Below are 144,179 nucleotides of genomic sequence, written 5' to 3'. Positions count from 1 at the left end.
AGTTGGTCAAACTCCGAATTTTGCTGGACCACAAGGCTTGCCTGTTGGTTCAGCTGGTTCTATTGGTCACTTGGGGCAGCCTGGTGCCTCTCAAATCCCAGGACAATCTTTTCAGAACTTTGGGAGTTCTGCCCAGTCTGGGTGGAATCCCCTAGGTCCTCCTAGGCTTCCATTTCTGGCAACGTTAAACTTGCCAGATCTCACTAAGCTAACGAACGACCCTATCAGATATAATCCGGCCTGGCCTCCGGTCCCAACCAAACTCCCTTCGGACATCCCAAAATTCGAAGGGAAGAGTGGCGAAGATCCGGGCGATCATGTAACCACATTCCATTTGTGGTGCTCATCTAACTCCCTCATCGAAGATTCGGTTAGGTTGAGACTCTTTCAGCGCACCTTGACTGGTAATGCGGCTAAGTGGTATATAGAGTTTCCAGGGGGCAGCTTTACATCGTTCGCAGACTTAGCTAATATCTTCTTGAATCACTTCCAGTTGCCTGTCCGCTATGATGCCGGAACTGAACTTCTGGCTACCTTTCATCAGGATAAAGCAACCCACATTTCTGATCACATACAGGAATGGAGACGGAGAAAAAGGCTCATTAAAGCCGAAATCCCTCCGGAGTACCGTCTAGAGTGGTTTTTGAAGTCATTGCAACCCGAGATCTCCAAGGATGTCTCCATGTTTGGGGTCTATTCTGAGGAGCAAGCCATTTTCAGGGCCCAGCAGTTAGAACTGATTTACTCTCAGTCTAGGATCCTCCAAAAGTACTTGCCAGATGCTCCTGGATCTAAGGTTGATTTAGCTAAGCCGAAGCCAGGTCCGCATGCGGATGGCATCGTAGGGTCAGTAGACTCGACTACAGTGAACTTGCTGAATCAATTGCAGCAGTTGTCATTACAAACTGCTCCTAACAACCAAGTCACAATGTCTAATCCTCAAGCTTCCCAAAATTCTTCCATTAACGCCGTCCAAACCGATAACCCCAAAGGAAATCAAAATTCCAATGGGAAAAAGAAGGGACGTGGTAAAAAGAAGAATTCGGATGGGAAGCCGGATGCAAATAAATCTGGCAACAATGCTGGTGGTGGTAAAGGTGAGTCGAGAAAGAAAGTTAAGTTCCCTTGCAAGTTATGCAGTGGGGACCATCTAACTCATCTTTGCCCTCGAATTGAAGACGCTCAGCGCTTGTTAGGACAGCAAGGGACTTCTAGTTCGCAAGCTGTGTTAACTAACCCGTTTCCCCAAGGGCAGCAACTTCTTGCTGGCGCGAATTCGAATCCTGGGACCTCCTCAGGGGGCAACCAGGAAGGGGAAAAAGCATCAAATGTTTTTATGATGGGGTCAAACGTTAACGTGACCACTCGGTCACGCGATTATGGTGAAGCTGAAACATCTAAGGATAAAACGGCTCCCGGAAGTAATGATCTTCATATTGAGCGACCTCTTGTTGAGACTATACCCAGGATACCGAAAGGTTCCGCCAAACGCGCGACGATTAATCCTAACGCTAGGGACGCCCAAAATTACTCCATTGTGGAGGATTTGGCTCAAAGCCCGTGTGCTATGTCCGCTTTGGAAGTTCTCCAATCGTGTCCGTCTCAAAGAAGTGCTTTACTCTCCGCCATTGGAGCAGTCGATACAGGTAACTCGTTAGTGCTCTCTTTCGACATGTCAAATGTCAAAAAGAGACTTCCTCATCATATGGCTTTCCAGGTAAAGTCAACATACCGGAAAATCAATATTTTTCGCACCGTTATAGATGAGGGAGCTTCCACGTGTGTCATGTCTATGTCATGTTGGAAGGCTATTGGTTCACCTACGGCTGTTCCTTCACCAACTGTCTTAACTGCATTTGATGGCCATTCTCACAAGACGCATGGGATTATCCCGGCCTTTCCTATATGTGTTGGAGGAAAGGTCGTTAATATTGAAGTGGAAGTCGTAGATGCTAACCTAGATTATAATCTCCTATTAGGAAGGAACTGGGTGTACGAGATGGAAGCCGTTGTATCGACTCTGTTTCGTGTCATTTGCTTTCCTCATGAGGGGAAAATCGTTAAGGTTGATCAATTGGAATATGCTCCAATCGATCCTCAAGCAACTTCAGACTCTACGGTTCCTTTGGTGGATAACCCTCGCCCGCCGACTGAGAATTTAGGAGTAGGGATGTATTCCTCATTGATGGGTACGTTTGATCTTCCCTCTCCTTTTGCAAGAATCAATGCTATTTCATCATCCAAGGAGTCTTCTCGAGAAAAGTTCTTTCGAACTCATTATTTTTCTGACCCTTGGACCTTGCCTTCACCTACGACCACATTAGTTGAAGGACAAGTTAATGGAATGGCATTTCCTATATCTGCAGCTGAGCTTAGATATCAGTCTATCGTAGACTCTGCAGATAACCATTCTACTCCTTTTTCCGAAGAGGAATTAGATGGTCATGTGGCCCCCGCTTGGAGTTTCGATTCTAACTCTGCTTTGGACTGCTTAGATTCGGTTCTACCTTCTGAAGAAGCAATCCTCGAGGTGATGATGGGTATAGATCGACCTTGGGAAGACTTACACCATCGTTCATATTTTCTTCCTCCATTGCAGGAAGTGGAATCTAGATTCTCCGAGCTCGTTGGTAGTGATGTTTGTACGGTATCGAACCCTTTGGCTCCAACACACACACGTGCTGAAGGTAATATGTCGGTAATTTCAAAGACGATACCTATAAACATCTCTAAGAATCCTAACATCGTCGAGAATATCTTCATCGGAATTGAGTGTTCCCCTGAAGAAATTCAAATTTATACCGACCTATTCAAAGAATATCGCGATGTATTTGCTTGGTCTTATGAGGAAATGCCCGGCATTGATCCTTCTATCGTCCAACATGAGATCAAGACGTACGAAAACGCAAAACCGATTCGTCAAAGGCTTCGGCCGGTTAACCCTAGGAAAGCAGCAGCTATCAAAGCTGAGGTGGAGAAGCTGCTAAGGGCGGGTTTCGTATACCCTGTTCCTCTTACGGATTGGGTTTCAAATCCAGTCCCTGTAGACAAAAAGCAAGGAACAATCCGTGTATGCATCGATTTTAGGGACTTAAACAAGGCTTGTCCAAAAGACAATTACCCCACGCCATTCATTGATCAGATTATCGACGAGTGTGCGGGTAATGAGATTTTCTCCTTTATGGATGGCTTCTCAGGTTATAATCAAATCTCTATTCGTCCTGAGGATCAGCATAAGACTGCCTTCATATGTCCCTGGGGTACCTTTGCATATCGAAAGATGCCTTTTGGTCTTAAAAATGCTGGAGCCACCTTTCAGCGGGCCATGTCCTACGCTTTCCACGACATCAAGCATATCATCGAAGCATACTTAGATGATCTCGCTGCTCGTTCTCGAAAGAGGACTGATCATCCTAGTCATCTTCAATTAGTTTTTGAGCGATGTCGTTTCTATAAAATCCGGTTGAATCCCAATAAGTGCGTTTTCGCGGTTACATCCGGTCGGTTGTTAGGGTTTATTGTGTCCAATGAAGGGATCCGAGTTGATCCCTTCAAGGTAGAGGCAATAGTTCAGTTGCCTCCCCCGTCATCAATCCGTCAACTTCAAAGTCTTCAAGGGAAGGCCAATTTCTTGAGACGGTTTATAGCAAACTACGCCGAGATCACTAAAGGGTTCATGCGTTTGTTACGGAAAGGAGTTCCATTTGTATGGGACGACTTTGCGCAGCGGTCGTTTGATGCTTTGAAAAAGGCATTAGTCTCTGCCCCGCTTTTGAGTCCACCGGATTATGGTAGAGACTTCCTTTTATATCTCGCTGCAGCAGAATCTACCATGGGTATGGTTCTAGTTCAGGAAGACGATGCTCTCGTCGAACACGTGATTTATTATTTGAGCCGAGGCTTAATAGGCCCTGAACTTCGCTATTCTCCGGTTGAGAAGTTAGCCTTGGCAGCCGTCCATGCTGTCCAGAGGCTCCGTCATTATATTTTGCTTCGCAAAACTTTTGTCATAGCGGCGGTCAATCCATTCCAATTTGTCCTCAGTAGGCGAGTGATTGGGGGCAAATATAATAGATGGATAGTTATTTTACAAGAATTCGATCTCGAGTTCTTGTCCGCCAAGTCTAAGAAATCTATGGTTTTCGCGGAGCTAAATTCTGAGCTTCCTTGTGGAGAGGATATTGTTTATGAGGAAAGTTTACCCGACGAGCACATATTCCTCATCTCTTCACAAGACCCTTGGTATGGAGATCTCATTGTTTATCTCCAGACTTCGAAGTTTCCCTCTACTTTCTCCAAGGATGAACGTCGTAAGTTACGTCACCTGGCTAAAAACTATGTTATCATTGGTGACACATTATACCGTCGAGGGGTTGACTCAATTCTTCGACGTTGTTTAACCTTAGAGGAAGCAGAGTCTGTTCTTAATGATTGCCACAGTGGGGCTTGTGGTGGTCATCTATCCGGGCTTGCTACAGCCCAGCGCATCTTACGTGCCGGCTATTTTTGGCCTTCACTCTTTAAGGACTGTGTGGAAGCGGTAAAACGTTGTCACCCATGTCAAATTTTTACTCGCAAGATGCGCGCGCATCCAGCTCCCCTCTTTCCCGTTGTCACCGTCGGTCCCTTTACTAAGTGGGGTATTGATTTTACGACTTGTAATCCGCCTTCAATGGCGAATCACAAGTACATTATCGTGGCCGTAGACTACTTCACGAAGTGGGCGGAGGCCATGCCTACTTATAAGAATGACGGTGACACGGCAACTTTGTTTCTTTTCAATCAAGTTATCTCAAGATTCGGCATCCCAAGAGAGATTGTCACTGACCATGGCAGTCATTTCCAAAATCAGCTAATGTCCGAATTGGCTTTTAAATTAGGTTTCCGTCAGGAGCATTCGTCCCCTTATTATCCTCAGGCCAATGGACAGGTCGAGGCGGTCAATAAAACTCTTAAGACGATACTCCAACGGACAATCGATAAAAATCGGTCCAATTGGCACATTATGTTGTATCCGGCTCTTTGGGCATACCGAACCTCCGTCAAAACGGCTACTGGTTTTACTCCTTTTCAGTTAGTTTACGGGATGGAATCTATCTTTCCGGTCGAATGTGAAATTCCATCTCTAAAATTGGCTGTCGAGCTTCTTCCTGAGACTTCAAGTCTCGAGGAGCGCCTAGTTCACCTGGAACATCTCGATGAGCAGCATCGAGATGCTGCCACGACGAATGAGGCACATAAGAAAAGGGTCAAAACTCAGTATGATAAGTCTGTCCGTCCTCATGTCTTTTCAGAAGGTGACCTTGTCTTGGTCTATGACCAAGATAAGGACGCCTTGGGGGCAGGCAAATTCAAGCCTATGTGGTACGGTCCTTTCGTCATAAAGCGAGTCTTAGAAAAAGGATCGTATGAGTTAATTGATTTCGAAGGAAACAAGCTGGCGGAGCCCCGAAACGGGCTCTATTTAAAGAAGTATTTTGCTTAGTTTTACCAGGCAATGGCTTCTTTGTATTTTATGTATATTTGTACATATCTTATCGAGCGTTTTCTGATATCAGCACTTTTTGGTCTGCTTTGGCAGGTGTTGATGGATGATTTGGTTTATTTTGGATTCGCCGATGGTGCTAGTCGGCACACTCGGAATCTTGCTTCCGCAGCTTGGGTACTTTATTACCCAACTGGTCAGTTGTTGACATCGAGAGGCGTGTGTATCGGTCCTGCTTCAAACAATATGGCCGAGTATACAGCTGTTATCAATTTGTTATCCGAGGCAATCTCTTATGAGATCGACTCGTTGGTAGTATATCTTGATTCGCAATTGATAGTGTCTCGGTTAAATAACATTTATCGGGTTAGAGATCCATCATTATATCGCCAATATTTAAGGGTGAGGTTGTTGCAAAGATCATTTATTTATATTAATTATTTGCACATTCCAAGATCTCAAAATTGGTTAGCTGATTCTATCGCTAATCAAGCATTAGACTGGCATATCAATCATTCATCATCATAAAATCACACATCAAAAAGTCAAACTGTATATATATATATGTCGCAAAAGCGTCTCGAGTGTACATATGTGTGTCCAAAAATATACAAAAATTGGGACTCAAATGCCCATAATCATGTCAGGCATATCTAACGCCTCGGCTCTGGATGAGCATCTAAGTAATTAACTATAGCATTGGCCACACGCCGGAAAATGCGAACCTAGTCACGTGGCATTCCAACCACATGACGCTGCATATCTGGAGGAAGGTCCTCCACCTCGGCCATTGGTACTTGGCAGCTCAGTCTCGCCAAGTGTCGCTGGACGTTGTTGAGGGTCCTTTCCGCATCCGCAGCCGTCTCTTCGGCTCCTCGGCCACGCCGTCCATGTCGCGGGAATCCATCTGGTCGCATAGGCCCAATGTCTGGAACATGATCATCATATTAGTCATTTGAATCTCATCAAAAAAAAAAAATTGTTTTTCAAAGTTCATCATTATACTTGAAAAATCCTAAAAATCATAAAAACATAAAATTAAAATATCTTACCGATCTCGCCCCATGCTGCATCTGGTGGTAACACTAGGTCAGGATCTCCGCGGAAATCCAGTCCAGCATAGGGGTAGTCATCTATGGCGATGATCTGTTGCTCCCACCAAGCAAAAAAGTCGTCGTCGAATGCATTCCTGGGCACTTCCCCACCCCCCAGACGTTTCATCAAGTCAGCCCACCGGCCCATACGTGGATCATGTGGACTACTGATGGGAACCGCTACCCTGGGGCGGAGTGCGGGAACCTTCTCGAAGAAGAAAGTGCATAAAATGGTTCCGTACCCAAAGTTTTTGGTCTGCCCCCTCCTGATAGAAGTAAGCTGCTCCTTCATGTTGGAAAGTAGAGGAGTACACCAGTCAAACACCGTGGTGAGACAGTCCACTGCTACGCTCATGTTTACTCGTGATGCCTGATGTAGCGAAGATGACCCGTTCACTCGAGCTATGGTGAACAAGATTATCCGCAAGGACAAACTCTCCACGTTTGGGATAGAGATCTGGCTCCCAACTTTCCGATGACCTGGACAGTAAATGTGAACATAATCGTCTACACTGAGACTATTTCGGGTCCTGCCCCGGGAGTGCACTACCTCTCCCCTTCGGGAAAGGCCCGTGATAAAATATATATCTTCCACTTCTATCCTGAGTGGCATCTGATCAATCATGAAAGCTTCTTCCTCGACATCCCAGTAATCAATGAGTCTCTCGAGCAGACGCACGTTCGCTTTCATATTCGACAACTTGAAGAATTTTAACAACCCACATCCCCGTAAGGCATCTAACGCCTCATCATTGTTCATAACTTCATTATCCACAGCTGAGTGCTCTCTTTCACGCCATGTGATAGTCATCCTGGAAGAAAAGATCATTTTCATCCATTAGATTTTTGTATAAAAATGTTTCGCTGCGCACACGCGGGTTACCCTATACACAGTCGCGTGTAGGGCCCTCGTATACGCGATTTATATTCATTCAACCCGCGTGTACGCCGCAGAGAAATTTTTTGCAAAAATTGAACGGTGAAACACCAATAAAACTTCCTAAAAACTATCACAATTGATTGCAAGCTAAGTTTAGTGCTTACCTGGAAGTTTTCGGCGAGTTTGAACGGTTAAATAAGTCACGGGGAAGTTTGCTCCTTTTGCTCCACAATTTGCTCTCCAAGTCAAACGGTGAAAATGGTAAGTCCAAAATTGCTTTTTATAAGTTTTGAAAATGCAAAATTTTTTCAAAATTTTATTTTGTTTGGTTTCATGTCACTTTTAACTTGGGAGCTTGGAATGTCGAGATTGAGTTGTTTTTCAGGACATTTTTGACATTTTTCGACGGTTCGAGACGGTTCCATGACTGCTGACCCGTCATGGCAGGTATCGTGTTCTCACTGGCATATAGGTTAGGGACACCATTTTTCCGTTGCATTATGCATACTAGCCTCCATTTGACCGATACATCTGCTGTAGGGTCGACCCCATCATGTTATGGTTCGCAAGCCATTTTCACTCGCCGATTTTTTAAATCATGACATGATGGTAGAGCCATCCTTTTACATGGGCATCCTAGTTAGCACCTCACTGACATTTCTTGCCCATGCTGCTTCGTTATGAGTAGGCTCGGGAGTCCTCTGTAGTCCCGCCATGACTTATGCGTTGAAGACTCATTCCTCTTTGCTTCCTCGCTTCGTTCTGGCCCTTATACCCTAGAGGCTCCTATGTATGTTGAGTTGTACTTCTGCATTGCATGTTGACTATTTGCACCTTTTGGCCTATAGCCGGCTTCACTTGGACTCGTGTTTAAGCCAACTTTTGACCATGCCGTCTGCAAAATCAACCTTGCACACCTTTGACTTCTGCAGCTTGACATACCTTGATCCGCGGAAGGAACATACCTTTGAGTGTCACTGACCAGTTTTTCACCTCCCTGCATTGAGCATAGGAATGTTCCTTTTTCCCAGGAACTAGATCATCTGTTTCACCGACACTCGTTCTTTCCACTGTACCATAGCATTCTTTTATTCTTTTTCCGGCTTATCAGAAAAAGACAAAAAAATTAAATATTCCAAAAAGAGCGGGAACAGGGACGTTATTTCCATTTATTGTTGGCAGCTAGAGTCAGTCATGTCGCCCTTGAACAAAGCACTCAAAGCAAAGTCTCCTCCGCATGGGTGGGATTTAGTTTGACTTAGGTACGCCATAACCTTGTTATCGAGTCAGTTCTCCCCCGATTGGTTATCTCTTCCAATCATATGGAGGGTTCGTTCGTGCCTCCTGCATGACGGACTTATACAGATCCATTATATGCTGCCACATAGTCACATTGAGTCGTGCTTTTGTTCAAGGGAAGTTAGCCTGAGTCGGCCTTTCTGCGGTGTCTCTTGACTCATTTTTCAGTCGGCCATCCCTGGTTGTCAGTGTCATGTCCATCATCACATCAGTTATATTGGTCCTCCACTCGTGCCGGTTTGAGAAGGTCCCCATTGACTTCTTGCTGGCGGGTCTTGTCCTTATCGACGACGACACATTGCTCTGAGGGCAGACCTAGAGACCGCACCCTGGCCCTATTTTCATTATTGATAGGTCACCTTGTGCTCAGCATCGATCAGTATCATGGGTCTTTGACTGAGTGGTTTCCCTTGTGTTCGACATCAGCATACATTATCACACATTGGGATTCGTGCAGTACCTTGGTTTCCATTTGACCCTATTGGTGGATACCTCGCCTCTGTGTCGGCTTTCATTATTGGTTGGTTCAGAGGGTTTCTGCCGTGCGCTAGCCACATCTTGTGTACGCCGGAAACGTACTTCGGTTGGGTTACTACATCTTTTTCGTCTGATTCCTTCCACATTATTGGCCTACGGGTTACACTCGTGCTAGATTGATGGAGGATGCCTTAATGCCTTCCTTCTAGCGGATCTTTCCCTATCGACTCCGACTCATTGCTCTGGGGCAAAGATCTAGAGTCCATTTGGCAGTACCTTGGGGTTTGCAGTCATTAGTGGCAGATTCCTCGCTATCGACAGTGGGAAACCATCATTGTATCCTGATTGATAGATTCTTACAGGTGTTCGACTTCAGCTCATCCATTCACACTTGTTAGATTGTACTGGGTACCTTGACGCTCATTATCATTATCGGTGAGTAGTCTCGCGTTTGTTAACGGTATACATCAATGACCGGTAATCAAACGATTTCTCACATGGTCGACTTCAGATCATTTATTCCCATGGTGTAGAAATGTACCACGGCGGTCGGTGAAGACCTCAGGTTGTATCAGCATTCATTGGTTCACTTGACAGTTGCTCCTGTTACTGCTCGTTGATACCACTCCACCTTATATGTTGCAGTCAGTCACGGCGACATCCTATATGCTGGCACCTGAGTTTGCAGTGTAGTACCATCCTATTCCATCATGTTCAGTTGGTACCATTTTTTGGGATCAGTCTTTGATATCAGTGATCCGTTGCATCTTTCAGCATCATTGACAGTCTTATATGTGATATTCAGACATGTACTTACTCATTATGATCAGATGATCCATTATGTATTTTCCAGTCATTTATACTTGTATACTTAGTGGATCCGCTTGTACTTGATATGCGGACATGCTTTACTTTTCCTGAGCATGGGTATGCCCGCCTCAGACGGTGTTTCTTTCTGACCTCTTTTCGGTGGCTTGGCAGGCTGAATTCTGGTGAAGTCCTCCTCAGTTTTTCGGCAGAGTTCCTTTCCTTGTACTTACTTAATATATTTCGGCCATCATGTTCCCCTTCTGACCTCATATATTAGGGGGCATCTGTTATAGCTCCAAATCCCACTCTTATGGTTTGTGATGCTGCACTCATGGCCTAGGGCAACCCCTCCTTCCAGACCTGGTCCACAAATTTAAAAAACAGTGTTTTATTCCCTATACGCGACATTGCCCTGAGTTAAACGCGTGTACACGCGGGTTTGTCACAGCCAACCCGCGTGTATCTATTAAAACACTTAAAAAAATATAATTTCCTCTTTTTCGGGCGGTGATCGCGGGTTTACCTGCTGGATCACCTGTTAGTGCCCGTGGCCCAACTGTTCCCAACCAACTCCTAACTAAAAAACTACTTTGGAGAGGGTATAAAAAGACATCAATGGGAAGGCCAAGGGGAGAGAGAAAGGAGAGCAAGATTATTATGCTGAGATTTTTCCCTTAGATCAGGTCTGAAGTCCTTGGTGCTGTCTGCACTTCCCCCATCTTGCATAGGAAACCCTTGTTTCCATGTATATTGGTGATCATTCATCCTTGGTATCATCATTGGAGTAGGACTTGGAAGGAGCTCTTGTCGGAAGCTTGAGGCTGGAACGAATCCGGGAGGAAGCTTGCTTGGAGCCTGCTGAAGGTGTTCAGGTGATATCTTTCCGATATCTGTACTTTATTTGCCTTTATTTATAAAGAAACACGTCTTTGTTCCCGAATAATCTTTCTTTATGCTTATGAAATCCTTATGTTGAATTCTTGTGAAAGTGGTTACTTAAAGATCTTTTATAACTAACTTTACAGCATGAAGATGATGTATACATAAGTATTTGTACAGGTACTATTGTGTTCTTTGATTTGTTTGTCTTGCAGGTCAAAGAAAGAAGAAGGGAACTCCAAGGAGGGTTTGCACCCTAACGGTCTTCTCGAACGTAGGACCATTGGTAAGTGCCCTAAACTTTAGAATTTGCTTAAAAGTAAAGATGATGGCTGTGTGTGTGTGTTTCTTTAAATAAGCAATTTTCAGTCTGGTAGAGTCTTAGCCCAAAGGACCCTAGGGGTACTTTCCCTTAAACCAGCTGTTCAAATGGAATATTCCAAAAAATATTTTGTAGATTTTTTTTTTTTGAAAAATTCAAATTTTCTAATGTTATTGAGAAATTCTTCTTTTTGCCATAACTTCATCATACGGCGACCGTTTTTTGAACCGTTCGCGGCACCGGAATCAGGAGGACGAGCAATTTCCAGTCATTCAACTTTGAACCAGTTCTGAGCATTTTAAATTTTGAGCATTTTACAACACTTAGGACATGAGCACCTGATCAAATTAGGAGAAGGAGAATTGGTTGAAGCTAACCTAGAAATTGGAAGAGTCTACCCTAAGAGGAAAATGGCTGAAGAAAGTCCCTTGGAATCAGACTCTAGTTCATGGATAGTTTCATGACCATGAGAGCCATGGTGGAGGAAATGTATAGAGAATTTAAGAAAGGTAGAGATGAAAATTCATCAAACTCCAAACAAGATAAAGGAGTAGAAGAATCTCTCCTCTATGACCATTCTAAAGGAAAAGGGAAAGAAGAAAAGTTGCTCACACCTCCTAATAGCCTTGAAAATAAAAAGAAAACATCTTTGATTAAATTAGATGTTAAATTTGATTTATCGATATATGATGGAGAGTTGAATGTAGAGAAGCTGGATAATTGGATTAGACAGATTGATGTGTATTGCAAGGTGTAGAGCATTGATTCAGAAAAAACTAAGATTCAGCTGGCCAGCCTATGCCTTGGAGTCACTGCCTTGGTATGGTGGGAAGGCTGGACACAAGTTGACATGAAGAAGCATGGTAAAATTCTTTCTGTCTGGAGTGAATTTGTTTCTGCAATTAAAAAGAAATTTTATCCACTAGCTTATATGCAGCAAGCCATGATGAGCTGGAAAACTCTTCGCCAATTAAAAGGGAAAAGTGTACAAGGCTACGCTTAAGAACTTAGAAAAAGAGCTTTGATTCTAGGAATTTATTTAGACTCACCTGAAACTCTGCTGATATAGATGGTCTATGCAACTATTTAAAACCCACCATTCTCATGTTTAATCCCATTAGAATAGATGAGTTATCCGTTCAGGTTACACATCTAGAGGCTAGAGGCAAGAATGTGAACCCAGAAGTTAGGGGATCATTAAAACCCACTGCAACCAAAAATAAGGAAAATAAAAAGCAGAAATGGAAAGAGAGGAAGAAAAATGCTGTACAAAATACCAAGCCTTCGTGCACTCACTGCAAGAAGGATGGGCATGATGATGAACACTGCTGGATTCTGCATCTGGAGCTGAGACCCAAGAAGTTCAATGGCAAAAATAAGAAGACTGCTGCAGCTATTCAAAAGGATTTGGGGTCAGACTCAAGAGATGAAACAACAATTGCAACCACATGTATAAAAGGTAAAAATTCTGAAGCATATACTAGTAATTCTGCACATCAACAGATAATGAAGAAAATGAGAGGAAAAGACATGAGCTTTTTCATATTCAAGTTATTTCCAAGCATCAAAAGATTGATACTTTGTTTGATAGTGGCTCACAAGTAAATTTAATTTTTGAAGCAATTGTAAAGAAGCTGGGATTACTAACCACACCTCACAAGAAGCCATATCCATTAGGTTGGTTATGTGATAAAGCAAAGCTACAAGTGACTAGACAATGTAAACTTAAGTTTTCTTTTGGGTCAACATTTGTAGATGAGGTTGAGTTAGATATAGTTCCTTTGGATATATGTGGAATTGTTTTAGGAAGTCCTTACTTGTATGATAGGAAAGCTATTTTCTATAGAGCTGAAAACAAGTATCAACTCGTTAAAGATGGAATTGAATATATTGTAAGAGCTCATAAACTCAAGAATAATTATACTCTCATAAACTCAAGGCAGATGAAAATAATTGTAAATTCATGCAAACAATTTTTACTGATGGTTGTAAAGGAAAAGAAACCCGTTAAAACCAGTATATTTGAGGAATGTAATGCTAAACAACAAGCTGATTTAGAAAAAGTTGTTTTAGAATATGATATACTATTTCAAGAACCTAAAAGTCTGCCACCCGAAAAGGAAATAGTACATGATATTAATTTGCAGCGAGATGCTCCATTTCCTAACATCGGAATATACAGGTTCTCCGATTTAGAGAATGCAGAAATCAAGAAGCAGGTACATGAGCTACGCAAGAAAGGGTTCATAAGACCTAGCACATCACCATGTGGGTCTCCAATTGTCTTGGTGAGAAAGAAAGATGGCTCATGGAGAATGTGCATTGATTACCGAGCACTGAATAAGATAATGATAAAAAATTGTTGTCCCCTTCCTCGCATAGATGATCTATTAGATCAATTAAAAGAAGCTGTATACTATTCTAAGTTGGAATTGCATACCATCAGGTCAAAGTTGCAGAGCAAGATGCATGGAAGACTGCTTTCAAAACAAAGCAGGGATTGTATGAGTGGTTAGTTATGCCTTTTGGCTTTTGTATATATAGATGACATTGTTATATTTAGTAAAACATGGGAAGAACATTTGAATCATGTCAATCAGACTCTAGATGTTTTGAAAAGAGAAAATATCTATGTTAAGCTCTCAAAATGTGAATTTGGAAAAACATCTTTGAATTATTTGGGTCATATTGTAGGGGGTGGTGAATTGAAGATAGATCCCTCTAAGGGTACAATCATTGTAAACTGGTCTAAACCCAAATCTGCTACAGAAGTTAGAAGCTTCTTAGAAGCAACATAGTATTGGAGAAAGTTTATTTCTAACTTTTCCTTGATTGCAACTCCCTTACATGCTTTAACCGGATTGAACAAGGTGTTTTAGTGGGGAGGAAAACAACAGAAATCCTTCGACACCTTAAAAGAAAAGATTAGTACAACACTAGTACTAGCACTGCAAAATCTTCAATACTAGTGATTACCCCATTACTATTGTAGTTATACCCCTTATTTATATTGTTGTGCCCCTATTACCCCCATGTTGTTATTTCTGTGCCCCATAGAATCCCTCTATTTTTATTTTTGTGGCTTTATATTATTATTGTTAGGTCGGCTGGATTATATTGTGACTCCTTAGACTCCTATATATAGAAAGGAGGTTTTGTCATTTGTATCATCCAAGAATTGTTCATTTATGTAATGTAAAGGAGGTTTCCCCCTCGAAGAGGCTGAATTCTAAGGCGTTGATCTATCTTTTCTATCTTTTCTTGAGCTGGTTTCATAACATTTGGTATCAGAGCTTTGGATTCTAGGGTTTCGCTGCTCCAAACAGGTCATCGTGACATTTTCGCTATAACTTTTTTCTGTGACGTTTCAGAAGTCGCAAAAAAAAACCCATTTGAGAAGAAATCGCGCTGAACCTTGGGTCCGAATTTCAGAGCTTTTCGCGCGATATTTGCGGAGATATGATCTGAGGAAGTTGGTCTTTTTGCAGACTCTTGAATTACATTCAAAACAGGTGACCTGGGGAAAATCGTCATAACTTTCTCTCTGGAGATCAGATTGAAATTTCATAAGAAGGTACAGAAAGAGGACAGACTGTAGTTTCTTGTATGCATTTTTTAGATCCAAGGTCGAAACAGTGACTCGTGGCACGTCGTACAAGTTCGCTCTACTGAACTAGTCTATAATCAAGTCACTGTGGGAGATTTCACATAACTCTTCCTTGGAGAATCCAATTTGGGTCAGACTTGTGGCATTGGAAAGAGGACACAGAAGGCTACTACAGGTCGCAATTTCAGAATTGAGGATCTGGAATTACAGAGATACATCAGATTCAATATCAGGCTTCTACAAAGTGAAAAAAGGTGTGTAGTTTTTTTTTTTAATTTTTGTGTAAGTTGGTTTGAAGGAATTCAAAGGGCATAGTAAAGCATTATTATCGGTAACTGATGCCCCGAGGAAAGAAAATGCAAACACCTAGTAAGGAACCTGAAAGCTCTAGCATGACTCATGAAGAAGAGGAAGAAATGCTACATGATATATCAAAATTACAAGAACAAGTGCAACAAATGTCACACTCACAAAAGCTAACAGAAGCTAAGATAAATGGCGTGGAATCTAAGATAAATGGCATGGAATCTAAGTTAAATGGCGTGGAATCTAAGATAAATGGAGTGGAATCTAAGATAAAGGGAATGGAAGCTAATATGGATGATTCGAGGACATATTTGAAGAGAGACATGGAAGATTTGAAGACAGATTTGAAGACAGACATGGTAGATTTGAAGACAGATTTGACAAATTTTCTACAAGAAATACTTACTAATGGTGAAAAGGTTGTAAAGGAAACTCATGATGTGAACAAAAGAAATGTTAATCATGATTCCATAGACTCTAATGTTGGATCGAAGACCCACCATATTCCAAAAATCGATATGAGGAAGTTTGATGGCAAGGATCCCGCCACATGGATATTACAGATGGAGCAATTCTTCGATCTCAATAATGTGCAAAACACACAAAAGGTACGTATGGCAACTGTATATTTGGAACCAAATCAGTTTGTATGGTATCAATGGCTTTGCTCTCGTAAAAAATTTATCACTTGGGCAATTTTTACGGAAGAATTGATAGCACATTATGAGGATACAAAAAGCAACACTTTTTTTAGCCAATTGATAAGTCTCAAACAAAAGGGTTCAATAATGGAGCACATTGAGGAGTTCCAAAAATTGAACATAAGGGTAAAAGATATTCCAGAGGAGCATAGGATTGATGTGTTCATAGGGTCTTTAAAGGATAATATCCAACATGATGTTCGCCTTTGGGAACCTGATTCATTAGAGAAGGCATTCAGGTTAGCAAGAAAAATGGAAAGCAAAATTATGGCAACCAGGAAGCATACCACTCACAACTATAAAGACGGAAGTGTTGTTGCCCCTAGTCTTCCACAACCTATAAGGTTGACACCACAACAATTGGAAGAAAAAAGAGCAAAAGGGCTTTGTTACAGTTGTGATAGCAAATACACTAAAGGTCATAAGTGTGCTGAGAAGAAATTATTCTACATAGATTGTGAAGAGGAAGAAGAAAAGGAGCAAGAAAGGTCAAAAGAAGAATATATACTCCAGGAACAAAGCCTAGATGAAGAACAAATAAATCCGACCATATCTTGTAATGCATTGGCGGGAATTACCACTCCTCAAACCATCAAGATAGAAGGACAAATCAAGAAGAAAAAGGTAATAGTGTTGATTGATTCAGGAAGCACCCACAATTTTATTCATTGTAGGGTAGCAAAAGAATTGAATTGCTTCCTATATCCAGCACCAGAGTGTCAAGTGATGATTGCAAATGGAGGAACAATAAATTGCTCTGGAAAGTGCCATAATATCAAGCTATCCATGGGAGAATATGTATTGACTAGCCCAATGCTTTCCATTCCAATGGGAGGTGCTGATGTTGTACTAGGAGTCCAATGGCTACAATCCTTGGGTACAATAGCTTTTAATTTTCAAGAACTTTTCATCAAATTTTCTACGGAAGGAAAGGAAGTTGAATTAAGGGGTATTGCAGGGAAACCAGGAAAGATAATCAGCTCTAATGGTATGACAAAGCTTCTAAAAAAGGAGCAAAGAGGTGTAATTGCACAATTATGTTCGCTAGATGTTTCCACATTGGAATCATCTATTTCTCCAGATCTCCAAAAAGTCCTGGACAATCATTCCAAGGTATTTGAGACTCCCAAAGGTCTCCCACCTATGCGTGATCATGATCATGCTATTCATCTGATTCCAGGAAGTGTTCCTCCAAACATCAGGCCGTACAGATATCCCTATGTCCAAAAAAGTGAAATTGAACGTATGGTTGCAGAAATGCTAGAGGCTGGTATAATTCAACCGAGTCAAAGTTCTTTCTCTGCTCCAGTAGTATTGGTGCACAAGAAGGATGGATCATGGCGCATGTGTCCGGATTATAGGGAGCTCAACAAGCTCACTATTAAAGATAAGTTCCCCATTCCTGTCATTGATGAATTACTGGATGAATTGCATGGATCAATTTACTTCACCAAGTTGGATCTTCGTTCAGGATATCATCAAATCAGAATGAAGATTGAAGACATTCCGAAAACGGCATTTAGAACTCATGAGGGTCATTATGAATTTTTGGTCATGCCTTTTGGCCTTACCAATGCACCTTCAACATTTCAAGGTTTGATGAATTCAATTTTCAAACCATTCCTTAGAAAATTTGTGTTAGTATTTTTTGATGATATACTAATCTACAAGTCTTGGAAGGATCATGTTGAACATGTTGACAAGGTGCTACAACTATTGGAGGAGAAACAATTATATGCAAAAAGATCCAAATGTTTCTTTGGAGTCCAGGAGGTGGAATATTTGGGTCATATTGTATCTCATGAAGGAGTTAAGGTAGACCCTAGCAAAATTAAAGCCATTAAGGAATGGAAAATCCCCACATCCATAAAGCATCTGCGAGGATTTCTTGGGTTGACAGGGTATTATCGCAAGTTTGTTAAGAATTATGGGAGAATAGCAGCACCTCTAACAACATTATTGAAGAAAGATGCATTTTCATGGACTCCGGAAGCAACAAAGGCCTTTGAACATCTTAAAGAGGCAATGTGCCAAGCACCGGTCTTAGCTACACCGGACTTCACAAAAACCTTTATTGTGGAATGTGATGCTTCAGGAAATGGAATTGGTGTTGTTCTAATGCAAGATGAAAGACCCATTGCTTTTGAAAGTCGTCCAATCAAGGGAAAGTTTTTAAGCAAAGCTATTTATGAGAAGGAAATGTTGGCAATACTCCATGCACTTAAGAAATGGCGACCCTACCTAATGGGAAGACACTTCAAGGTAAAAACGGATCATGATAGCCTTAAATACTTTTTAGAACAAAGATTATCCTCTGAAGAGCAACAAAAGTGGGTCACAAAGATGTTGGGTTATGACTTTGAAATCATCTACAAAAAAGGGAAGCAAAATGTGGTGGCAGATGCACTCTCAAGAAAGGATGAGGATGTGGAAGCATTGTTGTGCGCCATTTCTATTATCCAACCAGATTGGATAAACGAAGCAAGGGAGGAATGGAAGAATGACGAAGAAGTGTGGGCACTTATTCGAAAGCTACAACAAGATTCCAGTACGTCTGATACATTTAGCTGGAAAAATGATTCGTTATGGTACAAAGATCGCTTATACCTCTGTAAGAATTCCCAGCTAAAACAAAAGATTCTTATGGAATTGCACACTTCTCCCTTAGGAGGGCACTCAGGATTTTTAAAAACTTACCACAGGGTTAAGAAGGAATTTTTTGGGATGGCCTTAAATCAGATATTCAAAAGTTTGTGGCGGAATGTTTGGTTTGCCAACAAAATAAAGTTGAAACAATTAAGACACCGGGTCTATTACAACCTTTATCCATTCCAAGCCAACGTTGGGAGGAGGTTTCAATGGATTTTATCACAGGTTTACCCAAGTCTGAGGGAAAGAGTGTCATCATGGTGGTAGTTGACAGACTTACCAAGTATGCACACTTTTGTGCATTATCACATCCATTTAAAGCCAGTACAGTTTCTACTGCATTTATGGAAACAATTCAAAAGCTACATGGAAACCCAAAGATTATTGTAAGTGACAGAGATCCCATTTTCACTGGAAATTTTTGGACAGAATTATTTTCTTGTCTTGGTACTCAGTTAGCTCATAGCTCATCTTATCATCCTCAATCTGATGGGCAAACTGAGATAGTAAACAAATGTTTGGAAGGATATCTTCGTTGCTTTGTATCTGATAAACAGACACAATGGGTCAAATGGTTGCCTCTGGCTGAATGGTGGTATAACACTTCCTTCCATACAGCAACAAAAATGACCCCATTTATGGCACTTTATGGGTATCAACCACCATCCATCACATCATATTTAAGAGAAAATTCTAAGGTTCAGGCAGTGGAACATCACATCGAACATCAACAACAAGTCCTCCAACTCTTAAAGGATAACCTCGTGTTGGCACAAAATAGAATGAAACAACAGGCAGATCAACATCGCAGTGAAAGAAGTTTTGATGTAGGTGATTGGGTATTCCTACGGCTACAACCATATAAGCAAATGTCCCTAAAGCAAGCTAAGAAGGATAATAAATTATCACCAAAGTATTATGGTCCGTACAAGGTGTTGCAAAAGATTGGTACTATGGCATACAAATTGGAGCTTCCTGCAGCTTCTCGATTGCACCCAGTTTTCCATGTTTCATGTTTAAAGAAGGTTATAGGCGACAAGCTCCCAGTTCAAACAATATTGCCAGAACTTGACGAGGAAGGAAAAATTATATTGGAACCGGAAGCAGTCACAGAAACAAGAACTCGACAGCTACGAAATCGATCAATTTCAGAGTATCTTATCAAGTGGAAGAACTTATCCGCTGAAGATTCCACATGGGAGGATGAGAATTTTATGCAGAAGTATCCAGAACTACTCAAGCGTTGAGGACAACACTTTTTTGAAGGAGAGGGGCATGTTGGGTCCCTATAATACTAGTGATTACCCCATTACTATTGTAGTTATACCCCTTATTTATATTGTTGTGCCCCTATTACCCCCATATTGTTATTTCTGTGCCCCATAGAATCCCTCTATTGTTATTTTTGTGGCTTTATATTATTATTGTTAGGTCGGCTGGATTATATTGTGACTCCTTAGACTCCTATATATAGAAAGGAGGTTTTGTCATTTGTATCATCCAAGAATTGTTCATTTATGTAATGTAAAGGAGGTTTCCCCCTCGAAGAGGCTGAATTCTAAGGCGTTGATCTATCTTTTCTTGAGCTGGTTTCATAACAGACATACCTTGTATTTGAATGGAATTTGTTCATAGTCCGACTGTTGAATGTGCACCCAAATGTCTACTTTGATCTTGACTGCTTCCGATATCCCTTTCCCAAGGTCGAATTCCACACATATTCTTGCGCATGCATGCATATTTTCCTTTGGCTCACTTATGTCAATGTATTTTCCAATTAAATTTCCTATTGCCTTAATTGATTCATTACTCCAACAATGAAGTGGTAGATGGGGAAACCTCACCCAAATTGGCACTGCATTCGACACATCCAACTCTGGGTCAAAGTCCAGAGTCCACCTGTTTAGATAAAGGCCCCTTGTGTCCATGAAGTATGGGTCATTTATGAAGATAAGATATCTTTCATCTTTTGTTTCAAAATGAAATGTATAGTATCATCTACCACAAAACCTTATTGAGATTTTCCCATTGATGGAGGAGGCCTAGTTTATTTCTACCCACTTAAGAACAGAGTGGGGAGATGGCCAAAGGCTAGTGAACTATCCAACCAGTCCTCGCTCAGAGAGAGAAAGAGAAGCATGGTGAGGAAGGGAAGGAGGAAGTATTATTTTAGGTATTTCATCTATTTTCTTCACAAACTTAGAGATAGAAGGCCTGGGTCATGAGGGACCTAAGGAGGAGAGAAAAAAGAAAAAGCTTCTACGTTTTCTCCCTGAGCATAAGTTTCAAAGGAGGAAACTGGGACCGGGTCGCCATCTAGAGGAGGCTTTGGATGATCCATTATGAGCCCAGATGCAAGGCTGAACACACAGGGAGTAGGAGGCTGCAGTTTCCAAGGGTAAGGGCACACAAAAACTTAAAAAGTTGCAGAGCGAGAGCAACGTCGATCTTGGATTATGACAAAGGGCCTCTTATTGATATATAATAAAACACATTTTGATTTTTTCTATTGTGTTATCTAATGTCGTTGTGAAATGTTAGACCACTCATTAAATATATGGATGATTACATATTATAATGAAGAGATGTGAAATATGATAATATAACAAATTAATCCAAACATCATATACAAATGCACTAATAAAATATTAATTTATATGAATATTGTTATAAGATATATGTCAATTTCTCAATGAATAACAAATTTTAAAAATTACAATAATTGCATTGTCACAGGTCGATGTCTCCAAAAAGAGAAAATCCCATACAAAAACACTGGTGCATTCATAACATAAAAACACACTAGTGCTTTGCTTTAAATAAAAGAATCATGATGTCATCTTTTAGCATATGACTGATGCCTTTTTTGAAAACTACAACATCATGACTTTCAAATCTACAAGCACCAACATTGTTTTTAATTAATGCCCTGGTGCATTGTAACTCTTAATGCACCAGTGCTTTCATAGAAGTAACATCCCCTGATTTTACAAAATATTATTTCCATTCCCGGTGCACTATTATAATTAACAACATCATATCCTCTATATAAAAAACGCACCAATGTGTTATGTAAACAAGATGTCCTAGTGCTACAGTTTTAAGAGAAAGCACCAAAAATGCAATTATTTTTTGCATGCCTCAGAGTCGTTCCTTCATCAAATAATGACCAAGGATTTTTTTATATAACACTGGCGTGATATGCATTTCAAGGTCCAGTGCTCTTTTTGAGTTGAATGCACCAATATTTTTTTTGTTGTAAGCACTGGGGTGGTATACGTTTCAGCTTCCATTTCTCTTTCAATTAATCGCCTCAGTGATTTTAATTATGTATGAAGCTTGGTGTCTGTCTATAAGTAGCGCACCAATGTTGCTTATTCCATAAAGCACACTTAACAAAAAAATATGCTAAAACCTATGATCGCACATATTTTTTTAGATGTGATGAAGCTCCTTTATAAGCTCCACTAAAACATCTGTTACCATAAACAAATTTTTTAACAGATGTTTTTTTTGACAATTTTTGCCAACTTTATAATACCAAAAACCTCCGCTAGAAGGTCTTTTCCTTGTAGTGTTTCATTTGTCCTTGGGGAACTTTTGCTTATATAAAGCTTCCATTTTTACTTAAGAATGTTGGTGCCACTTTTCAGAGAGCTATGTCTTATGTGTTTCATGATATTAGTTATACAACTGTGTCTTGACAATTTACCTGCACATTCCATGAAACGTCAAGATCATCCTATACATTTATGAATCTTTCTCTAATGTAGACATTACAATATTTGTTTGAATCCACATAAAAGTGTATTTTTTTTTTAATATGGTCATTTACTTTCATTTTCTGTTTCCAAGCAAGGCATTCATCATGATCCACTCAAGGTAGAGGCTATTTTGAATTTGGCTCCTCCTTGTCATTTACACCAACAAAGTTTGCAAGGGAAAGAAAACATTTTACATTGTTTCATTCCAAACAACGTTGAGCTTACCAAGGTTTTTACCAAAGTGACCCCTTTCATCTGGGATGATATTTCTCAAAAAAAATTGATGCTTTAAAACATGTGTTGACTCATACACCCTTATTGCATCCCCTTTATTATCATTGGGATTACTTCTTGTATTTAGTTGCATCAGATGATACTATTGTTATGGTACTGGTTCATGAATATGACTCGAATGATGAACATGTGATATACTATCTGAATATGAACCTTACCACTTCCAAAATCAATTACTCACATGTGGAGAAATTGGCCTTGGCAGTTGTTCAAGTTGTACAAATATTTCATCACTACATTTTTTTACACAAAAATATAGTGGTTTATGATTCTGACCCCGCGATATATATTATCACTCGATAAATGCTTGGGGGCAAGTATTCCAAATGTATTGTGAATCTATAGGAATTTGATTTGGAATTCGTTAAATCCAAATCTAAGAAATCACTTGTTTTTGCTAAACTAATATGTGACCTTTCCTATACTAAGACAAAAACAGTGGCAAAGGACTCTATTCCAGATGAATCTATATTTCTTATCAATTCATTAAATCCATGGTATGGAGATACCATAATTTATATCCAAACTCAAAAATTTTTGTCATAATTGTCTTGTATCGAATAATTTCAAATCCAGTACCAATCCCAACAATATACCATTCTTGGAAATACAGTTTATCATTGTGGTGTCGATTCAGTATTTCAATGATGTGTAACACACAAAGAAGCTGAAAAAGTTTTGAATGGTTGCCACTCTGGAGCATGGGTGGTCATATGTCAGGGTATGCCACTACGAAAAAAATATTGTGTTGGATATTTTTTGTCTTCTCTATTCAAAGATTGTATTCTTGGAATCCAAAATTGTCATGCTTGTCAAATATACAGTTGTAAAATGTATGTGGCCCCTTATCCTCTCCATCCTATAGTTACCATCAACCCTTTGCAAAATGGGGCATTGATTTCATGACATGTAACCCTCACTTAGATGAGAGGCATGGGAATATTATCATTGCAGTCGATTACTTTACAAAATTGCCAAGGTGATGCCTACATTTAAGAATGACAGTGAAGTTATTGCCTTATTTGTATTCAACCACGTAATCACTAGATTCGGTGTACCACAAGTCATTATCACTAACCATGGCACCCAACTTTAAAAATTTATGATATCAGAGCTAACTACCAAGTTGGGCTTACATCATGATAACTCAACTCCCTATTATCCACAAGCCAATGGCCAAGTAGAAGCCGTGAACAAAATCTTGACCACTATGCTTCAATGAATGATAGGAATTCATAAAAGGACTTGGCATCTTATGTTTTTTTGGCATTATGGGTATATCATACCTCAGCGAAAACAATGACTGGATTTACACCCTTTCAACTTTTATACGATCTAGAATTTGTGTTACCTATTGAGTGTGAAATTCCATCACTTAAACTATCGATCGAATTACTCTTTGCTACTTCTACCGAAGAAGAGCATTTTTTATACTTGGCATGTCAAGATGAGACTTGTCGAGATGAAACTATGGCTAACGAGGCTCATAAAAAATGTATTAAAGTACCTTGTGAAAAAAGCGTTAATCCTTGAGTATTTTCTTAAGGTGACTTGGTCTTGTTATATGATCAAGAACACGACAAGCTAGGAGCCGGAAATTTTGAGCCTATGTGGCATAACTATTACATTGTAAAATGTGCACTTGCAAAAGGAACCTATGAGATACTAGATTATGATGGGATTCCATTAATTAAGCCTAGAAATGGGCTTTATCTGAAAAGCTACTATGCTTATATTTTTGCATGGGTACTTTATACATTGTTGTACTATATTTTTTGATGTGTTGCATTTTCTTTTTTTGTGAATATTTTCATCTCTATCACTTTTATTTCATTTCACTTGGTTTGCAGATATCGACATACTTTTTACCTTATATTGGCTTTGATGATAGTGTTAGTCATAGTACTTGGAACCTTTCACCTGTTGCTAAGGCAATCTTCATGCCTAACGATGAGTTAGTGAGCCTGCATGGGATATGTTTGTGTCATACAACTAACAACATCGCAGAGTATAGTGCGGTAATCAAAATATTATCCGATGCCATCACTTTTGGTATTCACAGGTTAGTTGTTAGACTTGAATCTCAACTCATAGTTCTATAGATAATTAGGGTTTATTATGTCAGAAGTCCATCAATATTGAGAATGTTTTTAAGAGTTCATCTCTTGGAAATAAATTTTGATTATTTAGAGTATCAACATATTCCAAGAAATCTAAATACATTGATATATACATTAACTAACGATGTATTAGATAGACATTTGTGCAATTTTTAAAAACCATAACATGCATCATTGTACAAAGGTAAATAAATCAGATAAAAATAGATAGATCTCCATAGATAAGTTTCCAAAAGATTTTATACATCAAAATGTGTTCAAGAAACATAAGGTTCTTAAGCTTCTACTATGTTGATAAAACCAAAACAAAATACCAACCTAAATGCCTAAACCCTAGGCATGATGAACATGATAACAAATTATGGCCCTGATAACACACCACAGTAACCGACCTAGCTGGGTAGGTACAACTATTATATAACTTTGGTAGCACAATGATACATTAGTAACATTGGATTCTAGAACACCCTAGGTAATTTATTCCAAGTTATGCTCCATCTCCCTTAGTGTGCCAACAACATCTAAGTTATGTTCACTAATCTCTACCTGTTGTTGCCCCCCTCCTTTGAGTAGGGGGCAACTCAGCTGGTCACACTGATCCAACATCTACATAATAATAAAATGTCAATGTTGATACAATAAAAAAAGTCAAAAATGTTAAAAAAAATGAGGTATTTTTACCTGATTGGTCACATTGCATGCCTCATGGAAGGAATAAATCTGGATCTCTTGAGAAATCAATACTAGCATAAGGATAACCCTTGATCATGATGATCTGTTGATAAATCCATCTAAATAAAGAGGGAGTGAATGACATCATTTGGCTGCCAACATGGTGGGCCATTAGATCAGCCCATGTCCTCATATGCAAATCTATTGGCACAGGAAGATCCACATTTTCCTTCTAATATTCGAACAATGGTACCTTTTTCCAAGAATAAAGATACCAAAATAGAGCCATAATCAAACTACTTCAACCAACCTATCTTACACATGTTCAACTAGTCTTTCATGTTTATAACTAGTAATCCATCACACTAATTAAAAACTTTTGGGTCCATGCATTTGGTGGCATATTGCATTTGAGATTTTATGGCCACATGAGGAGATGCACTTTAAGCAACTTGAGTAATGCTAAACAAGATAGTTTTTAATGGGAGATCCCAAACATATTTTATCTCTATCTTCCCACTACTTGTTTTACGAGATCCTATAACACAATACTCAATAATATAATAATTGATGGATTCACCACTGCCTCGATGACTAAGTAACAAAACCCTAGCTTCTCTCTTTGACATCCTAGTCAGCAAATAAATATCTTTTATTTCAATTGTAAGGGTGTGCGAACAATTTGAAAATGTTGCTCATTAACATTCCATGCCCTTACCAAGAAATCTAAGAGCTCTGGCTAAGCTCTCATTCTAAGAGTTAGGAATATACATCACCTAAGGGATAGGATGGTGTTTAGGTCATTTTTTGCTATGAAATATTGAGCCTCATGTTCTCTTTCTCTCCATTCAATCACCATTATGGATTAAAATTTTGCTAAAAGCAAAGGGGAAAATGTTAGATCACAAGAATTTGGAAAATTTGAAGTGGTTTCATTATAAACTAAACTTTTTAATGTGTTTTCTGCCCATCACACTTGTTTTTCAAAACAAAGTGATGTTATCGCGAGATTTCTCTTCAGATCTGCAACCATCACAAGTCTGAAGAGAAAACTTACAATGCTCTTGCGACACAACTTAGGTTTCTTAACAAGCTTAAATGCATAAATTTAAGTGATAAAAACGAAAAATGAAACTGTCAAAATGAAGAGGAGAGAGAGATCTCTTACCTGGAAGAAACAATGCTTGAAATCGTCCACCGGATTGGTTGCAATATGCTCCAAAAAATCAAGGGTAAAAAGAGCTTTTCTAGCTCTACAATGGGTAAAAACTCAAATGGTAAAATTGAAATTACCTTTTTTTCCTTTTATAGGAAATTAAGTTATTTTTAATTATTATTTTTGCCAATTTTTTCCTAATTAATCAAAATTAAACCCTTTTTATCCATTTTTTAAGCAAATATGATGATTTTTGGCTTCAATGTGCAGATAACAGGTTGAAATGTTGAAACATTATGTAATGGTGTGAGTATACTTTGATCACTTTTTTTGGGCCTATTAAAACTATATGAAAAAATAACCCCTTAGAGTTATCTTTAAGCCCTTTTTCGACTCTTTGAACATGAAAAGGTAGTTGAGTAAGCTTGTTTCGTTCACACTCATAAAAGTATTTGAAGAAACATTTACCCATTATAAGTTTAACCCTTTTTTAGACTGAGTAAATATTTACAAAAAAGGAATAATTTAGTCAATGTTGAATAAAAGAGTTCTCTCTTGTATTATTTTATATTTTTTCGGCCTCGAGAGACTAAATTTACGAAAAAGGACATTTTGGACTTTACTTTTTATTTCTTTTTCAAACTCTCTAAACATGAAAAATAAGACGAGTTACCCCTTCATTGGGCTTGTAAAATGTAAACAAGGTAGGAATCGTTAATCATGATAAGATCAAGCCACTCATTCCTAGGGCTTGTTAAGACTACCCCAAAGGACTAATTCAAAGTATGATCTTATATGACAATATGAAAAGCATATGTTGTCCTCAAGCTTGTGTGAAAATAAAGAGGTACTTGTTAGTGACAATGAGGGAAATTGGGAAAGAAATATTCATCTTTTGTATTTGAGAAGGCAGCATGTCGCTCTTAAACATGACACTTCGTTACTTTTTCATGTTAGGGTTGGAAAATCCATTTGGCTCTCATTTGATAATACCCCAGTGAAAGTCTTCATATTGGTCTTTGGTCCTACTTTGAGTCAAATGTTTCCAAGCTCGTTATTGTGTTGCAAATATTTCAAGATAAGTCCAAAATCAGTTAAAATCACTTTACAGTATTCAGAGTCCTCTATCATGCGGCTATCCCTAAGTCAGTCCCATATCACTCCTATTTTTTTCTTCAAAACTTGATATTTTTTTTGTGTCATAGGCCCTCCTACGATGGGTCAGTTCCTATCGACTTCAGTACATCATCTAGGACATTGATCTAGAAACTCCCTTTTAGTACCCTGGAGTCTGGATGGCTCCATGACAGGTTTCCTCAATTTCAACGACAAGTTCTCATCATTGACCTTCAATTAGATGATTCTATGGGTGTTTGACTTCAAATCATTTATTCACACCTCATAGATTGTACTAGAGTACCTTGAGATCCATTGTCATTATTGGTGCTTTCTCTCACATCTATTAATGGTTCTCATCATTGGTTGGTAATCAGATTGTTTCAACCACATTTGACTTCAATACATTTATTCACATGGTTAGATTCATACTACAGATAAATAGAGATGAAGACCCTAGATCTTTTCTGATACATCCAGGTTGCATGGAGTTTTGAGTATTCATGATTGTAGCATGGATCCATAATGCATATCTAGTGGCCATGACTTCATTGATATGGATCTTTGCATATTTCCATGCTTTAATTTTGAGATACTTGTACTCTAAGTATGGGAATTCCTACCTCAATGATGATCATATGATGATATTGTATTGTAATTTCTTGATTATTAACTTGCAGGTTTCCAACCAATGATTCCTTGATTCCAACCTTTGCATGATAAAGCACTTCAACCATCATACCCTTCTTGACTTTGTACTTTAGGGGGAAATCTGTTACACATCAATTTGTCACATCCATGCAAATGATGCCAAATCTGGATCTTTCACTATACGATGAACTGTTGTCATGAATCCCCAAGAAATATGGAAAAAACACCTCTCCATGAAGTATAAGAATCATGTATTAAATACTTTAAAAAACCTAATTTTGGAGATCATTGTGGGTCCTGAGTTCACAACCTATGATGTCGCTTGTTTCATAATAAACGCAAAGCAATGTCATCACGATTTATCTTTGTTAAAGGTGCGGCGATCTTCTTAGATGGATAAAACTAAAATAAAAGGATAAAGATGCTATTATTCTAGAAGCCCCGAGAATGGTATCTATTCTAAAAAGGTAGGGATTGGGCTCGAGCTCATTCTATCATTGATCTCTTTCCTTACATTATGGATCTCATTCCCTCCATTGTGGATCTCACCCCTTCCTTAATGGATCTCAACTTCCACTCTTTCCCTATAAGTACAATGCACTCAAAGAGAATTGGGTTTCCATTTCTTACTTTTGAACTATACTTAAATGTTGTCCAAGTATTCATTGGGGACTTCTTGATTACAAGGGTTTGGATTGAGGATCATTGGAAGGAGGCTTTCAACATCAAGGCCTGGTTGTAATTATCCTTTTCTTCATTCTTAATACAAATATATATTCTTTCCCACACTAATTTGTCATGATGTTTGTTGTAAGATTCCTTGATCACTTATATAGTTTATGATTGAACCATTGATGTATTATATGCTTTGATCATTTTTTTTGTTTTTATCTTTTGCAAGCCTCTTCTTGGAGCATTGAGAGTGAGATTGAAAACTACAAAGGACAACAAAAAGGATCATCGTCAAGCATTTCAGAAAAAGGTATGAGTTATTCATCCCACTTACATCTATGATTTGATGATAAATTAGGGAATGTTTTCCTATGCTTGTCTGTTTATTTCTAGACTTGGTTTCCAAGTCTAGGGAGATATGTCTTATTATCAAGATAATATTTGTCTGCCAAACACCTCTCATGGGTAGATGTCACTAATTCTCTCCTTACACACATGCTTCTCTATTTGCAAACAACTATGGGATACAAACTATTCCACACCTCCATGATTGTATTTTATGTAAATTTTTAAAAATATAAAGATTTTGACTTGCTTACAAAAAAATAGTATATATAATACTATCCTCGAGGTTAGCTCAATTGGTCGAGTCTCTATTGTTAAAGCACCTTTTCTATTGAGAGATCATAGGTTCCATTCTCTCGACATTCTCTTGGTTAGGCTATGTGGTTAAGCCAATAGGAAGTGATCCCTTCGGGTGGATTGCAGCCTAGTACAAATATTCCGTGGATGTTTCGTGGATGTGGTGGTCACTATCGTTGACGTACGTGAACCACATAGAAAATAATAAGTATATATAATATTATTAGATTTATATCATACACATTAAGGTAAGTAATGTTGTTAACAAATTTTCACAAAAATAGGAGCCTCAAGTAGAAAAAAACAATTGAAATAACTTTAAGCTTTTTTTCATTAGTTATAAGTTTTTTTGTTTTTGTTTTTTTTTTCCTCTAATTTTCTTGTTTTTTTCTTTTCCTTTTCTTTTTTAAATTTTTAAATTTTCAATTAGTTTTGTAATAAGAATTCAATTCTTTTCACCAATAAAATAATACAAAAATAAAATTTTAATATATCACAAAAATAAAATATTTTAGATTAACAAATAAATAAATAGTCATAATCAAACTATAACTGATACAAAATAAATGCTGAATAAAGTAACTAATACAAAGTAAATGATGAATAAATTATTATAATACAAAGTGAATAATAAATAAATTAATATAAAGTAAATGATAAATAATACAAAGTAAATAATGAATAGATTAATATAATACTTATCTTCAACAAAAACTACTAACTTGTAAAAATATTTAACATATAAATAAAATAAAATTAAAATATATATATAAAATAATATATAAATGAAAATGGAATAAATAAAATAATAAAATGATCCTTATAATTGTATATTTGTATGCATTAATTATTCACAAAGATGAAGAGTTGTTTTTCTTATCATTATCATGTAAGATTTATTTATATTTTATATTTAATATAATGTCTCTCACTCCGAAAATGCTGTGTTGTCGAAACCAAATAAACTTCATTTTCAATGCCTTCTCCAACTTTTTTTTGATGAAACAATATGAGTTACAAAGTGTGAATAGAAATATCAAATTATGAAATGGTCAACTTCTGATTTGATTTTTAAAATTATGAAATGGTCAACCTCTAATTTGATTTTTACAAAATTTGGTGGTGAATGTTTTTTGATTTGGGAAATGAAAATATTCTACAATTAGCTTTTATTTTTTATTTTAAGAGATATTAGAATCGCTAATTAGTTTTGGATATTGATGTTTATTGGCTAATAACGTGATGACTATGATAATTTTTTATTTTAAGAAATATGAGAATCGTTAATTAGTTTTGGATATTGGTGTTATTTTTGGTTAATAGCGTGATGACTATGATAATTAAGATGATTATAATGCATTTGGTATCTTATTGCTTGTTTTTGGAATTTTGCTCGTTTCACGATTTATTGGTTAATAACATTTCAATAAATTCATTTTTTTAAATGTCCAGTGAATCTTTATAGGTTCCTTTATTCAGGATTTGAATTTTTATTTCTGACAACTTTTATATTTTAACTAAATTAATCATTATTAATTAACATTTTTTTTATAAGTTACTATAAATTTTCTTATTGCAACTTGTTCTTATTCTTTAACTTCTCAAATCGTGTAGATAAAAAAATTCATTGTCGCTTTCTAATAATTTTTTATTATTTTTTTAATCTTGATTTTCTTATTAAACCTTTTTTATGGTTTTCTTTTTATCTCTAAACTCTTTGATTTAGGAAAATAATAAAAAAATTCAAAAAATATATACAACTATATATATATATATATATTTTTATTACTAAATTAATTTCTTAGAGTTAATACAAAGTGTTTTAAGGATAAATGTTAAGTTCACTTACCCTAATGAATAATGTGTAAAAATATTCAACATATAAATTAAACATATTTGAAATCTATATATAAAGAGTAGTAAACATATTTGAAATCTATTTATAAAGAATAGTATATAAATAAAAATGGAATAATATTTGAAATGTATATATAAAGAATAGTATATAAATAAAAATTGAATAAATAAAATTCATTAGATTGATATAATTGTTTGTATCAATTATTTATAAGGTTGAAAGTTGTCATTATTATCATTATTTTATAAGATTTATTTATATTTGTTCATAGGATTTTGGATAGAGGGTGTTCTATTAGTTACAATGTATGGACTATAAATATCAAATTTTGAAGAGTTAATTTTTTATTTAACATTTTACAAAAAATTGTGGTAAGTGTTTTTGTGATATAGGAAATGAAAAGATTCTATAAGTAGGTTTATTTTTGACATATTAAAACTGTTAATTAGAATCTCATATTTTCACAATAGTTAATTGGGGGATAATTATATTGTTTTTCATCTATTTCGATGCATTCAGAGTGGAAAAAGTGGAGGAATCATCTCATGGGATCGTTTTTACCGGTAGGACCTAGTTCGACAAAACAAGGTCTAAAACATTCAAGAGGTATTTGAGGCTTCAAATGACATTTTTCGGGGGTAAAAATTTGTTGCTTTAGCATAGCACCTTTTCATGTTACTTTACACATATATCTTTCTAACGACGCAAGAAGCATGTCAATCGGAGTCCATATGTGAAAGTTATGCCACTTAGAAGTTGACCTTCTTGTTTTCACACCTATAATTTGGGAGGATGTCGTGTCAGCCCCATTATTCATGGAAAAGGGGCTAGCCACATGATTGTGATGTAAAAGGCTCTAGAAGAGTTTATTTTGTAACTTTGGTTAAGAGTTGAGGTAGTCAAACTCAACCACTAGTAGGTTGTTGGGTTGTGTTATAACCAGACCACTAGGAGGAAAAGAGATTCCATTCTTTCAAGTGCATTTGTTCCATAGCTAAGAAAAAATATCCAAGAGGGATAGGACGTAGAGCACATAGGTAATATTTTTGCATTGCAGCAGTCCAGAAGCCACATGCCATACTTATTTTTACTTGCAACCATACTTTCAAATAGAGAAAGAGAGCAAATTGACCTCACCTTCTAGCTGGGGTTTTCTCCCAAAATAGTTTCCCAAGCAAAGCTTTTTATATCAAGTAATATTGTTGATAATGATAGCATCTTGTAGTTTATCAACCCATTAATTAAACTCATTGCTTTCTCTCGTGGATTTTTTTTGAAAATATATTTCCAAATAATAAAAATAAGTCTTTGCTTGACTAATTGGAGGATTTCTCCTTCATCATGGTTGAATTTAGGACCTCATATGCTTAGTTGTTGATGAATACACCATAACATTATGCATGCATATATTATTTCAAGTTTAAACTCCATAGTATGAAGAGTTATAACTTAGAAAAAATCATGTTTTTTTTTGGTGCATTCCATAAGTAATGGTAATGGTTTTGCTCACCATATTCAATGACACAAACAACAAAATGAGAGTGCATTGATTGAGAATATAAGTAACCGTACACATCTAAGGTAGAACTTCCTTACTTGTCCCCAACATTATTTGTATTATGTAATCCACAATCTACAAGAAAAAGAATACTTTTCCTGGCTTAGCTTCCATATCTCATTACGCCCTTCTTAGCAAACCAAAAACAACATAATGTATATAGTTCACTCCGATGCTTGCATTCAATCTATCTATTCCTTAATTGTAATAGCAATTATGAACCCTTTATATCGACAAAAGACTAGGAATTGTATGGCTGCCACTTTTGATTTCCTTTCTTTTCCATTTGCGCCAATGTTTTCTCTTTTTCTAATACTACATTATCTACTATTTTTTGTTCTTCATGGTTTTCAAAGTCAAGTTCCTTCTTGACCTTACCTCTAGACATATTGAAGGTGCTTAGTTTACACTACAAAGAAGAGTTCCTTCTAAGGTCCCTATTGGTGTTGTTGGTTTGGTGCATTCCAAAAGTAATAATATTGGTTTCAATCACCACTTTCAATAATAAGAATGGCACAATGGGATATGATGTAGAGCTTTGATATGTACCTATTTAAAATAGTAACAATAATGACATAATGGGAGTGAACTTGTTGAACTTAATAGCTCGCATATGATGGAGAGCTTTGATAAGTGCCTATTTAAAATAGTACATTGGTGATATGTTCATGTTGATGGATAAATATTCTTGAATCATAAAAAATCAATTGGATCACATAACAATGTTCTAGATGTGAATATTGTGAGATTTATTTGTTAATTAATCAATTTTTACATGCAAAAGTTTTTTTCTCATTGATGTGGAGATGTAAAGACAAATAAATGACAAGAAAGCAGGAACACCAAGACATCAGAAAGAAAACCAACCCATATGCCCTCTTTATTCTTATATATTCCCTCACTATTTTTATAGGGAAAAAATCTTAACATAAATCTAGACTAGGTGATATATCACAACATTAAGTATTTCATAATTTTTTTTAATAAAAAATCCCATTACGACATTTTGCAATGCTACTTTTTCTTTGAAACAATGCTTATATGAGATTAAATGATTGAAAATGACACAAACAACACAATACAAAAAAAAGTAGTTGCATGTATGACAAACATATGGTATAAATAAAATACAAAATGACACTATCAAGGATGAAAAGTAAAAAACTATTTGAAAAAAAAATGTCAATAATAACAATGCCATTAGATGCATTTTTTTATTTATTTATGAAAATACAATGCCAAAAAAACATGCGAAAACTTAATATACACTGAAAAATAAAAAATAAAAAACTAAAGGTGTTTACCGGTTACATTTGATTTGGATTTGATCATTATCTTATTTGTCATTCATCTTGATGCTTTTGGAGTGGAAAAAATAGAGCAATGATTTGGATTGGATCATTATCTTATTTTTCATTCATCTTGATGCTTTTGGAGTGGAAAAAAATAGAGCAATCAACCACCATTGACGGTTCCTAGTTGGTGAATTAAGGTTGAAACCTTTCAGAAAATGTTTTAAACATTAAACTACATTTAAAATTTTGTTTCCACCATTGACGGTTCCTAGTTGGTGAATTGGAATCTAAAACCTTTCAGAAAATGTTTTAAACATTAAACTAAATTTAAAATTTTGTTTACCCTTGACAATTTCTAGTTGGTGAATTGAGATAACCTATCCAAAAAAATGTTATAAACATTAAACTACATCTACAATTTTGTTTCTTAACTGCAACACGAAAGAACATACTTAATTTAGAAATAAATTTAACTTATGAATATAATTAGCTAATTATCGTATAGAATATAATTAAATTGAAATTCTAAATTCTAAATAAATTTAACTTAGGAATATTATTAATAGTATTGAATATAATTAAATCAAGATTCTGAATTCTAAAATCAACAAACTTAACGACATAATTACATTTTTTTTGCTAAATGCAAAGGAAATTATATTAATTAAATTGATTAGTTTTTGCTAAATACAAAGGAAATTATTTTATTTTATGCAATATATGATAACATCCCTTTTACTCGTAAGATTACCAACCTTGTTAATTAAACAATTCGAAGTGTACGAATTCTCTCCGTAGAGAGTTCGAGACCTATGGCCCACCGATGTCTCACGTGTAATATATAAGCAAAGGTGCTTAAACACATTTGAGAATATTCCTCCTAACTGATTAGGACCGAATCATAACTGCCACCCCATGTTATTACCCACATGCCTGAGATCTCCCTGCTGTAGGCCGAAACCAGAAGTTTAAACATGTTGGGCCTCTTGACAGCCACCAGACGCTGTCAAGGGCGCCTATGGGGAATCATTACCCAACCAAAGAGTAACCACAACAATTTCTTATGCAAACCGCCTCTGTGCTCCCCTTTCTCTGCAGCCACAACTTTATATACAGAGACCACACCATGGAAGACTCCCAATCTAACTCCAAATCCTCAAGAAACTTTCTCTGCGGCCACAACTTTATATACAAAGCCCACGCCATGGACGGCTCCCAATCTAACTCCAAATCTCCAAGAAACAAACCCTCCTGCTGAGATTGTATTTTTTAATTTAGGTACCACATTCCCCAAAAAGGGCGAAAAAACCCAAGTGTGGGAGTTCGGTGCACTGGTGTTGTGTGCCGATACTTTATCAGAGAAAGAGAAAGGTCATGTTATTCGCATTCGTCCTTCTCTTGCATTAGAAGACATGCCCAAGAAGATGAGAGATGAAGGATTCAGCACATCACGATCCTTTGCAGATGTTGCACCCGAGATCTTCAACATTCTTGACGGTACATATCTTCCTGTAAATCTTTATAATGTAATCTTTATAATATAAACTAAACTAATGGAGAATGGATAGCAGGCAGGATATGGGCTGGCCATAATTTGAAACGTTTCCATGCCCGCTTGATACGTGAAGCCTTCCAGAGTATAGGACAGATTCCGCCAGTGGATATTGGGATAATTGACACTCTTATATTGTTCAGAAATTATTTTCCAGTGAAAAACAACAAGGTCCATTGCATTATTTTCACTTCGTCTCAATTCATAAATCGTCTCTATATTTTTCAATGGATTATAATTCGTTTCTATGCGCCGAATGAATTGCAGCTCTGCACAATTGCCAAATACTTGGGTTCTGGAACACAAAAACACAGGTAAGAAAAAATTTAATTATTGTAGCAAATTTTTATCTAAATTATTAACGGGGTCTATATAAAAGTCTAGATTGGGTGGTCATACGTGTTCAAATTTTGCTGACATATATGTTTATTTAAAACAAAATTGGTTTGGGTTTATATAGTATAAATGCTAGCATGTTTTTAAATATTGCTAAAAAAAATTGGATTGTGGATGGGAATATTTTAGAATCTATCTAACAAGCCCTTGAACCCTTATTCCCGAAAATAAATAATTATACACAAAAATTTAATAATTACAAGAGTTTATTGGACTATTGTGTGATTTTCAAAGCAGAAGTTTACCAGATGCGCTATTGACTGTAGACGTTTTTACGCGGGCTGCAACTGTAGACTTTTTGGTACGCAAAAACTGAGTACGTATTATATATGTATATGTTTCTAATTTTTTTAAAAAGGAATAATGGTGTTGGTCAATTTTGATGCAGAGATCCGAAATTCCAGAATTAGCTCCTCCTGAAGGTAGATTGGCTAGTAGCTGGCCTTCGAAGACACCAGGAGATGCCTCTTCCACATCGAAGAAAAGCACTCGAAGCAAAAAGGTCGAGATTTGAGAAAGCAGGTTAAACTGAATAATATTAATACATCAGTTTTGAGATTAAAGAGATGCAAAGAAGTGAAACCTGCCTACTGTAATTTACAGTTAATGATTATATGGTGGACGTTGTTGTTCATAATCCACTAATCTTTAACAATAATGTGTGTTGTTCAAAATACATCAATGTTTAGCTAGTGCGGAACACTTATCTTTAGCAAGAGAGAGGTCCTGGCCAATTCCAAGGCTAAAATCCCTATATAGATCTTCAAAATGCAACTAGTATTTAAAAAAAAACTAAGAGGCATACTTATATCAAGTCATTAAGTAATGTAGTGAACTCAAAAAGAGGAGAGTAGACAACACATAGTATTCCTCCTTTATGTTTAATACATATAATCTAGAAAATCAAGTTCCTCTATGTTTAATGCATATATTAAACATATACACTCCAAAATCAAAATCAAGTTAGCGAAGTGAGCAATTGTAGAAACATCAAGAATGCACTAGTTAATGGTGAACCTTAACATTGCAAATGCACTTGTTAATGATGAAACTTAACATCCAGAACATACTTGTTAATGGTGAAAATTATCAATTTGATCGTGTAGTTTTAAGGATATTGAAATTGCATATATATGTAAGTGCACATACACCTTTGGGGGTAACAAAAGACATCCCTTACCCATTGAATGCACTAGTTAATGGTGAACCTTAACATTGCAAATGCACTTGTTAATGATGAAACTTAACATCGAGAACATACTTGTTAATGGTGAAAATTATCAATTTGATCGTGTAGTTTTAAGGATATTGAAATTGCACATATATGTAAGTGCACATACACCTTTGGGGGTAACAAAAGACATCCCTTACCCATTGGGAAGGAGCTACTCAACTTGTTGCATGCATTAATTCACCTATAATTTTTTTTTCGAAAATTTAATAAACTTCCTTTTACTTTTTTGCATGGCTTATCTCACATGGAGCTCTCTTCTCAACTAGTGAAAGGAGTCAACATTGAAATTTTACAAACTACATTTACATTTGACAAAGTCTAATCTAATCAACCTAGACATGTACTTTGGTGATATGAGAGAGTTTCAAAACTCAACATCATGTGCCAACAAGATAGTTAAGAGTAGAATAGTAAAAAAGCTTAGGTTCTCAATATAGTGAATAGGGAGCTTCCAAATGTGTATTGTACTACATTCTTTTATGCTTGCATGATGTCTTTAATTTTGATGGTTATTTTTAAAACTTTAAAGTATATGGATATCCTACTCACGTCTTGTTAACCATGATGTTTATTGATTCCACCAACCTCAATTCTTAGCCCATTGTATTTGTCACTTCCCTTCAACATTAATATTTACATTTAATTCATCAAACCATGTTTATTGATTCCACCAACCTCAATTCTTAGCCCATTGTATTTGTCACTTCCCTTCAACATTAATCATCAATATACTTGTTGACTCATCCCCTCATGAGCCTTCTCCAAAATCATTCTAACAAAAAAAAATTAAGAAATTTCTCTCTAAAGATGAGGATAAAGAAATGTAAAATAAGACTTGTGAAGCTACTTGTAGTTGGGGATTTTCTCTATTGGAAGCTCTCCCTTAAAGATACAAGTGAAATTTCTTATAATAATAAAGATATAACATTTTGGTGTTATTTTGGTTCTTTATTTGCTATTGTATTGGTTTAGATTTAATTATTTTTAATAATAAATATGAGTTAAATAATACAAAAATGATACTATAGTAGATTTAAACTTTTGAAAAATAATATATTTCATTATTTCTTAATGAACAACTCAAAAAATATGATTTTTTCCACATACTTATCACGAGATAGTCACTAAAATTCATGTTTTCACATTTCTCCTAGCTAATATTACATCATGTTCACAATGATAAAGACATGTCTAATTTAAATAATTGATTTATAAATACATAAAAAATAGATATTTATCTTAAGTAATCTAAATAGGAAACAAAAATGCTAAAATTCATGTTTTCACATTTCTCCTAGGTAATATTACATCATGTTCACAATGATAAAGACATGTCTAATTTAAATAATTTAGTTATAAATACATAAAAAAAAAAAGATATTTATTTTAAAATGCATTATTTCAAAGTCAATCAAAGGCCTCTTAATCACCATAACAAATGTTATCAGTGAAAAAATGTTATATGTGCTCATTTGTGCATAAGTGTGATGCACTGCTAAAACAATTTAAATTTATGAACCAACAACGGTACGTCATAAGTAAGTATGTGTGCATCAATTCTGGTGTGGTTGTAACTTATGCACTGCTAAAACAATTTAAACTTATGAACCAACAATGGTACGTCATAAGTATGTGTGCATCGATTCTGGTGTGGTGTGCATCGATTCTGGTGTGGTTATGTTTTACAGCGTACCATAGTTGTGCATGACTGTGTTTTTGACGCACTGATGATTTTTTTAAATTGAAAGTTATGTTTCCATATTAATAAATACATTTTTCAATATATATATATATATATATATATATATATATATATATATATATATATATATATATATATAAGGCTAATGTATTTATATTTCAATCACATAGCAGAGACGTCAACAGTGGGAGCAGTGGGAGACTCATACAATATGGTCTAACCATGGGAGGCCAAAGAGGGAGAACACCTAATTGTTGTCCTACAATACACACTCCATGTTAGGGTCCCACCCTAACCCCCTTATTTATGTAGTGGGATTGAGTCATAGTAAAGAGTCAATAGAGCCCATATCAATAATTATAAGTGGTTAACCCGCAATTAATGATGGGACCACAGTTAGTTGCAAATGGGCCATGGTATTAGATAGATGGTATTAATAAAACCCGTGGTATTGATCCATGGTATTGCATGTATGAGTCATATATAAAGGATAGAGACTCCTTGCGAGGAGCATCGTGTCTTATTTCCGTATCGAGCTCTGCTCTATTGGAGGTTGCCCCCTCGAAGAGGCTAGTGAACATTGCTTTCTGAATAATAAAATATTTGTTGTTGTCTCTCACTATTCTATGTTTTGGGTATCTTTCTTCGCATATTCTGTATTTGGGTATCTTTTGCAGGTTAAGATCATAACACTCCATGTGTCTTACTTGGATCTCAGAGGTCCCTGCTACAAACCACCATGGCGACATGGATTTCAGAAATGGAATTGTGAAAAGTTTATACTTTGTTAAACGTTGTGGATTCAAATGGTAAAATAAGAGTGAAATTAGAAGATAGTGGTTTGGATAAAATTTATCAGATTAGGATTTCATGGGTCTTATTAGTCACACACCAAACACCATGCAACTTATAGGCGAGCCTTTCATGCCATTTTCGTATCATACAATTGATGTCTTTCAAACCAACGATGTGATGTATATGGGTTAGGCTAGTAACTTTCAATGACATGTTATTCATTGTTAAAGTTGTCATAAATTTATCACTAAATGATTATTTATATTGATTTTGAACTAAACAAGAAGAAAAAACATGTGACTAAACCAATAAGTATTTAAATCGAGATTAAATCGTCAATGTTATTTCTAAATTCACTATTTTGTTATTTTGTTCTCCTATTTGAGAAGCGTTGTGACCTTGAATCCTTATTATCATAAATAATTTACACAATTGGAAATACTTAGTTTTGAGTACTGTAAAAATGTTTCCATAGCAAAAAATCGTGTAAAAATGTTTGTGAATCTTACCAATTATATTATAAAATGCCAACAAGATGAATAAAAGACAATATAATTAGCCAAATAATGAAAAAAAATGCAAAATAGTATAAATGATGAAATAACACAAGTAGATATCACTCTCCATTGCCATCACCCTAATTACCTTTTTTTTGTAAATCAGTTGATATGTATTAGATCACAAAATTACATAAAGTTATGAAAAGGTCTGTATAACCAGATTGAATAGAGTGCTACAGCCAGACCAACCGAAATATACTGCATACAAGGCTCCTTAAGGATCAGTAGGCCTGCTGCTTTAGAACTGAGAACTGAGCAACCCAGATAAAAAAATTAACTAGCTAAGACCGATATAGAAAAGAGGCCAACCGCATAGGGTTGCCAGACAAAACTAGAATCAAAGTTGACAATGAGGGCATCAGAAAGGCATGTCGCAATTAAAACATTATAAACTAGAATCAAAGTTGACAATGAGGGCATCAGAAAGGCATGTCGCAATTAAAACATTATAAACTAGAATCAAAGTTGACAATGAGGGCATGAGAAATGCATGTCGCAATTAAAACATTATTAGACAGTAGTAAGAAAAACACATTATTAAGAAAAACTCCCCAACAGAGGTTGCCTACTGGGGGTGGTCATTTAAAAAGCAGCCTACTGGGGGTGGTCATTTACAAGGATAATTTTAGGGGCGAATGTTCGCCCTTTGGCGAAATTAAGGGGTTTTAAATTTTTAGTGGGTGAATATTTTGTATCATAGTACATTTTTACAAATCACCTCAAATAGCCCACCTTATTTTAAGGGAGAGGGTAAGGACTTACAACCTTCCATTTGCCCATTTTCAAGAATAGGTTTTATTTAAGTGAATCCTATGGGCCAAATACCATATTTATAAAAGAGGTTTGGTAAATTAATAAAAATATAAATAAATGAGAGGTATGGTAAATAAATAAAACATTTTTTATATTTACTCCATAAGTCACCTTATATAGATGTAAGGGTGTAAACAAATAAAAATATAAGTAAAGTGGAGGTATGGTAATAAATAAAACGTCTTTTTATACTTACTCAAAAGGTATGGTAAATAAATAAAAATATAAATAAACTAGACGTATCGTAAATAAATAAAACCTCTTTTATATTTAGTCCATAAACCTCGTTGTATTTATGAAGGCTCAGGAAAGAGGTTTTATTTAAGTGAATCGTATGGGCCAAATACCATATTTGTAAAAGAGGTATGGTAAATTAATAAAAATATAAATAAACGAGAGGTATGGTAAAGAAATAAAACATTTTTTTATATTTACTCCATAAGTCACCTTATATTTATGAACACTCAAAAAATGAGTTATATTTAGGTGAAACCTATGGCCAAAATACTATGGACAAATACCATGGACTAGATTGTTATTAATACCATGCAAAAAACCATTATTAGCCCTAATATTAGAATTAATAAAAATAAAAATGGCACATGGTATTGACCCATGGTATTCACCAAAATGGCACATGGTATTGACCTATGGTATTCACCTCGAATGTAGCCTATTTAAATGGGGGAATTAAACCATCATGTAGCCTATTCTAAGATTCACTAGGACTTTACAAAGTTTTATTATTTAGTGAAAGACTCGTCAAGATCTTACAAGATTTTATAATTGAGTAAAATATTCGCGATGCCTGGTGAGAGATTTGCCAAAAAATTATATATACATATTATATTATTGATAAAATCGCCTTCCATTTTTCCTATATACCATGGAGATTCACCCATTTATTATATTTATAAATTTAGGGGGAGTTAGGGGGAGTTCTTAAAATTTTCCTTGGTCATTTATGGTTGGCCTCATGAGTCATTGAAGAGTGGTCCCATGAGTGTTTTTCAGCTCTCCTTCCATGCCCGTAAGGTCTTGCCTGGAGAGTTGTAAACACTTGGCTCGAAGATCCTCACATGCAACATCTTGCCAATAGGTGTCCAGGTAATCATTTCGATGATCAACCCTGTAGTTTTCCAGGCAATCCACCACAACAATTTCAGTGCGTCTTACGGCCTGCAAAATAACACCATCGAGAACTGAAAGATGCTTTGCAATGAGCTCTGTTACTTTGGCAAGTCTCCAATGCTTCGTTACCTTTTCGGGTCGTGAACCAGTTTGCAATTTCCTCACTACGTTGATTGCCAGTAGAGAAACCCCCTCCACAATAGTAGCCCCTCTCCCCAAGCGAATTAGGATTTGAAGTCCTTGCTCTAGCGCTGCGAATTTAGCATCATTGTTGGTGGCCTCCCCCATTGATTGGCTGAAGATATGAAGAATTTCGCCTCTGTTGTTGCGTAGAACACCTCCTAGGCCCGCAGGGCCAAGGTTGCCTTAAGAGGCACCGTCAAAGTTTAACTTGTGAAATCCTAATTGAGGAGGTTGCCAGGAGATTAGAGAGGGAGCTGGATGTGGAAGCTGCACAGGAGAAATGGGATAATTAGCTGTAGATATTTCAAAAACCTAAATAATCTGTTTGTCATTAATAGATGGCTCGGTCTCCTGTTTAGCTTTACATCTGGTAAGAGTTTCCTCATGCATGTTTTGCATGATATTCATTTTAATAGTCTCTATTGACCTAGAGTCCTTTTGAAAAATTCTTCTATTTCATTCTTTCCATGTAGACCAAACTATGAAACCAGGGCTTAGCTTCCATGGAGTATTAACTATTTCACAATTGAATAATTGGTTTTCCTATTTTCTATTCTGTCCTATATAGAATCTCTGGTTCTTTCTGTTTGTTTAAATATTTCCTCCTTCCAAACCAAGAGTCTAGTGGTCCACTCACAGTTATTGAGGAGATGATTCATCATTTCCTCATCTTTTTCACAGAGTGGGCAACGGGAGGGACCTATGAATCCTTTTTTCCGTAGTTTCTCCTAAGTAAGGATCCTAGGATGCATTAAGAGCCATAAGAAGGTTTTTATATTTGGTCAGATAGTTGCATCCCAAACATTGTTGTGCCAATTTACTTTCCCTTCCTGATCCTTTTATTCTATGTAAAATTTGGCCTCCTTAAGGGTAAAAGTACCCCCGTCAAGTTTGCAAGGATAAAATATGGTTAGCCATTCCCTCTACCTGTGGGGTGTTGTCTATGATCCACTCTCTCCATTGCTAGTTCGCAATGTTGTTTTTCCAGTACTGGTTCACTGTTAGTTTCCCTTGTTCCTGGTACCTTTGCTGCATGGGAAGATAATTTGGGCATTCAAGCTTGGGCAGATGCTACCACGCATCCTCCCAGAAGAGAGTTGTGTTACCATTTCGTATCTCCCAAAAGCAGTGTTGTTGTATGATGTTTAGATTAGCCCTAGCCAAGTTCCGGATAGGGGAGCCTGCTGGAGGGTCTATAATTCGAATTAGATTCTAAGGGCTCTAGTTTTCAACATACTTAGCCTTCCATAGCCTGGCCTAGGGTGTCTGATGGTATTTAGCCCACCTCCACCACAGTTTGGCTCCATAGGCTTTATTGGTAGTGTCCGGGTCTTGAAGTCCTAAACCACTCAAGATCCTAGGTTTGCAGATTTTCTCCCACGCTACTAGGGTCCATTTCTGTTTATCAGAATTACCAGACCCTAGGAAGGTTCTTTGAATATGTTTGATCTTCTGGAGAACTCCTTTAGGGGCTAGAAGTATGGAGAGCATGTACTGAGGGATGGCCTGAAGGACAACTTTAGTAAGGACAAGTCAGCTAGCAAAGTTAAGGGCTCTGTTTGTCCAATGTTTGCATCGATTTTCAAGAGTGGAGAGCAGTTTCTCCCAATGGATCTTTTGCCAAGGTTTATCTGTAAGAGGGATACCTAGATATTTGGAAGGAAGGTTTTGCCTTTTGAAACCGAGGATAGCAGTGAGATTTGTCTAGATTGCTAAAGGAGTATGAAAAAGAAGATGGAGGATTTGTTCAGATTTAGGTCCATACCTGAAGCTCTATTGAAAAGATAGAGAATGGCTTTGAAGCCTTGAGCCTCCCGAATCATAGGGGTTCCATGGAGCATGGTATTTTCCACAAACTTCTGGTGAGTAGTGATTGGGCAAGAGGGCATGGGTTGGAGACCCTGTATTAAGTTTTCCTCCTTCGCACTTTTAATGATACGGCTTAGGCCTTCCATCAAAATAACAAAAAGGAAAGGGGATATGGGATCCCCTTGATGAATACCTCTGGTGGGAGCAAAAGGGAAGGTGGGAGCTCCATTGACAAGGATGGAGAATCTGGGGGATTTGATTAGGGCTAGAATCCAGTTGATCCAGTGTTGAGCAAATCTAAAGGCTACTAACATAGCTTCCAAGTATCTCTAGCTGACTTTGTCATAGGCTTTTGAGAGGTCCAGCTGCATGATCATGCCAGCTTTTTTCCAGGATTGGAGAGTATGAACCATTTCCTGAGCTAGCAAGACATTGTCCATTATTTGTCTTCCCTCCACATAGCCAGATTTCTCTTCTGATATTATCCAAGGAAGAATTGGCTTCAGTCTGTTGGCCATTACTTTGGAGATAATCTTGTAGAGAACGTTGCATAATGCAATCGAGCGAAACTTTGAGGGGGTATTTGCTTCCTCCTCTTTGGGGATAAGGGCTATGAAAGTAGAGTTAAGGGATTTGAGGATGGAAGAAGATTTCCGGGAATCTTCCACCACCTCCCATACTTCCATGCGTACTATATCCCAACAAGCTTTATAAAAATCAATGGTGAAGCCATCTGGCCCTGGTGCCTTTCCATTAGGCATTTCTTTCACTGCTTCTTCCACCTCTTCCATGGTAACGAGGCGATCTAAAGATTTATTTTGATCTTCTGTTATTAGCCTTGGAATGGAGGTCATGATCTCCCTTATGGCTGCTTCGCTATTGGTGTCTGGTTCTGAAGCGATCTAGCTAAAGTGATTTATGAGGAGGGAGGAGATTTCCTTATGAGTTTGGAGGGGAGTGCCCTGTTCATCCTTCAGCCGGGTGATTTTGTTGGCACACCTGTGATCGATAGCCGAGCAGTGGAAGAACTTTGTGTTTTTCTCTCCTTCTTTGAGCCATTGTATATGGGTTTTTTTTCCAAAGTATTTCTTCCTGTTGGCATCTAGCATGCCACTTCTGCATGAGTATCTACTCTGTATTAATTGCCTTCTGGGTGATGTCCCCTTGGAGCCAATTCGTGTGGATCTGTGCCAAATATTCCTCCAAGGCCTCTTGGTTCCAGGACTTTAGCCGAGCTTTGATGTTCTTTACTTTGGCTTGGATCCAGTAAATTTTGGTACCCCTAGTTTCCAATGGCTCATGCCACCAGTGTGTTATTTTAGAAATGAAATCCAGATGACTTAGCCAAAATTTCTCAAACCTGAAGGGTTTGTTCTTCGGAGTGCCGAGGATAGCAGCATCCATGGTGATGGGCCAATGATCAGAGCCTCCACAAGGTAGAATATCCGAATCCGTTGTTACCCCTTCAAGGAGGATGGCTTCTGTTATAAGAAATCTATCAAGTCTGGAGGCAATTTGCCTGTCTCCTCCCCTTTTGTTATTCCAGGTATATAAGCCATTCTTGAGGATAATATCCACAAGATTCATTGTTCTAATAAATTTTTTGAATGCTTTTGCATCTCGATTCAACACTCCGATACCTCCTTTCTTTTTTTTTAGCGAGGTTATCATGTTAAAATATCCTCCATAAATTGTTTTAGCAGAGGGATATTTGTGCTGCATTTTGGAGAGTTGATCTAACATCACCACTTTGTCTTCTAGTCTCTGGGGGCTATAAACATTAGTACAGAGATAAGTGTCTGAATCTCCTATGATTTGCACTTCCAGGGAAATGGATGATCTAGAGGCCTCTGTAGAAATGAGATGAAGGGCTTGAGGATTCCAGAGAGTGGCCAGGCCTCCCTCCATACCATCCTTTCCACTTCTATGTATTCCATTCTTTTGCCGATATTTCTACTTATCCCTTTCATTATCTGGCTGGAGCATTTATTTTCTTACAAAAAAATCATATCAGATTTCTCATTAATGACTTTTTTCCTTAGAAGTCTTTGTTTATTTTGGCTATTTATCCCTCGAGCATTCCATGAAAGTATTTTCATAATTAATAGATTTTTTAAGAGGTTAGCACGAAGGCCTCAAGGGCTTTCATCTTACCTGAGTTTTGGAGCATCTGACCTAATTCTTGAAGTGCCTCATTGTTCGTTCTTGGACCCCTCTTTTTCCTGTGTTTGGGATTGATGTTGGTTTGATGCAATCCTAGGGATTTAACTCCCAGACCTTTTCTTGCACCAAAGCTTCTTTTCTGCATGTTCAACTCTGCATCTTTCCTAGCTAGGAATAGAGAGTTTACTCTGTCCACCTCCTCCTCAGGGATATGTTCCATTCCTTTCTTCTTCCATTGCTCTACCATGTTCAGGAGATCCATGCCTTCTCTCTCTAGAATGTCACTTAGATCCATGTCCTCTATTCCCATTTCACTAGCTATCATCTCTGCATCTTCCTCTAATTCTTCTGTTGGTGCCGGAAATTGTGGGGTGTCATTTGCTGGGATTGGATTAGGCTCTTGAGATTTCTGTGCGATAATGTCCTGGATATCCTACAATGGATCTAGTTCTTGGGGGCCTTCATCTACCTTTGTGTCTGATCCAAGCACTTCAAAGGCATTGAATGTTCTTTTGATGGAGGTTCTAGCTTTAGGTTGATGTTTCTTATTTGCTCATTGTCTACCAGAAGGTCGGGTGAAAACTTCCTTGTGTTTTCCTATGTTTTCTTTGGGTTTCTCGATTAGTTTGTTCATTGGGAATTCTATAAACAAGTGTCCATGTTCATGGCACTTTCGGCACTGAAATGGAATTTTTTCATAGTCTATAGCTTGAAAGAAGACTTCATCTCTGAATTCTAACCACAGACCTTCATGAAGAGCACCTGAAACATCCATCTCTACACATATTCTAGCACAAGAGGTGTACCTTTTTTGCAGGGTTGCCTCTGAAGCTTTGATGAAGGTTCCCAGCTTGTTGCCTATCTGTTCCAGTGCTGCAGGTCTCCAATAGTCAATGGGGAGAGAGAATAGGCGAATCCAGATAGGTACATGCTTGAAGGTCTCCTGTTCTGGTGCAAAGTTGGGTTTCCATGGTCTCATATATAGCCCTGCTGAGGCAAAAAAATATGGTCCTCCATCGAAGATGCGATCCCTATCGTCCATGTTGATGAGGTAAATCCCCTCTGCGGACAGAGGCAATCCCCACTAGCCCAGAATGGGTCTAGCAACAATCAAACAATGCTAACACGCAGGTTCCTAATTACAAATTAAAGGTAAATGATGAGAGCCTACTTGGATTCCAACGCTAGTGTTGTAGAAGAGTCGACACTCCCGTTCCTTTGCTCCGGCCGGTCACGATCCTCACGATCTTCGTGAATGGACACCTGTACATGCAAAGAAAGAGACAAACACAAGCATAAAATCCAATAGATGCAATTATATATCGGTCAGAAAAGATATAACTCAAACATCATTACAATGAACAACAAGAGTGGAACCATAATGATAGTCGTCTATTATTGATAAACAACAAAGAAGAATACAACCATAGTTCTGACGTCAAATCCTCCTTTGGCTGGGTGATCAGCTACATATGCCTTGCAAAGCTTGTCAGGATTGGGAACAAGCCTCTCTCTCTTTGATTATGAATGCAAAGAAGACTCTTACAACAATCTCTTAGACTTTTGAAAGTATAATTCTCCCTATGCTCGAACTAGCTTGTCAAAGGCAACAGAACAAGCTTTTATAGATGGAGGAGAAGGAGATAAGATCAATCACACCATCTATGGGATTGGGTTTATCCTCAAAAAGCTATTATGGATAGAGGAAAGGGAGATAATATTAATCACGACATCCATGGGATTGGCATTATCCTTAAAAAACTTCATGAGTCGAAAGGAAAGAACCTTTGCGCGTGCATTTGTTAAAAAGCTTTCCCAAACTCGGTTGGCGCGAGTATAGCTCTAAGACAGAGCGCCAACTGGCGCGCCCTCTTTGGAGGATTTCCCCCATTGGCGCGAGTAATACACTGTGGAACCGCGCTAATGGAAAAAGGGAACTTTTTAAGGATATTCTGTAGGAGATGTCTTCAGGGCATATGAAGTCCATACTTAGGGGAACATAATGCAAGTGTTTTCAGGTTATGTCACTTCTCACAAGTCCCGGAATGAGTCCTCCAAAGTGCGGGAGAGGGGTAACAGGGACGGTGACAAATAGTGACAAATTACTGTGTAACAGATGCCCCCTAAAGCATGAGGCCTAAGAGAGAGGGGTGAAATGCTTTACAAGAACACATGCAACTGAAAATGTTGCCGCCGGAGAATCTGCATAGAGAGGTACAACTGATATCTCAAGTACATGATATATGTGGTATGGGCGCAACCATCCATAATAGAGTACATAATAATCTAGATCCAAGGTATGGGCACAACCATCCGGTGAGGATCGATGAATAGACTCAGGCATGGTCGCAGCCTTCCAGTGAATGAGTCATGTAATAATCACAATAATCCACAAAATCGCAGCCTGGATTCCAACAGACAAAATCCACGGTCTTGCGCTCCATCTCGACCCGAACAAAAGTACAATTTCAAGCATGCGAATACATGAGTTGAAGTCGAACATGCATGAACATCGTCTGATTACCAGTCAATAATGAAAACTATTAACAGACGCGAGAGGTACCACCAATAACGACAATGGCCCTCAAGGTACTATAGGTACAATCTACGGCATGCGAATCAATGAGCTGGCGTCGAACACCCGTAGAATCATTCGATCGGAGGCCAATGATGAAAACCTCATGTCGAACACGAAGAACCTGCCATTGAGGCATGCAGGCTCCAAGGCACTGGAAGGGAGTCTCTAGATCAGCTTCCTGGATAATGAGCTGAAGTCAACAGGAAGTGACCTTAATCGAAGGTGGGCCATAGTGTTTCCCACATCATCGACACGAGACAGAGGAAGAATGTTGTGGTGAATCAGAATTATGCGAGCTATCAGAGGGAGGTTGTTATTCTGTAGAGGTCAACTTCTCTTGAACATATCGGCGGCACGACAGTGGACTTGGCAGTATTTGACATCAATGGATCAAAGGTCATGGTGACGAGGCAATGAGAAAATGAGAAGTCAAACAGGATCACCCAAATCCACGGAGGCAAGTGAAAAACGAGATGAGATATCACCACCCAGACACAAAAGCAGACAAGTGCCATGTTCAAGAGCGACATACTGCCGACACGACAATAATTATGGTTCCATTTTCCGCCACCATTTCTGGCGAGTACCCTAGTTATTTTTATTAACAAGCTTGATGGGGATAGCATATGCTTGTAAAGCGTCATCTCGACGGACTCCAATGTCATCAAGTTTTAACGAGTCTAACAGAGGAAGAACTCGGCGTATTTTCATGTTTAGAGAGTTTGAAAAGACAGCAGAAAAGAAAACTCCAAGGGTGTCCTTTTTCGTAAAGTTGTGTCTCTCGAGCCCGAAAAAGTATAAAACAATGCTTGAAAGAACCGCCCGACCATTACGATCGAGGAGTACTTTTCATGAGTAGTGACTTCGACCCGAAAAAGTAAAAAAGCGATCGAAATCACGTCGCTTCGTGACCGTTAACGAACCTGAAACGACAAGGGTCTGACGATCTTTTCGTTTTTACACGGTCGGAAAAGAGTTTAAAGATGACCGCCTCTTATTCACGTTTAACGAGTCAAGAGGGGTAACTCGGCGATCTTTTCACATTTAAATGGTCGGAAAAGAGCTGAAAGTAGACCTCCATTTTTATTCTCTTTAACGAGTCAAAAAAGGAAAAATACTCGGCTATCTTTTCATCTTTTACGAGTCAGAAAAGAGCTTAAAAGGAGACTCGTCCTGGAGGAACGAGTGGTATAAAGGGTAGCAACTGGTTCCAGTAATGGTGGAACTGCTCAAAACATATAATGGTCAAGAGGTTGGCTAATAAAACCACTCATCACTACAGTTCCTCAGGAAAGGATAAACAACCAAGTGAAAGCATATGATCAGCTAAAGAGATGGTGTCGATGGAATGAAACAACCAAGGTTCATCTAGCAAAATTTAGCGGATAGGCGGCAATCACAAGATGTAAATTAGGTATGGGTTCATTTTTACACAAGCTTGAACCATGGAGAACTCTGCTTGGATTCGGTTTCATGTTTACACAAGCTTGAAACGAAAAACTATGCTTGTTACGAGTTCGCATGCCCCCAACATAATGACGCAAAATGAGGTACATGCCCCCCAAGCTTCATTGCATTCAACAAAGTGGATGGAATGAAGGTTCACTCTCGAGATCTATGAAAGACTCGACTTGTATTTTACGAGATCTTAATCAAAGACTCGATTTGGAAAGGAGGATATGTTTCATTTTTTAATGAGGTTGACCTAGGAAAAGAACTATCCTCATAACCCTTATTTCATTTTTTAATGAGCTTGACACAAGATCAGGAACTATGCTTGGCCCGACCTAGTTTCATTTTTTAAGGAGCTTTACATAGGAAAACGAACTATGCTCTGCCCGAACTTCATTAGAATGAACAGGAAGTTGGGGCTTCCAAGAGTGCCACTCCAGGTGGAAGGGTAACATCTCGGAAGTCAGGACCCAATGCCCCTAGGACACTATGCACGACAGCGGCATCACTGGATACAGGCATGGGATAAGTGGTCACGTAGTTGATTTGTGGTGGGGCAGATGCAACTGGTGGATGAAAACCAGGAGGGGATGACGACTGTGAAGGAGGGACCCGAGGACGAACGAACGATAATTTTTCTATATTCATGATTCTTCCATCGTGTGGAAAGCAAACCACACGGAAAAGTGAAGAGACCAGGGCCCCCATGGCATATACATAGTCATGGCCAAGGAGAAGACTGAAATCTAAAACACCTTGGGTAATCGATATGTCTACATAGACGGTTTTGCCTCCCAAAGTAATAGGGAACTTTGGAAGGATCCCTAATGGTTGACTAGTTCCTCCGTCAAAAGCCGTCAGATTCGGTGCGACTGGCACAAGCTGTGGGGAACCCAAAGATTGCCAAGTAGTGGTAGGCATAAGACTAACAGATGCACCCTCATCCAAAATAGTGCCAGGTATCGCCTTATTATAGGCATGTATCGTGACCCAGAAAGGCACATGGGATGGAAGGCGGGAGGTAGTCAAATGACTCTAGTCGAAGGAAACGACTGAACTACTTGGTGGGGGAATTGTATGATTGCCCCCCTACTCTAAAGGGACCGAAGCAGGACTCTCGGGAGCAGTTGGGATAGGAGAATCATTTCCGAACGCAGGAGAATCTGAGGAGACGAGAAGAACATGGGAATGATGCTCTTCCGAAACAGAGTGGTCGACGGGTGGTGAACTCGAGTCGACACTCTTTCTGACCAATGGTTGGTCTGGAACAGGCTTGGCACAGCTAGGTTCGGGAAGAGGGTCCTGGACAAGAGAAGAATCTAAGTCAATCTCTTTGTCAACAGGGGGACGATCTGCGGCTACAGAAAGACGTTGATAGCCAACGGGTAGTTGGGGTGAAGGAGCTGTAAGACTTTCCAAGACAACAGAGGCTTTATCCATGAACGGACAAAGGTGAAGGGGATGATTTCCTTCACAAAGTCTACAAGGGATTCGAATCTTCCCTTTTCCCTTACCATTTCCAGCTAATAAGGTAACATCACCGTGAGCTTCAGAGGACGATGAGGGGTGGGCCGGATCGCGAGACCATACCCCTAAGACCCTGGGAATGCCAGGACAATCGCGAAAAGGTAGTCATCCTTGCACAATCTACAAGGAAATTTGACCTTCCGCGGAGGAGCAGAAGGTGGCCTGTTTGGAGGTGTACTCGAGGGAGTAGCTGCCTTTTAGCCTCTCCCTTAGGAGACTTCTTCTTCTTCGTCTTCTTCTTCTTCTTCTTAGCCACCTGGTTACTCGAATCGAGACTTTCACCAGGTGAAGTAGAAGATGAGTACATAGAAGCAGGCGAAGAAGGGGAGAGGTCCACCTTAGAATCAACATGATGTTGTTCAGGTGGAGGGACTGATTGACCAGAAGTTGAGACGGCGGGGACCAAAGAGGTTGGGAACAACCAAATAGGCAACCCAACAGTTAACCCTGGGAGGGACAATGTTGCCATGTAAGAAGCACCAACATTCCCAAAAGGAGCGAAATGACCAAGGTTTCCGTCAGAGGGGATCCCTGGGTTGGTGAACCCCGGAAAATTTTCCATCGAAAAAGAAACCTACTCAAGCTAACGTAAACAAGATCTAACCGGGTAAATGTGAATCATGGCCGAATAAATTTTAAGACAAAGGAACCGAACTTGACCTTTTCACTTTTTAAGAGTCGAGAAAAGGACAAAAAGATGACTCTAGTCTCCTTCGAATTTTTAATGAGCCCGAAGTGACAAAATGCTCAGATGAGCCTTTTCTTTTAGGGAGTCCGAAAAGGATCAAAAGTGACTACCCTGGAGAACTAGGCAAAAGGTTTACCAAACAAATCCGTAAAACTGCATATACACCTTGGCAATCATATGAAAACCAAGGACTTTCCATACGGCAGTCAATCTTCTCGAATGTTGTGTTCGGTGCGTTACGGCTTGTAAGGTGGCAGACACGGCTTCCTGTGGCTAAAGGATGATAACCTAGTGGGGTCTCCCCATATACTCGACGGTACGTGGGAGCACAAATCCGTGTTAGACCACTATTAAGTCACAAAAGGAGGAATCACCCAACCTTAATGTGAAACAACAGTGACTAGGTTTAACGACGCCGGAACACGTCTCTAGCCTAGACCTCTAGATGTATGCGCTAAGTTCCAATGCGTTGTTAAGTTTATTCAGTTCATTTTACGGTTTATCTTTGATTAGGTTTCAATTTCCAGGTCTTACCGTATGTAATTCCTCACAATTTCCTGAATGCAAGCTATATGCCAAAATATATCATTTCATTCGATGAACGCTAGCTACGAGAGAGTTGAGATCTTTCAATCAAACAAAATGATCATAAAACAATCAATAATGACTCTAATGCAGCTAATGGCAATAAACGAAACTTTTCTTTAAAGTCACTAGTCGCTAATAACAATGAAAAGCTCTAATTTCCATTAACTACTGCAACGCAAAAGAGATTGTTCGTTTTCTTTTCGATGGAAAAATGCACTAAACAAATTTTGAGAGATGATAACAAAGAGCAAAAGAAATAAATTTCACTCAATGAAAATACAATCAAGTCCCTGAAACACCAAGATAATCTTTCAAACCAAGAAAAATCACAAAGACCTCAATGAGCTATGTAATCTAAGCCCAAATGAAGCCAAGTGAAATCCAAGCGAAAAAGAGGTAAATTGCTCGAATAACACAATAAAAAGCTTTAACAATCACTAAACAAGTGCAAAAAGTAGCCAAGAAGTCAACTGGACAATCAAAGAACCAAAAACTCACATGGAAGGCTCAATGCACAAAGCCACTAGATGCCCTAAGGCTGGAATGTGAAATCGATGGAAAAAAGAAAACATCCAAAGGGTAAAGGCCAAAAACGAATCAAACAAGACTCTAACACATTCAAGTGATTGAAAAATAGTATCCAGACACAAAAACCAAGCTTGGAAGGCTCAAAACAAGCAAACTCTAAAAGTTTCCCTGAGCTGGTGCGACTTTCAGGCTAAAAGTAGCGCCAATTGAGGATTGGCGCGGGTTGTACATTGACAAGCCAATTGGCGCAACTGTCATGCAAAAAAGAGCAGCGCCAATCAAGTTTTCTATGCTAAAATAAAAATCAAGCAATCCAAGACTAGGCCAGCAGTATCCAGACAGACCAAGTAGCAAGAGACAGCAAAGAATCCAACCCAGAAAGCTATCTAAGCAATCAAAACAAGAGAAAACCAAAGAGACAAGACAAACTCCAAGTTGTTTAGTTCGTAAACCAAACCGGAGATTGACTGAAGTGGCGTTGGTCTACTTCGCTAATGCAAAGCAATAGCGTTTCGAAGGCTATTTGGTCGTACTTCAGGCTCTGTCTAAAGTTTACAAATCAAACAACAAGCTAACTCCCCAGTGGAGTCGCCAAATTGTTGATGAGGTAAATCCCCTCTGCAGACAGAGGTGATCCCCACTAGCCCAGAATGGGTCTAGCAACAATCAAACAATGCTAACACGCAAGTTCCTAATTACAAATTAAAGGTAAATGATGAGAGCCTACTTGGATTCCAACGCTAGTGTTGTAGAAGAGTCGACACTCTCGTTCCTTTGCTCCGGCCGGTCACGATCCTCACGATCTTCATGAATGGACACTTGCACATGCAAAGAACGACACAAATACAAGCATAAAATCCAATATATGCAATTATATATCGGTTAGAAAACATATAACTCAAACATCATTACAATGAACAACAAGAGTGGAACCATAATGATAGTCATCTATTATTGATAAACAACAAAGAAGAATACAACCATAGTTCTGATGTCAAATCCTCCTTTGGCTAGGTGATCAGCTACGTATGCCTTGCAAAGCTTGTCGGGATTGGGAACAAGCCTCTCTCTCTTTGATTATGAATACAAAGAAGATTCTTACAGCAATCTCTTAGACTTCTGAAAGTATAATTCTCCCTATGCTCGAACTAGCTTGTCAAAGGCAACAGAACAAGCTTTTATAGATGGAGGAGAAGGATATAAGATCAATCACACCATCTATGGGATTGGGTTTATCCTCAAAAAGCTATTATGGATAGAGGAAAGGGAGATAAGATTAATCATGACATCCATGGGATTCGCATTATCCTTAAAAATCTTCATGAGTCGAAAGGAAAGAACCTTCGCGCGTGCGTTTGTTAAAAAGCTTTCCCAAACTCGGTTGGCACAAGTATAGCTCTGAGAAAGAGTGCCAACTGGCGCGCCCTCTTTGGAGGATTTCCCCCATTGGCGCGAGTAATACACTGTGGATCCGCGCTAAGGGAAAAAGGGAACTTTTTAAGGATATTCTGCAGGAGATGTCTTCAAGGCATATGAAGTCCATACTTAGGGGAACATAATGCAAGTGTTTTCAAGTTATGTCACTTCTCACAGGTCCCGGAATGAGTCCTCCAAAGTGCGGGAGAGGGGTAACAGGGACGGTGACAAATGGTGACAAATTACCGTGTAACAGTCCAGTTTTGCGAAGACAACAGTGAAGAAACCTTTCGCTCCCAGGTGGAGCCTAACATCCCCTTTTGGCTTCCATTGTTGTTTGATCCATAAGCATAGGGGCTCTTTCCGTAGGCCAGATGCCCATGAACTTACAGATCACCGCATGTACTAACATATGATCTCTGTAAGCCTGCATTTCAGGGTCAGTAATAACCACTTGCATGTTTTCTTTAGTTTTGGGCTTGCAGTGCCCCCGGTCCTCCCATTTTCTGGTTCTCGTGGCCGATCCTTCTTGATCTATTTCATATTCGGGCAAAGCTTCAGTGTCCCCCAGTTTTGTTTTTATCGTCTGTTTCTTGTGGTACCAGTTCGGGATAAGAGTTCCCTTTGTCTCTTCCTTCTGGATTGTTGATGTTATTGGTATGTTTTTGGCTCTGGGTTTCCTTGGGCTGCTTGCCCATTTTTCCTTTTTTGCTTAGCCCCTCCTTCCCTACCTTCTCAGAGCCTGAAATCTGCACCCCTTCCAGTGGGGCCTTTCCCGTGTTCATCATTGCCTGCTTATATGTTGGGGCCCCATCTGGCCCCGTTCTTCTCATTTGTTGGGCCAAAGCCTACCCTCACCTTCGAAGTTCTACACCCAGGGCTTTGCCCTCCGCTAGAGTTTGTGACAGTGGACCACAGACCGATCAGATCTCGATCCGAACCCTAGCTGCTCCCAAAAGGTGAGTGGGCTTGGCCTAGGCAAGTCACTCATCACGACTAGTCAAAGCCCTCGCTCAAGTTTGAGCACAAGACCTCACTGTCTTTACAAGTCCGACTTTACCAACCAGCCGCCTCCACCGACCTTGCACCTTTATTACCTTATTCACTTGACATGTTAACATTTTTGTTCTCAAAAATATGTTTTGATCTAGGGTCATGTCTTAATACGAACAACCAATCCCTATCCAACACACCTGGGTAAAAAAACACTTGGTTATAGTGTTTTGGAAAAACATAAGTCTCCCTAGCTTCATGCCACATCTTCTTAGAGTTGATAGATGTCAGCCCACTATCGTGATCTTCCTTTACAGTATTTCGATCAAAGGTGTCCCAACACTTGCACCTAAAAATAACACATTGGAATTAAGAGAAGTCCACTTGAATGATCTTTGTATCTCTCCAATGTAGCCTAATGTCCCCTGCATTAGCTTTTGATCGCAGTGGCTAGCACGACTAGATTGGTCAAACTTGAATTCCACTCCACAGTCATGTGTCATGCATCCTTATTGACATCCTCCGTGTGAAAATGATGTTCACATGCCCACATAGATGGGAACAAATGCACCTATAAAAACTGGGAAAAAAATAGTGTCATGTGTCTAATAACCTGAACATAATTAAAAATATAAAATATATATAGATGTTACAATTCAAATTTGTGGTATGAATTTAAAATTGTACAAAAATATATTAAATTACCAAGTCATTGCACCTAATCCCTATTTTTAGCACTTCCTCTTCAACACGTGGGTAACGACCAGATGCACTGTATTTCTCTCTATTTCTCTCTGACTTGATTAACAACCAAACTGTTAGGGCATGTTATTGGTATATTTTATTTTAAATGACCAAGATAAGGCACACTTATACGATTCAACAATTTGAATTCTTTCCTATCACTATCCCATTTCCTCCTCTTCTCTTCGTACAATGTGACCCATGGTTGTGTCACTTCCATATTGTAAAGAATGAATTTGTTGATGGCTTCAATTTCTGAATTCACTGATGAAATCAAATCAAATTAATATATATATATATATATATATATATATATATATATATATAGAGAGAGAGAGAGAGAGAGAGAGAGAGAGAGAGAGAGTACATATGAGATCAAAATATGCATTAATATGAAGTTCAGTGTGAATAGTCACTGTGTAGTAATTTGACAAATGATAAGCCTACCCTTACTCTTTATCATGCACCTCTTTCCATTCGTTTCGAGAAGCTCCCCTTATCCTTTTGCTTCATCCCTTTTGTCATCCCAAATCACTACACTGGGGTCTTATCGATCTGCTTGGTGTACTCACTAGCATAATACAAAGACTCATACAATATATACCCCTCTGGCATAAATCCCTTGGGTTTTTTCCTTTGTCAAACAAAACCTTTAAATTTATTCATTTACCTTTCTAAGAAGAACATCCAATGACAAGAAGCAGCGCCAACTAATTCAACCTCATCTACTAGATGAATTAGAAGATGAACATGCAAGTCCATGAAACTCGTTGGCAACTCCTTCTCAAACATACAAACAATCTCAGCTATCTCTTGATGCCACAGTGGAATTTTAGCCATATGAATCTCCTTTGATGTGCTCTAACATACAAATGCATATAATTTAGATATGGCACATCGTAGGTCTTGGGGAAAGTCATGTTTCACACACCCACACATGAGCAAAGGATAATGACACTACATAGTAAATAGTACATTATACAAAAATAAATTATAAATATCCGATTACATAAAAATGAAAATAAAAATAATAAAATCTGTAGAAATTTTGAATAATATAACACTTATTCACAGAGATTATCCTGATTATACACTATTGCGGAATGTATGCACAATACATAACCTCCTCTACTATTGATCATCAATTTGCAGTATTCAGAACATTCGCATGCGCACATTGAAACACATCAATAACACATATCAACACAGTATGTAACCAGGGAAAGCATACAGCTGAAAACCCCCAACTATCTGTATATTATATTGATTGAGAACATGTAACAATACTTAGTACAATACTCCTCACAAGTACTCAGTACTATCTCCACCTGTTACACACAAACTAGCTCAGATCTGAATCAATCACAGGTTCAAATCTCCTCCGCTGCTTGCCTGCCTCCACTGCCCAATCTTGCATGAGAATGGATGAGAATGGCTGATCCAAACTCATATTTCCCTTGGCTGAACCACACAATCCTCATTGGCAATACTCAATCCATTGATTGCGCAAATCTCATGCACAACTATAGTCACAACTGACAGTTGTCTTACCCTTTCACTCACCTCTAACACTTGTCTCCATTGAACTGTCCATGCACTGAGTTCACTAATGTATTCTTTAGTTGCTTTATGAGTTAATAATTAGCGAATTAATTAATAATTAATTCACATTACTCATCACTAGTGTATTCTGTAGTTAGACTAAATACAACTAGTTAGACTAAATACATCCTGATGATGAACCACAGAGGCTGGTTCGAAACGTCGATGCACTTAAAAAACATATGCGATGAATCCGGAAGATACAACCACACAGAACACAGATCGCAGAAGTCTAAAATCAATAACAACTAATTCAACTAAGTCAAACTGAACACAACTCCATCAACTCCTCAATCAACTCCACCAAACTCAACCACTTGAGTTCTAACTGAAGTCCATCATGCAATAGCTCAACTGAACCATAAGAAAAGTGTATTTCCTTCTGGAACTTGCATGTGCCACATCCATAGCTCGAACTGAAGTGCTCCAAGAGGATAAGATCATGTTTATAGTCCAAATATTATTAAGAGCTAATAATATTCGATTGTTCTATTTTTAGCCTGGCAGTCTAAAAATAGACTCTGCCCATATGTCTAAAAATAGAAGTCCATCTATTTTTACCAACATGACCAATCATCCACAAATAGCATCCTGCAACTCATAGACCATGATCCATATGTCTAAAAATAGACTTTGCGCCAAAAATAGCCTGTGGGCCCACTTAGTGAAGGCGACTTCTTTTCACTAAGCTCCATCATCTTGTTGCATTTTCAACACTCCCTCTCAACAGGATATGGATTATCTGCAACCCCTATCCTGGAACTCTGGAATGTTCTGCATGCAACACATTTGCTTGGTCCACTTGCTCCAACAACACTTGGAACAAAAACACTCCCAACTGACCACTCTGTTGGGCTAGGAACATACTCTGATGCTGAAGCTCTACCTGCTGTTGACAAGTGCTCCCTCTTTGACATCTGCGCTACTACAACATCTCCATGCATCTCGCACCATTGAACACCTCTTTGTGCCACCTAGCACTGTGCAAAACACTTGTGCCTCTCGCATTGTTGCAGCCTGCTAGCTATGCGCTGTACTGGGATTCCCTGCACTGTCACTCTCTCTTCCGCTCCATTCGCATCTGTCTCTACCCAATCAATCAGTTCCTGCTACTCCACATCAGGGCTCCTGTAGAAAGGTCTCATCCAAGAGGTTGGGTACCTCAAGGATCCCGCCCCTCCTCCTTGGGACCATCAATCCACATCACCCCACCTCCTACATGGAGGTATGGCGGAATGCAATCCCTCAGCCCACCTGGATCGAAGCTCCCCCCTACTGGAGGTCTCTGCATGAGTATATGTCTCTACTCAATCTCCTTTCAGCTTCCCTTGTTGTGGCTGCTCCACAACCTCCTGAAGTTGCTGCACCAATCGTGGCTCCTCCACAATTGTCTGGGACTTCTTCTAGCTCTGCATGTTGAGAGGTAATATACGCTCCCTCTCAACCACCAAGTCTCCATCAGTTGCCTTGCTGCTCAAGGCTTTGCATGCATCTTGAACCTCAAGAGCATAGAGGTTCTTGACCTCTTGAACCAATCTGCTTCACCTGTCTAGTGATGATGTGTCTAAGGAAAACCTTTCCCTTACTGAAGACAACTTCATATCCCTTGTCTTCTAACATCACCACGGAGATAATATTATTCTTCAATCCTGGAACATGCATCACTTCCTTCAATACGAAGGGTTTACTAGACTCCCTCTCAAAGGAAATGGTACCAATACTGGTCGCACTGTATCTACCATCATCGCCCATCTCGATGTGCACTCCAAGATCTTCCTCATCCAGATCAAAAAACAAATCTCGATCTCATGTCATGTGAAAAGACGCACCACTGTCCAAGAACCATACCGATCCCATCACACTTGATACCAAGCATGCAATCAGCGAAAAATCCAGCTCAAACTGCGAGGCTAAGGCCTCTCCCGCTGCAGATCCAGCAACTTGCTTATTTTTCTTCTTCTCCGGACAATTTGTGGCATAATGTCCGTGCTAGTGACAGTGAAAGCACTTTACCTTGGACATGTCCTGCTTCTTGCCTTTCGCACCAAAATGAGAAGCTTTCTCGTTCTTCCCCTTCTTTGCTTTGGCAGCCAAAGAGAAATTTTCTTCATCAGATGCCTTTGATGAAGATCTGTCCCTGGTATTCCGCCTGATCTCCTCTTTCACAAGATCCGACCAAAGTCTCTCCCATCCTAGAAATTTCTCCTGACCATTGACAGAGTCTTGATAGTAATGCCAACTCTTCGGAACACCAAGGAGAGCCAAGCTCACCAAGTCCTCATCATCGACAGTCACCCCCACACTTCCCAGCTCATCCCGGCATTGGGTGAACCTCGTGAGATACTTGGGCATACTGTCTCGATTCTCACACTTAATGTTTCTGAGTTTATCCTTGAGTGCCAACTTCCTCTGGTCGCTCTTGCGTTGGAATAAATCTGTCAATGCTTTGCACATCAAGTATGGAGAAGCCTTTCCATGCAGGCTGGACACAATGTGATCCTTCACGCCCTCCAACAAAATCCTTCGACACTTTGTTGTCTTCTTTTGCCAAACCTCAAAGTGAGTAGCATCAGTAGGCTTTGGGACCTCTGCATCTATTAAATCCTTCAACCCATTGTCATCTAACACCGCCTCCATCCTGTCTTTCCATGCAATATAATTCAAGCTGCCTTCAAGAGCATACTCCAATTGCAAGCCGTTGAAAGACATTTCAACTTTGACACCAAGAAAACACTGCTGCAAATTCGAATTTCACCAGCTCAAAACTCAACCGCTTCTGATCTAAAATTCGTGAGAACAAAGTATTTCTCGTATAGAGATTGACTGTATGGGCATTCACCGGATATCTCACCTTCCAAAAGAAGGATGAATCCAGAGGCTACCTGGCCCGATTACAGACTCTACCTGAAGAAATAAAATGTAATCACTTTCTGAATAATAGATTTGATGAACAACTCTGCTCTGATACCCTGTAGAAATTTTGAATAATATAACACTTATTCATAGAGATTATCCCGATTATACACTATTTGCGGAATGCATGCATAATACATAACCTCCTCTACATTGATCATCAATTTGCAGAATCAAAACATTCACATGCACACATTGAAACACATCAATAACACATATCAACACAGTATGTAACCGGGGAAATAATACAGCTAAAAACCCCCAACTATCTATATATTATATTGATTGAGAACATGTAACAATACATAGTGCAATACTCCTCACAAGTACTCAGTACTATCTCCACCTGTTACACACAAACTAGCTCAGATCTGAATCAATCACAGGTTCAAATCTCCTCCGCTACTTGCCTACCTCCACTACGCAATCCTGCATGAGAATGGATGAGAATGGATGATCCAAACTCATATTTTCCTTGGATGAACCACGCAATCCTCATTGGCAATACTCAATCCATTGATTGTGCAAATCTCATGCACAACTATAGTCACAACTGACAGTTGTCTTGCCCTTTCACTCACCTCTAACACTTGTCTCCACTGAACTGTCCATGCATTGAGTTAACTGATGTATTCTTTAGTTGATTTATGAGTTAATAATTAGTGAATTAATTAATAATTAATTCACATCACTCATCACTAGTGTATTCTGCAGTTAGACTAAATACAACTAGTTCAACTAAGTCAAACTGAACACAACTCCATCAACTCCTCAATCAACTCCACCAAACTCAACCACTTGAGTTCTAACTAAATTCCATCATGCAATAGCTCAACTGACCCATAAGAAAAGCATGTTTCCTTCTGGCAGTTGCATGTGCCACATCCGTAGCTCGAACTGAAGTGCTCCAAGAGGATAACATAATGTTTATAGTCCAAATATTATTAAGAGCTAATAATATTCGACTATTCTATTTTTAACCTGGCAGTCTAAAAATAGACTCCACCCATATGTCTAAAAATAGAAGTCCATCTATTTTTACCAACATGACCAATCATCCACAAATAGCATCCTGCAACTCATAGACCATGATCCATATCTCTAAAAATATACATAGTCTAAAAATAGACTTTGCGCCAAAAATAGCTCGCAGGCCCACTTAGTGAAGGTGACTTCTTTTCACTAAGCTCCATCATCTTGTTTCATTTTCAACAAAATTATGTTTTTGACATACATACTCTAAGAAGGTTCAAATGGTCATGTGATTTCAACCTTGACAAATGATCTTCTAGAGTGAAGCATCGTCATAGTGAAGACCCATATAAAGAAGGCACCCTCACACTCATTATAAGTTCCTTTGCCAAAGAAAGATCATTTTTATTTAAAATCCATGTGACATCATCTTCTTTGAAAGACCAAGAGGGACCAAACTCTCCACTAGTTTCTTGTCTTGGCCAATGTTTCTTTTTATTTTTTTAAGAAGTAAAATGTTTCCTAACAACCATTGTGTCACTTTCTTTCGATGATATGTGCCTCCATAAAGAAGATTAAACAATTCTAAATATATGCATGGGATCTAGTAAGTGGGAAATCTTAAGATGCTCCCAATATGGGAGCTCATAAAAGACAAATTTCCTTTTCATCCCAATGAGAATTTCTCAACATAGGTGTTGAAGAATTCTAGATCATTGAACATAGGCTCCCCATTTGAATTGAACATTTCTACAAACTCCTTCTCCTTCTCTCTCTCTCACATGCTCTAAGCCATATAACTGGTGTCATTATTGTAGACCTTTGTATTCTCTCTAGTTTACCATTAAAAGTGGACAATGATCTTCTTTAAGGGTGTTCTTCTCGAAGGAATACCCTGCAATAGTCATACATTGGCTTTAGTATTGGTCAGACAACCTAGCCTTCAGAGAAGGTCTACAAAATTTACATCCATGATACCCTTTTATTACAAGACGTGTGAAATTATTGTATACATGCCAACACATTAGCAACCATACAGATCTAAAAAATTGCATAAAATTAAACTAAAATGAGAAACAATATTGTTACTAAACAAATCAATAAGAATGTAAATTACCAGAGCAAACTCCTAAGCCTGGATAATCATGCATGGTGTAAGCAAATATGCCATACAACGTAAAACTCCTATTGTTGCGATGGGTCATGATACATTGTAGACATGTATCCCTTCCCATAATTCCTTTAATTCATATACTAATGGTTGTAAGTAGTGTTACGCAGGATTTATGACTGCAGATATAAATATCTCCCCTAGGTTTGGTGGCTAACCTAGAACAACAGAGTGACAAAGGACCCAAAGTTTTCCTTAAATTAAGTAGATGAGGGAAACAAACATACTTGGAATTTGTGGTATGTTTCTCTCCTTCTTTGGTTTGAATGCTCCAATCCTAGCTTTAGCACCCAAAATTAGAACCTGCACAACCAGACAACACAAGCCAAGAAACCACGAGATCTGTGTAGCATCATCTATATGCTTTATTCAACAGACCAACATGGTATTAAAATATATGAAATAACGACATCACATGTAGGAAAATATAAGAAATCTTTGTATTGATATAAATTGAGTGAGTTACAACCATAAATAGGTGTTGATCTTGTAGAAGAGCTCCTCCAAGTTGTTGACTTGTCCTTCATTTGTCACAAAGTGTACCTCCAATCACCCAAAATGCATGAAAATATATCTCTCACAACAATAGCGCACAGGTAGAATCACTCTCCAAAAGCCAACCCCTTGCATATGGAAGGTTGTAAATATATAGAGTGAGGTAAGATGTGAGTTCTTATCCTTTTAACAATCTTGGGATTGAGATCCACTCTTGATGGGAGGATGAAATCTAAGGATAAGGGATGGAAACTCCAAAGTAGGATAGGATAGGATTCAAAATTTTATTTGAGGTAAATGGTTACAATAGATCCTAGAAGATTCTGGAAATCAAAGTGGGCAGGGTAATGGATTACCCTGGTAAATCGTTAGTTGGTTGCTTTGGATTCAAAACCATCTCAGCAATGTCTATGTGATCCTAGTTATGTTCTACTTGGAAACCCATTTTAGGGTGTTTTCCGATCTTCCATGTTTTGATGAGAGAGTGGTTAGCCTTTATTTTTTAGATGGATGAAGTTTTTCTACACATTTTTAGCAAACCCAAAGTTGGAAAAAGGAAATTACTTTTCTAAAAGAATGGATTGTTGATTTTGACCCAAGAAGGGAACCGATGGACATCCCTACTTTTTGGGCACTTTTGTTGGGCCTGCCTCTGCAATTTTGGAGTTTGGACTTCTTCATGTCCATAGGGAACAAGCTGGGCTTTTATGTAGGAATGGAGGGAGGTTGGAAAACTAAGGAGGACAATAGAATGACATGGGTTCAGGAAGATGTATGCCTCAAAGGCGATATGGTGGCTTAATTCGAAATCACCATGAATGGAAATACATGGGTGTAGAAAATTGTATTGGAATCTTTCATTCATGTTTCATCATTTTCATGATGCAGAGTGTCAAAATTTTTGAATCTACACATCAGAAATCCTGCTCCAATACTAGTTTGTCATCTCCTACTTGTTTTTGCATTCAACAAGTTATTTAATTATTTAAACATTGATGAGAAACATTACTACAGACTACACTAACATACAAATCATAAAGTGAAATAGATATGAGACAAACACACATGGGACACCATTCTTTTTGGATAAATGTCCTCGGAAAAACCCAATGTGGGAAAACCAATGCAACAACTCTGAGGTTTTCTATTATTAAGCAGTAGCTCTGAATACAACTCCAGATGCCCTCTTAGCAATCCAGTTACAGAGATAAAATATACTGGCAAAAACCTAAGGGAGATTACCTCACTTTACCCGGAAAAATCCCTCCGATCCGGCAACTGAACTCACTATCCCTGGCTACAACTACATTGCCCCTTCGTAGTAGATATGTGAACCTATGTGGAGCACTCTGAGTCTCTACGTCAGCTCTGCGCTAGCCTCACTGCTTCTTGGAGCTCTGATGTCAGCCTTCTCAGCTAATCCTTCTACTTTGTGATTGATTTCGGACTTCTGTAGGAGAACATTGATCCTCCGTGATGCCACTGCATCAAGCACTGCATGGGCCCTCCTGGCCCAACATTAGTCCTCCTTGGTCTACGTTGCCTCCTATGGTGTGTCTCTACCTCTCAATTGAGTATTCAGGGTTTTGGAAAAGAACCTCCACCCCAACTATCCCTGCCCTTCTACTACAACTCAGATCATCTGTTCAACTTTCTCAGCAAACCTTGCCCCAGAAAAATCGAATTGACTGATCAATATGGTGTCCCTCCAACTAACCCTCGAGCCTCCTCTTATACTTTTCCTATTGATGAATCAACGACCAATATTAAGTCCCTAATCAACAAACAAGATTAAAATAGACTTGATCCTCGTCTCTTAGAAGATTCTCACCCATATTTTTATTAATACCCATTAATATTTTTGTTTTTCCTAAGTTTATACTTAGGAACCCCATTAAAAATATTAATTATTTTAATAACACACAATCCGGGTGGAATTTCTCCAAACGATTTCTGGGTCTTGGAGATATTATGTATTCTAGGCCCTCCACAAAATTTTAGACATAGAGCACATTCGATGCTACCCCAAAATCAACACTCCCTCTTAGCAAGGAATGTGCTCTAGCAATACTTCCAATAGAAGCATCACACTGATCCACGACATCGGTCCTTTGTATTGCTGATGCTTGGTCTGCTTCCCTTCATCCATTGCACTCCTGCATCCTATATTTCTTCCCATGACACTGACACTGCCATTGCCACATATGTACTACAACTCTCTCTCAAAAAATGCTGCATCATGTTGCCCATAGCACTACCAATGTTAACTGTTGCAATGGAACTTAGTTGTTGAGAAGTAAGCAACAAAAAATTCCACCCAAAAGCTGACATATTAGTTAGTCTAGATACCTCGTGATGTTGAAGCTACCTTTGTTGCTAATCTGTGCTGACCCTCTATTGCTTACTGTGCTACTGCAATATGTTATGTGCCTCCCACATTGTTGTAACCTCCACTGCGCTACTTCAGACTCTGGCACTCTAGCTCTGCCACTATTTCTCCATCATCCCTCGCACCAACTAGATCCCATCAATCTGATATTGTCATTAAGGGCTCCTGTAGCTGTATCTAAGAGTTTAAGCTCCTCAAGGATCCTTCTCCTCGTGTAGTCCTCCCGACTACAGCTCTATGTCGCCCCACCTCTTCTCCAGAGCTGCATGAGCACTCATGGCACAATCCTCGTCATCGTCTGCCTTGTCAGCTTTCACTGGAGCAACTTTCAAGTTAGAAGTCTCTTCCTTGGCCTTCTTCTGGGGGCACTGAGTGGCGAAATGTCCTAGTTCACCACACCTGAAGCATCTGACCTTGGATATATCACTTTCCTTCCTTTTATGCTGCCCATGTTGTCCTGATGATGTGAGATTTGCATCCTCCTCCTCCTCCTTCTTGACCCGGGCTCCTTTGCCGCTACTTCCTGCCTTGGTCATCCTCTTGATCTCTTCCTATCGAAGAGTTGCACACATTTCCTCTCAACTAGGGAGAGAATCTCTGCCCAAGATACTCTGGAAAAATGTCTTCCAGTCTTTGGTGACTACATTCAGGGTAGTCTTGACCATGAACTCATGATCTGGTGCAGACCCCATGGAGTTGGTATCAAATCCCTTGCAACCTAAGAAGGAAGGGATCGATCTCTTCTCCCTTCTACATCTGGTACTATCTCAATTGATTCTCCAATAGCATCTTCCATTGAACGGAAGTTTGTTGGTACAAGGTGGTTAGTGTCTCCCACATCTCCCTTGTTTTTTCCTTCTTAGTAATATGTGGGACCACATTATTGATGAGCCCCAATTTTGGTACAATTTGGGCTCATTTTGGCCTATTCTACTTGCTCAAACCATTCATTTTTTATTGCTTATGCATGCATTTCTTAGTTTATTCATGTTGTTTGTAGGAAGAAGGGTAGGCACTCTCTCTACGTGACTAATGCATTTTGATTCCAGGTTTTGGCATTAAAAGGGAGCAAAAGACAACGAAAAAGGAGTTAAGGAGACAACGAGGTGGCACTGCGGGTTTTGGGAGAGGATGTCCACGGTTCTAGGGACATCCCTCGTGATTCCCATCAAGAACTCCGAGCTCTAATCCATCTCCCCTCCGAGCTTAAAAAATGGCCAGCTGTTCTACAGGAAGAGCAGTTATAAACTGCTCTACAGGAATAGCAATTATGACCACCCTACAGGATCAGCAGTTAGACTCTAGTTGGACAGCCGAGCTCCTAAAATGTAGGACACTTGTTGGATCATCGTTTTTGTATAAGTATGAAGGCTTTAGCCTTAGATAGGTTGTTGAAACTCTCGTATTGCTATTGTAATTTTGGAGCACAGTTCAATTTTCGTTCCTTTTTGTAAGCCAATTTGGCATGATATCAGTTATGAATAAAGAAGGCAGTTTGTGATCTAGTTCTGAGTTTTTCTTAAGGAGACTATAGCTCTCAGGTTAGGGCCCAACCTGAGAGCCATAGATCCCCTCTGCTGTAGTGTTGTTTCCATTTCATTTCATCACTTTAAGCTTTCCATTTACACATGCAATTCGAATTACAGGCTGTTGAGTTGGTCTTTTTCATGAGTTAGATAGGAGATTACTTATAGTGAATTTGTTTCCATTTGCTTAGTGTAGCAGAGGATAGATATAATTGATTGAAGCTCCAACAAAAAGGTTGTTAAGGCTCACGACCGTCTCATCTGGGATTGGAGTGAAGTCCATGATTAACCACCAAAAATACGCATTTCTTTATTCCATGATTGCTGCAAACACAGTCACGTTAAGTTAGATGCTTCCACATGATTCACACCTGCACCACACTTCCTTACCACAGCTTCATGCACGTTCTCTTTCACGTTTAGATTGCTGCTCATTGAATTTACAAGCACAAGTAGTTTAGGTTGATGCATTTTTGGTTAAGTGACAGTCATAAGCATTTGTTTCACTTACACTGCTCTCTCTCTCGTTCCATCACTTTGTCCTCCATCTTGATCACGCATGCAGACATCTCTTTGACCCCTGCTCCGCTCTGTTACCTCACAAAGTCTTTCATTCCTCGCGTATTTCCATTCTCTAGCCTTTCGTTGACATAGCCCTTCACCTTCCATCCTCCTCCCTACACTCACTTCCCATCCTAATCTTCCACTTCTAAAGCCATCACCAGCCTCATCCCTACCTTACACATCTCCCTCTACCATTTCATCATCCCTCCATCACTCCAAACACTCACAGTAGGTCATCCTGTAGCCATTTATAGACATCCTGTAGAAAACAGAGTATCCTGTAGGATTCTCCACAGCCATCCTGTAGGAGGCCACTCTCTCGGTTGCTGAGCATCTGAATGCGAGGAACCTCTGTGGATGGGTGCTAAGGATCCCTAGGGACCTCTCCTAGCCTCCCCAACCTATCCCACGCTTTCCTTCCTTCTCCATCCCATCTGCACAACCAAACCCTAGTTAGCACAAGATCACCATCATTCCACACACTTAAAAGAAAAATACAAAAACATAACTTTCATGATGCAAGTAGTTTAGATCCATGCATTTTCATTTATTAGAGGTAGTGACAGCATTGGTAGAAGTTGCATTTACATTCCATGCATTGTAGAGGTCAGACTAGTTAAATTAGGGTTTCCTAGGTTTACATGCTTTGATTTGCTTTCAGTTCATTTTTGTCAAGTAGAGTAGCTTTCCTTTGAGATTAGCTTTCGTCCATCAATTAGCAAGCTTCTTCTGAGAGCCTATAGAAGTTGGCTTGAGCCCTAGCGGACTTGTGCCAGCTGACCAAGTGACAGCTGAGACAAGAGCTAGTACTTGTGCATATAGCACCGTCGCTTCCAAGTTTGTACGAACTACCAGGTTGATAAAATGAGAGACAGGAAGCCCCAGGAGTTGTAGCATTATTGCTACAATACTGGAGCTCACCATCTTTTTGGCGTCGTTGCCGGGGAAGCGTCAGAGTACTAGTAATTGTTGCTTTTCTTCTACTTCCATACTCTTACTTCTGCTCAGTAGTTTACTTCATTTCCATTTTGCAAAAGTAGCTTAGAATTTCTTGCTTTCCTAGATTAGCATTTCCTGCTTTCCTAGATTAGCATTTTCTGCTTTCCTAGATTAATATTTCTTGCTTTCCTAGATTAGCTTTCCAATTTTTCAATTTCATTTGAGCAATATAGTTAGTTGTAGATCACTTTGTTTCAGTTTTGCAGGTACCAAAGAAAAAGAAAAAGCACTCAAAACAAAAGAAAGAAAAGTCCTTTCCATTTCATGCCTCGTAGGAACCGTGATAGATCAGGCAAATTCCTACCAAACACCCCCACCACATCACTGAGTCACCCTTCACTCTTCTTTGGTGACAGTAACCCAGAGGAACCTATAGGTGAACATCTGAAGATATACCAAGACCCTATAGAAGAAGAAGAGTTAGAGACCACTCCATCTGTAGCCATGGCTGATAATAGGAGAGAAGATGAGAGAATAGAAGGAGCTTTCCCCATCCGAGACACCAATGGAGAGATGAAAATGAAAAACATTAGCCCCTCTGCTTTGCCTCACTTCCATGGACTGACCACTGAGGATCCTGATACCTTCCTATTTGAGTTTGCTGTCCTCTGTAGAACCTATGACTATACTGAAGATGAGCAAAAGCTGAAGCTTTTCCTTTCCACTCTTAAGGATGCAGCACTACGCTGGTTCATGGGATTACCTGGGAATATCATCGCTACTTGGGCTCAGATGCAGCAAGCCTTCAATACCAAGTATAGGGATTATTGTAGGTCCAAGGAAACTAAGGGAGAGATCTTTCAAATGACCATGGGGAATGATGAGTCTTTAGAGGATTACGAGGAGAGGTTCCAACTTAGCTATAAACGGGCCAGGTGCACACTTGACCCTGAATCCCTCAAGTTGGTTCTACTCCGAGGAGTCCCTGAAGATCTCTTAGACACCCTTCACATGTTAGCTGGGGGGGACATTTACCAACTGCCTTATGAGGACATCAAGACTGTGTTTCGAAATCATTCCAGGGCAGCTAGGAAACGAGGTAGAGGAAATCTCCTCTCCACTGGTGTCCCTTTCTCCAAACATGATTTTACAAACCAATTAGAAGATCTTAAGAGTGAGGTGAGACAGACCATTGCCATGCAGCTGGACACATTCAGGATCCAGCAGAAGAAAGAGGAAGCTGAGAGAGCCTTGGCTGTCTTCTATCCTAGGTGCACCAGAAGACACCCTAAGAACGAATGTCCATTGCATTCGGTTGAAGTGTGTTTCTTTTGTGAGGAGGACCACCCAACAAATCAGTGTCCAACCTTACCTGGATTTAAAGCCATGTACCAAGGAACTGAAGCCCCCACTGAACCTCTCTACTTCATCAACCAAAGGAGGCCTCAAGGATCTAGACCTTATCAGCAGGGGATGCAAGGGGCATCTCAAGCCTATTACAACCCCAACCAGTCAACTCCTATGCATTCCTGGGGTCCCCCTGCTCATCCTTCATGGTCCATGCTTCCTCCATGGTCTTATCCACCTCAGTATCCTACTCAACCTCCTTCTCATCCATATCACTCACATATCCAGTCGCAGCCTCAATGGAGTGCTCCTCAGTCGGGGTGGAGGCCCCAATACAACACTCCTCCTGCCATTTTGCCTCCACCACCAGTTCAACCTCAGCTTTTACCTCCTGCTCCTCCTAGGCAACCTCAGATGCCTGCTCAACCGAACCCGAACCCCAACAACAGACAGGCTCAGCAGGTATATACTGGGGAGACCTCATGCCCTACCTATGCTGTGGAGATCCAGGAGATCAATCTTAGATCTGGAAAGACTCTTCCAGATCGCCAACCTCCTGCCCCAGAGGATGAGGAAAACCATCAGGAGAGTGAACCAAAGCCTATTCCACCCTTTCCTGAGAGACTAACAGCCACCACACAAGCTAACCCAGAAGAAGATGAGCTTTTGGGTGAGCTCAAGCAGTTGTGTGTAAAAATCCCACTTCTCCAAGCCATCAAGGATGTGCCAATATATAACAAGCTGGTTAAGGAGAAGTGTTTTAAACACCCAGGCAGACGGAAGAAAGATGCCTCAACTATCAATGTCATAGGAAAACTGTCTGACCTTATGCTAGGACAAGTCATCTGCCCAAAGTACCTAGATCCTGGAAGTCCTGTAGTAGATGTTCACATCAATGGCACCATTATCCCCCACACCTTGATTGATCTGGGGGCAGCCATCAATGTGATGAACAGAGATACAATGCTTAAACTCAACCTTCAGGGTTCCTTGAGGAAGACCTCGACAGTACTGCAATTAGCAGATCGCTCCACCGTGACTCCCGAAGGGATTGTGGAGGATGTCTTAGTCTCTATTGATTCTTGGGAATACCCTGCTGACTTTCTGGTTCTGCAACCAAAGGCCAAGCTTACTGGATATCCTCTCATCTTGGGAAGGCCTTGGTTAGCTACTGCAGATGCTTACATAAGTTGTCGGGCAGGAAATATGACCATCAAGAATGGTCCCATGTCCAAGCAGCTAGTCCTATACCCTCCTGCCCAACGTTCTTTAGAGCATGATTTACCACTCTGGTTGGGGGAAGGAGAGGAAGACGAGGTGTACTCTGCACCTCTGTGCACCCTAGATACCAATAGAAGAGACCCTCCTATCGAGGATGATTTGATTGAGACCCTGATCCAGAATCCACCTTCCAGTGCACTATCTTTAGAGAAGTTGGTGGAGGATGCCCAAGCTAGCACCTCAGTGGACCTTTGTACAACCGGCCGTGTCACTCCCAGAGTCAAAAGTGTGGAGTTCGGCCCTGAGAGAGCATTAAAGATCAGCTCCTCCCTATCTCCTTCCCAGGAGAAGGAGTTGTGTAGCCTATTGGCCAGCCACTTAGATGCCTTTGCTTGGAGCTATAAGGAGATGAAAGGAGTCCATCCCTCGGTCTGTACCCATCATATATACATCAAAGAGGATTGTAAACCAGTTAGGCAACCCCAGAGGAGAATGAATCCAGCCCTTAAGGACATTGTCAAGGAAGAGTTGCAAAAACTGTTGGATGCCAGATTCATCTACCCCATCCCAGATAGTGAATGGGTGGCCCCTCTAGTGTTGGTTCCCAAGAAGAATGGGAAGTGGAGGATCTGTGTAGATTACCGTGAGCTGAACAAAGCTACCAAGAAAGACCATTTCCCCCTACCCTTCATAGATCAAGTGTTGGATGGACTAGCAGGAAAGAAGTTCTTCTCTTTCCTGGATGGGTTTAGCGGGTACAATCAAATCCAAATCAGCCCGGAAGACCAAGATAAGACCACCTTCACTTGTCCTTGGGGTACCTTTGCCTACAGAGTCCTTCCCTTTGGGCTATGCAATGCTCCTGCTACTTTTCAGAGAGCTTTCTTGAGCATCTTCTCGGAGTTGGTCCATGATGCAGTGGAAATATACATGGATGACTTTACCCCTTATGGGGCCAACTTCCAGGAAGCATTGACCAACTTGGGAAAGGTCCTAACCAAGTGCACCGAGATGAACTTGTCCCTTAGTCCTGAAAAATGTGAATTCCTAATGACTGAGGGGACCGTGCTAGGCCATACTATTTCTTCCCAAGGATTGCAGGTGGATCCCAACAAAATTGCTCTCATCAAGAGGGTTCCACCTCCTCAAAAAGTAAGGGATGTCCGGAGTTTCTTGGGATTAGCAGGATACTACCGGAGATTCATTAAGGACTTCAGCAAGTTAGCCTCACCATTGTTTGGTCTGTTGGCAAAAGATGTAGAGTTTAAGTGGACTGACGATTGTCAGAAGAGTTTGAATGAGATAAAGGACAAGTTGGTGTCAGCACCAATCTTGAGAGGTCCAAACTGGGCCCTACCTTTCCACATCCACACTGATGCCTCAAACAAAGCCATAGGTGCAACCTTAGGACAAGTTGAGGAAAAACTTCCATATGCCATTTACTTCGTTAGCAAAAACTTGTCCAAAGCCGAGCTGAACTACACTGTAACCGAGAAGGAATTCTTAGCTATGGTCCATGCACTGAACAAGTTCCGACATTATATTACCGGTTACCAGACTTTTGTACATACTGACCATGCTGCTATTAGATACTTGATGAATGAACCAGATGTGAATGCTCGTATTATTAGATGGTTACTTTTATTGCAGCAGTTTGATCTAACCATTGTTGATAAACCAGGGAGAGAAAATGTTGTTGCTGACTTCTTGTCTAGATTGGATTTGTCTGCAGATGAAGATGGGATGGTGGATGACCAGATGCCTGATGAGCATCTGTTTGCTATATCAATACTCTCTCCATGGTTTGCTGATATAGCAAACTACCTTGTTTCAGCTCAGTTCCCTCCGCACCTCTCTTCAAAAGAGAAGAGCAAAATCATCAGGAAGAGTGCCTCATTTACATGGATTGGGGGCAATCTGTTCAAGCTTGGCCCCGATCATATCTTAAGGCGTTGTGTAAGGGAAGAGGAAGTCTTTGACATCCTCCTCACCTGTCATGATGGGCCTTGTTGGAGGACATTTTGCAACAAAGAGAAATGCCTTCAAGATCCTGCAAGCAGGCTACTATTGGCCCACACTGCATCAAGATGTCAGAAGATATGTCAGCCAGTGCGACCAATGCCAAAGAATGGGGAAACCGACCCAAGGGGATGAGATGCCTCTCCAACCTCAAGTGACTCTTGAGATATTTGAGAAGTGGGGCATGGACTTTGTGGGTCCAATCAATCCCTCTTCGAGGCAAAGATCCTACATCATTGTGTGCACTGACTACCTGACGAAGTGGGCAGAGACCAAAGCCATCAAAGCAGCAACAGAAGAAAAAGTGGCCGAGTTCTTGAGAGAGAACATGTTCTATAAGTTTGGATATCCAAGAGAGCTGGTCACCGATCAAGGGAGCCAGTTCACCTCCCACTTAGTTGAAGATCTCCTAGCTCATCACAAGATCAAGCATAGAACCTCCACTCCCTATCATCCTCAAGCAAATGGGCAGGTGGAGGTCACCAATAGAGCATTAGAGGGGATCTTGACCAAAGTGGTGAGCAGCAGCAGAAAGGACTGGGCAGATCGCCTGGTTGAAGCCACCTGGGCTTACAACACCACTTGGAAGACCACCACCAGCTTCACACCTTATGAGCTGGTCTATGGGAAGAAAGCTTTGTTGTCCACTGAGTTTGAGTATAACACTTTGAGGATGGCAGCTCAACTGGACTTAGATCTCAGCCATGCACAGCAAGAAAGGTTGTTGCAGCTGAATGGACTGGATGAGCACCACATGCAGGCCCTCCTTCACTCAGAAGTGGTTCAACTTCAAAGGAAGGTGTGGCATGACCAACATCTCCATGACAAGCAATTTCAGCCGGGAGATTGGGCTTTGTTGTATGACTCCAGATTCAAAGATTTCAAGGGGAAGTTGAGAACCAGATGGCTAGGACCATATGTAGTGGAGCAGTGCCATGACAATGGATCTGTCCTCATTCGAACCATCGATGAGGAAGCCATTCCCATGCTTGTCAATGGGCACCGATTGAAGATCTACAGGAAGCCTCCCTCAAGACAAGAGTTTATCAGCACTATGGAGAAATCTGTTTTGGTCATAGAGAAGGGTTCTGCCTCCACTTTGGGCATATCCTGAAGAAAAAAGAAAAAAAGAAAAAAAAAGAAAAAAAAAGGAAAAAAAATAATAAAGATCCTTGGGTGAAAACCTCTCTGAGGCACCCAAGGTAGGCAATAGGGGTGAAAACCTCATTGAGGCGCTCCTATTGTCTTTCAAAAAAAAAAAAAAAAAGTTTAAAAAAGATCCTTGAGTGAAAACCTCTCTGAGGCGCTCAGGGCAGGTAGCAAGGGTGAAAACCTCTTTGGGCACCCCTGCTATCTTTTCAAAAAAAAAAAAAAAGAGAGAAAAAAAAGAAAAAACAATAAGCACAATAAAAGTTTTGCATGCAGATGTTCTATGGAGGAGAAGAAGCCTCTCCACTCCAAGCCAGGGGCCTTCATCATGCTATCAAAGGATGTCATCAACACCTCCTCCAAGAATAACAATGTTTTTCAAGGTATGTGCAATTTTTATCATGATTTGGATCTTCTACAGGAAGATACAATTTTCTACAGGAACAGACAGTCTTCCTACAGGAAGACGCGGATCTTCTACAGGAAAGTGCAAAATTTCTACAGGAAGCTCTGTGTTCTACAGGAAACTTCCTGTAGAAGGTTGCGACGGCCGAAATGTGTTTCAAATGAAGATCTAGCGACTGAGGAGTGGATTGAATGCATGCATGCCACTGATGGCACCCCTGAACATTGCTATTATCTTGCTCCACCATCCTCGTCGCCATGCAACCAAGATCCCTGCAGCAGCACAACAAAGCAATGAGTTCTCGTGAAAAAACAACTGTCAAAGAAAAACCAAGCACCGAGAGCCATACCACATCCACGTTATGCATCAAAAGCGCTGGGATCGTGATCGAGAAGCTAGAACCGCCGGCATGCAGCATGCACCCAAGGAGGTGAGACTGTTGCAAGGCTCCCGCGGAAATCCTGTAGCAGTCAAACCTGCAGGAGTGGATGCCATTCATCGCCCAACCATCTGCAAGCAAAACACGGGCGCATGCAACCAGAACGTCCACCACAGCGCCAGCATCCTGTAACCACGAGCCTCCGAGATTTTGTAAGCCACATGCAGCAGGTAGATCCGTCGTCCAAAAACCTGAAAATCATATGCAGACGCGCGCAGGTAAGTGTTCTAATCCTTCTCTCCATCAAATCGCATGGATATTACTTTGATTTGTTTTGCATGGCATAAAGGTGAATGGTTGAGCGGCCGTAAGGCCAGTTGACTAGCCACATCGGCTAGTGAAGGGATAGTAGGATGATGAGGTGGCAGCCACAACAAAGGACACACGCAGCACGCACGTGAAGATCAGTCCCGTCAACCGTGAAACAAGTTTAACCGAAAAGGGCGGCGGCAGATCTGTGGGAATGAATGCAGCAGCAAACGAATGTGCAGGCGGATGATGGGTGACATCACCCAAAGGTCCGGCGGGGACAGCTCACCCCCCATGCCACGAGCTGCGCCGATTCAAAATCTAATCGACTCGATTAAGCGTGTATATCCATCAACCTCACTTCAAGACTCGAGTAGCTCCTCTGATTACCTATGCATGTTGATACGCCAAGCTCTCGGCTACCTGAACGCTGGTAAGGCACCTCTCGACCGCTGTCCAACTATAGCTTTCCCCGAAGTCTGCGCACTGCTCCTACAGGAACAGTTTCTACAGGAACGCAGTCCTACAGGAAGCAGTATCTACAGGAAAGCAGTATCTACAGGAAGGTGAAGTCTTCACGTAAAAAAAGGTGGCGGAAAAGAGGTAACCCTGAAACTCCTTCCGCAATTGGTTTTCAAAGGTGGCAAGGTCATTATTCACAGTCTGGTCATAAAAGATATTGGATTGCCGTGCCTATACTATCGCTTCTACAGGATAGCAGTATAATTAGACTGTGGTTTTGTGAATTCATTGCATGCTCTGTCTATAAGACCGAATTTCCTTTGTATCTACCGCCTTTGGTCAAAACCACTGTGTTCGTCATGCCTGGTGGGTTTATCAGGCGAGAACCCACAGATTCCGCCAAATTAAGGAGAAACCCGGCAGTGGTTGAGCTCTTCACCAGAGCACAATGGATGCCTTTTTGTGATAAGCTACAAGGCTACGATGATGAAGTAGCCGAGGAATTCTTGCAGGCCTTGAAGCCTAAATCCCTGACACTGGCCACGGTAAGCTTCAGAGGCCTCAGCCTCCAACTCACCCCAGAGCATATAAGTCGAATCACAGAACTGCCCATGGGTCTGCCGTGGGATAAAGAAGAGCGGAAGCAGAGCCAACAAGCAAAGAAGGAGTTCTTCCCGCCTGAAGAATCATTCACAGAGGACAAAAATGGGGTGAAAAGGACAAGCCTGTTGCCACCGTGGAACGAAGTCAGTTTGCAAATTATGAAATATATCACCTGTGAGGGTCGTTACAGCATCACATATGCGTATCACTTCAGGCTGCTCAATGAACTAAGACACCAGATTGACCTCCCTGCAGCACAGAGGCTGAGTATTCCTTACTTTTTACTGCAGTCCTTGATGGAGTGCTCTACAAAGCTCAAGGACGGAATCCCTGATCAGATAGCCCATCATGGGCTGATAAAATTGCTTGTGGAGTATGCTCTTCACTCATATAAAGTCCCCCTCGCATGGGAATCATTTAGGAACTTAACACGGGAAGGGGACATAAAAATGTTGTTTGAAGAAACGGAGTCCTCTAGCGGTGAAGAAGAAGAGCCCGTAGCCAAGAGTAAGAAAGGGAAAAGCAAAAAGGTCCCGACTCCAACACAGAAGAAAGAACGAAAGGAAAAGGAGGAGGGAAAGGATGACAGAGCAAAAGAAGACACCCCCATCCTGTCAGCAAGGGAACAGAGGTTGAAAAGCAGGGCAGTCAAAACTGAGGTGGTCCCTGCCAGCCCAAGCACCTCGTCAGCTCCTGCAGGCAAAGCCAAAAGCAAAATCCACGCAGCCAAGCAAGAAAAGGTGGCGGAAGTTGCATCTACAGGAACGCAAGCACAGGCTTCTACAGGAAGCCCGAAAACACAAAAACAGGCTTCTACAGGAAGCCCGAAAACAAAGATAAAGGCTTCTACAGGAAGCCCGAAGATCAGTAAGGAGCAGGCTTCTACAGGAAGCCCAAGAGCAACAACCAAGGCTTCTACAGGAAGCCCGAAAATCATTGGAGGACAGGCTTCTACAGGAGGCCCAAAAACGGAGAAAAAGGCTTCTACAGGAAGCCCGAAAGTGCAACCACAGGCTTCTACAGGAAGCCCGAAGACAGAGACAGAGGCTTCTACAAGAAGCCCGAGATTGGAAAGAGGGGCTTCTACAAGAGGCCCGAAGGTCATTGAGAAACAGCCTCCTATAGAGAGTTCGAAGACAAAGAAAGAATCTTCTACAGGAGGCCCGGAAGCGGGCAAAGTAGGGTCTTCCACAGGAAGCCCGAAATCTAAAAAGGAGAGGCCCTCTACAAGGAGCTCCGAGAGAGCAAATCGCAAGAAAGAGAAGGCTGGCATTCTTGAGAAGGAGGCAGCAGTGGCACTGGCTGCCCTCAGCACACCTCCAAAACCGAAAGAGAAAAGGGAGAGGGAGACCCCTCTACCACCTAAAGTCAGGAGAAGCAAGAGGATGACCACGGGCAAGCCACAGCCTCCACCCAGCAGCCAAACCACTTCAAGGGATGTCCCTACTTCACCCAGTCCAAGGACCCCCTCTAAAACATGAGCCACCCCAGAAAAGGGGAGCCCAAAAATAACCTCTTGGACTCGAAAGATATGCCAGTTGCCTTCCGAAGCCCGACTCAAGGAAATGGAAAAGGGGAAGGAAGCATCACCTTCATCACCACCAGGGGCAGAGAAGGTAGGGCCATCAAAAGCAGAAAAGAAAGAGCCTGTTCCGGTCCCGAGTCCTCGGCCAAGGACAAGGAGCAGGAGCAAGGTTGCTCAAGGATGAGCAAATGGTTCAGCTGGGGGGTGATGATGAGCCCCAATTTTGGTACAATTTGGGCTCATTTTGGCCTATTCTACTTGTTCAAACCATTCATTTTTTATTGCTTATGCATGCATTTCTTAGTTTATTCATGTTGTTTGTAGGAAGAAGGGTAGGCACTCTCTCTACGTGACTAATGCATTTTGATTCCAGGTTTTGGCATTAAAAGGGAGCAAAAGACAACGAAAAAGGAGTTAAGGAGACAACGAGGTGGCACTGCGGGTTTTGGGAGAGGATGTCCACGGTTCTAGGGACATCCCTCGTGATTCCCATCAAGAACTCTGAGCTCTAATCCATCTCTCCTCCGAGCTTAAAAAACGGCCAGCTGTTCTACAGGAACAACAGTTATAAACTGCTCTACAGGAACAGCAATTATGACCACCCTACAGGATCAGCAGTTAGACTCTAGTTCAACAGCCGAGCTCCTAAAATGTATGACACTTGTTGGATCATCATTTTTGTATAAGTATGAAGGCTTTAGCCTTAGATAGGTTGTTGAAACTCTCGTATTGCTATTGTAATTTTGGAGCACAGTTCAGTTTTCGTTCCTTTTTGTAAGCCAATTTGGCATGATATCAATTATGAATAAAGAAGGCAGTTTGTGATCTAGTTCTGAGTTTTTCTTAAGGAGACTATAGCTCTCAGGTTAGGGCCCAACCTGAGAGCCATAGATCCCCTCTGCTGTAGTGTTGTTTCCATTTCATTTTAGCACTTTAAGCTTTCCATTTACACATGCAATTCGAATTACAGGCTGTTGAGTTGGTCTTTTTCATGAGTTAGATAGGAGATTACTTATAGTGAATTTGTTTCCATTTGCTTAGTGTAGCAGAGGATAGATATAATCGATTGGAGCTCCAATAAAAAGGTTGTTAAGGCTCACGACCGTCTCATATGGGATTGGAGTGAAGTCCATGATTAACCACCAAAAATACGCATTTCTTTATTCCATGATTGCTGCAAACACAGTCACGTTATGTTAGATGCTTCCACATGATTCACACCTGCACCACACTCCCTTCTCACAGCTTCATGCACGTTCTCTTTCACGTTTAGATTGCTGCTCATTGAATTTACAAGCACAAGTAGTTTAGGTTGATGCATTTTTGGTTAAGTGACAGTCATAAGCATTTGTTTCACTTACACTGCTCTCTCTCTCGTTCCATCACTTTGTCCTCCATCTTGATCATGCATGCAGACATCTCTTTGACCCCTGCTCCGCTCTGTTACCTCACAAATTTTTTCATTCCTCACGTATTTCCATTCTCTAGCCTTTCGTTGACATAGCCCTTCACCTTCCATCCTCCTCCCTACACTCACTTCCCATCCTAATCTTCCACTTCTAAAGCCATCACCAGCCTCATCCCTACCTTACACATCTCCCTCTACCATTTCATCATCCCTCCATCACTCCAAACACTCTCGGTAGGTCATCCTGTAGCCATTTATAGACATCCTGTAGAAAACAGAGTATCCTGTAGGATTCTCCACAGCCATCCTGTAGGAGGCAACTCTCTCGGTTGCTGAGCATCTGAATGCGAGGAACCTCTGTGGATGGGTGCTAAGGATCCCTAGGGACCTCTCCTAGCCTCCCCAACCTATCCCACGCTTTCCTTTCTTCTCCATCCCATCTGCACAACCAAACCCTAGTTAGCACATGATCACCATCATTCCACACATTTAAAAGAAAAATACAAAAACATAACTTTCATGATGCAAGTAGTTTAGATCCATGCATTTTCAATTATTAGAGGTAGTGACAGCATTGGTAGAAGTTTCATTTACATTCCATGCATTGTAGAGGTCAGACTAGTTAAATTAGGGTTTCCTAGGTTTACATGCTTTGATTTGCTTTCAGTTCATTTTTGTCAAGTAGAGTAGCTTTCCTTTGAGATTAGCTTTCGTCCATCAATTAGCAAGCTTCTTCTGAGAGCCTATAGAAGTTGGCTTGAGCCCTAGTGGACTTGTGCCAGCTGACCAAGTGACAGCTGCGACAAGAGCTAGTACTTGTGCATATAGCACCGTCGCTTCCAAGTTTGTACGAACTACCGGGTTGATAAAATGAGAGACATGAAGCCCCAGGAGTTGTAGCATTATTTCTACAATACTGGAGCTCACCAATTATCTTTTTCCCCATCTAGAATCATGCGTTTAGCCTTCTCCTGGGCCCCCTCTTACTTCTGTAGCGGATCAATGCCGACCATAATAACAACTACCTTCAATGCATAATCCTTGATGCGATTCTTGTCTAAGACTGCCAGGATCCTGGCCTTCTAGATGACAAAATTGGATGCTCCATCCAATCTATCTCGATCCCTCAGTCCATTGACTTCCATCTCTTCTCAACAAATATAGGATTAGTTCTCTTCTCCCTCTCCTCTTGTTAATCCAACAAGACTCGGATCTGGCTTTCTTCAGCTCTAGAAATATTATAAGGAATAAGATCCTCTAGAGTCCCTCTGAGTCTTGATTTCCTTCACAAAATTCCTCTGCCAAATGTTGAATGACTCCTCTCCAATCCTCCTTTACTGTTGTAACCTAGATCTAGGTTTATTTGGCTAGAAACCTATCAAGGCAATGACTCCCTCTACCTCGGCTTTGTCTCCGTAGACATTATTTTGCACCAACAGCAACAACATCCCACCAGCTCCACTGATCAAATCCTCTGCTCCTCCAGCCCAGACAATTGATTGATTTGAGCCTCTCATGCTCTTCCCTGGCCCAAAGAGCTGATGCAGTCACTGTGTGAGCTCATCTCGGGTATTGCGTCACCCTCTATAGTCTCGAAATGTTGATGCAGAAACTGCATGAGGCTCTATGTCACTTCTCTTTGCGTCACTCCTTCAACTACTCCTCTGCCTTTGAAACAACGTTGTCACTCAGGACAACTGCTTTTCTGCAACAAATTCATTGGCTCTCTCAGATGATGTCTTTAGTGTCCTATGATCTGCAATCCTTTGATACCATGTGGAAATTTCCAAATCTACACATCAGAAATCCTATTTCAATCAATGGTTTATCATCTCCTACTTGTTTTTACATTCAAAAAGTTATTTAATTATTTAAACACTAATGAGAAACACTACTGCAGACTACACTAACATACATATCATAAACTGAAATAGATACGAGACAAACACACAAGGGTCACCATTCTTTTTCGACAAACTTTCCCATAAAAACCCAATGCGGGAAAATCGGTGCAACAACTCTGAGGGTTTTCTATTATTAAGTAGTAGTTCTGAATACAACTCTCGATGCCTTCTCGACAATCCAATTAAAGAGATAAAATATACTAGCAGAAACCTAAGTGAGATTACGTCACTTCACCAAGCAAAATCCCTCTGATCTTATAATTGAACTGAATATCCCCAGCTACAACTGTGTTTCCCCTTCGCAGTAGCTGCGTGAGTCTGCATGGAGAACTTTGAGACTCTGCGGTAGCTCTACGCTAGCCTCACTACTTCCTGGAGGTCAGACATCATCCTTCTCAGCTAACCCTACTACTCCTTGGCTGATTTCAGACTTCTGCATGAGGTCATTGATCCTTTGCGTCAAGCACTGTGTTGGACCTTTTGGCCCAACATCAGTCCTCCTTGGTTTGCACTTCCTCCTCTAGTGTGTCTCTGCCTCTCTCTACTGAGTATTCAGGGTTCCAAAGAAGAACCTCCACCCCAAATATCCATGCCCCTCTGTTGCAACTCAAATCACCTGTTCGACTTTCTCAGCAAACCTCGCCCCAAAAAATCAAACTGACTGATCAATATGGTGTCCCTCCAACTGACCCTCCAGCCTCCTCTTATACTTTTCATGTTGATGAATCAACGGTTGAGATTAAGTCCATAATCAACGGATAAGATTAAAATATACTTGATCCTCGTCTTTTAGAAGCTTCTCACCCATATTTTTATTAATACCCATTCATATTTTTTATTTTCCTAAGTTTAGACTTAGGAACACCATTAAAAATATTAATTATTTTAATAACTCACAATCTGGGTGGAAATTCTCCAAACAATTTCTCGATCTTGGAGATCTTATGTATTCTAGCCCCTCCATAAAATTTTGGAGCTAGAACACGTTTGATGCTACCCCAAAATCAACACAGAGCACATCTATAAAAAATGTCCTTGTTGTGGTCCCCTATGGTTGCTTCATTTTTCCTCCATGGAGAAGAAAATAAGAGATGTAGGTGTTCCCCCCGCCTCCAACTCGGGTGGGGGGTTCTCTATCTGGAGCATCCCATCAAGGATATAATCCACCTTGTCATAATTTTAAGATAAAAAATTGGACTACAAAAATGTACTCAAAAAATTAAATTTAAAATAACTAATAGGATTCGAGATGATGATGTCATCCCCAAGGGAGAACATTTTGGAAGGAAAAGAAGAAATAATTTCTATTTTTTTAATTGTATTTTTGAATTATCTCCTTGTAGGTTTAATCAAATGTCAAGTGTAGACACCTGTTGGATGTGGAATTAAATTCCACATTCAACAAGTAACCACTCTGCATACTTTTGAGTAGACACACGTTGAAAAAACTTGAAAATACATGAAAACAAGTCATGTATTTTCATTTTTTTTTTATGTTGGTCTACTCAAAAGTATGTGGAGTAGGTACTCATTGGATGTGGAATTTAATTTTGCATCCAATAGTTGTCTACACTTTACATTTGAGTAAACCTACAAGGAGATAAGTCGAAAATACAATAAAAAAGTAACTTCATTTCTTTTTTCTTTAAAATTTCATAACTCTTATTTTATTATTTTCCTTAGGAGGCCCATTTTAGATCTCAAAATTCCCCTAATGCTTCCGTCATCAATCAATAGTCTTCGTTCTAGTAAGGAATCTCTTCCTCCTCCTTCCTCTTTTTCTAGCACTAGTTTTTTTCATTGGTAGTTTGTACCCCCTTCTTTGTGAGCCCCCTTTGTGGCCCCCCCACTCCCCCTTTCCTCCCCATATTTCATCCCCACGATGGCTCCCACAGAAAAATTTATTCTTTCCTCTCTTTCCCCCACTTTATCGCCTCTACCCCCATCCTCTCTTCCCCCTCTTTACTCACAGAGTGAGAAGAATTATGCCCTATGGTCTTGGAGGAACCTAAAGGAGGTTCCCCCCTCATATGATTTCCTTGCCTAAATCCCCTTAGTTCCTACCATATTGGGATAAAGTCACATTTGCACAAGGCAAAGGAAAAATCTAGGCTATAAATCAACAAAGGGAAACAATTCTCCATTACTAGGTGATCTGAATCGGATCCTTAAACACTCATAAAGTTTCCAGAACTTTGTAAAACTCATGCCGAAGTTTCAAAGTCTTATGGATGTCAAGCTTATCAGAAATAACCCCTAAACAATGGCAATTTGTGATTATCACGGAGCAACGAGGACCCTCAATCAAGGTGTGCAGACCGTTGGCCCATGGTAACCACGCACTGGCACAAATTGACAAACGGGAGGTCAAATCCAGAAATGGGGGTGGGGGTAGTTTCTGATACGCGATTAGCACTAAAAGCATTAATCGCGTATCGCAGGGCATCCACCTCAGCAAAGGAAAACTCCTAAGCGCTCGGTCCTAAGAAAAAACATAAAATTGTATGGAAATCTTTGATTCCGTCAGAAGGCAGGTCCCACACAAAAATTGACAGGATATTGGAAGGGCTTCAAGCGGTAAGCGGGTTCGACCGAATCCCACTCGATACCATACATTGGGTGACACACGTCCGACGGATGAGAGAGAAAACCGCTCACATCGGACAAGTAAAATTCATGCTACTTACCTGCCCAATGTGGGCAAAGATCGTAGGATCTGGAGGTTCCAAATCAACGATGAAGAAATGATCCTATGGATGACCAGATTCGACGGGGAATTAGGCTGAGTCACATAAGATTTGCGGTTCAACATGACCGATGAGTTGGCAAAGGAATCAGTTTCACAGGAAATCTTGGAGCAATAGAAATAACGACCGTTCAAAGAGAACTAACACTCAGTTCGTGAGGAAACAGGTGGCCACCTCCCTGTGAAGCGTTACCCAATGATGATGACACAGAGAAGAGGAAATCGAATGGACAGAGGCAGGGAAACTAGAAGGTCGGGAAGCGGAAATGAACAGTCAACAGAGTAGACTGACTTTAAAGCCATGAACTGACTGAAGCAGAGCAAGCAGTAACAGAAAGGCAGTGACAATAATTAGTTAGATGAAGCTAGCTAAGAACAGAGAATAGAGTAGAATTCGAGATGACCAGAAGGTAACATCGAGCCAGAAAGAGCCAGAGTAGAGTTCGAGAGTTTTTGTACTCCAGATGGCTTGAGAGGTTCAAGAAAACTCCTCGACAGAGGCCTGTCATCCTACTGTAACCCTTAGAGGTCAAGAATCAGTAAGGAGAGTCTGTGTACTCCAGTCCTACTGATCTTCATCTGTTTGGTGAGACTCAAATTGAGTCCACTGCTGTAAAACTCTGCTTGAAAACATAATAGAGAGGCCACCAATGAAGGCTGGACCAGGAAACGTAGCCCAAGAGCATTGGGTGAACTCCTTATTAAACTTTTTGTGTTTGCATGTTTGTCTGTTATGTTTTCTCTAACTACCTCAGTGTCTATGTATTCTAGCAATCTTATCGGTCCATTGCATAAAATCACATAGGCACATCCAAGCACATGAGTCTGTAATACCCTTAATTCTTTATCTTGGATAAATTCCAGATCACTAGGGCCCTTAGAGCAGGTGAAGTTTGGTCCAATGGTATCTTATGATTCTTCTCTCTTTCCTCGTGAGGGGAATTGGGAGTTCCCATAAAATAATCACCCTCAAATGTTTTCTTGTTGTTGTTAAACCCAACATCCTGATTATCCAAGAGACTATGTACCCTAGCGATATAGTGAGGAAAATTTTAGAATCGCCACTAAAGTAGTGGGTCTTTTCCATGTGGATTTCGAAGGGCACTCCATTGGTATAGCTACCAAGTGGAGACCCAATTTCATGGATATCTCCTCCTCTTCTTTTATGTCAACCATTTTGGTGCAATTATCCTTTAACGATTTTGTTATTAATGCCCATTTTCTTAACATATATGGTCCCTATTCTGATCGTGTGATATATTGGGAAGAAATGGCCTCTATAAGGGCTTTAGATGATAGGAACATTATCATCCAATGTGGCCTAAATATTTCATGAGGTCCGTGAGAAGTGTGGGGGGCTAGCTTGTGGTAGGACCCTGTTCATTAGTTCTTCTTGGACTAGTTGGTGAATCATTATATTCTGGACTTGGAGCCTGTAAGCTCTCCCCTACTTGGTCAAATGAGAATTTTGGGGGTAGTGAAGCATCCAAAATAATAGATAATTCTTGGTATTGAAAGCCTTGTTAAATTTTTGGATTGCTTTCAGATCTTCAGCAGGGACTAGGTGGATATTCGACCATCTACCTATTCTACTGCATTTTACTATGCAGGAAGACCCCAAGGAAATCCATTTTAGGTTCAACCCCTTTTGGCTTCTTGAGGAAGATATCATTCTTTGATATCCAATATCTAGTGTCCCTTAAGTCCCTCTAGTCATTCATCTTATATAGAATAAGTTTCTTAGTCTCCATCAAGAAAGCATCAACGGTATGAGTGAAGGAACATTATGCCAAAAAACATGTGATATTGATGGAAGTGGAGACTCAAATCAAATAATTCATTACTCAGATGAATGTGAACCTTATATTTGATGATCAAATGAGATATTTAAAATATCTAGAAGAAGAGAGACATGCAATGTTTGTGGAAGATGAAGAGTGGTGGAGATTGAAGAGTGACAATAGCACCAAGTTTTTCCAATCAACATCTCAATTTGAGAAAGAAAAAAAATATTATATGGAGTATTCAGGATATTAATGGTTCCCCTCTTTATTCCTTCTAGGATAAATTTGTAGAGGGAGTTCATTTTTATTAGGCTCTTTTCAAGGCTCCTACAGGATTTCCTATCCAAGATATATTACATGTTTAAAAATTCCCTAAATTCATATCATATGAGACAAATTATTTCCTCTTTGATGAATTTTTTGAACATGAAGTTCTAGCAACGTTAAAATCCATGTAAAGGTCCAAGAGGCCTAGGCCCAATGGATTCCCTGAAGAATTCTACCTTGGATTAAATGAATTACTCGAGCATGATTTGCTAAAAGTTCTAAGGGAATCTCAATTTTCTAGCAAGGTGTTGAGCTCTTTCAATTCTACTCTTTTGTGTCTCGTCCAAAAATCTCAGGAAGGTTGATTTTCGACCCATTATGCGTTACAACCTTATCTACAAACTAATATCCAAGACCATTGCAAGGAGGATCAAGCCTATGCTTAGTGCTTTTATTTCTGAAGAACAATTTGGGTTCTTACATAGTAGGAACATTCATGATGCAATGGTCATTTCTCAAGAGGTGTTTCATTCACTGAAGGTCTCTAATATTAAAGAAACTATTTTCAAATTGATTTGTCAAAGGCCTATGATAGAGTGGACTAGACCTTCATGTGACTTATTCTCATCCAAATAGGATTTGCCCTCTCGATTGTTATCTGGATTATGGGATGTATCCAGTTGGTATCTTTTGTAGTATTGATCAATCATATACCTTTGTACTTCTTTCAGGAATCAAGGGGGTTGCGCCAAGGCTGCCCTTTATCTCCATTACTATTTTTTATTGTCATCAAAGCTCTCAGTAGATTGATTGGCGAGCTTAAATCAAAGGGGCTCATTTATGGTGTTAAAGTCTTTGAAAATGTAGTAGCCACCCATTTACTCTTTGTAGATGATGTGGTTGCATGCGTTATAGGGAACATGAGATATTGCTCTTATCTAAAGAACACATTGGGTCTATTATGCAGGGTTATAGGCATGAAAATTAATGTAAATAAGTCAATTATAATATACAACAACCTCTAGGAGGAGTTCTTATCTCATGTGAGAGGTTTTTCTCCTTTCCCTATTAAGGATCTGAATGGGGGCTTTAAGTACTTGGGTTTTATTTAAAACCAAATAATTATGAATTATAGATTGGGTATGGAAAGTTTAGAATTTTGATGCATGCATTGCAATTTGGATTAGTCTCTTCCTCTCTAGAGGCATTCAATTGGTTCTAGTCAAATCCATACTAGAAAGTACCCCAATATATTGGAATGCCATTGCAGTGGTGCCAAAAAGAATTATGAATATGATTTTAAAAGAAAGCTTCAATTTCTTGTGGACAAGTGGTTGCAAACTCAAAGGAATCGCCTTGGTCAAGACTTGGTTGCGCCTAGCTGTCCCAAAGGAGTCAGGAGCCTAGGGCCTAAAGGAAATTCATTTGTTTGCAAGAGCTTTATTAAGGAAATATTTATGGAGCTTATCAAAGGAAAATTCTCTGTGGTACAAAATAGTTCAAGATAGATAGTTTCTAGGGAGATCCTTTGTAGATTGGATTACACTTCCCCAAAAATATTCTAGTGTGTCGAATATGGAAATTAATGGTCTGAGCCTTCCGTTGATTGGTAAGCAGGCTACATGGTGGGTGGGGGATGTCTGACTAGTTCGCTTAGGATGTGATCCTTGGTGTGGAGTAGGGGACAATTACAGGCTATTGAATCCTCTTTTAGAAGAGATCAAATGATTAAATATTGTTCATCTAGCTAATGTCAAAGCATAGAAGCCTCAAGCCAAAGGAAATCGAGGATGGAAATTCACAAGATACTTGGGACTGTTAGAAGATGTTACGGAGGAAAGGGAGGGATATGTTGGATTGTTTATGAAAAATTTTGTGACGCTTAAGGAAAATGTACCTAACACCATTTGATGAACCCTCATATAGGTACATTTACGACGAAGCTTGGATATAATGCTTGGTTTGAAAATCACTTCACATAATGCAAGCTCTAGTAATGGAAGGTGATATGGAAGATCAAAGCTCCACTGAAATCCAAATTAACAATATGGTTGGCACTTAGTGAAAAAAATATCACTTGGGACAAGCTCACCAAGTGCTGATGGATTGGCCCAAACCAGTGTCCATTATGCAAAAGGCAGGAAGAAAATCACCCTCATCTTTTCATTAGGTGCAATTATGTGACACAGGTATGTGCTCTTTTATGGCATGATTTCAAGACCAAATTTCAGTGGTTTGAGTCTTCACTTAGTGATCTTTTCAAATTCTCATGGTTTGATAAATAAGTTGCTCTTTTCAAAGCTCTCCCATGTATCTTAACTAATTGCATTTGGATTTATCAAAATCTATGTGTTTTCTAAAAAACAAATTACCCCCCAGAGGCATGTGCAGCAAAAGGGGGTTGCACTACTACACAAGTTCAAGTCTTATCCACATCCCAACATGTCGAGGATTAAGATCTTACCAAAGATTGCCTTTGAATCTCCCGGGATTTTTTTTAATGGGGCTAGTAAGGGGCACCCCCATTAGTGTGGTTTTGGGGTGGATCTTTATTTTAGCCACTCAAACTTCATATATTGCATATACTCTCCAGGTTGGGGGTCAAATAATAAGGTTGAATTTTTCCCCCTGTGGTTTTTGTTAGAATTGGTCATGCAGAAAGGCCTCATAGGATAACAAGTGATGGGAGATTCCAAACTAGTCATTAACTAGGCCAATCGTAGAGCATAAGTCAACATTCTTGGGATGGATACCCTTCTAGTAGACATCAGGGAAGTGGAAAATACTTTTAACCACATCATTTTTTGTCACATTTTGTGGGAACTCAATGTAGAAGTGGATGGTTGTAAAATGAGGCTCTTGCACTTCCCATTGGGTTTGTTGGAATACATGACTTCTCGAACGGTAAAGAGGTTGAGTCAATGATGACCAATCTCTCTTTCCAACTCTTTCCTTTTCTCTATTTTTCTATTTTTGCTTAAATATAGGTATATGGGCCTCCCTCTGAGTTTTCTAAACTAATGTAAGACAGTACTTAGTTCAAATATTAAAATATAATTTTTTTGGGATAATTTTGTTGATGTAACATGGCACAACTTCTAAAGACAAATAAAAATACTATGTATATATTATTCTAAATAATATATAAATTTTTTGTATTGACATTTTTTTTCCAAACTTTTGGTACTCCTACATTCTTTAAAAAAACTTATTAATGAATTTTTATTTTTATTTCTTTTGGATGGAAAGATTTACCCATAATCTGTCACAATTATAGCTTCAATGCCTTCTTTGCTCTTTAATGGTAATTTAGTGAAACTGACGTGATGCTTGCACAAATATATCTTTGCAATTATGGCTTCAATGTCTTATTACATGCACAAATACATCGTAACGCCGCCATCCATTGAAATCTATAAACAATTTGGTTGAGGCTACTTCTTTCCTAATCGAATTCGTTGTCCACAATTTCTATGATCTTTTCAATTTTTTATTTATTAACGAAACTTGATATTTTTTTATGGGACAACTTTTATTATGTTTCTTTATAGCCATTTCATTATGTTTGTGTTTTAGATTATGTTAAAAAAAATAGTGAATTATTAATACAACTTCTATTATTTCTATTAAATCCATTTCATAAATGTTTAACGACAAAAGCCATGCAGACTTTTTAGATCATTTCAAGAGATTAATAAATTATTAATACGGCTTTTATCATTTCTTATTAAATCCATTTCATAAATGTTTAATGAAAAGCCATATGGACCTTTTCCCAATTGATGGTTGGAAGAATGTAAGATAACTTATTTCAATATAATATGGTGTTATTTTTTCAAATGTAGAAAAATTTATATTGAATTTATATGTTTGATATATAAAGTTTATATATATAGAAAAGATAGATAATATATAAATAATGGATTTTATTTTATTTTTAATTTAAGTTTTTTGGGTTTTTGTGGACTATTTATATTTAAATTGTTTTTATTGAATTAGTAATCATAATAGTTTAATTGAGATGATTTTTTTTTATATATGGTTAAATTGATTTGCTATGGATTAACATGTTTTTAATATTGAATTTCATTTTCATTTTTTTCATTTATTGAAATTGTTTTATAAATTTAATTTCAAATTGTTTTTAACCATTTTATTAGTCATAATAATAGTTAATAATTTAATGGAATAACAAATTTAATCCTCCACTAAAATGGAATTCAAGACCTCGGAACGAGAGCGATGGCAGGAATTCGAGAATGTAGGGTTTCAGAAGACTGGTTTGCTGCCGGCGCCGCCCCCAAATACCTGCAGGACACTGAAACGGCTTGGAGCCTAGCTGCAGGAGCCTCAGCGCTCGAGGCTACCCACAGGACATGGCCTGGATCCGCTGACGGAAAGAAGCATAAGGTTTCGAACAAAAACAAACATAACTGGAGGTTTTCCCCCCCCAATGGTCTCGGATTGCTTTACACAGGACGGCCCTGGACACCCCTCTTCATTGCCCGGGGTAATATTTTTCCAAACAATCGATCCACACAGTTATTTACTGATCCGACCCCCTATGAGGATGATTTGCCCTGCGTCTACGTCAATGGGAAACAGAGCCCGGCACCTCTACCCCCTCCCGATGTACCATGGGCCCGATCTACTGTGCTATGGCAGTCTACAAATGGATTGGTTGAAGACCAATCAAGGGGCCGGGTATTGGAACAGATTAACCTGTTGTCTGAGACCCCTCTGTCCTCGGTGGAGACAGCGTTAAATACAGGGTATACTCAGAGCGGCCAGATTGATGAGGCCTGGAAGTTTTCATATGGAATACAGGAGGAATGGGTCGAACCCAAATCGATGACCGAGGCATCCCCCATAGCGGCATCCTCATCAAATCAAAGTTTCCAAATCTTTATAAAGCCCCCCTCTGGGAAATCAACCCCAATCTGGGTTCGAGCTTCGAACAAAGTCTCAAAACTGAAGAAAATCATCGCCAATCACATTGGCCTCCCTGAAGGCTATCAACATCTGCTCTCAGAAGGCAGATCAATACAAGATCACTGGGCAATAGGTCACTACAACATTAAGCCAGGATCTAACATTATTGTCAACATGAGGCTTCGGGGAGGTGCAGCAGCCAGCGGATCACAGATTCCAGGCTCCTTTCGGGATGCAGTTAAGGGGAAGGGAAAAATGCCGACCAAACCAAATCCACCACCAGAGCAACCAGGGCCACATATAGTAGATCAAAAGTTGGCTTATTACGAGCTCAAAGTTACTATACCAGAGGTAAACGCACTACACTCTGAACTCTCAAAACATGCTATTATATGTAGATTTAATGGTTACTGGCCAAAATCCGATGCTTTACATCAATGGATTTATTCCTGCTGGACACCAGAATACGATATATATCTATGTTCAAAAGGGTTTTTCATTGTAAATTTCCACACAGAGGAAGAAAGGGATAGTATCATTAAGGAGGGGGCATGGTTTTGGGGTAATGCAGGCCTCTTTGTTACCCCTTGGTTTGCTGATTTTGACGCAAACACTATGAAAATCACAACAACACCTGTTTGGGTGAGGCTTCACAACCTCCCATTACATTTCTGGCATCATACTGTACTATCTGCGATTGGGGATTCCTTGGGGAAATTCCTAAAAATTGACGAAGACAGATATAGCAGAGGGATTTTCACCTTTGCCAGAATATGCGTCGAAGTGGATCTGAGTCAGGGGCTGTCAGATAAAATTTCATTAAACTATAACAACAAGGAGTGGATACAACCCCTCGACTATGAAAACACTACATTCAGATGCCGCAGCTGTAGGCAAACAGGACACCTCCAAAATTCTTGCCCTCTGGCCAGAAAGAATCCAAAAGGAAACAAGAAACAGCAAAAAAAGCCAAATGGGTGGCAGAATACAGAACCGCTGGAAGAAGAGAACATTCAGACAGAGCACACAGTAAACCCAGAGGAACCGGACATAAATATGGAACAGAACGGTACACAGGAAAAAAAAGCACCAGACCCACAAATGGAGGATCATTCTCAGCACCAGAAAATTCCACAGTTGGAAGTTAGTGGCAACAAAAGAACTCATGGATCTGAAGGATCAGAATCAGACAAAGAACCTCCAGCGAACACACAAGTATACCAACAGGCCCTCATTGTTCCCCCTTCTGACTCACAAGGTTGGCGTAGGGTGGAGAAGAAGAAGGGCAGAAAAGTATAGGCTTGAATGTTGTTAGTAAACATATTCTGTTATTTTTATTAGTGTTTCTTGTCCTTTACATGGACAGCTATCTGCAAATGCGCTAAGCATCTACAAAATGTAATTTATTTCAATATGAATATAAATTACGACTTTTTTCTATGGGAAAAAAAAAAAAGAATTCAAGACCTCATGATGAACTTTGTTTTGAAATATTCTATTCAAACCAATTAAGCTAATCCATTGGGCTCCATCCATGCTAACTCATTTCATTGTCACATAGGTTTTGAGTAGTCTTTTTTGTTTATACTTCATACAATTAATCGACATTTAACCCTTTCTATGTTGGCATGCTTACACCTATTTTTTTATCATTTAAGATGGATCTAGGGGTGGTTGGTTATAATCTCACCCAATTCTATAGAAATCATAACTCAAAGTTTATGCAAATATCAGTACGTAAAAATATAGTTTTGATTATTGTAAAGATTTTTATTTTCAAGGAACCTTAGCAAAAATCTCTCTTAGTACATTTCAATGATTCATGGATAGTAGAAAGAGATCTAGCATTTAGCTCATGGCCACATCTAGATCTCTATTAAATTTAGATATAAATAAATATTATAGTAGAAATATTTATATATCTTTATAATAAGTCTGGTGGGTTATCTCAAATAATCATGAGTTAAATGTAAGATATATATATATATATATATATATATATATATATATATATATAGGGGCTTTACTAGGGGAGCAATACCATACCACGTCTTCATATTGGAGGATATGTATTGAAGAAAAAATGATATAATATATTGAGCATATAATAGGGGGTAAAGGGTTTTTATTTATTGTATATAAAAAATAGAGCTTGAAATTATTAAATAAAATATAAAGAAGTATAAAAAAAATGTTAATGAAAAAATAAATATCTACAATATCTAATAAAGATAAAAGTTTTTAAAATTGAAAAAATGTATTGAATTAGTATTAAAAGTTAAATAAGTGAAATTCATTAAATAAAATTATATATATAAATACAGTAATTATTATTATTATTAATAAAAATGATATTTTTTAAAATAATTATACTACAAATTTAATAATTTCATATTATTAATTTAGGGATTAGATGTGCAAACGTGCTCAAACACAAATGGCTCTTTAGAGGTAATATTCCTCCAGGTAACTGACTAGAAGCGAGTCATAACTGCCACCCATGTTATTACCCATTTGCCTGGGACCTCCAGGAGGTGGGCTGAAGCTAAAAATCTAAGCATGTTAGGCCTCTTGACAGCCACCAGACGCTGTCAAGGGCGCCTGAGGGGAATCATTACCCAACCAAAGGGTAACTACGACAATTTCTTATGCAGAACCCCTCTGTGCTCCCATTTCTTTGCAGCCACAGATTTACATACAAAGCCCAATGTAACCCCAAGTCCTCAAGAAACAAATCCTCCTCCTGAGATTGTATTTTTTGATTTAGAGACCACGGCCCGCCAACCGGATGGAAAACTCCACTTGTTGGAGTTCGGTGCAGTAGTGGTCTGTACCGATACTTTCGCAGAGAAAGATCGTTGTGTTTTTCCAATTCGTCCTGCTGTTGATTTAAAATGCATTCCCAAGAGAATGAGGGATGTAGAATTCAGCACAGCACAGTCCTTTCCAAAACTTGCACCCATCATCTTCAACATTCTTGATGGTACATATCTTCCTCTAAATCTCTATATTTTAATCTACCAGATACCTCTATATAAAACTTCATAACTGATTAACATATTATTTATATATATGTATATGGGGAATGGATAGCAGGCAGGTTATGGGCCGGACACAACTTGAAGAGTTTCGATGCCCGCTTGATTCGTGAAGCCTTCCGCACTGCAGGCCACGTTCCGCCTGTGGAAATTGGGATAATTGACACTCTTCACTTGTTCAAAAATTGGTTTCCAGTGCCAAACAACAAGGTCCGTAGCATTATTTCTATTTCTTGCTCAACCATGAATCGCCTCTTTATAATTCAATGGATTATAATTTGTCTCTATGTGACCATGGAATTGCAGCTCTGTACTTATGCCAGATACTTCAATTTGGAAGAGCAAAAACACAGGTAACAATGTGCACAATTAATTTGTGCAACAAATATTTATCCAAATTGTTACAAAGGAGGTTAACCCTACTGTAATTTCCAGAGTATTCTGAAATTTGAGTTAGATCAGTGACCTTAATTATTTCACTTTCATTCCAATTAATAAGTATCCGTTTAATTTCTCAAAAATAAAAAATAATACTATACAAATTTAATAATTACAAAATTTGTCGGACTCCTGTGCTATTTTGCACAGCAGAAGTTTACCAGATGCGCGATTGGCCAGGGACGTTCTGACGCGTGCTGCAGCCGTCAACTTTTTGGTACGCACAGGGTTGTGGATTATTTATATATATATATTTCTAATGTTTTAGAACAAGAAATAATGGTGTTGGTTCATTCTGATACAGAGAGCTAAAATTCCAGCGTTACCTCCTCCCCAAGGTAAAAATGCATTAGGAGATGCATCCCTGGTTTCAGCCTCTCCGAGATCAAAGAATAACACACAAAGAAAGAAAACCGAGATTTGCGAAAACAGCTGAACTGAATTTACTAAATAATATTGATACATTAATTTTGAGATTTCCACGTTTTAGAATAAACAGATGCAAAGGAGATTATATGTTGGACGTTGTTCCCGGAAATCTGGTGCATATATGAAAGATTATTATTGAGATCAAACTATTATACAATACTTCATAGGCATTCCCTTCATATATAATTGATGATTTAATAGGTATATAATTAACAAATTCTAATTCATACACTAATAAATGTTAAGTAGTTGTTAGTACTTGTTTTCAAGTTTAAATATAGTTAATTGGAGTATATGTTAAGTAGTTGTTAGTACTTGTTTTTAAGTTTAAATATAGTTAATTGGAGTATAGAAAATTGATAGTAGTGAAAATATTGTGTTAAAATGTTGTTTTTTGGTGAAGGCCCTAATTGGTTGTAATGAAGCTTTGTAACTTTATTTTTTTTTGGCAGTGTTTGGTTCAAATTGATATGGAGAAACTTAGTTTTAAGTCAATGAGATAGATGTCAATTGCAAGAAACTTGATTTGCACAATGAACCTTTATAACTTTATTTTTGCAGTGTTTGGTTCAACTTGATATGGAGAAACTTAGTTTCAAATCAATGAGATGTCAATTCCAAGAAACTTTATTTGCACAACCAATTGTCTCCTACAAAGTTCATCGGAATTGAACATTAGTTGTAATGAAGCTTTATAACTTTAATTTTTTGGCAGCGTTTGCCAATTGTTTCCTACAAATTTCATGGGAATTGAACATGAGTTGTAATGGAACTTGATAACTTTATTTTTTGGGAGTGCGTTTGCCAATTGTTTCCTACAAATTTCATGGGAATTGAACATGAGTTGTAATGGAACTTGATAACTTTATTTTTTGGGAGTGCTTGGTTTCCTACAAATTTCATGGGAATTGAACATGAGTTGTAATGGAACTTGATAACTTTATTTTTTGGGAGTGCTTGGTTCTGAAGGCATGGGAATATGAAACAAAACTTTTATTGTTATCTCTCAAATGACATCTCTTTCTTTTGAAGAACAAAATTGAGTTGGGATGATCTATAATATGTAATTTAGTATTAAATCAATTTTTAAATTACAATACAAAACTTTTATTGTTATCTCTCAAATGATATCTCTTTCTTTTGTAGAACAAAATTGAGTTGGGATGATCTATAATATGTAATTTAGTATTAAATCAATTTTTAAATTAAATTGTAAATACAAGTTAATTAATATTTATGACTAATTTGTATAATGATTGTTTTACTATTAATTTAACAACTAAATTATAACTAGCACAATTATATATATTAAATTACTAGTAACTATAGATAGATATCAAAACACTTAGTTTCTAATCAAAATACTTAGTTCCTAAACATTTCTAGAAAGAACAAATGTGTTTTCTTTGAGGAAAGAAGATAAAACAAATTTTGCAAACCAATTGAAACAACACATTAACTTTTTTGCATGGTAACTAAGACCAATCTTTTGTAAAAGAATTTTAACAAACCAATTGAAACATACGAGAAATTTCCAACTTCCAACTACTTGAAACATAATATGGAATTTCAAAGTGGGATTCCAACTTCCAACTACTTGAAACATAATATTGAATTTCAAAGTGGGATCCTAAAAATACCCCAATTGGAGTTTCAAATCCTGTGGAATTTCAAAGACTTCCAACTACTTGAAACATAATATGGAATTTCAAAGTGGGATCCTAAAAATATATGTTTCAAATCCATTTCCAACTTCCAACTACTTGAAACATAATATTGAATTTCAAAATGGGATTCCTTTGACTTGACTTGCCTTCGGAGAACGTTTCAAATCCTGTGGAATTTCAAAGACTTCCAACTACTTGAAACATAATATGGAATTTCAAAGTGGGATCCTAAAAATATATGTTTCAAATCCATTTCCAACTTCCAACTACTTGAAACATAATATTGAATTTCAAAATGGGATTCCTTTGACTTGACTTGCCTTGGGAGAACAACGTAAGGAATAAAAAAAACCTCTTGAGTTCAACAAGATTAATTTCGTGAATTCTTGAATTCAATTTCTTGTTATAAGATCAATTTCTTGAATTTTTTATATACTTGGAATCATAAGTTATAAAAATTATACTTAAATAAAACAAATTCAGCAAAGTTACGAAAAAATGCTCACTAGATCCTAAGAATTAGTAACTATATATCAATAAAACTTTATTAATAAAATTAGGAAAGAAATTCTCACAAGATTAATGTAATTGGAATTGAATAAAAATAAAAATAAATAAATAAAAGTCAAATTAAAAAGTAATAAAACTTGTATATGGGGTCTTGGATAGAAACTTGTCCAGGGGTCTTGGATAGATGGTGGGTCTTGAATGGTCTTGAATAGATGGGCCTTGGATAGAAACTTGTCCACGAGGTTTTGGATAGATGGGCCTTGGATAGAAACTTGTCCAGGGCCTTGGATAGAAACTTGTCCAGGAGGTCTTGTACAGATGGTGATCGGGTGCTCTGTTACCTTAGGGGTGATGGGGAGGTCTTGGACAGGGTGCTCTGTTACCTTAGGGGTGATGGGGTGATCGGGTGCTCTGTTACCTTAGGGGTGATGGGGTGCTCTGTTAAGGCACTCCTTAGGGTGATGGGGTGCTCTGTTACCTTAGGGGGTGATGGGGTGCTCTGTTAAGGCACTCCTTAAGGTGATGGGGTGCTCTGTTAAGGCACTCCTTAAGGTGATGGGGTGCTCTGTTAAGGCACTCCTTGAACTGGGGTGATATATTGGACATGATGAAGATGTAATCTTACCAAAGTTACAAGAAAAAAGTAATAAAATTTAAAAATATATATATTGGAAAAAGATTTTTAATTATTTTTTCCTCTTTAAAATTTGTCATCTTAAAAAAAAGAAACAAAAAAAATTAAGTCAAATTAAAAAGTAATAAAACTAAAAAAAATATTGAAAAAAGTTCTCTCTATTTATTTTTTCCTCTTTAAAATTTGTCATCTTAAGTTGAAAATATGGACAAAAAAACTAGAATTCATGAAAATGGAAATAATAGAAAAAAGTTAAAAAAAAAAATCAAAAAGTTGAATAAAACTAAAAACAAAAAATTTAGTAACTAATAGAAATGGAAGTTACTAAACAAATAAATAAATTTAAATAATAAAAAAATGAATTCTCAATGTTAAACTATGGATAAGCAACATAAATTTTTGGTTTAATAGGTAGTCAAAAGCAAAATACCATGTGTGCAAGTATAATAAAGATGGTATTAGTGTTTATTGCATAGATGTAAATTTTAAAATAAGGTTTGAGGATTTTAATTTGATTATCAATAAATAGAGATTTAATCTTATATAATAGCTTAAAATATTTTTAATAATAATTGAAATTGATATTTTAAAATAGTTTTACTAATAAATATAAATTAAAGGTGGAAAATAATTTAAAAGTAGTTATGGGATTTTTTTAATTAGATTGAGAAATTAAAAAAAATGTCATAGGAAATGATATATGATTTTTTGAATATGTGGTATTTGTAAGTCATGATATGGTATTATAACTGTTAAAGATTGGAGAGGTTCCAGAGGCAGAGGTTATAGAGGCAAAAAATACACATAATAATAAACTCAAAATGGAGTGATTCAATATTCTCATTACTCAGTAATAGTTAACCAATAATAAATTATTGGAGTGAAATTATGCTAGGTACTTAAAGAGGTTCGAGAGGCATAAATTGCATAATAATAAACTCAAAATAGTAAATGGAGTGATTCAATATTCTCATTACTCAGCTATAGTTAAGCAATAATAAATTATTGGAGTGAAATTATGCTAGGTACTTGGAGAGGTTCGAGAGGCATAAAATACACATAATAATAAACTCAAAATAGTAAATGGAATGATTCAATATTCTCATTACTCAGTAATAGTTAAGCAGTAATAAATGAATGATTCAATATTCTCATTATTCAGTAATAGTTAAGTAGTAATAAATGATTGGAGTGAAATTATGCTAGGTACTTAAACTCAAAATAGGAAATGTAGTAATAAATGAATGATTCAATATTCTCATTACTCAGTAATAGTTAAGTAGTAATAAATGATTGGAGTGAAATTATGCTAGGTACTTAAATTCAAAATAGGAAATGGAGTGATTCAGTATTCTCATTACTCAGTATTAATTAAGCAGTAATAAATGATTGGAGTGAAATTATGCTACGTTTTGGAATTATTTTTTTCAACACTCCCCCTTAATTACAACCACACAAATTTAAATCAAAATACCTATTGGCCTAAGTCTCAGCTAGGTTTACAATTTAAAAAATCTTAATTCAAATTCATCTTTTTGTTATAGGTTTCAAACTGTAGATTCTTCATTTGTTAGTGCAACTCTTCCAATTGTCCATGCATGTCCTTTACTTTTTTAAATGTGGATTGTTATCACATGTCATCTTCGTGCTTTTCATCATTAATATTTTGTTGCAACAATAAGTTTATAATAAAAATTATCTCTTCAACATTCTAATACGTGAAAAAATCATTAATATTTTCATCATCCATGTTGTCTTTAACATTCATTGTTGCAATTTTTATCATCAATATTTTGTTGCAACATAAGTTTATAATAAAAATTATCTCTTCATCATTCTAATACATGAAAATTCATTAATGTTTTCATCATCCATGTTGTCTTTAACATTCATTTTTGCAATTTTTATGCGACTTTATCAAAATATGGTGTTGCAAGCCATACTTCAAAAAAATTTATTTCTTCTTCAAATTTTATTGTTTTTTCCTAGTTGTTGCTAACATCTGCACATTCAAAATCAATGTTAAGTTTAAAAACATTTGTTGAACCATATTTGTTCTGTTCTTTCTGCTCTGCAATGAAAGGTTTCTCCTCTTGTGGTTCTTTCTCTGCCTTTGTCGCTTCCACTTCTTTACTAACCTATGTTGCTTCAAAGAGATTGTCTTCCACTTGGTTGTCAAACCCAAGTGGATTTCTTTCACCAAATAACATCATATATATGATATTTTTTGTTGCATCATGTGCAATCACTCATAATTGGTTAACTAATCTTCATCAACACTAACAGTAGAAAATTTAATTGTTGGATTCACCATATCATTGGTTGCTCTATCATCAACAAACTCTATTATTAAATTCACTAAATTGCCATCCACTTGTGGTTCTCTACTGTTAGTAACACACCATCATCATTTTCATCCACTTTGAAGTGAGATTCACCAAACTCTTTCTATAGATCTGCAGATGTAGATCCACTCTCTTTTTCAACTTGGATACTCCCCCTTACTCTAAGACTCCTCTCAAGAGTAACCCATACCTCTTTTGTTGTCTTTGCATTTTAATGCAAATACGTTCTTTTTCCTTTTGTCTTTCAACTCCTTCATATAGATTTTGTTGTTGTTTTGACTTTCTCAACCTCATGGCTTTTCCCATTTATACACAATTTTTACTTCACACACAGATTGAACAAATTTTTCCCAGTTATACACGATCTTTACTTCACATACAAATTAAACACTACAAATCCAACACTTTTACTTTATTGTGGTTTCCATTTTTTTTTCCTTAACTTTGTACCAAAACAAAATTCTTCATTTAAACAATGACCTTTCAATTTCGCCACACAAAATTACTTCACTTTCACACAAATACAACACTTCCTTTTTTAATAGATTTTTTTTTTTCAAAAGAACTTTTAAATAAAACCAATCTTTGCGTTTATTTTTATTTTAAAAAAAATCGAATAAAAAACCTTCCCGAATCTCGTCATGCTTTGACTTTCATGCTACTTTTTCTAATTGGTGTCGCTCCCTTTTCTAATTGGAAGCTACGGGTGAAGGCATATTCCAGATTGTTGAGATTTTCGGTTTTAATAAATTAGGCAAAAATCTCAAGTAGGTGACAACAATAAGATCTCTTGCTATATTAGCTCTATTTTGTTGGGAAAGAGTTAATGCTTCATATATTTGTTGTGAGAGGATTTATGAGTCAGTTAGATTCTCTTAGCTATATAATATATGCCCGTACAGATATTGGTGTGTGGTAGAGAGTGTGAGGAAATATATGATTTGTAATCTCCTGATTAATAATAAGATTTCCGATGCCTCTGTTTGGTGGACGTAGCTTAGATTGGTTGGGTGAACCACGTTAAATCATTGTCATTTGTGTATGATTTTCTATACTGTGTTTGTCTTTGATTTTCCGTTGCGCACTGTTTAGTATAACAATTGGTATCAGAGCTGCGCAGCGGAGGAGTGGCGGGCCCAAGTCTGGCGTAGACTGTTTGTGCGTTGGTTGTTTATGCGTTGGAGCGTGGTTGTGGAATGACATATGCCAATTACCAGCGCGCTGAACTACTCAGTGCGGTGGACTGGAGGTCCTACCTGCACAAAGTTTAACAGAGCAACGACACACCAGGCAGCGTTGAAACCTTTGTTGGCACATCAACTACTCGTTGCAATTGCGCTGTTGGAGCATGGCGGTGGACCTGCACATGCCAAATACCAAAATGTTAAGCGTTGAAATTGCATGCGACTGCGTATGCCATAATACCAGAGAATTAACATTCACGGTGATCAGTGAAGCGTGTTTTCTGGACGTTGATGTCCCAGCTGTGTAAAGAGTGAGTTTACAGTGTTTAAGTGTTGACATCGTATGCCAAAGACTGCGTCGTTGTGTAACGTTGCGTATGCCAGAGCACGGAGAGAACGAGTTGGCGCGATTTTCTTTGGAATAGGTGCGCAAATTGGTGCGGTCCCGAGGATTATAGTCGCGCCAGTGCGCCAATATCCCTATTAGTGCGGATCCAAAGGGAAAAGGCGCACCAATTTCGGCACTCTACGCGTTTTTAATCCCGACGCGGATTGTCTGCTGTTAAGATAGCGCCAACGTGCCAACCGCGAACTGCGTTGGTAAAACTACAATTGTTTATTTGGTTTTTTATTTTATAATTGCAGTTTGTACAGCAGAGTGATTTTTGATAGAATAAAGACAGTACAAGTAGAAGGCGAAGGCATTTATTATTAGATATTAATTTGATTGATTAACCAGTTGGAATTGGAGATTGTTTTTCTTTTGGTTGATACAATATGGCGAAAACTCATAGTGCTCGTTTTGAGATCGAGAAGTTTAATGGCAAAAATAACTTTGAGATCTGGAAAGTGAAGATGCACGATCTGCTTGTGCAACAAGGTGTGGCGAAGGCGCTGTTGGGAAGATCCAAACAACCTTACCCCATGATAGATGATGAATGGAATGAATTGGATGGAAGAGCTCTAAGTGGTATTCGACTGTGTTTGGCGGATGATGTTTTGTTTAACATCGTGTCAGAAAAAATTGATGTTGGTTTGTGGACGAAGCTGGAGAAGCTGTACATGACGAAATCCTTGACCAACAGGATTCTTCTGAAGCGACAATTATACAGTCTGCGCATGAAGGAAGGTACATCTATTACTGATCATTTGAATGTCTTTAATACTCTGTTGGTGCAATTAGAAAGCATAGAAGTAAAATTTGAATCAGAAGATAAAGCTATAACTTTATTGTGCTCATTGCCCGAGTCATGGGATCATTTTGTTACTTCTATAAGCCTAAGTACATCAGAAACCATTGAGTTTGATGATATTGTTGGAGCTTTGTTGTCCGAAGAGACAAGGAAGAGGTCAAATTCCAACACCTCTACATCAGAAGCAATGATGGCTAGAGGTTGTTCGAGAGAAAGACACTCTGGTAAGCACAGTGACTCACAATAAAAATCGAAAGGGAAAAAGAGTAAGGTAAAGTGTTGGTTTTGTGGCAAATCGGGACATTTGAAGAAGGACTGTTGGAAGAGACAACAAGCATCCAAAGAAGACTCTTCGACAGCGAAGCAAGAGGCAAACACGACAGATACAGGTTCGGCATCTGGTTCAGGTATGAGTGACGAAGTGTTATCAGTTAATTTGTCAAATCATGATCAACATTGGTTGTTAGATTCCGGTGCATCAAACCACATGTGTATTCATAGAGAATGGTTTAAGACGTATAGATCAATTAATGATGGAGTCGTGTACATGGGTAATGATGTCACATGTAATATTGTGGGAATAGGGAGTATACAGCTGCAAATGTTTGATGGGACAACCAAAATGTTAACTGATGTAAGACATGTTCCAGATTTAAGGAAAAATCTAATTTCACTAGGAGCACGTGACACAAATGGATATAAAACTGTAATTCAAGGTGGAGTAATGAAAATTTACAAAGGTATTTTACTAGTAATGAAAGCTAAGAAGGTAGGAAATCTATTTCAGTTAGAAGGAAGAACAGGGTCGGATCATGTGTCTACGGTGTCTGAACATGACAGTAGTTCCATTCGCTTATGGCATCAAAGGTTGGGTCATATGAGCGAAAGAGGGTTAAAAATTTTGGCTGATCGCAAGTTACTTCCTAATCTAAAGTCATGAAGGTTAGATTTCTGTAAACATTGTCTGTTTGGAAAACAAAGTAAGCAAAAGTTTAAAACAGACAAACATACTAGTAAAGGAATACTTGATTATATCCATTCAGATGTTTTGGGTCCAGCCCCTACAACCTCATATGGTGGCTCGTCATATTTTGTATCATTTATTGATGATTTCTCTAGGAAAGTGTGGGTCTACATGTTGAAAAGTAAGTCTGATGTTTTTACAGTTTTCAAGCAATTTAGAGCATTGGTAGAAAACATCACTGGTAGAACTATAAAATGTTTAAGAACTGACAATGGTGGTGAGTTTACTTCCAAGGAGTTTGAAAACTATTGCAAGGATGCAGGGATCAAAAGACATAAGACCACTGTTTATACTCCTCAGCAAAATGGAGTTGCTGAACGCATGAATAGGACTCTTTTAGAGAGAGCAAGGAGTATGCTGAGTAACGCTGGTTTGCAGAAGGAATTGTGGACAGAAGCGGTGGCTACATATTTTTATGTGATAAATCGATCACCATTAATGGCGATAGGATGCAAGATTCCTCAAGAGGTATGGAAAGGTCACCCTTGTGATTATTCTAAACTCAGAGTGTTTGGTTGTGATGCATATGCTCTAGTGCCTAAGCATCAGCGAACTAAATTAGATCCAAAGTCAAAAAGGTATATCTTTGTTGGATATGGTGATGGAACAAAGGGATATAGATTGTGGGATACTACTACCCGCAAGATCATCATCAACAGAGATGTAAAGTTTAATGAATCCTCTCTTGTACAGTTAGATGTAGATAATAGATTGAAACAGGATGATGTATCTGATTTACAGCACATTCAGTTTGAAAGCACTTCTAATGATAGTCATGATGACCATAGTTCAGATACTAGTCATGAACAAGTTTCAGAATCAGATCATGAACAGGGTTCAAATGTAGATCATGAACAGGTCTCAGATGCTGATCATGAAGAAGTTCCTACAGATGGTAGTCAGCCAATTGTGGAAGCACCAGAAACATCTTTAAGGAGGTCTACGAGAATTAAACGTCCTCCTAGAAGGTATGATGATTATGTTACTTCAGTTGCTTTAACCGCTAACGATGATGAACCTTTGTGTTATCAGGAAGTTGTAGAAGGTTCGAAAAGTGACAAGTGGAAAGAAGCTATGAAGGAAGAGATGATGGCATTACACAAGAATGGCACATGGGATCTGGTTGAACTTCCGAAAGACAGGAAAACTGTGGGATGTAAATGGGTTTTCAAGTTGAAACGGGGTGTGAATGATACAGAGGACAGATATAAAGCAAGGCTGGTCGCAAAAGGGTTTTCTCAGAAAGTAGGCATTGACTTTGATGAGATATTTTCACCAGTTGTTAAAATAGTTTCAATTAGAATTGTGTTAGCGTTAGTTGCTTTTCTTGATTTAGAATTACAACAACTAGATGTTAAGACTGCATTTTTACATGGAGATTTAGATGAGGAAATTTATATGGAACAACCGGAAGGGTTTGTTCAGCGTCGCAATAAGAAATTTGTCTGGAGGCTCAAGAAATCATTGTATGGTCTGAAGCAGTCGCCTCGACAGTGGTACAAGAAATTTGATTCTTTCATGTTGAGTCAAAAATATATAAGAAGTGAATATGATCATTGTGTTTACTTTAAGCAATTAAGTAATGGCATGTTCATTATCTTAGTGTTGTATGTTGACGATATGCTTTTAGCAAGCAAAAGCATAGATGAGATCAACAGGTTGAAGGCTCAGATGGCAAGGACATTTGATATGAAAGATCTAGGAGCAGCAAGACAGATTTTGGGCATGGAGATTTTCAGAGACAGGAGCAATGGTAAGCTGTGGCTATCACAACAAAAATATATTGAGAAAATACTCTTGAGGTTTGGTATGAACAATGTGAAGCCTGTGTCAGTCCCTTTAGCTTCCCATTTTAAGCTTTCTTCCAGTTTATGTCCTAATACAGATGAAGAAAAGGATTATATGTCTCGAATTCCATATGCCAATGTAGTATGATGTTTGATGTATGCGATGGTTTTCACTCGACCAAATATTTCACATGCAGTTGGGGTTGTTAGCAGGTATATGGAAAATCCAGGTAAAGAACACTAGTCAGTAGTGAAATGGGTGCTTCGGTATTTGAGAGGCACAAGTGGTTATTGTATCACTTATAACAGAAGTAGTGAATTTGTTTGTGGATATGTTGATTCCGATTTTGCAGGTGATTTGGATAAGAGAAGGTCAACTTCAAGGTATGTCTTTACTCTTGCAGGTGGAGCTATTAGTTGGATGTCAAAGCTACAGAATATTGTGGCTTTATCCACTACTGAAGCAGAATACATAGCTGCTTCACATGCTTGCAAAGAAGCGGTTTGGTTGAAAGGTTTGATTGGTGAGTTTGGGAGGTTACAGGACAACATCAAGCTATTTTGTGATAGTCAAAGTGCAATACATTTGGCTAAGAATCCAGCCTATCATAGTAAATAAAAGCATATACCTATTAAGTACCATTTTGTAAGACAGGTTATCACTGAAAGGGGTGTTTCTCTTGAAAAGGTGCATACAAAGGAGAACTGTGCAAACATGTTCATGAAACCAGTTTTGTTAGAGAAGCTGCGTTGGTGTTTGGTTTCTCTTGGCTTGCAGAAAAGATAAAAATAATAAAGAAACAGGGTATCAAGCTAATTGTTGTCAAGGTGGAGGTTGTTGAGATTTTCGGTTTTAATAAATTAGGCAAAAATCTCAAGTAGGTGACAACAATAAGATCTCTTGCTATATTAGCTCTATTTTGTTGGGAAAGAGTTAATGCTTCCTATATTTGTTGTGAGAGGATTTATGAGTCAGTTAGATTCTCTTAGCTATATAATATATGCCCGTACAGATATTGGTGTGTGGTAGAGAGTGTGAGGAAATATATGATTTGTAATCTCCTGATTAATAATAAGATTGCCGATGCCTCTGTTTGGTGGACGTAGCCCAGATTGGTTGGGTGAACCACGTTAAATCATTGCGTCATTTGTGTATGATTTTATATACTGTGTCTGTCTTTCATTTTCCGTTGCGCACTGTTTAGTATAACACAGATGACGAGCAGGAAGATTACCTTTGCTTCAGAAAAACGTTGACCTTTGACTCTATTACAGTAACACACTTTTCTACGAAGGTCAGAAAAGCATGTAAGTGATTATTGATAACGAACTTCTTGAGTTGCTAGGGTACGTTAGTAATGCCCCTCACAAATTAAAAAAAAGAAAAACACGATTTTCTCTTAACGCACAAAATTTTGTTTCGCCTTGGCTTTCACTGATGAATTCTGCCTTGTGAACTTTTCTCACTCGCCTTTCTTCGAAGTAATGGTCTTACGTGTAACAAGAATGGTGAATTCTTCAAAAAATGGAGGTTTCTTACTATTGCCTTTGATTTTTCTAATGTTTTCTCTGTTACTCTCAAGGAGTTTTATGTAGGTTGGCGCTCTAATATTATGTTAAAGATTGCAAAGGTGAAACATATAGAGAATAATAAACTCAAAATAGGAAATGGAGCAGAATCAATATTCTCATTACTCAATGACATTTAAATGAGATTACATAGGAGACAAGTAGTAATAAATGATGGAGTGAAACTCAATTCAACTCAATTGAACGCATATTGATTATGACACTTGGATTGGTTATGACACCTAATAGACACGAACAAACGTTGGAATTATTTTCTCCAATAGTAACAAAATTTATTAGGTCAATAGGTGTGTCTATTTTGGAATGGGGTTGACTAGTTTGCTGCAACTAAATAGACATCAAAATTGTGAGCTAGTACATGCTTATTGGAGCAACGTTTGGTGTTTGTTGGGTCAAGGAAATGACCAGTTTGGATCAAAGTTGTTGCATGATCCTATTGGTGTTGTGTGGGGGACATTCTGTGGTGGTGAAGAGTCCATCTTAGGACCAAAACTAACAGTGTAGTATTGAACATCTTTGGATTGTTGGAGTGCAATGTGTGGATGTCCAAAGTAATCCTGGACTAGCAGTGTTGAAGTGACAAAGATAGCAGAATATTGGGTGAAGTTTGTAGCCTTATGAGTAGCTCTTTGATGGACGAAAGAGGCTACTAGAAGGCAAATTAGAGCTCGAGAATTGACCAACCTAGAGAGCATATTGATGAGCCCATGTACATGTAGTAGAAGTGACATGCAACAGTGTGGGGTGGTAGCCCTCTTGGAGTCTCAATGTGTTTTCCTTTGAAGGACTAAGGGGCAGCTAGTGAGCAGTACGAAAGCAAAGGACCAGTAGGACAAGATACGACATAGAAACTGCAACGAAGTTTCTCATTGTATCTTGTGTACCATATACTATTGTATTATTCAGATTTGGTTTAATATAACGAAGATTGGTGATTCTACAATATTGTACAATTTTGTTAAAAATTGTGTATATTTGTGCATTTGTGATTTACTACTTTATATTTCCGTTGTGCAAAGTAGTTTATGGTTGATATTTTTGGTTTGCTAGTGCCAATGATATTAAGACTCTAACCTAGGCCCAAGGTCGTGGAAATTCAACATCGTCATCCCTATTATTTTATATGGGTGTGAGGTTTGGGGTTGCAGTATATCGATTAAGTTGATCCAAACGTGATGTATAACCTACAACCTCATTATTAAAGGAAATATTCCCTACCTCCTTATCCTCTTGATTGAAGCTAGCCTTTCCCCCATTGAAAGCATGGTTATGACTTTGTATCTCATGTATAAGAAAAATTTATACAACATGGAAGCCAAGAGGTTACCCAAAATTACTTCTAAATCTAGCCAAAACCCCATTGGCATAAGGATGCGCATTTTTTGCTAGACATCATCTTGGAGAATATAGATAATATTAAAAATAGTATTACTTCCAAATTTAAAGATATGTTGTAGAATGATAAGGAGTTAGAATGAAAGAGAAAGCTAAGATACTATAAGGAGTTAATCAACCCAAATCTTGATAACTAAAGTTATCTTTCTAACTTGACCATTGGTAAGAAGAAAATGAATATTTCCAAGATACGAACTAATTAACATGAGCTTCAAAGTGAAATCAGGCATTGGTCAATTTTCAAAACACCCGGGGATGAAAGATTTTGGCACCTTTGCGATACTAAGAGGATTGAAGGTGAAAATCACTTTCTCTTAGGTTCTCGGCTCTTACTCACATCCATTCTAATTTTAAAAATATTTTCCACACTACTAACCTTCATGAGTTGTTAAGTAAAACTATGGCAATTTAGATACACTTATCTCCCTTCTTTTCCATCATAAAATATTAGAGAATCTTAATTAATCTCTTACTTTCCTAAGGTCCAATAGACCATTAGTGGATGTTAATCCTCACTAATCTTTTGATTGAATTGATTAATTAAAAAAAATCTTATGAACGAGTGTAACGTGAAGTGAGTTATGGTTTTTGGGTATGTGGTATTGATAAGCCATAGTATTGTAACAAAGATTATTCTGACATAAAGAATCTCCATGGTAAAGGGGGTTAAATATCTTGTTCCTTGTTTTTTCAAATGTGTATATATGTTACTTTATATATCAATTATTTTTATAATTAATAATAAATTAAAATAAAGTTATAATTTAGTTTTTTTAATGGTTTCTTTAGCTTTAGCAAATGTACAATGAAGTAAGTGTTTTGATTCTTATTATGAATTGATGTATATTATATGGTTGCACTTGTTTATAACTTAAGAACGTCAATGGTAAAGTGGGAGGTGAATATTTATGGTTAATAATCTTATTACATGCTTTTTAAATGTGTATATGTTAATTATTTTTATAACTTGCTAGGAAAAATTTATTGTAAATATTACGTTTTTATGTTATTATTAATTAAATTTAAATATAAAATTATGAAATATAATGGTTACTAAAATGAACCGTTCTTTTAATTTAATAAAATGGATCTTAAATTATAGTTGTTATTTATATTTGGCGTTATTGTCTAAACATTATATGTTTTAGAGTTTTTCAGTGTCCAAATATTGATCATTTGTTGTTTAAAACTTTTTTTGAATCCATATATGGATTCACCACCATGACAAACCCTTGGGGCACTCATATTGTGGAGAGTTTAGTTCGCAACTCACACTTTTAATTCCAACAATTTCCTACCAAATTCTAGGAAAATTAGACTCGAAAATTCTAGGCAAATTATATATTTATTAATTGAATAATTATTTTTTTATTTGCTTGTTAATTATATGTTTGGAAATATTGGGGGAGACAGGATTGGGAGGGGTGTTGTATAATCCTGATGGAGTATGCTTGAGGATTGGGAAACACTTTGAATAACCAAGCTGAGGCTTTATCCCTTTGTCAAGGATTAAAGATCGCTTATTCAAAGGGTCTACGTCAAGTATAATTGGAGATTCAATGATTTGTAACCACCCCTCCCAAATCTACCCACTTTCACCATCCTACCAGGGTAAACATGGGATGAGGTCTATTATGACATGACCTGACCTCCTAGCTTCATTAAGGAAGTGGATTCGACAAACTGAAACTTTACTGACCTCCCTCAGGAGCTATAGGACCCCCAGGAGCTAAACAACCACTCCAAGTGCCCAAACCCTGAGCTAACTTGCCTTTTTAGTGATCTGGTCCCCCAATCACATGCATAACAAGGCCTCCATGCAACTGTAGGCCTCCAATCACATGCATAATCCTAGAAGGTAGCGAATGCAACCTAGAATTTCCAGTTCTGAGCATGCAACCCTAGAATCAGTGCCACCTTTTCAGGGCCTGACTCCCAACCACTACCCAGAACTTAATGAGACTTTCTAGAATGATATATAACATCAAGACAAATCCATTCATACAAAACTTAGTCAAGAACTTGACCTAACCAAGCCTAACCATGACAGTCATTTCATCAAACATATGGTGAACATGAAATCTACAGGTCATGAATGCATATATGAACATAGGGGCCTAAAACTTATCTGAGATTCACCAAGAAGGTCTAATTCCCTCTCTTAATAGCTGCAATAACATTTGTAGCTCATGCATTCATCAACCAACCAAATACATATCAATTCATGAAAAAGCCATAGCTAGAGTATATAACATATCCATGCTTATAACCAGCAAATAATCATCATAGTAACCATGACATAACAACCATCAAATCATCATATTAACCAGTACAAATGCTTCATAGATTTCCATAGAGAAATAACTCTCATTAAATGATGAAAAATCCAACCAAGTTAGGGACTTCCACGTACCACCCGACCAAAGATTGGGCTAAACCCAATCTTTCTTTCAGCTAATCACCCCCGTGCCATATTCTAGGCATGAATTTGGGATCTCATGGGGTAACCAATACATAAACAACCAAGGGAATATAGAGATTAAACCACCTCCACCCTCACGCTACCATGATCCCACCTAAATCGGTCCCAAGATCACAAAACCAAACCAAGCTTGGATGCCTCATAATTACTTCACCACCCCTTGAGGATCTTTCCTGACTCCACTCACTTGTTGAGGGATTCCCAGAGAAAAGCATCTGCACCCCCAACCATTGGGATTTTCCTGAGACCACCTCACCCGGATCAAAAACCTTCTAGAAATCCAAAGCTCAACTAAGAATGAATCCCATCACACCATGGCGATCGAGGAATTGGAAAGGCAATGTTAAAACCACTGTCAAACTAGGAAAAACCCATGCCAGTTACATCAAATGAACTAAATGCACAAATGCATGGACTATGCATTCACACTTTAGCTAGGAAATCACACATCCAACCTATTACCTTCAATTCCTCATGTTGAAGCTGCTTGATCCAATCCTTCCTTGCTTGTCCTTTACCTTCCATGTCCTTCCTTTGCTTGTCATTGATTTCCTTATCCTTCCTTTTATTTCTTGCTTAGTTTCTCCTCTTGGTGCTCTTCTCCTTTGTGCAACTAAATCCAAACCAAACTGACAAAAGGACCCAAACTTATGCTATGATTTCTTTTATTATTGATGCTTCTAATTTCTTCATTTTTCCTCTATTTTCCTTCAATTTCCCCCTCATGAAAACCTGTGACCTTTCATCTCCCTTTTCTCCTATTTTCGTAAATAAATGTCAATAATTGCCACTTTTCCTTTCCAAATACTTTTCCAATTTCCTTAGTCATAATAAACAACAAGTGATGCCCATTAGGATGGTTTTTTCCCAACATTCAACTTTGAATAAGTGTCCCATGACCTTGGTCTTATTTTTCCTTTATTAACTTTATTACTTGAACTTTTAACATGGGGTTATTATAGACCCTTCCCCCTTAGGGGAACACTATCCTTAGTGTTCTATGGCACACGTAACCTACAATACCACTAAAACCAAAAAATATTGCCCATGGAGCTTTATAACTTAACGCAATGCAATATTTACAATGAACAACCTGCTCAAAAGCAAAACCATCATGACAAACATGACAACATGACAACCATATCGCTTATTGGAGCTTTATAACATAACTCCTTGTGGTATTTACAATAACAACAATACATAAATATGTACATATACCAAAAACTCATTTGCCTTCTCTGAAAAAGAATGAAGGATACACAACATGCATCTGATCAGCCATCTCCCATGTAGCTTCATCAGGCCCAAAGTGCTTCCACTACATTTTAACTTGCTCGATTGCTCGATTCTGGAGCATGAGTTGTTTTCGCTATAATATGCATTGAGGTTTTGGCTGGAATTCTCTTTCTGGCTCCACCTACAATACAGACCAATCGATCACATGATCAACATCCTTCACATATATTTTAAGCAATGAAACATGGAAAACATCATGGAATTTCATTGTCGGAGACATTGCCATTTCGTAACCCATTGATCCAATCCTCTCAAGGATCTTGAAAGGTCCGCAATACTAAGGTATCAAATTCGCATGTGATCTAATCTTCAAGGAGCTCTTCTTGGGCTTGATGCGTAAGTACACATACTCCCTAACTTGAAACTCCTTAAATGCCTTGTGTTGATCTGCATAACTCTTTTTTCTATCCTAGCTACATTTATATTATGCTCGATAACCTAAATTTCTTGTTCCATCTCTACCAACATATTTGGTCCAATTAGTACCTTGTTCACTGAATCACTCTAGTTGATGGGAGTATGACAACTCCACCCATAGAGTGTCTCAAACAAACTCGTCCTCAGTGACTCTTGATAACCATTGTCATAAGAAAACCCCACTAGTGGAAGACACTCATCCCACCTCCTTTTTTGATGCATGACATACATCCTCGGCATATCCTCCAGTATCTAGTTTACCCTCTCTGTTTGTCCATATCTATGTGGATGATAAGTTGTACTAAATGCCAACTCTATACCCAAACCTACAAACATCTCCTTCCAAAAACTGAAAGTTAACTTGGCATCTCCATTTTATATGATCTTATTAGGAATACCATGAAATATTATTATCTCCCTGATGAAGATCTGAGCTACCTTGTTGGTTGAATTAGTAGTTTTCACTGGAATGAAGTGAGCTACCTTGATCAACCTATCAACCACAACCATGATGGAATCATGATGCTTCAATGTCCTCGGAAAACCTATAATGAAATCCATGGAAATGACCTCCTATTTCCACTCTAGAATCAGAATAGGTTGTAACAAACTAGTTGGATACTTACACTTAGATTTCACCTGCTAACAGTCCAAACATATATCAACAAATGCTGCCACTTCCTTCTTCAAATTCGGCCAATAGTAGAACTTCTTCACAACTGTCAATGTATTTTGATATCCCGGGTGACCTTAATATGGCTCGACATGAAACTCCCTCAAGATAATCTTCTTGAGCTCACTATCATCTGGAAAATATATCTTATCCCTTAATCTCACCAAGTCATTTTTCGTGAGATTATAATCCACATCCTATTCACATGTATCTTGTTATGACCTGTGCTTATGCTGCTGATACCTATCATCATTATGCCCTACCTACAAGACCTTTTGTTACAAATCTATTCCATAAGATCTCACAACTGCAACATGGTTTACTTGCACTCTCCTACTGAGAGCATCTGCAACCCTGTTCTCCTTTCCTCTAATGTATCTGATCTCAACGCCAAACTCACTAAGGGAAGCCAACCATCTAGATTGCCTGGAATTCAGATTAGGTTGGTCAAATAGATACCTCAGTCCACTATAATCACTCATCAATATAAACTTCTTGCCATGAATATAATGCCTCTGAATCTTCAAGGCATGAATAATAGTTGCCAACTCAAGATCATGAGTCACATAGTTTTGTCCGTGCTCATTTAGTTTCCTTAACTCATAGCACACCACTTGTCCCTCCTGAATTGGGACTCCACCTGATCCAGGTGGATATTGATGGCCACCCGCTATTCCAATTGGACCCCCACCATTGTTTCTTTTAATGTTTCATTTTCCTCAATTGTATCACAGTATATTATTATTGGCATTTTTTCGGGTCTTGAACTTTTGGAGCTATTTTGAGGCCCTAAACGACGTTTTTTTGGAAAATGGGGAGACATAACCCTTTGTTTAATGTTTGCAATTTAAAGTTGTAGTCCTCGGATATATATTTCTATCGAGGTATTGTGCATGTCAAATGGAGATCGTATGCCAAAGTTACGACCACGGGAAGGTTATGTATCAATTTACCCAAACGGGGCCCATAGTTTTGGCACTTCATCTCTGAGGGTAGATTTTTGGATGTTTAAGGTTTTCAATTGTTTCTCAATAATAAATGGGTCTTCAAGCCTCATTTAAGACAGTTTAGAGGAATTTAGCCACCACATCTCTTCTCAGAGATAAGCTACCATTGGATGAGCTAGTTGATTTCCATTTTGTATATAAGCATATTTCAGTTCCTTGATATTAATGAAATGAAGTGTTATCTCTGCCGCAACTTTGTATTTATGGTTATATTTGTATTTTGTTGTGTTCTTATTTAATTTTGGATCAGTGGTATCAGAGGAGTATGCTCTTTCTCTGTTTTTCTTTGCATGCCCCCAACAAGGTCAAGGTATAAGGAGTTATGACTCAAACTGGTTGAAACTTTGCAAGACCAACCTCGCAAACCCTGATAGACTCCCATGGCGGAAGAAAAGAAAGACGAGGGAGCAGTAAATCCTTTCAAAATATTGTTTGAAGAAGCCCTCGAGCAATAGAGGAACGCAATGATGGACAACTTTTCCCAGATCCTTTGGTGACTACCCACAGGTGACGCATATCCTTCTAGCAACCACTCTGGAAGCGCCACACGCTTGAAGGTACAAGTTAATTTTATTTCCCCATAATTGAAGGTCAGATAGATGTGGATGTCATAGATAAATGGTTAAATCTGCTAGAAGGATATTTTTCAGTTCATGAGTTTTCCAACTGGGAAAATATTACTTTTTCACTCCTCAAAGACTCCCCTCATGACAAGGACTGATGGGAAACCTACTACCAGAAGAAGGATGAGAGTGCACCCTCACAATTTTCAGTTGCACCCACTTGGATTTATTTCCAGGATACCATCAAGGAGTAGTATTACCCTGTTGGGAGCTATGAAAATAAATACATAAAGTGGACCACATTGCGACAGGAAAGGGACTAAGACATGTCGGAGTTCACAAATATTTTTCATACCGTTTGCACTAAGTTGGGTATCAAGGATTCTGAGTGACATTTGGTACTCAAGTATCGTAACTATCTACATACGTACATCCAGGACCAAATGGAGTTCCTGGACATCTCCTCACTTGGTACAGTCTATCGATACGATGTTAAGATCGAGCATAAGTTTAAACAGAAGAAGCGAGACTTTAGATCTGTGAATTCAAAGAAAGAAAAAGGTGCCCCACAACTGCAGAGAAAAGGAAAAATCTAAGGCAGGGCAACCCAGGACAATCTACTGAAGCCGCAAGTAAATAAAAATACCAAGAAGACAAAGAAGGACATGGGAAAATGGTGTGAGTTCCATAATATCCCCACTCACAACACAAGTGAGTGTATTTCCAAGAAATCACTGGTGCCTGAGCTAAAGTCTTCCAAATCAGATGCATGTTCCAACTCTAATTCAGAGACTGATAAGGGGAATGACAAAGGGAATCATATTATTGATGCAGAACGTAGTGCCATCATCGCCACCATGAAGATCCAGAAGAATGAGCCCAAAGATCTAGAGGAGAGGGTGTGCCTCTTCCACTAACATATGTGAGTGAAAGGTTCTCCGTTGCAGTACATTGTCAACAGTGGGAGCCAAAATAAACTCATTTGAGTATAGGTTGTGAAGGGGCTAGGCCTATTGACCACAACACACTTGCAGTCGTACACTATCGGGTGGCTTCACCAAGGATGAGATCTCTATGTTAGCCAACAATGTCACCTTCCCTACAACATCAATCCCTTCACGGATGAGGTATTATGCGATGTTTCTCCTCTTGAAGTTTTTAATTTATTATTAGGACAACCATACTTGTGGAAACAACATCTTGTGTATGAGTCTATGCCTCACACTGTTATTATTACTTTGGGAATTAAGTTGTATAGGATACTGGAGGTAGCACTGCCTACCACCATCTCTTTGATCACTATGAAGCAATGCAGTAAGATCATTTCACAAATAGAGAATTTTTTTTCATTGTGATTCACCCTTGGGGTAAGAAAAATATTGTGGTCACAACCTCCAGACAGGGCTCCTTCGCACGGTAGCAGCAGATGGACAAGGTCGTGGAGGAGTATAGGGACATTTTCACCTCACCCACAAGGGTACCTATCAAGCACTCCATCGATCTAACCTCGGGCAAGCCACTACCCAATGGATTAATCTATTGACACGCTGTTCTGGAGAACGATCAAATCAAGAGGCAGATTCAGGAGATGTTGTAGAAAGGGAACATCATGACAAGTTCATCACCTTGTGGGAGCTAGGTCATGTTGGTATAGAAGAAGGATGAGACCTACAGACTTTGTATGACTATCGGGTGCTTAACAAGATCATCGTCCAGAATAGGTATCCAATCCCACAGAAATTGATGACCTTTTGGACCAGCTCACGAGGGGGAAATATTTCATCATGATTGACTTGAAGTTCAGTTATCATCAAGTACCAATCAAACCCTCTGATTTGTGGAAGATTGTCTTCAAATCCAAGGAGGTCATTTTCGAATGGCTGGTCATGCCTTTTGGGTTGACGAATTCCCCCACAACCTTCATGAGTTTGATGGATGAAATATTGCGACCCTTCACCAACTCATTCATGGTGGTGTATTTTGATGACATCCTGATCTTTAGCCAAAGTTAGGAAGAGCACCTCCACCATATTATACAGGTCCTCCAAACCCTACGACAACACAAGTTGTGTGCCAATCCAGAGAAATTCCCTTTTGATATGACCCAGGTTCAATATCTGGGGTACATCATTAATTAGAGGGGTGTGCATATCGACCCATCCAAGATACAAGTCTTTCAAGATTGGCCAGCCCCAACCACTCTAATAAAGCTCTGTGGCTTTTTGGGTCTTGCCAATTTCTACCACAGGTTTGTGTTGGGGTTCTCTCATATCACTTGGTATTTAAGTCAAGTCACCAAGGGTGGAGTGAAATAAAATTTCTTTTGGTCTGAATCCCAACAAAAGGCGTTTTCTGAGTTGAAGCATCACTCCTGATCTGCACCAGTTCTCACATTACCAGACATGGAGCAACCATTTGAGATTGAGACAGATGCCTTTGACTATGTTATTGGTGCAGTTCTTACTTAGCAGGGGCATCAAGTTGCGTATCACAGTGAGACACTTTCATACATAGTTCGAAAGTATCCCACCTATGATAAAGAGATGTATTCGATTGTGCAGGCCTACCGATAATGGAAGAATTACATTATGGGGAAGGAAACGGTCATCCACATAGACCACCATCCCCTGCAGTTCCTACAGACACAAGGGAAGTTGTAGAATGATCGAAATTAGAAATGGTCCACGTACCTGCAACAATTTGATTTTAACATTAATTACAAGAAGGGAAGCCCCAATAATGTTGAAGACTGCCTCAGCTGATCATCGAACATGACGTTGATCACATTGCTCGACTCTTGTGGGCGCAATACTTGAGGGTGGCTGAATCTTTACAAGAGTGATCTGGGATGCACTTTTATGCTGCCTGGGACACATTTTTGTTCCTTAAAGAAATCATGTCAATATTATTTGGGAGGCACACTACAGTCGAGTTACTGGAAATTTTAGAGTAGAGAAAACAGTGGCAATGCTACAGAAGTATTTTTATTGGTCGAACCTTTGATAGGATGTTGGGAATTACATCAGATCATGCACTACCGGTACCATTTCTAAACCAACCATCAAGAAGCAAGGCCTATATACTCCTCTACCTACTCTTGATAAACCTTTGGAATCCATATCCATGGATTACGTGTCGGGCCTTCCTTATACTAAACATGGCAATGACTACGTTTTCATGGTCATTGCAAATTCTCTGAGATGGCCATTTTGGTGGCTTGCAAGAAGAGTATCACAACAGAAGCCACTTCTAATCTCTTCTTTGAAAGAGTGCGGATACGCTTTTGGATCCCACAATCCATTATCTCAGATCGGGACAACAGGTTCCTAATTACATTTTGGTCAATTCTCTGGTCGATGTTGGATACTAAGCTCACTAATTCCATGGCTCTCCACCCCCAAACTGATGGCCAAATAGAGGTTGTCAAGAGGATGATTATACATATTATGCAAATGTACAACTCCAATCATCCTTTCACATGGTATGAAAGCCTCCCCTATGTCCAGCACAACTACAACAAACATTTCCGTAGCTAAACTGACCATAACCCCTTTCAGGTGGGATTGGGATTCGAGCCACTATGTCCCATTGATGTGGCCATACCATTTGTAGCTACTCAGACAAATTCAGCTCATGTCCAATCTGAAGCTAACAAGGTTAATAGCTTCATTGAGTGCATTTAGCACATCCGCCAGTAGGTCCATGACGTGTTAGACAGAGTTAATTCTAGGTACAAGCATCGTCATGATCAGCATCAAGTGCCACACAAGTTCCAGGTGGGCGACAAAGTTTGGTTACATTTTCAGAAGGAGTGGCTCATTGGACTCCATTGCAAGTTTCACCCGCTCTGATTTGGGCCTTACACTATTATTGAGGTTATACCAAATAATTATTTCGAGCTTATCATTCCACCATTCCTTGGCCTGCACCAAGTGTTCAATGTGGACCACCTTTGACCATACTTTCCAACATTACTGGACACATCAAACATTGTAAAACAACTCACACGAACAAATTTAAACCTAGACTGCATGGAAAAAGCCACAACTGATCGGATCACAGACACACATATCAATAATACTTACCAACAGAAGATCTAACTGTATTGATTTGTCAAAGTTGGCCAACTCTTGCATCAAGGCAAGTGGCTCACTAGGCACCAAGTTCAACAGAAGTTTCCCCATCTAATGGAGGCACTCAATGAAATGGGGACCATTGCTTCCCAAGGGGGCAGGAATTATCTAGCTTGATATTGGTGGTCACCTGCCTATTCCGCTTGGACCCCCGCCAGTGTTTCTTTCAGTTTTTCAGTTTCCTTAATTATAGCACAAATTACTATTTTTGGCAGTTTTTTGTGTCCTGAACTTCCAGAGTCTTTTTGAAGCCCTAGACGAAAGTTGTATTCCTTAATAGATACTTATAACAAGGTATTGTGCATGTCAAACGGAGATCGATGCCAAATTTACAACCCTAGGAAGTTGATCTACCAATTTACCCAAACGAGACCCATATTTTTGGTGCATCATCTCCTAGGGTTAGGTTTTTGGATGTTTAGGGTTTTCTATTGTTTCTAAATAATAAGTGGGCCTTCGAGCCTCATTGTAACAAATTTTAGAGGCATGTAGCCATCACATCTCTTCTCAGATATAATCTACCATCAATCGAGCTAGTTTATTTCCATTTTGTATGTAAGCATATTTCAGTTCTTTAATATTAATGAAATGAAGTGTTATTTTGTTGCAAATTTGTATGTATGGTTATATATGTATTTTGTTGCATTCATATTTAAGTTCAGATCAATGGTATCATAGCAGTCTTCTCTTTCTCTATTTTTCTTTACATGTCATCAACGAGGTAAGGGTATAAGGATTTAGGGCTCGAACTAGTTGAACCTTTGCAAGACCAACCTCACAAACCCCGATGACCTCCCATGACATAAGAAAAGAAAGACAAGGGGGTAGGAAATCCTTTCAAAATGTTTCTCGAAGAAGCCCTAGAATGAAAGAGGAACGCGATGATGGACAAATTTTCCCAGATCCTTTAGTGGCTACCCACATGCAACACATATCCTTCCAGTAGCCACTCTCGAAGCACCACACCCTTTAAGGTACAATTTAACTTTTATATCCCCATATTTGAAGGCCAGATAGATGCGAACATTGTAGATAAATGGTTAAATCTACTAGAAGGATATTTTTCAGTTCATGATTTTTCCAACCAGGGAAAGATTACTTTTGCACTCCTCAAAGTTTCCCCCCACGTCAAGCACTAGTGGGAAACCTACTATGAGAAGAAGGATGAGAGTGAACCCTTACTATTTTTAGCCACACCCACTTGGAATTCTTTCCAAGATGCCATCAAGGAGCAATATTACCCTGTCGAAAGCTACAAGGATAAATACATAAGGTGTACCACACTGTGGCAAGGAAGGGACCAAGACGTGTTGAAGTACACAAATATTTTCATACTCTTCACATGAAGTTGCGTATCAAGGATTTTAAGCAACATTTGGTACTCAAGTACCATGGATGTCTACACAATTCCATCTAAGACATGATGGAGTTCCTAGATATCTCCTCACTTGGCATGACCTATCGATATACTGTCAAGATTGGGTAGAAATTTAAATAGAAGAATTGAGACTTTGGATCTGCAAATCCTAAGCAAGGGAAAGGCACCCCCAAATCGCAAAGAAAAGGACAAATCCAAGATTGGGTAACCCGGGACAACACACCAAAGCTGCAAGAAAATAACAACACCATGAAGATGAATAAGGACACACGAAAATGGTGTGAGTTCCATAAGAGACCCACTCACAACACAAGTGAGTGTCAGACCAAGCAGTCATTTGTGTTCGTGTTGAAGGCTTCCAAATCAAATGCATTTCTGACTCTGAATCATAACTTTATAGGAAGAATGACAAAGAGAATCAAATTATTAACACAAAGCCCAGTGTCAACATTTCCACCACTAAGATCCAGAAGAATGAGCCCAAAGATCTAGAGGAAGGGGAGTGACTCTTCCACTAACAGATGTGGATGAAGGGTTCTCTGTTGTAGTTCATTGCTGACAACGAGAGCCAAAAGAACCTCATTTAAGTAGATGTCATGAAGTGGTTGGTCCCATCAACCAAAGCACACCCATAGTTGTACACCATTGGGTGGCTTCACGAAGGACAAGATCTTCGCATTAGCCAACAATGTTGTCTTCCCTATAGCATCAAGCCCTTCATAGATGAGGTACTATGTGATGTTTCTCCTCTTGAAGTTTATGATGTATTATTAGGAAAACCATACTTGTCGAAGTGACATGTTGTGTTTGAGTCTAGGCCTAGCACTTTTATTATTATTTTGGGAAATAAGTTGTACAAGATACTGAAGGTGGCACCGCCTAACACTATCTCTTTGATCACTGCAAAGAAATATAGTAAGATCATTTCCAAGACCAGGAAATTTGTTTTCCTTATGATTCACCCTCAGGGAAAGAAGAAGATTGTGGCCACGACCTCCATACAGAGCTCCTTCACACAACAACAATAGATGGACAAGTTCATGGAAGCGTACATGGACATTTTCACCTCACCCACAGGGGTACCTCTAGACTGTTAGGTCAAGCACTCCATCAATCTGACCCCATGTGCACTGCTACCTAATGGACCAATCTATTGATGCTCTATTCTAGAGAATGATGAAATCAAGAGGTAGATTTAGGAGTTGTTGCATAAAGGTCACATAAGAACAAGTTCATCATCCCGTGGGAGCCCGATCGTGTTGGTATAGAAGAAGGATGAGACCTGGAGACTCTGTATTGACTATAAAATGTTGAACAAGGTCACTTTCCAGAATAGGTATCCAATTCCATGGATTGACGACCTTCTGGACCATCTCAAGGGGGCCAAATATTTCATCAAGATTGACTTGAACTCATCACCAACTACCAATCGAACCCTATGATGTGCGAAAGAATGCCTTCAAATCCAAGGAGGGCCTTTTCGAATGATTGGTCATGCCTTTTGGGTTGATTGATGGATGACATCTTACAACGCTTCACCAACTCAGTCGTTGATCTGCAAACAACAGAATTGACTATTTGCACAATTTCTCCAAATATTATCTAAGGTTTTTTTTATGTGTATGAATGATATAAATTGATTTTTAAGTGCTTTAAACATAAAACTTGAAATATGAAAAATAAGCATGAACAACATAAATAAGAAGCAAGCACAAGATATTTGATGACGAAGTTTGTCCCTCCTAGACTACATCTCTGGGTCCGCTTCCAAGTGGTTGTCCGATGTATTGAAAATTATCATAAGTCTCTTTACATCAAATTTCTCCATTTTTCACTGTGCATGCATGCATCAATGGTTATTTTCAGAAGATAGGCCTTGGCCTCAGCTTCCCAACGCAACTTACAGATTTCGAAAAGGCCAAATGTTGGCCAAGATATGCCTAAAAGGGAATTTACAGGAATTCTGAACACACTCCTTATAAATCCTTAGGCACTGGCGCATTGGTAATACCTTTTATAGACCCACGGGCAGGTCCTGGGGTTAAACCCACAGGCCTCCCAGGATCGGATTTGCATTACATAGCACTTTGTTGAAAATATATAACATATATGGTATCATATAGTTTTTTAACATAGAAAATGATTGTTATATTGACATATACCTCATGCCAAAGTATTAACATAGAATATAGTTATAACCATAGTCCCCAACGGTGCTAAAACATAGACTTGGTGGTATGTGGTTGGAATTTAATCTGGCAGTGATTTTAAATAGTTATAACATATGTAAACAAGGTTTGGCGAATATGTAATAATTGTGACCCGTGGCATGTGAATCCGGCGATGTATATCTCCTTGCGATGGTGTGGTTTAGACTGCTATGTTTGGATAGCTGATAACCAACTTTGGGTTTGGAAGGGCCACCAATATGGCAGGCTCTGCCAACCCTACCCCCAATTTCCATTTAATTAAAGTTTATATATAAACATGCTACGTGTTCTAATGGTATAGTTTTGGATTAATGGTTCGGAGGTCACGGGTTTGATCCTCGGCCCTGCAGTTTGACTTGTGCCTGGTTTTACTTTGACTGTTGTGCATTGACTTTGATCTTCCATGTGTCAAGATATGAGACTGTCACTTGGCCTGCAAAGGCCCATTTTTTTTCATGTTTCACAATAACTTCAAAACGTGTTTTATCACTCATATGGAGGCCATTTTCGAAACCGAATATACCACCAGAATCAGTGTGACAAGCTCTTTGACTTGGTGTTGGTTTCATGAGCATATGAGACTATAAATTTATGAGCATTTCAAGGATCGTCCTGGATCACTCCTCTCCACTAGAAGCTTTTGGACCACCAAAATTTTGGTTTTAAGAAAACATGAGGTGAGGGTACAACTCCCTCGCCCTTCCAATCTCCATATACCTTGCTTCGCTTAGATTCATGCCTTTGAGTCCCACTCGAAGATACTCAACATCTCCTCACCTAGAAGTGCGAACCTTCCTATCCAATATGGTATATTCTTGTAACTCAGTCATACATTCAGGTGAAAAATCATTTACAGTTCGAATTTGAGCATTTTCCTCTGGATCCATGATCATAGGAGGTTCATACAACTTCAAATTGTCAACATTTACAACTGAAAATATGTGCATGTATGGGGGAAAATTTAATCGAAATGCATTATGCCCAATAGTTTCAACAATATTAAAAGGACCATACGTGATAGGTTTCAACTTTTTACCTTCACCTTTCATCCTTTCGTTGTTGATGTATAGCCATACTTGGTCACCAACCTAGAAGTGATGATCCACCCGATGCTTGTCATGGCGCATTTTGTACTTGGCCTAACTTTTCTCCAATTGATCCTACATTGCTTCATGAATCTTTTGGATTCTTTGAATGAAATTGATTTATTTGTCAGCATCTCCATGTCCATCCTCCTTAGCTTCTTCACGAAACATGAAGTTCACTGGTGATTTTGGAAGGTACCCAAAACATGTCTCAAAAGGAGATCTACCTGTAGAATAATGAAAGGCTCGGTTGTAAGCATGTTGGACATAATGTAAGGATTCATCCCACAACTTAGGATGCTTGCTACAATACCCTCTTAGAAGATGTACCACTGTTTTGTTCACCACCTCTATTTCCCCATCGGTTGTGGATGAAAAGTTGTGCTCTTTTTCAACTTAGTGTCCATGAGTCCCCACAAAGTGGACCAAAACTACCCCATGAAACGAGAGTCCCAATATGAAATGATAGAAGTAGGCAACCTAAAATGAACCCATACATTTTGAAAGAACAATTGTGCAGTCTGTTCAGCAGTTACTTTCTTTCTACATGGAACAAGAATACACATTTTGCTAAGTCTATCAACCAAAAGATACAAATAATCATGCCCTTTTCTAGAGATTGGAAGTCCTCCTAAAAAATCCATAAATATATTTTCCCGTGGCCGAAAAGGAACTGGAAGTGGCATATACAAATATAAGTTTATGTTGTTTGGTTTGCTTATTTAACACATGACACAACCTTTTATGTACTTAGCAATTGTTTCATTCATTCGAGGCCAATAGAAATAACTTTGTAACTGTTCCATTGTCTTACCTACACCAAAATTCCCTGAAACAAGAGAAGAATGTGCTTCCCTAATCACATGCACTCTTTCTCCTTATGGTATGCACAACTTGCCAAGATGGTATAATAACCTGTCATGAACATGATAATTCACTTCTTCCACCCAAGCACCATGAGTTAGTGATTCATAAACATCTTTGAAATCAGTATCTTCAACATATTTTTCAACGTAACTTTCATGTGCTAAAGAACTATTTTGAATAATAACTGAAGCATTCAAAGAAGGTCTCGATAACACATCAACTACTTTATTGGTGGTACCTTTCTTGTATTTGATTACTAAGTGGAATTGATGCAAAAAACCCATCCATCTATAATGTCGAGACTGTTGCAACTTAGTTTGAGATTGAAGGTACTGAAGTGACTGGTGATCTATATGAATCACTGTTTCTTTGCCATTAACTAATGTTTCCATTTTTTAACACTTTCCACTAATGCATATAATTCTTTATCATAATTTGGAAAGTTAGCAACTGCTTTAGAAAATTTTTCTGAATGAAAACAGTTAGTCTTTCCTTTTTGCAATAACACTGCACCCATTGCATACCCACTAACATCAGTTTCTATTTCAAATGGTTGTTGAAGGTCTGGTAAATCCAAGATTGGAGTTGTCACAATTTTATGCTTCAAAGTATCAATTTTTTTTTTTGTTGTTTTCCTCCCTGTTAGTGTCAGTCTTTCCAGCCTTCCTCCAGTGATCAAATGTGCTCTTACAAAGTGATTTTGAAGTGTCAAGGTCAAATTTTGCCATTTCAGTGAGTCTTCAAGCAAAATTTGGTCACTAGGCATTAGGTCTAGGGTTTGCCCAAATGTCAGTCCATGTCATAATTCAGCTGAGCCTATCATCATTCAGAGGGTTGTCATTATCATGTCAGTGTCTAATGAGTCATTTTACATCTTGTTCATGCTTCAGTTGTGCTTTGGCAAGTTCATTTCCCTCTCCTAGGGTTTTGAAGCCAATTTCTCTTGGACGGTCAAATCATCGGCAAAACTTGTATCCAGATGTTCATACACCTTCCCCTATCCTTAAAGTACCTTATCAAACACTTCCCATCCCTTAGATCCCCCAAATTTCCCATTTTTGCACAAACCCTAGTTTCTAGCTTCAACTTGGCAATTTTCTAGGTTGGGCCTGTGTTTTGTCCTTTTGGACCCGTTTCCCTCACTCAATCTCTGAGATTCCACTTTCCCCTACTTCCTAACATCCCTCCCCACTCCCAAAAATTTCCCCAAGAATTTAGAAGCCCCCTATCCCCTCCATTTCGCTTCATTTCGGCAAAATCCCTTGTTTCACACATCGGTACAAGTTGCACTCAAATGATGTTTCAGAGCAATCAAAGATGAATTTTGGGAAACTGATAGAGGTTTTTGTCCACAACATGCCAAAGAAGAAAAACCTCCTTCACTTTTTACACAGGTGTCATGGTTTGAGAGAAATGTCAAGAATTGCGTTGCCTCAGGAGAATCAAAGACACCTCTGAAGTGACCTTGGGAAAATCAAGTTTTCTCCTAGCTTGGTTGGCCAAATGATTTTCTTGATGGGTAAAATGATAACTATACACAAAGAGCTTTCCAATGAGCTATCATGAGATCAATTTGGGGTTGAAGAATACATTCAAAAGTTGACTGCAACAGCACTCTTCCTTGAGGCAGCCTCATTTGGCACTTTTTGACCAGTCTTGGGAGATTTGATTTTTGACATGTCAAATCAACTCCAAATTGAAAAATTCTAGTTGGGTTGGAAAGTAGACTCAAATACCTTTCCAAAGAGCCATCCTATGCCCGATTCCGACACCGGGAAGGCTTCCAAAAGCCTCCTGCAAGGTGCGCAACCCGTTGAGCCAGAGGTGCGCGACCCGTTGGGCAAGGTGCGCGACCTGTTGGGCAAGGTGCGCGACCCGTTGAGCTGTCTTGCTGCAAACTTCAAAAAATTGCCCAATCTTCCTCCAAGTCATCAAATTTGTTCAAGGTAGGCTCTTTACACATCATTTTTGTGGTTGGTGATGAATGTAAGCCCTCATGCTTGTATTTTAACCTCAAATTATGCAAGTGAAAAGACATTATATGGCTGCAATGTTAATGAGCAAACTGTGCTAGGGTTTGTGTTGTTTCAAGCTATTTTTCCCTTTGGTTTGTTTCCCTCCTTCCCTTTCACTCACACTTATATGTTCATCTCTTTTCCCATATGCAATGATCCTTGCAAATGATTTCCTAATTATAAAAATGTATTCCTATATGCATAATGATTTGCAACATTTCCCTTAAAAATTCCCCGTTATATTTATATATTCCCATTCCTTGTTAAAAGATCCCTCCCCTAACATTCCCTTCATACTCCTTGTTCCCCTTGAAACAGCATACAAATCAGCATTTTACAAGGCAGAAACACCAGTACATTTCAGCCACTTTGCTCTCAAAACCATGTCAGAAACCGAGACCGACTATGAGCAAAGTGATGACCAGGCATCATCTTCAGAGGTTGAGGTACAGAGGAGGCCTCATAAGGGTGGTAAAGGTGGCCATCATAGGAGAGAGGAGCCCACCTCCTTGACCGATTTGCAGGGGTGGATTTTACAAGGCGAAAATGAAAATGTTTCAAAGGCGGTTGATCGAGGCACTAAAACGGAGAAGGAGGCCAAATCCACTCTGTGACTTGGCTGAGGCATCCCTCAAAGATCATGGCACTCACTAGCATCAGCTACAGCACAAATCCCAAAAATTTTTGAGAATTTTGGGTAATTTTGGTACTTTTTTGAAATTTACAGGTTTTGGCTTCTCAACGGGTCTCACCCCCGGTGAGACCCTTTGTCATCGTAGCTCCGTTTTGCGAAAACTCAGCATTGCTAGATTTGTCATGCAAATTTACACATGCCTGTGGATGGATTTGAGTTTTCATGGAGTTTTGGGCCTCCAAAAGGTCAAAATACAGCCAAATTTTGACTTTCTGCCCCTTTTTTGAGCTGCAGTAGTCTTGGGAGAATTGACTTTTGACTAAGAAAATGACATCCAAACCCAAAAATTATAGTTGGGTTGGAAAGTAGACTTAGATACCTTTCCAACGAGCTATCCTGCACCTCATTCTGACACCGGGAAGGCCTCCAAACAGGGCTCCAAAGTGCGCGACCCGTTGAGGAAGATGTGCGCGACCCGTTGAGGGAACTTTGCCAGATTTGACCAGTTCAGCCCAGAATTTGTAATTTAGCTCCAGTTTGACTTGCTGAGGTCGATGGTGGTCCTTTTGACTGTACTTGTGGCACTTTTTGGATAATTTTACTCTTGTTTTACTCTTCTAGAAGTTTCTCTCATGTAAAAGGGTAAAATTGAATGTATGAACTGGTTTCCGAGTTTATAGAGGCAAGTTGTTTTGACTGCCTATTTTGTAGTGCTTAGTTTAGAAGTTGTTCAAACAGCTCCTAGGATAGTGAGCTCGACCCATGGAGGCAAGGAAAGAGGTTAGATCATCTATATTATGTACTTTCATGCTCATTTTCATGGTTGGACTCTTGAGGGAGGAACTATCATTGTATTATTTACTTGTATCTCTGCAATTTTTGGCTAAGGAAGACCAAGGTTTTGCAGTCATCATTGGGATTCTTGTGGACTCATTGTGTTGATGGTGTGTCTCTTCATGTTATTGTAAGCTTTTTTATGTGATTCATTTCCTTTCTATACTGCTGCATATTAAACAAATGAAGTGATAAAGTTAGAATTCATGTTTGCCATGCTCTGCTTTCAAATTTGCTTAATTTCTATGTTTTCTACTGACTAAAGAGAATTCAAATCCATTGTTTGCTCTCTTTAGCCTTCTTATCTCTCTTCCTGATCACCCACTTCAGCTAAAGACATCTACACAAGCTCCTACTTTGCCCCAAAGACCCCCCTGCAGAAACTGTGTCAAATCCCCGCACCCTAAATTGCAGATCCTCAATTTGCCACCAAAAACCCCAAAAACCCCCAAATCAACCTTTTAAATCAGTTTACTAGCCTAAAATCAGTGTTACCTTTGATTGGTCATCTCATCTCATTGAAGATTTGCCTGAGATTGATCGGAGAGAGCCTTCTCCTGCCCCGTAGGGCTAGCTACGAGGCTGAATGGTTTGATGTAGCTTTGAGATTTGCCTTTTCAGCCTGAGGTGAAATTTCAAGTGCTAACATACTGGCGACCATACTGGGGAGAACAAACTTGTTTGTGGGTTCATGTGTTTGTTTCATAAGTCTTAGACGGAGCCTGAAGTTATGCCAGGTAGCCTTCGAAACGCTTTTGCTTTGCATAAGCGGAAGTAGATAAACGCTGCTTCAGTCAATCTCCGTGAGCTTGTGAATACAACACTTCATCTGCAATTTCTCCCAGTACATGTATCAAGTTCAGATCTGATTGTTGATAGTGGACAACGATCAGACACTTGAAAGGCTGAAATCATTCACTTGGCGACTCTAAATCAGTTTTGAAGATCAGATCCAAAGACTCCACTGGAGGATGATCCTAACCACCAGAAACATGAAAGGAGAATATGGAAAAATCAGGTATTCAAGTTGGAATTTCATCCAAGACATTTTGTTCTTTGTCATAAATTATTTCTTCTCTTTTCCCAAGAATGTAAAGAAGGCTTTGCAAAGTACATTGTATTTGAGAAGAGATCCTCGGCCTGCAGTTGATTCTTTCCCTTTGAAGATTGTGAATACCAAAGATTTGCATGCCTTTGAGCTTGATCAAGATCCTTTTTCCGAATTTTGTGATGGCCATCTTCAAGTTGATGAACCTCAAGTGACCAAAACTAATTCTATACCTGCTGTACATACCCCTACACCTTGTAAAATTCCAGATCGGTATAAACCTCTTGTTTTACCTTTTGTTCTTCATGCTTTCCCCAAAAACTATGATCTATACTTGCCGATGTTTGATGGTGAATGTAAGAATGTCAACACTGAGAAACATGTCCAGAATTTTGAGAATTTTCTAGATCTTTTTGAAGTTGATGAAGAAGATGTTAGTATAAGGCTTTTTGCTCTTTCTTTGCAAGCCAAAGTGAAGAGTTGATTCAAAGCCCTGCCTGATGCGAGCATCTCAGATTTCCAGCAGTTCGTCAAAGTTTCTCTCGATAGGTGGATGATTGGGCAGAACCTTTTCTTGATTATAGAAGAGTATAACCAGCTGAAAAGATTGCCAGGGGAGACAGTACAACAGTTTTTAGCCAGATTTAACCAAGTTTATTATTCAATGCCAGTTGATATAAGGCCTACTACTAGATCTGCTCTCTTGCACTACCCGGGCACCTTTGATCCGGAGATGGAGTTTCAGCTGAGAGAAAGGGATATTGCAACACTTCACGAGATGCAAAACAATGCAGTAAATGTAGAGGTGCATCTGCTGATCCGACGGGCAAGGATGAAGGAAGAAGAGATGAAAAACATAGATCTGGCTGAATCAACATCTCTAGAGGTAAAGCTTGACGTTTTGGTAAGTGCAGTGGAAAAGATGATGGACAATATCAACTCAAGGAATGATTATGATGTTCATGGCGCGCTGATTGAAGAAGAACAAGTTGCTGATCCAAAACATTTTGTTTCTTACCCTAGTTGTCGTAGTGATTGTTTTATAGATCATTGTGAAGAAGAGAGAGCTGTTGATATGATGTGTATGTTTGATGATGATTTGCCTCATTATGATCAGTATGATGATGATTATGTTCTCCAAACAAACGCTGATCTTGCAGACGAACCAGCAGCTAGTTTGTGGGAGGAAAAAGTTCATTTTCAGTAGCTTGAATACAATGTTCAGCCATCACATATCAGCTATGACAGTGACGAGGAAAGTGCAGAAAATTGGGAAGTAAGTGAAGGATCTTTGCCTCTTTGTTTTGATTCATTTCAGTTCATCAGAGACAACTTCCATGAAATTAGGAATCAGCTGTCAACAAGTCTTGATCTAGACCATCTTGAAGGCAATAAAAACCTTGTTCAAGACTTCTCATATTCAGATTTGCAGCCCCCAAATGCCATTAGTTGTCAAGTTGCAGATGAAGGCATGGAAGTTGATATATTTGATCAAATGATACAAGAAGGTTCCCTACCTTTTTGTTTCGAATCATTTCAGTTTTTGAAGGGTAGGTTGTATAGTAAATCTTTAAATGGACAGCCTATAACAAATCAACAATCTCTCAGTGTTAATGTTGAGGATGAGACAGATAACAAAATTCTTGAGCAGCCTGTAGCATCAGATTTGCAGCTACCAAATGAAATTGAAAGGCAGATTACAGATGAAGTTGTGGCAGCCGAAATACATGATTTGATGATACAGGAAGATTCTATACCCTTTTGTTTTGAAGCATTTCAGTTTATAAGGCAGAATTCTCATAAAATCTCTCAAGAACAAGATGAACAACTAGAAGGATGTCATGCATTTTCAATGGATACATTGCAGCAGTCTTTTCAAGTTTTTCATGATCCAATAGCTGATGTTTTGGATGAGTTTTGTAGTCAAAGTCTTTCTCTATTGACCACATGTGAGCTTGAAACATGTGCTGATATGAATTTGATCCGGCAGCCGGTTTCTTTGTCATTTTCAGCAGAGGTCTCATCACAAGGTTCAGATCAAAGTTTGCATTCATGGTATGAGGAAAAGAGAAGTAATCCATTCGATGAGCTAAGTTCCAGTGTGCTTGAATTTCAAGATCCTTATGCAGTGTTTTTGGAGGTGGATAGAGAATTCATATCATTCTACGGATCTGTTTCTAAGTTGTCATGGGAGTTGCATTTTATTAGTTCTCTCTTGTTGGTCATAAGCGAGAACTTGTGGAGAATTCGAACAGCAGATCGGATACTTGCTTGGTTACATTGGTTGTTTCATTTCACTTGATCAGGTGATGTATGAAACTGTTATAGTAGGTTGTGATGAATAAGCTCCCCTTTGAGCATCATTTTTATTTTGTCGGTTGTGCTTAAGTATCGAGTCAGTTTTTAGTTGAGTGAGAGTCAATTTGTGTTGTCAACTCATCAGTTTTTAGTCATGCATTTCAGCTTGAGTTTTTGACTCCATTGCCCAATAATTGTAAGGCACTGGTCTGCTCTCTCAGAAGTCTAAGGTTCTTGGCACCTCCAAGGAGCTACCATCCCCATTGGAGCCAATGTTAGTGTCAGTCTTTCCAGCCTTCCTCCAGTGATCAAATGTGCTCTTACAAAGTGATTTTGAAGTGTCAAGGTCAAATTTTGCCATTTCAGTGAGTCTTCAAGCAAAATTTGGTCACTAGGCATTAGGTCTAGGGTTTGCCCAAATGTCAGTCCATGTCATCATTCAGCTGAGCCTATCATCATTCAGAGGGTTGTCATTATCATGTCAGTGTCTAATGAGTCATTTTACATCTTGTTCATGCTTTAGTTGTGCTTTGGCAAGTTCATTTCCCTCTCCTAGGGTTTTGAAGCCAATTTCTCTTGGACGGTCAAATCATCGGCAAAACTTGTATCCAGATGTTCATACACCTTCCCCTATCCTTAAATTACCTTATCAAACACTTCCCATCCCTTAGATCCCCCAAATTTCTCATTTTTTCACAAACCCTAGTTTCTAGCTTCAACCTGGCAATTTTCTAGGTTGGGCCTGTGTTTTGTCCTTTTGGACCCCTTTCCCTCACTCAATCTCTGAGATTCCACTTTCCCCTACTTCCTAACATCCCTCCCCACTCCCAAAAATTTCCCCAAGAATTTAGAAGCCCCCTATCCCCTCCATTTCGCTTCATTTCGGCAAAATCCCTTGTTTCACACATCGGGACAAGTTGCACTCAAATGATGTTTTAGAGCAATCAAAGATGAATTTTGGGAAAATGAGAGAGGTTTTTGTCCACAACATTCCAAAGAAGAAAAATCTCCTTCACTTTTTACACAGGTGTCATGGTTTGAGAGAAATGTCAAGAATTTCGTTGCCTCAGGAGAATCAAAGACACCTCTGAAGTTACCTTGGGAAAATCACGTTTTCTCCTAGCTTGGTTGGCCAAATTATTTTCTTGATGGGTAAAATGATAACTAAACACAAATATCTTTCCAATGAGCTATCATGAGATCAATTTGGGGTTGAAGAAGGCATTCAAAAGTTGACTGCAACAACACTCTTCCTTGAGGCAGCCTCATTTGGCACTTTTTAACCAGTCTTGGGAGATTTGATTTTTGACAGGTCAAATCAACTCCAAATTGATAAATTCTAGTTGGGTTGGAACTTAGACTCAAAGCCCTTTCCAACGAGCCATCCTGCGCCCAATTCGGACACCGGGAAGGCCTCCAAAAGCCTCCTGAAAGGTGCGCGACCCGTTGGGCAAGGTGCGCGACCCGTTGAGCTGTCTTGCTGCAAACTTCAAAAAAATGCCCAATCTTCCTCCAAGTCATCAAATTTGTTCAAGGTAGGCTCTTTACACATCATTTTTGTGGTTGGTGATGAATGTAAGCCCTCATGCTTGTATTTTAACCTCAAATTATGCAAGTGAAAAGACATTATATGGCTGCAATGTTAATGAGCAAACTGTGCTAGGATTTGTGTTGTTTCAAGCTATTTTTCCCTTTGGTTTGTTTCCCTCCTTTCCCTTTCACTCACACTTATATGTTCATCTCTTTTCCCATATGCAATGATCCTTGCAAATGATTTCCCAATTATAAAAATGTATTCCTATATGCATAATGATTTGCAACATTTCCCTTAAAAATTCCCCGTTATATTTATATATTCCCATTCCTTGTTAAAAGATCCCTCCCCTAACATTCCCTTCATACTCCTTGTTCCCCTTGAAACAGCATACAAATCAGCATTTTACAAGGCAGAAACACCAGTACATTTCAGCCACTTTGCTCTCAAAACCATGTCAGAAACCGAGACCGACTATGAGCAAAGTGATGACCAGGCATCATCTTCAGAGGTTGAGGTACAGAGGAGGCCTCATAAGGGTGGTAAAGGTGGCCATCATAGGAGAGAGGAGCCCACCTCCTTGACCGATTTGCAGGGGTGGATTTTACAAGGCGAAAATGAAAATGTTTCAAAGGCGGTTGACCGAGGCACTAAAACGAAGAAGGAGGCCAAATCCACTTCGTATCTTGGCTGAGGCATCCCTCAAAGATCATGGCACTCACTAGCATCAGCTACAGAACAAATCCCAAAAAATTTTGAGAATTTTGCGTAATTTTGGTATTTTTTGGAAATTTACAGGTTTTGGCTTCTCAACGGGTCTCACCCCCGGTGAGACCCTTTGTCATCGTAGCTCTGTTTTGCGAAAACTCAGCATTGCTAGATTTTTCATGCAAATTTACACATGCCTATGGATGGATTTGAGTTTTCATGGAGTTTTGGGCCTCCAAAAGGTCAAAATACAGCCAAATTTTGACTTTCTGCCCCTTTTTTGAGCTGCAGAAGTAGTCTTGGGAGAATTGACTTTTGACTAGGAAAATGACATCCAAATCCAAAAATTCCAGTTGGGTTGGAAAGTAGACTCAGAGACCTTTCCAACGAGATATCCTGCACCTCATTCTGATACCGGGAAGGCCTCCAAACAGGGCTCCAAAGTGCGCGCCCCGTTGAGGAAGATGTGCGCGACCCGTTGAGGGAACTTTGCCAGATTTGACCAGTTCAGCCCAGAATTTGCAGTTTAGCTCCAGTTTGACTTGCTGAGGTCGATGGTGGTCCTTTTGACTGTACTTGTGGCACTTTTGGATACTTTTACTCTTGTTTTACTCTTCTAGAAGTTTCTCTCATGTAAAAGGGTAAAATTGACTGTATGAACTGGTTTCCAAGTTTATAGAGGCAAGTTGTTTTGACTGCCTATTTTGTAGTGCTTAGTTTAGAAGTTGTTCAAACAGCTGCTAGGATAGTGAGCTCGACCCATGGAGGCAAGGAAAGAGGTTAGATCATCTATATTATGTACTTTCATGCTCATTTTCATGGTTGGACTCTTGAGGGAGGAACTATCATTGTATTATTTACTTGTATCTCTGCAATTTTTGGCTAAGGAAGACCAAGGTTTTGCAGTCATCATTGGGATTCTTGTGGACTCATTGTGTTGATGGTGTGTCTCTTCATGTTATTGTAAGCTTTGTTATGTGATTCATTTCCTTTCTATACTGCTGCATATTAAACAAATGAAGTGATAAAGTTAGAATTCATGTTTGCCATGCTCTGCTTTCAAATTTGTTTAATTTCTATGTTTTCTGCTGTCTAAAGAGAATTCAAATCCATTGTTTTCTCTCTTTAGCCTTCTTATCTCTCTTCCTGATCACCCACTTCAGCTAAAGACATCTACACAAGCTCCTACCTTGCCCCAAAGACCCCCCTGCAGAAACTGTGTCAAATCCCCGCACCCTAAATTGCAGATCCTCAATTTGCCACCAAAAACCCCAAAAACCCCCAAATCAACCTTTTAAATCAGTTTACTAGCCTAAAATCAGTGTTACCTTTGATTGGTCATCTCATCTCATTGAAGATTTGCCTGAGATTGACCGGAGAGAGCCTTCTCCTGCCCCGTAGGGCTAGCTACGAGGCTGAATGGTTTGATGTAGCTTTGAGATTTGCCTTTTCAGCCTGAGGTGAAATTTCAAGTGCTAACACTCCCCATTGGAAGGAGAGTTTATAACTTGTTAAATCATGAAGTGGTGATGCAATAAAAGAGAAATTAGAAATAAACTTCCTCCAATACTGAACTACACCCAAGCAACTTCTAACTTCCGTCACATTTTGAGGTCTTGGCCACTTAAGAATTACGTCAATTTTAGTTGGATCTATTTTAAGTTGACCTCCTCCAACTATGTAACCAATATAGACTAAGGAAGTTTTCCCAAATTCACACTTAGAAAGTTTGAGATACAATTTATCTCTTTGCAACACATCAAAAACATGTTTTAACATGCTTTACATGTTCTTCCAAACTTTAACTGAAAATAAGAATATCATTCAGATAGACTATGACAAACTTAACAATAAAAGGATGAAAAACATCATTCATCACTCTTATAAAAGTTGTTAGAGCATTGCATAAACCAAACGGAATAACCAACCATTCATAAAGCCCCTATCTAGTCTTAAATGCATTTTTCCATATATCATTCTCTGCAATACAAATCTTATGATAACCACTTCTTAAATCTAGTTTTGTAAAGTAAACAACATTCTTTAACTAATCAAGCAAATCATCAATTATAGGAAGAGGATACATGTTCTTAATGGTGATTTTATTTAAGGCTCTAAAATCAACACACAATATCCAGGTTCTGTCTTTCTTAGGGACTAATATAACCAGTGATCCACATGGAGAAGAACTAGGTAAAATGAAGCCTTTATCAACCAATTCCTGAATGTGTTTCTTAATTTCTTCATTTTCTATGACCAACATACGATACATACCAACGTTCAGAAGAGGGGCATCAGATTGTAATTGAATCTCATGTTGTATTTCTTGATTTGGAGGTAGACGTTTTGGTTCTTTAAACAATTCTTTATAAGAATCTACTATTGCAACCAATTTGTCCTTAAACTGAGAATCACACCCTTGAAAAGCATCATACTTATCTTTAGGTTGTTATTTAACAAACATGAGAACATACTTTTTATTTGAATTTATGAGCCTTTTAATTTGACTAACATTGATTAAATCCAATCTTGTCTTAATTCTGTGTGCCCTGACAACATTTTCAATTCCATATTTAAAGAGATGATACTTATTCTCCTTTCTATGAAATATGGCATCTCTATCATAAGTATAAGGACTACCCAACACAACTCCACATATATCCAAAGAAATCACATCTAGCTCAACTTCATCAACAAAATTAGTTGTAATTACAAACCTTAATCGACACTATTTTGTGACTTGCATCTGAGTGTTTTGTTTCAACCATCCCAAATGGTATGGTTTTGGATGATTTTTAGTTTCTAATCCCAATTTCCTACTAGTTCATCAAATATTAGATTTCCCTATGATCCACTATCGAATAATGTATCTATCTTAGTGTGCTTGGAGATAATCCTGATATGAAACAATTCAACTCTTTTCTTTTCTTCAATCACATCATTATATTTTGAAGAAGACACATAACAAGTAGAACTAGAGCTAAATTCAGAAGGATTACTTGTTATACTCATAGCGATTATCTTATTTTCATCATCGGAGTCGGATCCTAAATCTTGTTGGACTGTAGCATTAGCTTTCATCTCACCCTTCTTAAGAAACTTCTTTGGCTTAAGTTCCGGATGAAGCTTCCAACACTTGGAGTCATCATGTCCAACCCTTTGACAATGAGTACAAGTAAGCCTTTCTCCTTCTTTCTTAGTTATTTTCGATTTCTTCCCTTTCAACTTGCTCTTCCCTTTGCCTTCTTTGGAATATTTTTTCTCTGAAAGATTGAATTCTTTCTTTGAAAAGTTTGACTAAAAAGGTCTGCCACCTGATTCAATATGAATGGATTGTACACACACTTCATAAAAGTTAGTTGGATTAAACATAAGCAATGTATGTTGCAAATAAGAATGAAAACTTCCAATATACTACAACAAAGTATCATGTGTGTCTGATGGAATATTAAGTGCTAATTCCTTTTTCCTGAATTCTTGTGTAAAATCTTGCACACTTTTTCCTTTACCTTGCCTTAAATTATGCTAATCCATTACAGCCTGTTGCATATACCCTAAAGTATAGAATTGCTTTCTAAGAGCTTTAACAAACTTAGACCATGAAGAGATAATTTTACCTTTATGCTTCAAATCTGTTTGAGTTTTACTTTCCCACCAAATCAAAGTTGTTCCCCACATTCTAAGTGTAGCTAACTGAATTTTTGTAGATTCATCAACAATATTATGAATTCTATAATACACCTCAAGTTGCTTTAACCAGTTATCTAACTTTTTAGGATTCATTTCACCATCATATATTGGCAATTCAAACTTAACATCAAGCTTCAAAAAATGAGATTTTTTTTTTTTATTTTGTGAGTCTGAATCTGAAGAGGATAAAGAAGAGGACGAAGAAGAAGAAGATGGAGGTTCATTACCATCAACTTTTTCCTTTCCCTTTTTCACTTTTGTTCCTTTAGAAGACGAAGATGCATCTCTAGTCTTCTTGTCTTCATAAAGTTTTGCAATCATCCTTTGCATATTAAGGAACATCTGCTGAAATTTCTCTTTTCTCTTTGTCTCGGGAGCTTCTCCTTAATTTGAAACTGCCATCTTTTGTGAGACTTTCCTCTTTCCAAACTTTGGATTTATCTTCTCAAGTCTCCCTTCTCCATGTCGCAACCCAGATCTAGTCAACATTCACATTGGAAAATATCCTTCGTATACATGATCAATCTCGCTTTGATACCAAAATATGATCCGAAAAAAATAGAGTTTACTATTTGCACAATTTCTCCAAATATTAACTAAGGTTTCTTGTATGTGTATGAGTGAGAGAAATTGATTTTTAACTGCCTTAAACATAAAACTTGAAATCTGGAAAATAAGCATGAATAGCAGAAATAAGAAGAAAACACAAGATATTTGATGACAGAGTTCATCCCTCCTGGACTACATCTTCGGGTCCACTTCCAAGTGGGCGTCCATTGTATTAAAAATGCTCATAAGTCTCTTTACATAAAATTTTGCCATTTTGGACTGTGCATGCAGGCATCAATGGCTACTGTCAGAAGATATGCCTCGGCCTCAGCTTCCCAGCGCAACCTACAGATTTCGAAAAGGCCCAATATTGGCCAAGATATGCCCAAAAATGCATTTATAGGCACAAATAATATGAATTCTAAACAGGCTCCTTATAACTCCTTAGGCACTAGCACATTGGTAATACGTTTTATAGATCCACGAGCAAGTCCCGGGGTCAAACCCAAGGGCCTCCTAGAATCAGATTTGCATTACATAGCACTTTGTTGCAACTATATAACATATATGGTAGGATATATTTTTTTAACATAGCAAATTATTGTGGTATTGACATATACCCCACGCCAAAGTATTAATATAGAATATAGTTATAACCATAATCCCCGACGGTGATAAAACATAGACTTGGCAGCATGTGGTTGGAACTTTAATCCGATGGTGATTTGATATAGTTATAACATATGTAAACAAGGTCTGGCGGATATGTAATAAGTATGACCGTGGCATGTGAATCTGGCGGTGTATAACTCCCTGTGGTGGTGTGGTTTAGACTGCTATGTTTGGAGAGTCGATAACCAACTTTGGGTTTAGCAGGGCTGCTGGATATGGAGGGCTCTGCCAACCCTACCCCAATTTCCATTTAATTAAATTTTATATATAAACCTCAAACCGTAATAAATAAAACACATGTGTGGTCTAATGGTATAGTTTTGGATTAATGGTTCAGAGGTCATGGCTTCGACCCCCAACCCTGCAGTTTGACCTGTGCCTAGTTTGACTTTGACTGTTGTGCATTGAATTTGACCTGCCACGTATCATGATGTGAGACTGCCACTTGGCCTGCAAAGGCCCATTTTTTTGCATTTTGACAATAACTTGATAATTTGTTTTCTCACGCATACGAAGGCCATTTTCGAAACTGAATATACCACCAGAATCAATGAGACGATATCTTCGACTTGGCGTTGGTTTCATGAGCATATGAGACTGTAAATTTCTAAGAATTTCAATGATCCTCCTGGATCATTCATGGTGGTGTATTTGGATGACATCCTGATCTATAGCCAGAGTTTGGAAGAGCACCTCCACCATATTCGACAAGTCTTCTAAACCCTACAACAACAGAAGTTTTGTGCCAATTTGGAGAAATTATTTTTTGGTATGACCTAGGTTTAATATATGGAGAACATCATTGATGAGAAGGGTGTGCATGTGGACCCAACCAAGATACAAGTCATTTGGGATTGGCCAGTCCCAACCACTCTAACAGAGCTCCGCAACTTTCTGGGTCTTGCCAATTTCTACCACAGGTTTGTGTTGGGGTTCTCTCATATCACTTGTCCTTTAAGTCAAGTCATGAAGGGCGGCGCGAAAGAAAAGCTATTTTAGTATAAATCCCAACAAAAGGCATTTGCTAAGTTGAACACCCTTTCTCTGCACCAATGTTCACATTACGAGACCTGCAACAAACATTTTAGATTGAGACAGATGCCTCTGACTATGCTATTAGTGCAGTTCTTGCTCAGAAGGGAAATCCAATGGCATATCATAGTGATACACTTTTAGAGACAGTCTGAAATATATCCCACCTATGAGAAAGAGATGTATTCCATTGTGCAGGTTTATCGATAATGGAAGTGTTACATTCCGAGGAAGGAAACTGGCATCCACACAAACCAACGACCCCTGCAGTTCATACAGACACAAGGGAAGTTGCAGAACAATCACCATCAGAAATGGTCCACATACCTAAAATAGTTCCATTTGAACATTAAGTGAAAAAATGGAAACACCAATAATGTTGCAAATTGCCTCAGCCAACCGTCAGTCATGGCGCTGATCACTATGCTGGACTCTTTTGGGCATGAGACTTCGGGGTGGACGTATCTTTACAAGAGCAATCCAGAATTCGGAAACACATACCAGATGCTCCTGGAAGGCAAGAAAGTTCCAAATTTTCACCTCCAAGATGCACTATTATGCCACTTAGAACACATTTGTGTTCCTTCAAGCGAGTGTGCCAAGGTGATTTGGAAGGTGCACTACAGTCGGGTTGCTGGACATTTCAGAGTAGAGAAAATAGTTGTAGTGCTACAGAAGTATTTTTATTGGTCGAACCTTTGACAAGATGTTGGGAAGTAGATTAGATCCTGTAGTTCCTGCATCATTGCCAAACCAACCATCAAGAAGCAAGGCCTATATAATCATCTCCCTACTCCCCATCAACCTCTGGAATCCATATCAATGGATAAGATGTTGGGCCTTCCTTCTACTAAGCATTGCAATGACTATGATTTCATGGTCGTCGACAGATTCTCTAAGATGTCCATTTCTGTGGCTTGCAAGAAGAGTATCACAACAGAAGCCACTGTTAAGCTCTTCTTTGAATGAGTTTGGATACACTTTGGGATCCCACAGTCCATTATCTCAGATAGAGACAGCAGGTTCCTAAGTACATTTTGGTCAATTCTCTGGTCGATGTTGGATACCAAGCTCACTAAATCCATGGCTTTCCACCCCCAAATTCATGACCAAGGAAAGGCCGTCAACGAGATGATCGTACACGTTATGTGCATGTAAAACTCGAAGCATACACTCACATGGGATGAAATCATCCCCTATGTCTAGCACAGCTATAACACAGCTCTCCATAAATCAACAGGAAACAACCCCTCTGAGGTGGGGTTTGGATTCTAGTCACTATGTCCCACTGATGTGGCCATACCATTTGCAACTTCTCAGGTAGATTTGGCTCATGTCCAATCTACAACTAACAAGGGTAACAGCTTCATTGAGCACATTCAACACATTCGCTAGCAAGTCCATGCAATATTAGACAAAACCAATGCTAAGTACAAGCAGAGTCATGATCAGCATCGGGTGCCACATAAGTTCCAGGTGGGCGAAAAATTTTGGTTACATTTGTAAAAGGAGTGCCTTACTAGGCCCCACTGCAAGCTTCACCTGCTCCGATATGGGCCTTACACCATCACTAAGGTTATAGGGGAAAATGATTTCGAGCTCATCATTCCACCATTCCTTGGACTGCACCCAGTGTTCAATGTGGACTGCCTTCAACCATACTTTCCACCATTACTAGACACATCAGACATTGTAGAACAACTCACACCAACATAGATAAACCCAGACTGCATTGAATAGGTGGCAACTGATCAGATCATGGACACACGTATCAAGAATACTTTCCAACGGAAGATCCAACTATATTGGGTTTTCATAGCTATCCAACTCCTGTACCAAGGCAATTGGCTCACCAAGGACCAAGTTCAACAGAAGTTTCCCATCTCATGGAGGCACTCAACACAATGGGGACCATTGCTTCCTAAGGGGCGAGGACTACTTCAAGTGGATATCGGTGGCCACCCACCTATTCCACTTGGACCCCCACCATTGTTTCTTTCAGTTTTTCAGTTTCATTAATTATAGCACAGTTTACTATTTTTGTCATTTTTTCGGGTCTTGAACTACCGGAGCCGCTTTGAGGCCCTAAATGACATTTTTTTGGAAAACGGGAAAACACGGGCTGGAAATTTAAGTTTTCAATCGAAAGTGGTATTCCTTAGATAAATATTTCTAATGGGGTATTTTGCATGTAAAACGGAGATCATATGCCAAATTTATGACCCCAAGAAGTTGATATACCAATTTACCCAAACGAGGCCCATAGGTTTGGCACTTCATCTCCTAGGGTTAGGGTTTTTTTATGTTTAAGGTTTTCCATAGCTTCTTAATAATAAATAGGCCTTCGAGCCTCATTGTAACACAGTTCAGATTCATGTAGCCGCCATTCTGTATGTAAGCATATTTCAGTTCTTTGATATTATTGAAATGAAGTGTTATTTCTTTTGCAACTCTATATTTATGGTTATATAGGTTATTTGGTGTGTTCCTATTTAAGTTCGTATCACCACCAAGCCCTCTCTTGTAATCATATGTACACACCATAGACTCTTTATCTAGATCTGCAATATTTATAACTGGAGCATTTGTAAGCAATTGTTTCAACTGCTCAAAACTAGCTGCAACTTCCTCTGTCCATTCAAATTTATTTCCATTCCTCTGCAATGATGTAATAAGATAGGAAATATGTGAGAATTTTCTAAGGAACCACCTAGAGTAACCTGATATCCCCATGAATGATATGACCTCATCCACATTCCTAGGGGTTTCCTATTCCATGATAGCTCTAAACTTTTACGGCTCCATTGTGATACCTTCCTTGGAAAAAACATGTCCCAAATAATGTACCTTTATCTAAAAGAAGTTTCATTTACTAAGCTTGACATATAACTGATGCTCTCTCAACAATTTAACACTACTACAAAGTGTTCTTCATTTTCTTCCTCATTCTTAGAATATATCAATATATCATCAATGAATATTATCACAAACTTGTCCAAGTAGGGATGCAACACATTGTTCGATAAGCACATGAAACTAGTTGTTGGCTTATGTGGGCCTGACCCAAGTTCAACATTAGTTAGCCAAACAAATCCCTACACTACTGGCCCTTTCAGCATCAGCCTGCGGGGCGCGAACTGAAGTCTCACCCAAAGCAATATGGGGGAATGTTGGAACCAAGTTTCCACACCCTTGAGATGGACGTGATGTCGCTTTATTCCAACTCTACCTACCTTCACATAGGTTTCTTATCCTTCTGTTCTACCCTTCAGTACCTTCGTGAAATGCTACAATCAGCTTCTAAGCAGCCCTAACCAAAGGTTGATACGCTTTCGCACTGCTAGGGCAGCGAACTGTGATAATTCTCCAAACTATGTTAAGTATCTTACTTATCTTCTTAAAGGATCTTAGTTAGCTTTGTGTAAACAGATATTCTTACTTGCGATCACTTAATCAACATAGTTATACACATTCACACATCATATAAACATTCGAAGGGAAATTCATACCCAATCTAGCAGATGCATAAACAGGAAATAAAGATGCATAAATTATATAATACCTCTTTGTTGGGTTGTGTTATATTCTTTCCACGACTAGCCCATGTAGTTAACTGGGGGGTTAGAGGG

The sequence above is a fragment of the Pinus tabuliformis genome, chromosome 1_1, assembly GCF_031772625.1.
Source record: "Pinus tabuliformis cultivar Carrire ecotype Pingquan chromosome 1_1, CPIR1, whole genome shotgun sequence".
In the NCBI taxonomy this organism is placed as follows: domain Eukaryota; kingdom Viridiplantae; phylum Streptophyta; class Pinopsida; order Pinales; family Pinaceae; genus Pinus; species Pinus tabuliformis.
The sequence above is the reverse complement of the archived record's forward strand: the minus strand, read 5'-3'. Positions refer to the sequence as shown.